The sequence below is a fragment of the Myotis nattereri genome, assembly GCF_964212035.1.
Source record: "Myotis nattereri genome assembly, chromosome: X".
Taxonomy (NCBI): domain Eukaryota; kingdom Metazoa; phylum Chordata; class Mammalia; order Chiroptera; family Vespertilionidae; genus Myotis; species Myotis nattereri.
The window spans coordinates 100140395-100284573 of NC_138078.1; the positions used below are offsets into that span (position 1 = coordinate 100140395).

Below are 144179 nucleotides of genomic sequence, written 5' to 3' on the forward strand. Positions count from 1 at the left end.
GCTTTTCTGGGTCATTCAGAACCCCTCTCTTCCTTATGGATGCTTCCACCTGCTCCCTAAGCTCATTGCAGTTAAGTAAAAAGCTCCTTTGCCTGGAAATCCCTCTAAAGTAATGGTGTGCATTGCAGCAGCCCCTTTCTCCTAGAATTTCTTAAAGATGTCACTTGGCTCAAAATTCTTAAATAGGCGGGCCAAATTATCACCTTAGTGTGGCCTTGAAGACACTCTGCTCTCACTTGAATATGTCTTCTGATCATACCAGTTTTTGCAGCAATAGCTACACAGCATATCTTCAATGCCACATTTCTCTCTTTCTCTCTCTTTTTTACAAATTATTGTTCTTATTGAAATACTAGTGGCCCAGTGCACGAAATTCGTGCACGGGGGAGGGGATGTTCCTCAGCCCGGCCTGCACACTCTCCAATCTGGGACCCCTCGAAGGATGTCCTACTGCCGGTTTAGAGGGATTGGGCCTAAACCGACAGTCGGACATCCCTCTCGCAATCCGAGACTGCTGGCTCCTAACCGCTCACCTGCCGGCCTGCTGCCTGATTGCCCCTAACCACTCTGCCTGTCAGCCTGCTTGCCCCCAAATGCCCCCCCACCAGCCTGATCACCCCAACTGCCCCCCTGGTTGGCCTGCTCGCCCCCCCGCCTTCCCTCCCCACTGTCCTGCCTGATTGCCCCTAACCACTCTGCCTGTCAGCCTGCTTGCCCCCAAATGCCCCCCCACCAGCCTGATCACCCCCAACTGCCCCCTGCTGGCCTGCTCACTCCAAACTGCCCCCCTGCTGTCCTGATCACCCACAACTGCCCTCCCCTCTTGGCCTCTAACCACCTCTACCTTGGCCCCGCACCATGGCTTTGTCCAGAAGAATGTCCAGAAGGTCTCCTGGAAAGTCTCCCAGGCTAATTAACATATTACCCTTTTATTAGTATAGATAATTGATGTATAACATTGTGTAAGTTTGAGGTATATGTGTTGATTTGAGCAATATGATTATCACCATAGCATTAGCTAACAACTCTAACACGTCACATAATTATCATTTCTTTTTTGTAGGGAGACTAATTAAGATACTTTCAACCAGATGAAATTTCACTTTCCTTAGCAATTCTACAGCATAATAGTGATATGTATGCTTATCAGATGGTCCTTACAAACCCTTTGAGGGCAATTGCTGTGCTCTTCATCTTTATATCTTTTACCGTGACTGGCACATAGTAGGTGCTCAGGAAATATTTACCTATTTCTGAAGTCTGCCTTCCTCCAATGAAGCCTTTCAAGTTTGAAAATTATTTGTTCTGTGCAAGATGTGGAAGTTTGTGGTTATATTTTTTTCCAAAAAAAAGCTTATTATAAACAATTTTAAACATAGAGTTGAAAGAATTTTACAGTGGACACCTTGCTACTTGCTAACTAGATTCTACCACTAATGTTTTTCTATACTGGTTTTATCTATCCCTCACCTATCCATCACTCCATATATCTGTCTACCCATTGTCTTTTTTTAAGTTGCAGACATTGGTACACTTCGCTCCTAAGCACTTTCCACACACCTATCCTTAATTAGAGTTCAGTATTTGCTTTTTATTTTTTTTCAATTTGAGGTCAAACATATGTACAATGAAATACGCAAACATAAATTGCACGTTTGCTGAGTACTCAAGAAAGTCTCTTCATGTCATTTCCCAGGCAATCTTTTCCCTTCACTCCTAGAGACAACCACTTTTCTGATTTACAACAACTGTTCTGATTTTTTCATCATTGATTGATTTTGCCTGTCATAGAATTTCAATAAATGGAATCATATAGTGTGAATGCATATATACTGATTTTTAGATAGAGGGAGAGATAGAGACAGAGAGACAGAGAAACATAGATGTGAGAGAAAAACATCGTTCTGTTGCCTACCTCGTGTGTCCTAATTGGGAGCTGAACTAGTGTATGGATGATGCTCCAACCAACTGAGCCACATCAGCCAGGGCTAGTGTGAACTTTCTGTATTAGACTTCTTTTACTCAGCCTGGTGTCTTTAAAAATCATCCATGCCCTAGCTGGTTTGGCTCAGTGGATAGAGCGTCGGCCTGTGGACTGAAGGGTCTCAGGTTCGATTCTGGTCAAGGGCACATGCCTGGGTTGCGGGCTCAATCAATGATTCTCTCTCATCATTGATGTTTCTATCTCTCTCTCCTTTTCCCTTCCTCTCTGAAATCAATAAAGAAATATATTTTTTTAAAAAGAATCATCCGTGTTGTTGCAAGTATCAGTAGTTTGTTGCTTTTGATGAGTAGTACTCCACTGTGTGATGATAACATAGTTTGTTAATTTATTATCAATTTCCCTGCAAATAGACATTTGGTTTCTGGCTATTACAAAATAAAGCTGCTATGAATGTTCTCATACAGATCGTTTTGTGGATGTATATTTTCCTTTCTCTTGGGTAAATACTTAGGAGTGGGAATGCTGGGTCACTGGGGAGATGTAGTTTAGTTTTATAAGAAGCTGCCAGACCTTTTCCTAGAGTAGCTGTATCTTTTTATACTTCCACCACTGTCTGAGGTTTCCAGTTATTTATGGCTACTTTTGCAACTCTCTACTTCAATTACACACTTAGCCTTCTCTTGTACGCATGAAATATTTATCCTTGTATTTATAAAAGGGTATGCCTGACTATTTGTGCTTTATTACTTAAAGATTCCCTCCCATTTTGCTGACTACTAAATGTACACCCAAACTTTAGATAAAGTTGTTAAAATGTAAGCTTCAGCTCTATGTTATAATAGCTTTTATTGAAAGCTTATGTGTGCCAAGCACTGTGTTAACACTTTGTATGAATTATCTCAATCCTTGCAAGAACCCTGTGAGGTAGGTATGATATGATTCTATTATACAGATGAGGAAACCAAGGCCTCAAGTGGTTAAGTGACTTGCCCAAACTCATGTAGCTTGTGGGTGGCCAAACTGAGACTTGAACAAGAGTCTGTAATCTTTATTACCATCGCTCTATAATGCTTCTGTATGATGTCCTTTGTACAGATGCTAGCAGAAAAACAACAAACAACTTCTGTGTTGTAAGGCTCACCTTATCCCCTTATTTTCTAGAAAGGAGAAGGGTCTTACCTGAAGTCCCTCATTAGTTAATAGCAGAGCCATTAGAATCCAAATCTCCAGACTTCTAATCAAGAAACCTTTCCACTCCACTGCACAGCCATCTTCAATTGGACAATTCAGATTTGTATTTCTAGCTTTTAAATGGTGACAAGAAACTGAGAAAAAAAACTTTTAGATCTTTGAAAGAAGTACATAAATCTAAAAGGGGACAAAACATAAGTTTATAAATTAAATTGCCAAGTTTGTGTCAATCCATGCCTAAAAAAGTATCTTGAAAATATTTCTGCCACCCACTCAGCCTTTTCTGGGAAAGGAAAGAAAAGAATGTGGATATTTGGGTTATTCTATAGGAAAGGAGTAGGAAAGAAAAAGTCCTGAGGGCACTTTTCTCTTGGACTGCCATAGTGCCATCTGGTGGAAGTCTGGGTTTTCGTTTTTCCTCATTCAGAATGTTGTTCTAGGTTGGGGATGCACGTGAGACTTTCTCCTTGCCATGATGGGGTGATCATCTTAGGGGTGAGGCCTACCCAGACCATTACAACACCATGTGATAAAGGTCCTATTAGAGGCACATAGTAGAGCCTAGTGCTTGGGAGGGGCAGCTCCAACCTCAAACAAACCTGCTTTTTTAGTTCTGCCTTGGCCACATACCAGCTGTGCTACCTTGAGCAAAGTCACTCAACTTCTCTGTGCTCAAGTTCTTTCTGTGAAAAATGCTCACTTGTCTGAATTCAAATAATATACTCAGAGACAGAAGTATGGCAAAACCAAGAATTTTAATACATGCTGGAGAGCGGGCTTCCATCCCATTGTACAGGCACACCTGGGGCAACAAACACAGACCATTTATTCAGTCCTTCCTCCAGGCTGAGCACTATGGGGTCACCTGTTTCCTCATATGTCACCTAGGTCTTGCTGTCTCCCTTTGGGCCATTTAAAAAAAATGGTCTGAGGCCTTCTCTAGTTGCCTCCACCTCCCCTTGTCTAGCCAAGGTAGGTGCCTCAGGGGTTTCCACCATGATGCTGGTCCATGTACACAGTTCTTTGTTCCTATATCCACTTCCCTCCTCCCTACATTCTGTTTGCCCTGGGGAAATTCAGCAAATTCCATCAAAAGCCAATCATGCTGGAGATGGATCACAGAGGTCCATTTCCTACACTTCTATAAAGTGGAGATAATAATAAAAGTGCTCGCCGAAACCGGTTTGGCTCAGTGGATAGAGCGTCAGCCTGCGGACTGAAAGGTCCCAGGTTCGATTCCGGTCAAGGGCATGTACCTGGGTTGCGGGCATATCCCCAGTAGGAGATGTGCAGGAGGCAGCTGATCGATGTTTCTCTCTCATCGATGTTTCTAACTCTCTATCTCTCTCCCTTCCTCTCTGTAAAAAATCAATAAAATATATTTAAAAAAAAAAGTGCTCATTTAAGGGTTTCTGTGGCAATCCTATATAATAAAGAGGTAATATGCAAATTAACCCTCACACCCTCACAAGATGTCAGCATACGACCAGGCCAGCAGGGGGTTAGTGAGGGACGACCAAACCACTGAACAGCAGGTTGCGTGGGGAGACCAGGTCAGCGGGGGGGGGGGGGTAGTTGGGGGTGACCAGACCAGCAAGGGGGGCAGTTAAGGGTGACCAGTCTGGCAGAGGGGGGCAATTGGGGGCAACCAGGCCAGCAAGGGGGCAGTTAGGGGCAACCAGGCCAGCGGGGGGGGGCAGTAAGAGGTGACCAGGCCAGTGGGGGAGGCAGTTAAGGGTGACTAGGCTGGTGGAGGGGTGAAGTTGGAGGTGGAGGTGACCAGGCTCACAGGGAGGGCAGTTGGGGGTGATTAGGCTGGCGGGGGGGCGGTGAGGGGTGACTAGGCAGTTGGGGTGATCAGGCTGGCAGGGGGTGCAGTTAGGGGCAACCAGGTCAGCGGGGGGGCAGTAAGGGGTGACCAGGCTGGCAGGGGGGGCAGTTAGGAGCAACCAGGCTGGCAGGGAGTGGGCAGTTGGGGGCGACCTGGCCGGCACCAAGGGGCAGTTAAGGGCAACCAGGCCAACAGGGGGGGCAGTTAGGGGTGATCAGGCCAGCACGCAGAGGCAGTGAGGGGTGATCAGGCTGGTGGGACGGGGGCAGTTAGGGGCGACTAGGCAGGCAGGCAGGTGAGCAATTAGGAGCCAGCAGTCCCAGGCTGTGAGAAGGGGTCCCAGATTGGAAAGGGTGCAGGCTGGGCTGAGGGGACCCTCTTCCCCCATGCAGGAATTTTGTGCACTGGGCCTCTAGTGATTGAATAAGATAATACTTATTCACCACTTAGCATAATGCCTTGAACATATTAAGTGCTCTACAATGTCAGTTGTGGTTATTTTATCATTAACAATAAGCAGATGGTGCTATGAGACCCAGAAGATGGGCATATAACTCAATCTTAGAGAGCGCAGAGCAGCTGTCCTGAGGATGTGACATTTGAGATATTTTGGAAATAGACATTTGGACCCATGTGGAAAACAATATCGATAACATATGGGTAGAGAAAACAAGAGGGTTTACCTCCCCTCATTTCTACATCAATAGGATGGCCCAGCATCATTTGCCTCAGGGTGCCAGGAGTTTCAGTGAGTGCCTCTGAACTAGAAGGTGATATGCGAACATTAGGAATTATTGGAATTAGGACCCAGACCAAGGGAGAAATTGGTTCCCACAGTGGGTAGGCAGAACTTGACTTGAAATTAGATGCAAAGAGAGAAATCAAACCAGTTGGGTCAATTATCATGTGTTTATTTTAATCCTGAATTCGTTTGGGGGCAATAATGCTTCAGGGGCTCTTTATTCATCCAGCATTATGTTAAATACGAAGTATGGGACCTCCTAATTTCCCACTGATAAATGAACAAGCAGAACAGAAACAAATAATGGACATAGATACAGGGAACATTTTGAAGGCCAGAGGGGAGGGGGTTTAGGGGGATGGGTGAAAAAGGTGAAGGGATTAAGAAGTACATTTGGTAGTAACAGAATAGTCATGGGGATGTAAAGTATAGCATAGGGAATACAGTCAATAATATTCTAATAACTGTGTGGTGCCAGATGGGTAAGAGTTTTATTGGGATGATCACTTAGACAGGTGTGGGCAAACTTTTTGACTTGAGGGCCACAATGGGTTCTTAAACTGGACCGGAGGGCCGGAACAAAAGCATGGATGGAGTGTTTGTGTGAACTAATATAAATTCAAAGTAAACATCATTACATAAAAGGGTACCGTCTTTTTTTTTTTTAGTTTTATTCATTTCAAACGGGCCGGATTCGGCCCGCGGGACTTAGGAAGTTATATAATGTCTAATCACCAAGGTTTACACTTGAAACTACTATAATATTGTATGTCAACTGTAAGTGAAAAAAAATAGTAAAAAAAAAACAACCCACCATGAATAGTTGTGGACCTCTCAATTGCTCTCCAAATTATGCCTGACACATATCTGACTCTATTTATATTATTCTTACCTGCAAACCTATAACACTTCCATGTTATTAAAACTTTACTCATCCTTCAAGGTCTAAACTTTCTCATTTATTTATTCATGAAATATTTTCCTTTTTTAAAAAATTCAGGTGTGATTGACATATTACCTCATATTAGTTTCAGGTATACAACATTATGATTTGATATTTGTATACATTCTGAAATGATCACCATATTGACATCTGTCATATATAGTCACAAATGTTTTTCTTGCGATGAGACCTTTTAATATGTACTCTTTTAGCAACTTCCAAATGTGCAATATTGTATTATTAAGCATAGACATCATTACATTACGTCCTAAAGACTTATTTATTTTATAACTGGAAAGTTGTAGTTTTCGTTTTTGGTTTTATTTTTTCCATCTCCATATAGCCCTTCGATGCCCTCTTCCACCTCCACCAGCCCCTACACCCCACAATCACCACACTTATGTCCATGGCTATGAGTTCTCTCTCTCTTTTTCTTTTTTGCTTAATCCTTCCACCCCAACACCCACCACCCACCATCACCACCAGGGTTCTCTGCCTGCTCTATATCTATAAGTCTGTCTCTATTTTGCTTGGTAGTTCAGTTTGTTCATTAAATTCCACATATGAGTGAAACCATATGGTACTTGTCTTTCTCTGACTGACTTATTTCACTTAGCATATTGTTCTTCAGGTCCATCCATGCTGTTGCAAAATGTAACATTTTCTTCCTTTTTATGACAGAGTAGTATTCCATTGTGTAAGTATGCCAGCTTTTATCTCCATTCATCATCTACTGATGGACACTTGGGATACTTCCAAGTCTTGACTATTGTAAATAATGCTTCAATGAACATTTTCAAATTAGTGTTTCAGGAAGGTTATATTTTTTGACCCCTTCACCCATTTCACTACCCCTCATCCTTACAACCAATCTGTTCTCTGTATCTATGAGCTCCTTTTCTTTTTCTTTTTAAATTTCACATATAAGTGAGCTCATATTGTATTTGTCTTTCTGTGTATGACTTATTTAACTTAGCATAATGCCTTCAAAGTCCATCCACTTTGTTTCAAATGGCAAGATTTTCCCTTTTATGGTTGAATAATATTCCAGTGTGTGTGTGTGTGTGTGTGTGTGTGTGTGTGTGTGTGTGTGTGTGTGTGTTGTGTATCTTGACCATTGTAAATAATTCTGCAATGGGCATGGGGGTGAATGTATCTTTTCAAATTTATGTTTTCACTTTTTAAATGTATACTCAGAAGTGAAATTTACTGGGTGATGTGGTAGTTCTATTTTGAATTTTTGAGGTACTGCCATACTGTTTTCTGTTGTGGTTGCACCGATTTACATTCCCACCAATAGTGAACAAGGGTTTTTTTCTCCATTTGTTTTTTCTTGTCTTGTTTTGTTGTTGTTAATCCTCACCCGAGGATAATTTTCCATTGATTTTTAGAGAGAGAGGAAGGGAGAGGGAGAAACAGAGAGAGAAAAACATTGATGTGAAAGAGACACATCGATTAGTTGCTTTCCTCATGTGCCCCCACCAGGGTTGGAGATCAAGCCTGCAACCAAAGTACATGCCCTTGACCTGCAACTGAGGTATGTGCCCTTGACCAGAATCGAACCTGGGATGCATTGGAGATTTAGTAATGAATCGGTCCGACACAGTCTGTCTACCTTCAGAAAACTAACAGTCTGTCTAGGACTATAGGCATGGAAACAAAGCATTGTGTCCATGTGTTACCAATGCTTTCCAAGAAGAGGGACATATCTAGAATAGCACTTTCCAAAAAGTTTTTATCACATAACATAGATAACATATATGACCCCCTGGAATAAATTAATAAGAAAGTACCCTTCCAGGGAGTTCTGGCCACCCCAAGGGCAGAGGGCATCAATATATCAGGCACACCTTCAATCTCTAGAGATCTGTGATCTAAAATCTCAAGCTATGGCTTATGATATTGCTGTTGCTATCACCCCATTTTGTCTTTGCAGGCTGATAGTCACAGAAAAAATACTGCTACAGGTTCATACACATTCTGTTATTTGCTAGAAATTGGTAAGAGTCTGTCTTGCCTCTTCATCATTAGGCTCAGGCTAGAGGCTCCAAAGAAGCCTTCCCAGATAACTAAAGTCTGGAAAGCTTTCTGTTTTTGCCAAATTAGTACATACTTAAGAGTCTTAAGCTCACAGTTCATCTTCTAATGCAGCAGATACTCAAATAATGTCATTTGGTTCAATGTTGTTTCATTCCATATCATTTCATTATAACATTGATGAGATGCCATAAGAACTCAACTCATTTATATCAATGAGCCCATGGTAAAATTGGTTTCCTTATCCATCCTTTTGTCTAAAGTTTCAGAACCTATGAATGACATTGAGGACTCACTATATTGTGTGCTGATAGCAGCACAAGACCTTTTTTCCTTCTCCCCTATTGCACCTAGCAATACTAAACAATAAAAAGTTCAGAAGTATTTATTATCATGTTGTAAAACAAAAGAAACCTTACTGGAACATAAGAAGACCTTAAAACAGAAATGGATTTACTGTAGAAGAAAAGCCCGGGGTCAAACCCATCTTTAATAACTTTTAAAAAAGAAAGTTCCCACGTTATAAGAGAATGAAGTCATACAGCCTTCCTCCTGGAGACAGGATGCTGAATCCTCACAGCTCCAGGTCAGTTTGGAGTTTTTTCTTCTCTGAGCAAAACCAAAGGCCCACCAAGATACCCCACAACACTAGGAGATAGGGTAGAGAGAGCTATTGCTTATAACTAAGCAAAAGGGAAGAATTCACAAGCAAAGAGAGCCCAAGGGGCCTCTTGCAGAGAAAACAAAGACTCCTGATGAAATGAAACAGAAGACTCTGTATCCTTTCCTTCACTTGAATTCACTTAGAAAGGTTAATTCTCTCACCATCATGAATCTTGATGGCTAATGAAATGCAGATTTGGATTAAAAATGATGTGACTTGGAGAAGTCTGGGGATCAAATCTGACAGATTTTAATTCATCTCTCTGCATTTCTCCCTGAGATAGTTCATATTTTAGTCACCATCTAAGTAGGAAGATGTCCTGAGTTCCCTCTCTGGTCCTGCCTTTCACCAGGTCTTGGAGAGCCATATTGCTACTTTCCTGTTTGAATGTGTTATTCACCATCCCAAATTGAATGTAGCCATTGGCGTGCCCTATTCTAAGGAATGTTGAAAATGCAGCTAAGGTAGATCTGATGGCCATAAAGGAGAAAATAGCCCTAGCCGCTTTGACTCAGTGGATAGAGCATCAGCCTGGGGAATAAAGGGTCCCGGTTTGATTCTGGTCAAGGGCACGTACCTAGGTTGCAGGCTCCTCCCTGGGCCCTGATCAGGGCTCGCACAGGAGGTAACCAATTGATGTTTCTCTCACGTCGATATTTCTTCTCTTTCTTCTACTCTCTCTAAAAATCAATGGAAAAATATCCTCTGATGAGGATTTAAAAAAGAAAATATAGACATGCCTATGATATATATGCATGTATACATATATCTGATTCTGAGCTTCTTATAACTCATGGGCCTGAAAAGAGCTAGGCACAAGAATAAATATCTGACTTCAAAAGCATCGTTTTCAGATTTCTGCCACAAAAGTCACTCTAGAGAGACAGATGAGTGGATTAGTACATTCTGTCTTCTTTTCCCTTTTCCTTTGATTTCTTACAACCCCAAGGCAAAAATGCAAATTAGGTAAAGTTGATATTTAGCATTTCCAAGTGGCCCACCATAGGAAGCAGAGCCCATTTCTGATTCTTGATACTCTTAGGAGTGTCTTCCAAGAAATGTCCTGGATCTATACCTTCTTTCAGATTCTCTGCGGTTTTCAAGTGTTGAAGGAAATAGCTAATCTACCAAAGCAAAAGAAAAATTGATCCCATGCAAACAGTAATTTGAGGGAGCCAACAGTTAACTAGGAGCCTTCCTTGGTAATCTGTGAAGACTGCCCTTCCTTCTGGAAGTATTTTGTGATTTAATTCTAAAGAGAGGTGCTTATGAACGAATTTACATATGTAGCAGGGAAGCCACTGTTGGCCAGTGAGAGAGAATGAGACATGAGTACTGGTTTTCATTTGTTTTTGTTGTGGATGCTAACCTTCCCACATGATTCCTAAGTGCAGCCAGAGTGAAGAACCATTTGAGAGAATGAATTTGGCATACTGGAGAATGCAGAAGTGAAACAGAATGGAAGGTTCCTGTTAGAGAGATGAGGTAAGGTAGGTAGAGAGCTCTTTTGATTTTGGAACTTGAATACCAAACTAACATATTGATTAGAATACAAATAGTATCAACAAGGTGGTATTTTAGGAAGGTAGGTTTGGCAGGTTTATATACAAGATGGAATATACTGGCAGGGATGGAAAAAAAATACTTGCCAAGAAACTAGTTAGGAGATTATTATAGTTCTTGGTAAAAAGGGGTTAGGGTCTGATCTAGGGTGGTAATAGTGGGAAGAGAGTTAAGGGATGAATTTTTTGGTACAAGATGTCATGTCTCAAAAACTAAGCCCAAATGAGACTACAAGTGTGTGTAAACATTGAAATATACTGACCTACATTCAGGTATTTTAAGTTCACCCAAGTTTTCTGGACCTCTTATTTTGTAGCCACCTACACGTGCTTCCCCCAGTCAGAACCACAAAGATGTTCCCCATTAGATGATCTTTCAGGCTCTTCTGACCACTTACTTAAACACACTTGCTCCAAATGTTGGTCAGCTTGAGGATTAGTATATGCTGGACAGAATATGATGAACCTAATTGTTTCATCTTCTTCTCCTCCAACACACCCAAATACCCGCACCTTTCAGTTTCTCCTTTACAGTACCAATCTTACCTGTGCAGGCCAGACTGGCCCAACCAGGATGTTCCTATAAACAAGATATAGGACATTTCCAGTATGCCAGAAGTTTCCTGCATACCCCATTCCAGGCAATAACACCACTCTCTTCAAAGAAAACTATTTTCTGCATTTTATCACTATAGATATCTTGACTGTTATTGAACTTCATATACATGGAATCATAATGTACTCTTGTGACTAGCTTCTTTTATATGACATAATTATCTGTGAGATTTATCCATGCTTTTGCATGTAGCTAGAGTTAATTTTTTATTTGCTATGTAGTAGTATTTCTTCTTTTGGATATAACACAACTTCATCTATTCTGTTGATGGCTGTTTTAGTTGTTTCCAATTTGGGATCAGTATTAGTAGTGCTGCTATAATTCTTATATGTGGACAGAAGTACAGTAGGCCCTCGAATAGCATAGTTTTATTCAATATTTCATTAGAACGCAGATGAGATGCCATAAGAAGTTAACTCTTGTTTACATCAATTAGCCTATGGTAAACATTGGTTTTGTTGTACATAATTTTACTTAAAGTTGCAGAACCTATCAACAACATTGAGAACCAGCTGTACTTATTTCTCCTGGGTATATACCTGGAAGTGGGATGGCTAGGTCATTGGTTAAATGTATATTTAGCTTTAGTAATACTGAAACAGGTTTCAAAAAATGGCTGCACCAATTTCCACTCCCCCCAGTAATGTATGAGAATTTACATGCTTTATTCCACATTGTCACCGTCACTTAGTATTGTCAGGTTTTTTGTTTGTTTGTTTGGTTTTGTTTTGTTAATTAAGCTATCCTGGTGAGTAGCTAAGCACCTCTTAATAATTTAGATACAGACTTTATCATATTTAATAAAGAAACCTTGGGGGCCCAACCAGCATGGCTCAGTGGTTGAGCATCAATCTATGAACCAGGAGGTCACGGTTCTATTCCTGGTCAGGGCACATGCCCCGGTTGCAGGCTCGATCCTGAGTGAGGGATGGGCAGGAGGCAGCCGATCAATAATTCTCTCACATCATTGATGTTTCTATCTCTCTCCCTCTTCCTTCTGCTCTGAAATCAATAAAACTATTCTTAAAAAAGAAACCTTAGGGGTGATTTCTGGGTAAAATACAAAGGAGTTCCAGACAGAAAGAAAACTCACTAAAACTATACTAAGTAAATTTTTTAAAGGTGTAAACCTGCAAGGACAGAGAAAATAGAAATGAAAACATTAATAATTTTTGGAAGCCAGAGGCTGGTGTAAAGTCAAATCTTTATACAATCCTAAATGGGCAGTGAGAAAAAAGAGAAACAAACTATTTATATTGTGTGTAATATCCAAAGGGCTCTGAAAATGGCAGGACCAGGTACTTCTACAAGTGGAAGTAAAGGGGCTAAAGCCAAAGAAAGGACTGATCAAAAACTTATGTTTTGGGCTGTTTGCGTCACCCCAATATTAGTATGTTGAAGTTTATTTTAAAATATGTTTTAATTGATTTCAGAGAGGAAGGGAAAGGATAGAAACATCAGTGATGAGGGAGAATCATTGAACAGCTGCCTCCTGCATGCCCCATACTTGGGATCGAGCCCGCAACTTGGACATGTGCCCTGACCAGGAATCAAACTGTGACCTCCTGGTTCATAGACTGACGCTCAAACACTGAGCCATGCTGGCCCTATGTTGAAGTTTTAATCCCCAATGTGATTAGGAAACGGGGTCTTTGGGAGTGATGAGGTTAGTGCCCTTATAAGAGACACAAGACTTTGCTCTCTCTGCTCTTTGCCATGTGAGATACAGCAAATGATTGTCTGTAAAACAGGTTCTCACCAAGAACCTGACAATACTGGCACACTTATTTCAGACTTAGTGCCTCCAGAACTGTGAGAGATAAGTGATGTTTAAGCCATACCATGTATGGTATTCTGTTATAGTGGAGCAAAGACTGAAGCAGCTGTCTTAAAAAAATATACAGATCCATCAACCACTTCCCTCAACCATACTGCCCACTTCTCACCCCAGCAGAAGATTGAAGGAGGAAAACTGAGGGGACATTGGGAACATGACAGAAAACATGGCAATTAAGCAATTGTATGCATGATGAATACAGAAGCAACCCTCTTCCCAGCCTTTTTTTTTTGGGGGGGGGGGAGGGGCATATGATTTACCCAGAATACTGGTAGTTCAAAATTCACCCTCCATACAAGAGATTGGAAGAAACTTCTCACAGGGGAATCCAATCAGCCCTAGAGGAAAATTCTAAAGATACTAATGTGGGATTTGCAAAATGGCTCAAAATCGCCTTACAGCAAAGCTCTTTAAAAGCTCCGCGCACACACTTAGACCTTCCAGTCAGCTTTCTGGTACTTTCCTCTATTAAACAAGCAGGCAAGGATTATCAATTATTTTTATAGAACAGAGATGCCCAGGACCAGACGGCTTCACAGGGGAGTTTTACCAAACATTCAAGGAAGAACTAAAACCTATCCTCCTCAGACTACTACAAAAAATTCAAGAGGAAGGAACACTTCCAAGCTCATTCTATGAAGCCAGCATCACCCTAATACCAAAACCAGGTAAAGACAACACAATGAAAGAGAACTACAGGCCAATATCCCTCATGAACATAGATGCCAAAATCCTCAACAAAATCTTAGCAAATCGGATCCAGCAGTACATCAGAAAGATCATACACCATGACCAAGTAGGATTTATCCCAGGGATGCAAGGATGGTACAATATCCGCAAATCAATAAACGTGATACATCACATAAACAAACTGAAAGAAAAAAACCACATGGTCATATCAATTGATGCAGAAAAAGCATTTGACAAAATTCAACACCCATTTTTGATAAAAACTCTCAGCAAGGTGGGAGTAGAAGGATCATACCTCAACATAATAAAAGCCATATATGACAGGCCCACAGCCAACATCATACTCAATGGGCAAAAACTAACACCATTTCCCCTAAGAACAGGAACAAGACAGGGATGCCCCCTCTCACCACTCCTGTTCAACATAGTACTGGAAGTGTTAGCCATTGCAATTCGGCAAGAAGAAGAAATAAAAGGCATCCAAATTGGAAAAGAGGAAGTAAAACTGTCCTTATTTGCAGACGACATGATATTATACATACAAAACCCCAGAGACTCCATCCAAAAGCTACTAGACTTAATACATGAATTTGGCAATGTAGCAGGATACAAAATTAACCCCAAGAAATCGGAGGCATTTCTATACACCAGTAGTGAACTTTCAGAAAGCGAGATTATAAAAGCAATCCCGTTTACCATTGCACCAAAAAAATTAAGCTACCTAGGAATCAACTTAACTAAAGAGGTAAAAGACCTCTACTCAGAAAACTACAGGACGTTGAAAAAAGATATAGAGGAAGACATAAACAGATGGAAGAACATACCGTGTTCCTGGATTGGTAGAATCAACATCATTAAAATGTCCATACTACCCAAAGCAATCTATAAATTCAACGCACTTCCCATTAAAATACCAACGGCATACTTCAGAGATCTAGAACGAACTCTCCAAAAATTCATCTGGAATAAAAAAAGACCCCGAATAGCTGCAGCAATCCTGAAAAAGACCAAAGTAGGTGGGATCTCAATACCAGATATCAAGTTGTATTACAAAGCCACTGTTCTCAAAACTGCCTGGTACTGGCACAAGAATAGGCATATAGATCAATGGAATAGAATAGAGAGCCCAGAAATCGGCCCGAACCAATATGCTCAATTAATATTTGACAAAGGAGGCAAGAACATACAATGGAGCCAAGATAGTCTCTTCAATAAATGGTGTTGGGAAAATTGGACAGATATATGCAAGAAAATGAAACTAGACCACCAACTTACACCATACACAAAAATAAACTCAAAATGGATAAAGGACTTAAATGTACGACAGGAAACCATAAAAATTCTAGAAGAATCCAAAGGCAACAAAATCTCAGACATATGCCGAAGCAATTTCTTCACTGACACAGCTCCTAGGGCACTTGAAACTAAAGAGAAAATAAACAAATGGGACTTCATCAAAATAAAAAGCTTCTGCACAGCAAAAGAAACCATCAACAAAACAACAAGAAAACCCACTGTGTGGGAAAACATATTTGCCAATGTCATATCTGATAAGGGCCTAATCTCCAAAATTTATAGGGAACTCATACAACTCAACAAAAGGAAGATAAACAATCCAATCAAAAAGTGGGCAAAGGACCTAAATAGACACCTTTCAAAAGAGGACATTCAGAAAGCCAAGAGACATATGAAAACATGCTCAAAGTCACTAATCATCCGAGAGATGCAAATCAAAACAACAATGAGGTATCATCTCACACCTGTCAGACTGGCTATCATCAACAAATCAACAAACGACAAGTGCTGGAGAGGATGTGGAGAAAAAGGATCACTTGTGCACTGCTGGTGGGAATGCAGACTGGTGCAGCCACTATGGAAGACAGTATGGAGTTTCCTTAAAAAACTGAAAATGGAACTCCCATTTGACCCTGTGATCCCACTTCTAGGAATATATCCCAAGAAACCAGAAACACCAATCAGAAAGGATATATGCACCCCTATGTTCATAGCAGCACAATTCACCATAGCTAAGATCTGGAAACAGCCTAAGTGCCCATCAGTAGATGAATGGATTAGAAAACTGTGGTACATCTACACGATGGAATACTATGCTGCTGTAAAAAGGAAGGAACTCTTACCATTTGCAACGTCATGGATGGAACTGGAGAGCATTATGCTAAGTGAAATAAGCCAGTCAATGAAGGAAAAATACCACATGATCTCACTCATTCATGGATAATAGAGACCATTATAAACTTTTGAACAATAATAGATACAGAGGCAGAGCAGCCTCAAACAGATTGTCAAACTGCAGCAGGAAGGCCGGGGAGGGTTGGGGGGCAGGAGGTAGGGGGGTAAGAGATCAACTAAAGGACTTGTATGCATGCATATAAGCATAACCAATGGACATGAGACACTGGGGGATAGGGGAGGCTAGGGGACTGTCTAGGGCGGGGTGATAAAATGGACACATATGTAATACCCGTTGTAATACTTTAAGCAATAAAAAAATAAATAAATAAAAAAAAAAAAATAAAACAACCAAGGAAGCAAAAAAAAAAAAAAAAAAAAAAAAAAAAAAAGAACAGAGACAAGAGTAATAAAGAAAACAGCTAAACTGGAGTAAATTTGCTCTGTATGGTAAAGAAAGCAAAAAAAGAAAAACTTTTTAAAAATACCATGAAGCAAGAACTGAGAAAAAAATATTTAGAACAACAAATCACAGCTCTTAGAAATTATAAACATGATAGCAGAAAAATTCAAACGAAGAGTTAAAATAGCCAGTAGAGGAAATCTCCCAGAAATAATTTTTTAAAGATGAAAAGTAGGAACAAAAATATAAAGGCGATTAAGGATCAACCCAGGTGACTCCTCATTTGAACATTAGAAGTTCAAAAGAGAGAGAAGAAAATGGAGGGGGAAAATCAACTAAATTCAAGAAAATTTCTCAGAACAGGTGTAAATGTGAGTTTCTAGATTGAAATGGTCTAGTAAAATGAATGGAAACATAGCCACACATGATCATGAGATTTTAGAGCACAGAGATTTTATGAGCTTCGGCAAGGGAAAACAAGTCACATAGAAGGGATGGGAGAAATTTGAAAGGCTTTGAATTGCCAAAATTAACACTGGAAGCTTAATGTCAACGGAGGGAACACTTTCAATCTAGAATTGTACGTCCAACCAAATGATCAATTAAGGTCTGAAATGCAACTTCCATATATCCCTTCTCAGTAAGCTATTACAAGATGTGTTGCATCAAAGAGGAAATAATCCAAGTAAGAAAAAGACGTGGGATACCAGAAATAAGATCCAACACATGATAAAGGTGAAGGGAACTACTAGGATGATGGTGAAGGTAGATCCTAAGAAATGGCCCTACACGACGAATGATCTAGATCAGGGGTGGGCAAACTTTTTGACTGGAGGGCCACAATGGGTTCTTAAACTGGACAGGAAGGCCGGAACAAAAGCATGGATGGAGTGTTTGTGTGAACTAATATAAATTCAAAGTAAACATCATTACATAAAAGGGTACGGTCTTTTTTTTCAATAGTTTTATTCATTTCAAAGGGACCGGATCCGGCCTGCGGGCCGTAGTTTGCCCACGGCTGATCTAGATTGATGTAGGTCAGATGGTTCTAGGACAGATTTCTTCCATAAGATGAAATTGTTAGAATTCTTGTTATCTGCAAATCTTGAGAGAAGACAATTGGTGGAGAGTCTGGGGTTGAATTATCAGTGACAAATATATAGAAAGCCAAGCAAATGCAAGAGATAATATTAAATAAGTGCAGAAAAAGAAAATTAATCAGTTTTCCTACTATACATTTCAGCTCTGAGTAGCATAGCTATTATCCTTTAAACACTTATTTATCTAAGTACACATATATATTGGGAGGATAGGAAGTGTGCTTCGGTATAGTAAGAGGTCAATAAAACATGACAAAGTTGAAAAGCAGTACCACAACAAGCACATTATTTAAATACAAGACAGTAAATATCCAAATAATTCACTAAAAGTTGAAAGTGGCTGCCTCTGAGGTAGAGGAATTAAAAAAGATGAGACCAGGGAATAGCTTTCTTTAATAGACTTTATAGAGTAGCTTATTTTAACCTATCCTTTCCAAACCGTGTCTTGCAAAGTCTGTAGAGCTGTGCTATTCAACATGAAATGAAATATAAAATTCAGTTCCTCAGTCACACTAACATTTCAAATGCTCAATAGCTACATGTGGCTAGTAGCTACTGTGATGGATAGCACAGACACAGAAGAGTTCCAAATTCACAGAAAGTTCTACTGGATAGCATTATTTTGTGGGTCCTTGAACCAATTTGGGTCACGATCAGCATTTAAATAAAAAAAGAAAGTGAGCATCACATGTGTATTGTTTTTTTCACATAAACATTGTTAAAAAATATCATTTTATATACACATAAGCATTTGCACACAGGAATGTGAATCACAGTAAAAAAGTTTTAAAGAACTGCCTTCAATGATTTGTACAGAACCCTGATTTTTTTCTTTAAAAGAGAGAACATAAGAATTACAGAGAATCTTCGTACTTAGTAGATTCCTCACTTGTTGTGATGGCATTATCCACAGCCTCATATCCCTACAGAAAACTTGGGATCTAGAGCATCATTTAAAAGACAAACCAAAACCTAGGGACAGCAAAATTACACAAAAGCTAGTTGTGGGGAATATATCCCAAGAAATCAGAAACACCAACCAGAAAGGATATATGCCACCCCTATGATCATAGCAGCACAATTTACAATAGCTAAGATTTGGAAACAACTAAGTGCCTATAAGCAGATGAATGATTTAAAAAACTGTGGTACATCTACACAATGGAATACTATGCTGCTGTAAAAAAGAAAGAACTCTTACCATTAGCATCAGCATGGATGGACATGGAAAGCATTATGCTAAGCGAAATAAGCCAGTTGGAGAAAGATATATATCACATGATCTCGCTCATATGTGGAATATAATGAACAACATAAACTGATGAACAAAAATAGAGCCAGAGACAGAGAAGCATCAAACAGACCATGGAACTTCAGTGGGAAGGCCGGGGAGGGGGGCAGATAATAGAGCAACCAAAGGACTTGTAACATGCATATAAGCATAACCAATGGACACACACGCTAGGGGTGGTGGTGAGGGCATGTGCTGGGGGGTGGGGGTGGCTGGGGAGAGGTCAATGGGGGGAAAAGGAGATATATGTAATACTATATGTAATACTGTAAACAATAAAGAATTAAAAAAACAAAACAAAAAATGCTGGTTGTGATGGACCTCATGGACCAGTGGTTCTCAACCTGTGGGTCGCGACCCTTTTGGGGGGCATCGAACGACCCTTTCACGGGGGTAGCCTAAGACCATCGGAAAACACATATATAATTACATATTGTTTTTGTGATTAATCACCATGCTTTAATTATGTTCAATTTGTAACAATGAAAATACATCCTGCATATCAGATATTTACATGACGATTCATAACAGTAGCAAAATTACAGTTATGAAGTAGCAACGAAAATAATTTTATGGCTGGGGGTCACCACAACATGAGGAACTGTATTAAAGGGTTGCGGCATTGGGAAGGTTGAGAACCACTGTCATAGACTATTACATCCCTTACATCTTCTGTCATTCAGCTTTCCCTTTTTGCAAAAAAAATATTTTTGAAGTCCAGTTGTTTTTTTTAAATAATAGGGAAGAAGAAACTAAGGGGGTGAGAGGGTGTTATGAGATTTGTCCATGGTTACAAAGCTCGTGAAAGAATGAGCCCAGGTTTCCTCACCTCTGAAACCAGAACTCTTTCTACAAAGTCTTCAGCAGGAGGCAATTAATCCTATAAGGCCCCGGGTATGCTAGCAATACATTAGACAACCTGACTGATGAATACTGTCTGAATACAATAATGATGATAATGGTGACAGTTAACATAAGTTTACTATGTTTTAAACACTTTATATGAATTAACTCATGTTACCTAACAACCACCCTATGAGCTAGATCCTATTATCAGTCAACCCCACTTTTCCAGATGGAGAAATGCAGCTGAGGGATGTAAGTCACTTGCCCAAACCAAAGTCACAAAGCTAGTGAGCGGCAAAGCCAGGAAATAGACTGAAGAAGTCTGGTTCCAGAGCTCTAACACTTTTTTTTTTTTAATAAAAACCATCATGTAATCAGATAAATTAATTTCTCCATAAATTTTAATTACACTAAATGCAACAGTTATCACTTATTAGCACCTACTAACAATTCACACAACATGACTATGTTTTGTCTCACAATATCAGTTAAAGGGTTCTACTCTATTAACTGCATCAAAGTAACAGCTTTTGGGTTCAAATACTACAAACTGGAGTATGAGTGGATCTTACACAAACCAGGTTGACTGCTTAATACAATTCCATAAACAAATATGAGTACTTTAAATATATGTATTTAAAAGTTTGGCTAATATTCTTCAAACTTGCAGATTTTACCTTGGTGCATAATTAAGCACAAATTAACTTGATAACATGGGTGGATTTATTTCTTGAGATTTGAATACAAACTAAAAACAAGAACAGAACTTTTCATCAAGAAGAAACACAAAAATCCAAGTAACAATCCTGCAATCGTGCATTTAAACAGAAAGTACAAATATGAACACATTCTAATTTGTAACTACATTTGAAAATTAAAATATTTTTCTCCAAATCCCACAGTCTTTAACCCGTTTTCATCTCACCTCAAAACATTTGTCCTATGCTATCAAGAAAATATAGATGAGGATTTTTAATCAGTCTTTATGACCAAAGAAATATCACTTTCCTTAACTTCTGACTTTTAAAATCATTCACCCGTGTCTCTGTTCTGAAAAGCCATACAATTATATCACCACTTTAGAAAAAAAAAAGAATCAATACAAATATCAAGGAGGCAAGACACTTTCATTAAATTAAAGCAAAGGTCACAAGTGTTCTACTTAGAAATGTACATTAACTGTAGTAAAGTTTTAAAGTACACTTTATTTGAATGGCTGACATGTAAGAACAGTGAATGATTTAAACACGTATAGAAATGTAGGATCAAAATCTTTAGGCTCAAATACTTAAAAATTCACTATGAATATGGAAAGATTTGTTTACATAAATATGTATATTTCCTAATGAAAAATCAGGGGGTAGTGGCATCTCCCTGGTCCCTTAACAATATTTGGATTTTCGCAAAGAATTAGCAGCACCCAACCCTAAGTGTTAATTACGTATTTCTAAAGGACCTACACAACAGATTAGTTGGCAGTGGTCTAGCTTTTGGGAGATGGAAGTGGGTGGGGGTGCAAATATCTGAATATGCATGCACTTGCACATTTAAAATCACCATTCTGAATGCGGGCGAAAGTCATATATTGAAAATGTCTAAGGAAATCATCCTTAAAGGATTAACAGTGGGCCAGGAACAGTAGAAGCTGAATAGTAGTCTACTTGATAATAATGGTTCATCACTCCTCAAAGGCAAGTTGGGAAGAATGAAAATACTCACATATACATAACTGCAGGGAGAACTTGCCTCAAATTTTACACTGCAGAACACTGAACAGAAATCTTTACAAAAACCTTCGTTCTTGATAATAATAACACCAGATGATTTTTTTCCTTTTTACCACCATATACATAACATTTAAATAGCTTCCTTATAAATATTTTAGAGCAAAAAGAATGTATTTTGTTGCAGTGGTGGCCCACATCTGTACAAAGCAATATAAGCTTTATATATATGTAAAACGATTAAGAAAAAAGTGCAAAGAGTAACAGTATTAAGATTTTTTGCTGTTTACAGTAACTATGGTTCAAGTGTGAATATCTATCAGGGACATATAATCCCTGATTTTAATTAAAGATTCAAAAAGAAGCCCACATGCCAAGTTACTGTACAAATATTAGCTCCTTATTGAGTAACTTCCCTTCTCCCGAATCCAGCATTTTCCAGTTTTAAACTCTTCTCACAAACAGGAAAAAAGTAGTAACAGTGTGTTCTTCCCTTTAACTTCCCCAAACTCATCCAAGTTAATTAATCATTCCATACATTCAAACAAGATATTGGGGAAGTCATAACCCGCTTTGCTAAAATTAAAGCAAAATGAAAGGTTTTCAAAATATGAACTACTGCTCAAGAATACAATCAGAACCGCAAGCAGACCTTAAATTACATGTGTAATTTAATATGAGCACATTTTAAAATCAGTCCCTGCTATCAAAGATCAATTCAGAGTCTAAATCCTTTCCCAGGTTTAGTGCTGTGCAAGGGTGATAACTCTATAAACACTTCGGATTTCATCTTTCCTAACAGAGAAAATGCTTCCTATTAAAATTTGAATAACTTCCTATCAGTTTACTCTTGGTCTCAGTCTTCTATTTTGAACAGAGAAAGATAATTTTCACCATTTTTTCAAATGTACTTAAGTAATCTTTAGTCATTCAAATAATTACAGTTACTGATTTTAGACCTCCAAATTTCAAAAACAGAAGTACAATTTCCCTTTAAATATATTACTAGATATTTTTGGTGAGTTTATGTTGTTTTAGTCTTAATTCAGGCACTGTAATTATTCACAATATATAATAATTCTATTCTAACCTATGCAACAATTATGAATCCTAAAATGGTTTGCAAGGTGTTGATTCTCTATGTTATAGTATGATTTAATTTCCCCTTCAGGACAAATGTTTGGAAAAGAATTTAAAAGGCCTGTAGCACTTCTGTTTTGAGTAGTGTTAATATATGTTTTTTGTCATGCTTAATATTTTTAAGCTTCCTCTGAACTAGGAAGACAATAGACATTGGAAGCTGCAAATTTCATCAAACTACATTCTACTACAACTCCAATGGATTTTGTTCAACACTAAATAATTTTCTCATAAAAACAAGTATCTTAGGCTAATTTTTAAAAACAGAATTTTTACTCTAAAATTAGTAACAACTAAAAGGAAGCAATTTTTCAATTTCAGCTTCACTACGACTATGTAAAACTAAGTTAAAGTTGATTCAACAATTATTTTAATCACGTTTGGGGTTTTTTATGATCATGTCTTTAGAATTATATACTTCACATTCTAACAGATAGTTCAACAAGGCTTAAAAGTCTTAAAAACCACCAGGCCACCTACTGCGCAATTATGAAGAGAACAGCATTTTATTTGCCCCCATACATTCTCTCAATGTCTTTGAGGTAATGGTTCTTCAGTTCTTTCCTTTTCAGTTTGAAAGCATCAGTGACCAAACCAGTTTCAGGGGTCCATGGTTCTGGGCTCAAGCAAACCTTGATTGGAATTTCAAAACGCTCCAACTTCACTGGAATGAGAAGGGGGCAGGTACAGGGGGAGAAGGGTGGGGAAGTAGGAGAAAAACAATTAATAAAACATGAATTTTGCAGGATTTACCTAGATAATGCAGGGGATGAGGCAAGCTTATTTAACCGTATGTTAGTTGATACCACTAGCTTACAATTTCATTTTATGTTCCTCAAAGTATATATAAATTGTTTTAGTTAGATAGTTTTGGTGTATGAAGCTTTTATTCTAATATATATATGTAGACAATCTCCCTCTTAAGAGTCTTTCTACTTGCCGTTCCCTCTGCCTGGGATGGTCTTCCCCATTGCAGATGCACAGCTCACTTCCTTACTTCATCCCAGAGTCCATTCAAATGCCACCTCCTCAGAGAGAACTTCCCTGGCCACTCATAACAAAACAGAAGTCCCTTTGTCTCTCTCTGACTCCCTATATCTTCTTACAATGTTTTCTTAAAAAAAAACAACTGACCACTCGATGTATTATATATTTGTCTCACCTATTATAAAAGCAGAGTATTAATTCTGTTCACTGCCATCTACAGGGCTACATGACAGCCCTCAAAAAATATATCCACATTTATTAATTCATTCTACAGAAAATTAAGTCTCTAGACAACTGTTCTTCATAAGCTTTATTAAACTTTCAAGTCAGAATAAAAAAGGGGATTGTGAATTTCATACTTTTCATTGGTATAAAATGCAGCATATTTATTATTTGAGAGAGACAACTCAACATGTTGAAAGAAATGTAAGAAAATAAGGGCACAGAAGCAATAAATACAGTTTTAATAATTTTAAATTCAATAAATTACATTTCATCCTTATTAATACAAGCTCATCCTTAAAATTCTGAAGGCCCACTGACAGTAATAGGAATCTACAGATGAGCTGTATTTTATACGCAATTATTTAAAACACCAATTTTGAAAAAGCAAACATCTGCATGTTTAAAAACGACTGCTAATAGCCTACTGACTTTGGAAACAACTTGGTTTCAGTGACAACTACAAAAGAACTCAAATTCATGGAAGTTTTTGTTCTAATACTAGTATGAGTTTTATGAAAGATTGGTTGAATTAGTTTATTAAAAATGAGAGAAAATTATAAAGCTGAGTGTGAAAAATAATCGTTCAAATTACTTAAAACCAACTTTAAAAGAAATGCCTGAATAGGTAGAAAAAGAACAAAAACTTGCTCAAATTAATCATGTCTATCCTGTTGATATATTATAGCCTAGTTACATAGCAGTGCCTGAAATAAGCCCATCTGTTCCCAAGATCACATTTGGATCTCAAGGAAACAAATTCTCAACTATAGATTTGCCTCCAAAATCGTTTCTTTCATATTACTGTCCCCACTTACACAGGTTCTAACCCAGAAACACTGACCAAATTGGGACAAGGCAGGCACATTACTTCAGTTGCACAAGAGCAAATTTAACACATTTATATAAAAGTTCCTATATTTAATCTTTATTAACTAAAATCCTGTTCAAAGCTTAAAAAAAAAAAAAAAAGGCTGCATTAGAGGTTTTGTTTTGGGAACTCCTAAACATTATCTAGTAACACAGGCTATAGGGAGCAAAGAGCAATCACAGTTCCTATAAACAGAATAAAATGCCAACAAGTAGGCAAGATTAGTGGAAAGGAAAAACAAAAATGATCTTACAATGTGGCATTTTTCTATGAATTACCTAGAACACTACAAAATGTGACCAGCAGGTGGGAGTAAAGAGCAGCTTTTCTACCCACTGGTAGTTGAAAAATCACCTCAAAACAATTTTGTACTTTGTGTTATGATACTACATATATTTCACACTTATATTTAAAACATGAAAACAACTGCTATGAAATATGTATAAGTTCAGACAGATATAGATGGATACAATCAAGATTATTTTATACATTTCGATGTCTTAAAATTATAATTTCAAACAAAAGGTTGACAAGAGAAATCTTTGTGGCACAGAAAAGCTTATGTGTTCAGCTCATGTTTAGTTCATTATCCAAATCATGAGTTGTTCAATTTCATTCCTCATTCCAGCACAGAAATGTTATGGGGGCCTATCAGGTCCTAGAATTTTATTCCATTTTCCACCTGATTGTGATACAGCTTGACTTTCCCCATTATTGTTTTTCATAGTTACATGACAAATTATTCAAGTCACATTCTACTCCAAGAGTACATTCAGAGAGTGACTAACAGCTTATAGGCTGAAATACTTATCGAAATACTACATTTAAAGGGGGAAAATCTGGATTTATATCAGTAAAAATTCTGGTAGCATGGTGATATTAAAGGTGTGCTCTATCAATAATACCATAATTAACAAAACCATCATTAAGAAAGAGAAACATTAATTCACTATCTTTATGGTAATAATAAGCATCTGTTACTTAAATAACTTTATAGTGCCCAGAGTTAACTATAAGCATGTTTTTCTTAAGGAAATACAGTTTTTCAACTTTAACTTTCTAGCTAACATTACTACCTATATTTCGAAACCAAAATGGAACCTAAGTAGTTAATTTAAAAAATAAATAATAGTAGTGTGATTAGGAAAATATGTGTAATTGTGCATTTATGACAAGAGTATAAACTAGCCCAGTTTTTCTGGAGAAAGAGGAGTTATTTGGCAACATAGGAAAAAACCTTTAAAATATACATTTTCTACTTTAAGCAATAAATTATAAAATATATATATATATAAAAAATATACATTTTCTTTGACTCAAAAATTACATTTTTAGAGATTCATACTAAGAAAATCATTACATAAGAAAATAACTGAGTATACAAGATATGTGTTATATTTGTTCATAGTCGGAGGAAAAAAGAACTCATCTTAAAAGTCAAACAACAGCACTTAAGTGAATACACTTATACTATAATACTATTTAGTTATTAAAAATTATAATGTAATTCTATATCTACTGACATAAAAATACTGATAATGTTCATAGGTGATTATATACCAGAATGCAATGTCATCACCCAAAGGTAACTACTATCAAGTGATTTTTACTTCCTCCTTTATATTTTTCTATATTGTCCAATATGTATAATGAATACAGATAACCTACAATCAGAAAAATAATACTTTCATTTTTTAAGAGGAACAGCAACAGGTGAAAACTAGGTTAACAGCATCCAATTAAAAATGAAGGTGACATATTTCATCTCTACTCCCCCTATGAAATAACTTAAACAGTTTAAAATAATTTTTAAAACTAAAAAGGCATTAACCACAGGAAAAAATAATCTAAAACGAAAGAAAGAGAACACTGGGAGACAGAGTTCAATGAAATTTTAGAAGACCAAAAGCAATGTACTAGCAGTCACTGTTTGGGAGCCAAGAGAACTGCCAACAAGAAGCCCGTAAGAAGCAAACCCATCTCCTGGGATGGTGTCTCTGAAGACAGATGAGCAGTACACTGTTCACAGGACAGTTCTCCTTCATCCTGCTATTTCCCAACCAAGCTGAAGACAGGTTTACTTTTTGGAATAACTGAACTAGAGACTGAACTCAAGGACAATAGGGAGAGGGAATAAAGCTGGAAACAGAAGGTTTCAATGAGGTTAAGACTCACTCACTCCACTCCCAGCCTTTTTCCAATTTCCTCTTTTGGGCTACCAGAGTACTGGCAGTCAGGCTAACAACCCCCAGGCAAGAAACTGAAGAAGTAATCTTTGGAGAAGTAGATCAATGACTCAAGACACTAACATTTGAATAACTTTCCAGTGAGCCCAGTAAAATTTACAAACAGGTTTTCAATACTTCATGTTCAAATGTGAATAGACAGACAAGAGTCAGCAGATATATGAGAGGCCATGACCAAAGTAAACAGACAGTGGAACTTGGAGAAAACAGCCAATAACAGAAGATAACTTCATAAAAGGAATCCCTCTAATATCCTCAGAAGAATAAGAGAGGACATATTAACTGCATACATGAAAGAACAACAGGATGCTATTGAAAGAACACCGAGAAAGTAGGAAAGAGCTCTGGAAAATAAAATTCTGATACTGGAAACTCAAAAGATAGAAGATGATAAAGTTAAGGACGCTGCCAGAATATAAACAAAATTGATGTAGAAAACAAAAGAAGAAAATTAGAGGATTAAAGCAGGGGAGATCCAATCTCCATATAAAAATAGTCCCAGGTAAAAACACAAACACAATTTCGAGGGAAAAACTGAAAGAAAAACAAACAAACAAAACATAATACACAGATATTTCCCAGAACTAAAGGGCCGAGACCTCTAGATTCAAAGTGCCCACAACAAGTAGGATACACAATGATAGATAATAAAAGATCCACACAAGGTCACATCATTATGAACTATCAGAACAAAGGTGGACCATTCCAAACACAGAGTAGATGATTACTTAGCAAGGATGTTGCAACATGCAATAAATAAGTAGATAGGTTATTCTACTATATAACATTTAAGAATCCTTCCAACATGAAAATTCATTATATATATTTAAGGAGCAGTTTTCTAAACCCATGTATTTTATTATAAAAACAAAACAAACAGGCATCTTGAAGAACCTATTCAAGACACCATTAAATGACTTTAAGGGATTTAAAGTCAAGCAATTTCTTACTTACTGGCATTTGCAGCTTCTCTAATTTCTTTCAGTATTTCAGCTTCCATAGCAGGGTTATTGCAGATATCAACCCAAGTGCCTTCCACTCCTTTCTGTTGTGCCAAAAGTGTCAACCTTTTCTGATTAGGAACCACAAAACTAATCACATAGGACTGGTCACTAAAAATATATAATATAAAAACAAAATAGAAATTAAAACTCTGAAAGCAAGTAGTTTTCAATGAAATAATACATTACAATATAATTTCAAATGCATACTTCTTTTTGTTACAGTTTCATTAAGAATAAAGCCATAGTACTGGCATAAAGACAGACAATATAAACCAATGAAACAGAATAGAGAGCCCAGAGATAAACCCTTGTATATATGGCAGAATGATCTTCAACAAGGGTCCCATGATCACTCAATGGGTAAAGGACAGTCTCTTCATCAAATGTTGTTAAGAGAACTAGACATCCACATGGAAATGAATGAAATTGGACCTTTACCTTATACCGTATACAAAGATTAACTGAAGACCTAAACATGTAAGAGCTAAAATTATAAACACTTAGAAGAAAACATAGGGAGAAAGCTTCATGACATTGGATTTCACAATGCTTTCTTGGCTATGACACCAAAAGCACAGGCAATAATAAAAAAATAGACAAATGAGAATTCAACAAAAAATTTTAAAAATTCTGTGTGTCCATAACCCAACTTTGTACATTCATTCCCCTGCTTATAATTAAATCTGCAGTATTACACCCTAAAAAAAATAAAAAAAAAATTCTGTGTGTCAAAATATAGTCAATATAATGTGAAAAGGCCATCTATGGCATTTTAGAAAATATTTGTGAATCATGTAGTTGATAAGCAGTTAATATCTAGAATATATAAAAACCACCTATAACTCAATAATAACAATAAAAAATAACCCAATTAAAAACGGGCAAAGACCTAAAACCATAAAATTCTTAGAAGAAAACATAGGGAATAAGCTTCTTGATATTGGTTTTGACAATGACTTTTTGGATTTGACAGAAAAAGCAAAGGCAACAAAAGCAAAAATAAACAAATGGGACTACAGCAAACAAAAAAGCTTCTGCAGAGCAAAGGAAATCATGAACAAAATGAAAAGACAACCTAGGAATAGGAGAAAATATTTGAAAATCATATATCTATCTGATAAGGAATTAATATACAAATTATAGATAACTCATAAAACACAATAGCTAAAAATAAATAAATAAATAAATAAATAAATAAAGCACAATCTGATTTTTAAAAGGGCAGAGGAACTGAATAAACATTTTCCCAAAGAAGCATACAAATGGGCAACAGGCAAATGAAAAGTTACTCAATATCTCTAATCATCAGAGAAAGAAATGCAAATCAAAACCACAATGAGATATTACTTTATACCTGTTAGAATAGCTATTATCAAAAAGACAAGAGAATAATTAAAAAACAAACAAACCATAAGACAAGAGATAACAAATGCTGACTAGGATGTGGAGAAAAGGGAACCCTTATACACTGTTGGTTGGAATGTAAATTGGTTCAGTTACTCTGGAAAACAGTATGAAGGTGCCTCAAACATTTTAAAACAGAATTATGAACCAGCAATTCAACTCCTCAGTATAAATCCAAAGGAAATGAAAACAGGGTATCGAATATATAATATCTGCATTCCCATGTTCCCATGTCCTTTGTAGCATTAGTCACAATAGCCAAAATATAGAAAAAAATCAAGGTATCTATCAACGGAAGAATGGATAAAGATGTGATATATATGCACATACATATATACATACATATGTACATACATACATACAAAATAAAATATTATCCAGCTATGTGGAATCTTTTTCTATGTATAAAGTCAAATTCACAGAAACAGAGAGTAGAAAAGTGATTGCCAAGGGCTAGGTTTGGAAGAAACAGGGAGAGGTTGGTAAAAGGATACATACTTTCAACTATAAGATGAATAAGCCTGAGGATCTAATGTAAATCATGTTGACTGTGTTTGGTAACACTGTATTGTATAATTGAAAATAAGAGAACAAAATTTTAATGGACAAAGGACTTGACTAGACATTTCTCTAGAGGTAATATACAAATGGGCCAACAAGCATATGAAAAGATGCTCAACATCACCAATCCTTAAGGAGAGATAGTCCCTCTCACCCATTATTATAAGTACTATAAAAAATAGATACAAGTGTTGGTGAAGATATGAAGAAATGGGAACCCTTGTGTATTACAGGTGGAAAAGTAAAAATGGCGCCGCTGCTATGGAAAACAGTATGGGAGTGCCTCAAAACATAGAAGTAGAACTACCACAGGAACCGTTAATCCCACATCTGGGTATATATTGGAAAGTATTGAAAGCAGGAACTTGAAGAGATATTTGCATATCCCTGTTCATAGCAGTATATTCACAATAGTCAAGAGGTAGAAGCATACCAAGAGGTCCATGGATGGATGAATGGCTAAACAAAATGTGGTCTCTATATATACAATGTTACATAATTTAACCTTAAAAGGGAAGGAAATTCTGACACATACTACAACATAGATGAATCTTGAAGACATTATGCTAAGTAAAAGAGGCCAATACTGTATGATTCTATTTATATGTAGTATCTAGAATAGTCAAATTAAAAACAAACAAACAAACAAAAAACCCCCACAAAAAAACAGAGGAACTGAGGGGGAAAGGAAAATGGGGATTGTTTAATTGATATATTTAGATTTCCAAGATGAAAAGTTCTGCAAAATATACTTAACATTGGTGAACTATACACTTAGTAAATGGTTAAGATACTACATTTTGTCTGGAGTTTTTTAGAAATTTTAAAGGAATTAGTAAAGCCCATAAAAATAAAACATTAAAATATAAAGAAAATGGTTTAATCTCTCAGGTTTTTATTTAGAAAATTTGTACTAGCTGTGTTATCTTCTTAGAAAAATTAATTATGCTAAGTTTCAGTTATTAGGAAACTTAAATGAGTTTTGTGGCATAGTATTTTGCAAGACATAGTAGGGGTTTAATAAATAGTTAAAATGTCTGGATTATCCCAAATAATCTTGCATTCAAGAACGTTCAGAAATATATAACATTCCCCAACTCTGATGAAAGTTTCATGTGTCCCTCAATATTATTATACATAATCAAACTTTTTCCAATTATCCTTTTACTGTAAGTATATGAAACTAACATAACTTTTACAATTACCTTTTGGCAAAAGCACAGATGTTGTCAATAAGTGGACAGTTTTTTAATGCAGCTTCCACTTTCCCAAGAGATACATATTCTCCTGCTTGTAACTTCACCAGATCTTTCTTACGATCTGTAAGTCATAAAGAATGTTAAGTTATCCATAGTCCATTTTATTAAGGTCTGTACAATTATGATTTTTAAAATCTCATTGCTTAATCTTTATTTATAAAGATACTTCTAAAATCTTATTATACACGTCAGTTAAGAAAATGCCTAGGTTGCCCTAGCCTGTTTGGCTCAGTGTATAGAGCGTTGGCCTATGGACTGGAGGGTCTTGTGTTCAATTCCAGTCAAGGGCACATGCCTGGGTTGCGGGCTCGATTCCCACTGGAGGGCGTGCAGGAGGCAGCTGACCAATCATTCTCTCTCATCATTGGTGTTTCAATAACTCTATTTCTACCTTCCTCTCTGAAATCAATAAAAATATATTTTTAAAAAAGAAGATGCCTAGGTAAAATAAAGAAATACCAGCTAAAATTGCATACACTATACTGAAAGCTTTAATATCTTATAATCTTAAACATTATAACAAAGTTAATAGAAGAAACAGGACTTTGGATCACTAGACTCGAATGGTAGCTCTGCCAGTTACTAGTTATATGATCCTGGGCATGTCAGTAGACCTTCCCAATCCTCAGTGTTATCAGGGATAATGACGCCTACCTCTTATAGGCATGCAGTACAATATATGGCATACAGAACATGGTCAATATATATTAATTACCCATTGTTCCCTATGTGACATTATCTTGTTAAAATGGTAGTGCTCTAAGGATGTCTGACACAGGATGGCACAGCATGAATAAACATTAACTTGCCTTATGACCTTCATGTGAGTGTTGACTTGCTTACCCATAGCCTGGGAACCCACTCTACATGCCAAAAGAAACATTTGATTCCAGTGCAATTAAGGATCAAGAAAAACGTGGGGTGTATTGATTCTAGATTGAGCCATATTTCTTAAAAATTTCCCCAACAGACCAAACTTCTGGATAAAAAGTCAAATTTCCCTAAAAATATTAACTATACTCATATCAGATAAGGTTCCAGAGACAGATTTAAATGGATTACTAGAAATATGACTGAGGAAATTTTATGGCTTTAAAAGGACCAGACCAGAATCCTTATCAGCTAGTCAATTTTTTATTTAACTTTTCCTGATTAAAGTGAATAGCGTCTGGCCAGTGTGACTCAGTGGTTGAGCGTCAACACATGAACCAAGAGGTCACTGATTTGATTCCTGGTCAGGGTACATACCCCGGTTGCTGGCTAAATACCTAGTAGGGGGCATGCAGGAGGCAGCCTATCAATGTTTCTCTCTCATCAATGTTTTTCTCTCTCCCTCTCCCTCTCTTTCTAAAATCAATACAAAATATATTTTAAAAATAAATTAAGTGAATAGCATAAGGGTCATTTGGCATAGATTTCATGAGTCTATTTCAGTAGGCTCAAAAACGACAATGCAAAACCGACATTCTCAAAAGAACAGATTAATGTTTAGGATTGACGTTATAATTTCCGAAGGTTCAGGGCTAGCTAGAGCCATATAAATGGCGACTAGGGAAACTGGGCCCAGAATGCCTCTTGGGTGAGGAATGAATAGAATAGGGTATGTTACAGTAGATGGTTAGAGAGAACCACATGCCATTGACCAAAAAAAAAAACACCAAAAAAAAATACCTCTTCTGAGCAACTTTTGTTTTCTTATTATCCATCTGCTATTTTCCTGCCCATCCTCCCCATCTCAAATGCTGCTGCTGCTGTTGCTACCACTTACTTGATACAGGCACTGCCCTGCTCTAGATATTTGACATATATAAACTCATTTAATTCTAATAAAAGCCATACCAGGTCAATATGCTGTGTCTGTAAAATGTCCCTATTTTACAAATGGAGAAGCACAGACATAAGTTAAATAACTTTCCCAAAGTTTAAACCAATGGAACCATCAACCCTATCAATGACTTGACCAATATTATCTTTCATATATGCTGAAGTTGCAAAACCTAAAGAAAACCACAAACAAGGAAATACACTGACCGATAATCTGCAAACATCCATCAGGATGGAATTCTCCAATATCACCAGTACAAAACCACCTTTGGCCATTCTCATCCACAGAATAATCCTCTGCCGTCTTCTCTTCGTTTTTAAAATATCCCATAGAGATATTTTGTCCACCAATTACGATTTCACCTCTGGGGTTTGGCTTGTCATGAATTGTATAACCACCTGGAAATCATTGAAGCAAATTAGTTATTGTTCTAAAACAAAATGTACTTGCATTACTTTTTAAAATCTTTATTGTTGAAAGTACTACATATGTCTTCCTGCCCCCTCATTGACTTCTAGCATTAATTCTTTTTCTTTATTTTTTTCTTTATTGATTAAGGTATTACATATGTGTCCTTATCTCTCCATTGCCCCCCCACCCCCCACTCATGCCCTCACTCCCCTGGTGTCTGTGTCCATTGTTTAGGCTTATATGCATGTATAAAAGTCCTTTGGCTGATCTAGCATTAATTTTTAAAGATCCTTTGAAAATATTTTCCTGCTGATCAAATTGTACATCACTTTATTGGAGAATATCAGTTTGTATTTATGCAGATTTACATGATGACAATGGGTGACTGTGATAATCACCAGCCACCACCCACCCTAAACCTTCCCATGACCATAATATTTCACACTTAGAATATCATTAATGTTTAGGGTTCATAGAGCTCTCTTTGTTAAGATAAAATTGTTCCCAAGAAGGGTAACACTGAAAGCTGTTGTAAGTAAATTAATAATCTGTTTATAGCAATGCATTTCGAATTTTTCCTAAGGAGATTTTAATCAAAGGGAGCAGATAGTAAATGCCTACAAAGGCAACAACACTAAATGATAAGGGGAGGCTATGGGAAACAGGAGATAAATTTTATTTTATTTTTTAAAATATATTTTTATTGATTTCAGAGAGGAAGGGAGAGGGTGAGAGAAATAGAAACATCAACGATGAGAGAGAATCATTGATTGGCTTCCTCCTGCATGCCTCCCACAACCCAGGCATGTAGCCTTGCCTGAAATCCAACCTTGGACCCTTCAGTCCACAGGCCAACGCTCTATCCACTGAGCCAAACCAGTTAGGGCGAAATTTTATTTTATTAATTTTTCCCATGACCAGTCATGACTTTAAAAATTAAAACACCAAATTAATTGACAAATAATCACTAAAGTAGTTAATCAGTATTCATTATCTGTTTATTACTGAATAAGGCTTACTTTAAGGTAAATATATAAAAATCTGACTTATAAACCGACATGCTAATTAGATTTTATGTCATCAGAGGATTAAAAGCAGTATTCCCTTCAGCTGTTAGATACTCTTTAAATAGAAAACTATTCAATATTTCAAGAAGATGAACCCCACTGTACGTAGGATCTTAATAGGCATTAACATCATGCCTATTATATAAAGCAAACTTTCCTTCATAGCAAGGAAAACTCCAAATAAATACATATCCAAAAATGGACCCACTCCCCAAAACTGACATTGCAGCACAATACCAGGAAATCAGAAAATAAAAATTAAAGGCAAAAAATCTCCTCATTGAGTTTTACTATATACTTTGTTTCTCTGATTACACTGTCTAATGAATAACCCATCTCATAAAACGATTTTGAAGCTGGTGCTCAATACACAAGGATACATACAGTAGGTTTATAGTTGTGAGTATGTGAAATAGAGTTTATTCTTGTAGGATTTGTATTACAATTGTAAACCTACTTTTTGCCCACTCTACACTATCTACATTTTCTTCAGATTTTCATTCAAAAATTGGACGGGCATTATCATGGGAGAAAGGACTTATTCCCAGGATATAAAATGCTTGGGAATGAAATTGGCTCTTCAATATAGTATTTTTTTAAAAATGGTTATTTTCTCATAAAGCCCCAAAAATAATGCACATAATAAAAAAGCCACATAGCAGAAACACTGCTAGAAACTTTAAATTTATGGCAATAAAGCCTATTCATTTTCTTGGGTTTGAACAACCTAAGGGATGTCCTCTAAAGTAACCAATCCTTTACATTCTCAGTTTGTGGTTCCATCCCAAGCTGTATATTCTCTTAAAATCTTAAGCGTTTTAATTATTCTTCCTTTATCTGGCAAGGCTAGGTTGTTCATTGTTAATTTTGCAGTTTAGATATATGTTTAGTGTTTTTTTAAACAATTTCATCATAGGAAGACACAAAGTGTTTTCCTTTTGTTGTCAACTGATTTGTAAAAACGATTACCACTAATGTCTGTAAGTGCAGGTTTCCTCTAAGTGTGCTTGCTTTTGCAGTTACGTACAAAAATTCAACTATACAAATAGTTGGATTATTGAGTCTCAACTATAAAAATGTTTGCTGGGATGAGGACCTAAGAAGCTGTGTGTGTGTATGCGTGCGCAGTACGTGTGTGTGATTAGTCACTCAATCTTCTGAAAATGATACACATCTTCCCCTAACCCAGGACTGCTCCACTAAGAATTTTTCCCCTTTACCATCAACTATTCCCAAATTCAGAATGATCATGGCTAGATTTGAGAGATTTTCTTTTCCTCTTGGCAACCTACAGATGTTACTGAGAAAAACGAAAGCATAGGAAATAAGCCACAACAGACTACCTAACACTTAAAAGAAATGGAAGTCATTAGGCTCACAGTGGTTTGTAGCATAATTAGAATCACTAGCACTTATAAAAGTCTTACCTTCCTGCCAGTCTTTTAGCTTAATTTCACAGCAAATAAGAGGGGCTCCAACTCTGCCAGTAGTATAGTCGGTAACTATGAGGGGAAAGCAACAAAGATATTAGTACCACAGTCCAGGCTCGCACCAATGTGGTAACAGGAATATTAGAGCTATAGCCAGATTCTGCAAGATGACAAAAGAAGAGAACATAGTGAGAGGAGTACCAACTGTGATCATTTTTCAATATGTCAATTTCATTTCAATAGTGCAATCGATTCCAATGTTGTTACATCATTTTTTAGTCTCATGACTACATTTCAGATAATTAAGTACAAAAATCTGTTAAAGGAGGAAAGCTGGCTCCACCATTATCTATGTGGATTCTGATAAGACAGATTTTGATTGGAATTTCTTTTCTACCATTCAGTGATTGGCTGTGAAATTTAGACAAGTTATTTAACCTCTCTAAGCCCTCATTTCTTCATCTATTTCAGATAGAAACATACATAAGGATTAAACAAGATTATATGTGGGCAAAAATAAATTGTTCAATAAATGTTAGCTGCTATTATCAAAGATGATGATGATATTATTCTTTTGTAATTTGTGATTTTTACTAGCAATATCAAGCATTTATGGACAGCCTATTATATACCTAACAATATATTAACTACTGTGAGGACAACATAAGACAACCCTGCCCTCAATGAGCTTACCAACAAACTTCCTGGGAAAAATGCATGTGAAACAATTTAGAGCACATCGAAATACTAAACTACATGGTATTGATGTTGATCACAGCAGTGTCTTCGAGACTGGAAAGATCTACTAGTATGTAAAATGAAATAGTTGGGGAAGACTTAATTGAAGAGTACACTAGAAGATGGCTGTGACCAGTTTTTTAAAACAGGGTAGTCCAAGAAAAGGGAACAGAAAATACAGAGAAGTGGGACCAATAATGCATGCATGGGGAATGGTGAGAAGATTGGCTTGTCTAGAGAGAAGAGCCAGGTATGTATACACGTGGGGGAAAATGCAAAATAATAATGCGTAGGTGTAATGGTGTCAGATTAAAGAGGTCTTGAAAGCTAGGCTCACTGGGTGTGAAGCAATGTTTGAGGTGGATGATTCTGACTGAAGTATACAGGATGAATCAGAAGTTACACATTAGAGTCAGACATAGCCACTGAAAGGCTGTTACCTAAGAGCAGTATGAAGTAATAAAAGGTTGGATGCTAAAGGTGGCATGTAGGGGAGGGAGTGATCCAGTGAATAAGTGGGAAGAAATGATCAAATTTAAATATATTAAAAATAATCGGATGATTTCAAAGCTTGAATGGTTTTAAGGATGGTAACACGACTGTCACAGACAGTTTGGGATAATGGCATTTGGACACTGTAACCAATTTTGGACACAATAAATTGAAAGCAAAACTGGGATAATCCACAAAAATTACTATGTCCATTGTTTCACAACCTGGGGTGATTCTGACCCTCAGAGGATATTTGGCAATGTTTGGAGATATTTCATTGTCACAACAGGGGGGAGTAGGCTACTACTACTATCTAGCCATTAAACATCCTATAATTAATTCCTGGGAGAACCCCAAACAATAAATATCTGGTTCAAAATTTCAATAGTGTCCAAGCTGAGAAAACTGATATAGGCTATTGAAAATAACAGAAGAAAAAACAAACAAGAAGTCAGGGCAGGAATACAGATTTGAGAGGGAACAGAAAAAGTGATACTTTATTCCAAGACTGCAGTTCTCTAAAGAAGAGAAAGAAAAGGTCATAGGACCATGACGAGAGAATTCTGAGGACATATGATACTGAACTAAGAGTTTCTAAAACTCAAACTATGTAAATTTGCACTGAATCCTGATATTATTAACAAGGTACAATATAATCATGGTTTACAAAGGTAGTTCAAACAGGCTTTATAAATAGTGACTAATATAGAATTGCCACGTTAAAAATGCTTACCTTCAGTAACTGTGCCAGCACCACACGATTCTGTCAATCCATAACCCTGACCAACTGGACAACAGAAGCAGACATTCATGAATCGGTGTGTCTGAGGTGACAATGGTGCTCCACCAGACAGCATCATACGGACATTCCCTCCTAGCAGAGCCTTCACCTTTTTAAATAGTATCCTTAATAAAATGAGGGATTAATTATTGCAGTGCATGTATACATTATTCTTGGAGACATGCTAATTAATAAGCTCTGGGAAAGATTTCTTAACTTTGGTTGAGACATCTAAATTTCAAAACCATGGTGATAATGAGAGGATAACAAAGCAACAAAGAGTGACACCTTGAAAAAATGCCACATTGCCCTAGCCAGTTTGGCTCAGAGAATAGAGCATCAGCCCATGGACTGAAGGGTCAGAGGTTCAATTTTGGTTAAGGGCATGTACCTTGGTTGCAGGCTAACAGCCTGGTCAGTGTGTATGCAAGAGGCAACCAATCAATGTGTCTCTCTCACATCAATGTTTCTCTGTCTCTCCCCTTCCCTTCCACTCTCTCTAAAAATCAATGGAAAAAAATATCTTCAGCTGAGGATTAACAAAGAAAAAGAAAAAAAAATGCCGCATAGACTCTTAAAATTTTTTCAAGTGCAGTGTTGGGGAATTACTTTGATGCACAGTAAATGAAAGAAAATTATGATGTCAAAGGAAAAATATTTTAAGTTATCTTTGGAACATTTAGTCATCTACCTTATCTCCCAATGAAAAACATTTTCCCATCTCCACGCCCCAGCATTGCATTTAAAATAGTTATATTCATATAGTTATTACACTATTTTATGAAAACAATAAATCAGAAACCTTCATGCAGAATAAATCTTGAAAATCATTTTTTTAAAGTTAGAAAGGTCACTGTTTTTAAACTCAAAAGTCTTGATTCAAAAGTTTATTCCAGTTTTTCTTCATAAGACCAAGTTTTATAATTATATCTCAACTATTTACTCAATTATTAAAAATTGTTAAGTTGCCAAGATCACTGTTCAGGGTCTTCTGCTTGCTGTATCAGCAATGTGACTTAAAAGTAAATTTTAAAAATTCAACCTTATTATCATGGTGGTGATGCTCAAATTAAATTAAGTTGCCATTTACTTATCTTCCAGATGTACAAACACAAAAAGATCTAAAGACTCAAAATAAAGAGTCTATAAAATGTACTTACAGATTACAAAGTGGTGCATCATATCCCTTTTTTATCTGTTCCAATTTGTAATCATACCCTATCTTGAACAGGGTTTTCTGAATATAATTCATCTCTTGGACTTTGCTCATAACATTCTTATAAATTCGATCCATGATTTCCTATAAGGTAAACAAAATATTCAATAATCTGAAAAAATTACACGAACACTGAGATGGTCTTTAGTTGAAGATACCTTATTTATAATATCTTATGTAAATATCTTTAGTATGATAAATATATTTACTTTATTACTTAAATTCATCTCTCACATAAAGGTAATTTTTCTAAATTCTGCTCTTTCAAATATATTCACTTATTTTCAAATAATGCCCAAACACCAAACTATGTTGACTGTAATCCTAATGTTTTTTTTTTCTTTTTTACTACTACATTGTAAATCTTACAGTATGTCATAGAGCTTTACAGTTTCTTAAAATTATGTCCCTGTAATTTAGGCAATACTATTCCATTTTAATAGAAACTCAGACAACAAAAAGGAACAGGATTCATGCTCACAGTGCCTTGGAAAATTAAAAATAGTACTAGGTTTTGGATAATATAACTCCCACGCTAATATATACAAAATAAAAAGCAAAACAAACAAAAAAAGCCCAGACTATTACTAAATGATGTTTTCTTGAATTACTTAGCACAAATTAACAGAATTATTATATAAAGCACACCTATTTATAAATACCTAGTTTTAAATAGTGAAAGTAGCAATTAGCGTAAATTCAGTTATGCAAAGATAAAAAGCTGTTCAGGTTTTGGATAATATAACTCCCACGCTAATATATACAAAATAAAAAGCAAAACAAACAAAAAAAGCCCAGACTATTACTAAATGATGTTTTCTTGAATTACTTAGCACAAATTAACAGAATTATTATATAAAGCACACCTATTTATAAATACCTAGTTTTAAATAGTGAAAGTAGCAATTAGTGTAAATTCAGTTATGCAAAGATAAAAAGCTGTTCACAAATGAGGATAGCAGAACCATCCCTTGTTATTACTCTGAGTGAAATAAGACAAATACTGCATAATCTCACTTGCATGTAGAATCTAACAAAGCAAAACATATAGCAATAGAGAATAGATTGGTGGTTGCCAGGAGCTGGGGGTTGGTGTAAATAGGGAGATGTTGAAAAAAGGGTGCAAATTTCCAGTTAGGAGATGAGTAAATTCTGGGAATCTAATGTATAGCACTCTGACTATAGTTAACAAGGCTGTATTGTATACTTGACAGTTGCCTGAGGGTAAATCTTAAATGTTCTCACAACACACACACACACACACACACACAAATGGTTAACTGTGTGAGGTGATGAATGTGTTAACTTATTGTGGTAATCACTTCAAAATATATACATATATCAAATCATCATATTGTGCATGTTAAACTCACATCCTATATAAGCCTAATATGCTAAGTGTCCAGTAGACCAGTCAGCCATTCAACCAATCAAAGAGTAATATGCTAATGATATGCTAAGGCCGCTCAACTACTCGTTATGACATGCACTGACCACCAGGGGGCAGAGCTCCAACCGGTAGGTTAGCTTGCTGCTGGGGTCCAGCTGATCAGAACTGAGTGAGACAGGCTGGACATGCCCTGGAGCCCTCCCACAGTCCCTCCCCTGCTGGCCAACCTCCCATGTCCCTCCCTGGCCCTGATGGTGCACCAGTGGGGTCCCTTGTCCTGGCCTGCACCCTCTCGCAATTCGGGACCCCTTAGGGGATGTTGCAGAGCCTGTTTTGGCCTGATTCCACAGGCCAGGCCGAGGAACCCCACTAGTGCACGAATTCGTGCACCAGGCCTCTAGTAATATTATATGTTGATTATATCTCAGTAAAACTGGGGGGGTGGAGAGGCTCCTGTGGCATTCAAACATGGTACAATGTTATTTTCTCCACTTCCACAAAAGGAATCACTATTGTCTAACTAAAATATTTGTCTAGATCTGTGATTGAGAAATCCCAAAAGTTCTCTAAAAGGGCTGTATCATCCTATAAAAGTGTCTGGGATGGCCTAGCTGGGTGGCTTAGTTGGAGAGTCGTCCAGTACAACAAAAGGTTGTGTGTTCAGTCTCTGGTTGAGGGATGTATGGGAGGCAACAGATTGATGTTTCTTTCTCTCTTTTCTTCTCCCTCCTCTCTCTCTCTCTCTCTCTCTCTCTCTCTCTCTCTCTCCTCCCTCCCTTCCTCTCTGTCTAAAAATCATTTTTTTTAAAAAAAACAACACATATCCTTGCATGAGGGTTTTAAAAAAGTGTATGGCCGAAACTGGTTTGGCTCAGTGGATAGAGCGTCGGCCTGCGGACTGAAAGGTCCCAGGTTCAATTCCGGTCAAGGGCATGTACCTGGGTTGCGGGCACAACCCCAGTAGGAGATGTGCAGGAGGCAGCTGATCGATGTTTCTCTCTCATCGATGTTTCTAACTCTCTATCTCTCTCCCTTCCTCTCTGTAAAAAAAATCAATAAAATATATTTAAAAAAAAAGTGTATGGGATGCTGAGGTTAAAATGCCATGTAGGAGGAGACAGATGTGCGAGAACCAGTTGTACTGCTGCTTTCAATACTAGATATCAATCACAGGCACAGAAAGACCTCAGTGAGTAAGGAACACACACAACTACAACAAATTGCCAGGATTTATTATTAGTACATTAAGTCACCTTTTTACCTCAACCTAATTACATGATGTTCAATTGAGTCACCGCTTATAAGAAGTAGTGACTTCCTCTGAATTCTCACAATGTGAATATTACAACATAAAGTGGATCTTTTAGGTTGACTAAAAGAACAAACAGAAAATAAAACCTTTACAAAAAACAATTCTCAATAAAAATATTTTTAAAAGCTTATTTATAGATGAGTGTGAGGAGCTAAGAGAACCAACAAGGTTGGGAGAAGCATCAATGGACTAGCAATAGTTATTATGCCTAGGCCTGAAGAAGTGTAAGGAGATAAATGTTACTGAAACCTGAATGAGGACTGCAGCTAGGGGAAAGACCTGGGTATAGCCAATGGGAAAGAGGCTGGTCAACGCATGCCTTAGGACTCCCAAAATTGCAGCCCAGCAGGGAAGTAGCAAAGATAGTAAGCATGCATATCCCTCTCTCACACTTCCTACCCTCTGATCTCTCATGAGTGCCAAAAACTGGCTGAACCCAAAAAGAAATCAGAAGGCAGGCAAGCCCTGGTAATTCATTCACAGAAGTTAGCCTCCCAAGACACAAAGTAAAGAAGAATGGACAATGAACAAATTGGAAAATACACAGCGTATCAGCTAACTCTTGTTTATTCTTCAAGCTTAAATTCAGATATTACTTCCTAGATTTCCCAGCCCTTCCCACTCTCTAACTATGTTCTCTGATATGGTTTACTAGGGACTCCTATACTTTGGATAATAAAGCTAACTTACTATTTCCCAAAACAAAACAACAAAAATAATCCTGAATGGACAGCCATAGTGGTTAAGAAGACTCTGGTATTAGACTGGTATAGTTCAAACTTCAACTCAACCACTATGGGATATGTAACCTTAGGCAAGTATTTTTCTTTATAAAATGTGGATGGCAAGACCTATGTAGCAGGGCCTTAGGAGGAATTAAGTGAGATAATCTATGTAAATAAAGCACTTAGCACAGTGCCTTGAACATAGTAAGTACTACCCTACCTATTATCAGGAACATTTTAGTTTGTATTCTACAAACTAAATTCTACAGCACCTCTAAAAAGAAAGGCAAACGCTACTCTGACTTATTCTAATTCTTTAGTTATTTGGTAAATTCATAATTAGAAGCTAAAAAACCCAAAGTATTTTCCATCTCTAATTCTTAGAAAAACTTCATTATCTAATCTTAGATTTTCCATGTAAAGGCATTTCTGTGAAAGATATTAGGATAAGATTTAAAGTCTGATCATAATACAAGCAGTAGTGATACCCATCCCCACTGGAGTTTCTAAAGCCTAAAAGTATTAGAATATGTTTGATTATACCAGCATTGCATTAAATATTTCAGAATTTGTCATTATAAGGCTATAAAATGTAACATCTTATTTGTATAAAAGGAGGTATTTCACATAAGGATTTTGAATGAGAACTAAACCTTTTTCTTTGAGAGCTCTCAAATGACAGCTTTCTAGGTCATCATAGGGTCAGGAGGCTTGGATTCTAGACTCAGCTCTGTCACTAAATAGTTCTGTCACTAACCAGCTCCGTAACCTTGGATACGCTCACTCTGTTCTCTGGGATGGCCTAGTTTTCTCCATTTTTTTAAATTAAGTGATTAAACAAAATGATCTTTAGAACATATTCTACCTTTAAAGTATTATGCCAATCCTCAGTCTAGGTAATTTGACTTTGGTCATTTTCAGCACCTAATTTTCAAGTATTAGCAAACACTACCAGCTATACATTTCAGAAGTTTGCCAATTCATCTTTCCCAACACTTAGCTAAGGTCTTAAGGAACATATTTGCCATAATATATACAAGAAAAATTATCTCAAAATGCACACAAATACCTAAGAACATTACTTTTTTAAAAATCCAAGTTGCAAGCAACAAATGCCATTTATAATCTGAACTTACCGGAACAGCTGCCATGAGAGTTGGCTTCAGTACAGTACAGTCTCCTTTACTTCCTTTTTTAATTTTGCTGGACTATATTAAAGAATAAGTAAACAGGATTAGGGCAACTAAACTTAGTAAAAAATGTTATAATTCAAGTGCTAGCAATAACAAAGGCAGAAATTTATACATGGAATATGATCTTCTACTGCCCTGTGAGTTATTGGTTAGAAGTGTCATAACCTATAAGTCTGAAGTAGAAGTGCTTTAGTGCTTTATCCCATAGATTATTTCTTCTAGCACATGTCAGCCTTCCTTAGAAGAGAAACTATGATGCAGAAGAAAGGAGAATAGGATATTTTGGTAAATCAAGCATACTTATTAATAACATTACCATCAAACACAGCACTGACCAGCCATTTTTCAATAAAACAAAACCCCTCACCTGAGGTAGATCAAACACTAAAACAAAGTTGAAGATAATTTTAACTTTCTTTTATTAGATAAAAGGCAAAGCCACCATCTCAGTCACCACTATGAACATAAATTGATACACAGAAATACTAACTTGGTAACATTGTGGTTGATAGAATACTGAAGACACTGCCAGTGACCATGTGGGGATATGCACATATATTTGTAAATGCGTGTAAATTTTTTCCAAACATTTCTTTTCTTACTTATATACATAAGTACTATCGGGGATTTCAAATGTCAGAGCAGTAGGTAGAAAAACTGATAATTATCCACTGAAAGAGGTAGATACAAATAAGAATCTGCTATAATGCTGTTGGTCTGTAAGTTTAGCTGTGTCACATGTTAGCCATGGCCAACACAGGTGAGAAGAAAACCGGCTCTTAAGGGGTCCTAGGTACTACCAGTTCTGCCACAGAGAAAGTTCTTCTGGTAGCCCTAACCGGTTTGGCTCAGTGGATAGAGCGTCGGCCTGCGGACTCAAGGGTCCCAGGTTCGATTCTGGTCAAGGGCATGTACCTTGGTTGCGGGCACATACCCATTAGGGAGTGTGCAGGAGGCAGCTGATCGATGTTTCTCTTTCATCGATGTTTCTAACTCTCTATCCCTCTCCCTTCCTCTCTGTAAAAAATCAATAAAATATATTTTTTTAAAAAAAAGAAAGTTCTGCTGGTAGAATTTGATAGCTTTTATCCTACTTTTCTTTATGACAAATAGAGGAAATAAAATAACTTCCTGGGTTTCACGTTTGTGCAAGTGTGTGCACATGTGCAAGTGGAAACATACACGTGCGTATATCCATACCATACACAGAAGGCTGCTGTGTGGAGAGAAAGATGGGTTTTTATGTCCTTCAAGTCCAAGCTGATATCCATGTGCTGCTGACCAGTTTTTGCTATAGAGAGTGGTTCCAGGATAGCAGTGGCCACAAGGAGTCCTTCCTGGCTTTCTTTATTATTCTTAGTAATATTCCATTTCTTGTCTTTATTATAATCACACTAACCCTAGTTTTGACAATATTGCTATCATCTGCTGGCTTCCAATACGGTTTCTCTGGTCTTCCACCTTTTTCTGATTTCTTATGTAATGGATACTCTTGGGTGTTTGATTCCTAGTCAGATTGAAGCTCTTTATAATAAAGTTTATTAAAAAGGTAGGTAGGCCCTGGACGATGCTCAGTGGTTAGAGAGTCAGCCCATGGACCAAAGGGTCACAGGCTCTATTCCTGGCCAAGGGTCCGTACCTTGGTTGCAGATTCTATCCCCAGCCTTGGTCGGGGCTTGTGCAGGAGGCAACCAATCAGTGTGTCTCTCTCACATCGATGTTTCGATGTTTCTCTCCCCGACCCCCCACCCCACCTGAGGAAAAAAATATCCTCAGGTGAGGATTTAAAAAAATGTAGGTATGAATGCCCCTGACAGTATTATAACAGGATTCTAATGTACTACTTGGCCTGAGAGACAGTTAGAATGAAGTCAGACCAGCAACAGACTCCAACTGCCCCCGATCCCTACACTGAGGCTATTGTTTTCAGAAAGTCAGTGAAAGCATGGGCTTTTGTGTACTTCTCTGCTGGGGTGAAAGTCACACTCAAAGCTTATTGAAACTCCATAAGCTGTTTTGAAAATATCTCTGAACATTAGAAAAACTCACTACAATGCATCAAATGTAATCAGCACAACTTTTTCTTTCAATTTTTAAAATAATTTAAGTCCCAGTTTCATTAATAGATCTATTATGACTTCACTAGATCAAGTTCTGTTTAGCAATTTACTTGGTAGTTTACTTATTTTATGCATCACTATGCTAGCGGATTTTAAACGTAAATTTTTAGCTGAGTGGCTTAGTGAAATACAGCATGTTCTCCATCTTACAAAGAGGTTTGTGGTCCGTAAAGTACAAAATAGGTAATTATTTGGAACACAGAACATTTTCTCATGGTTAAGCCACTTAAAAGACAGATGGATTATCCTTGGAGTTAGAGTCGTGGTAATGACTATTAGGGGACACAAGGGACATTCTGGGGTTCTTTTTTCCCCATTGATCTAGGTGCTGATCATCACAGAAGCCTACATATATATGCATATATTAAATTTAATCAAGCAGTACTCTTAAGGTTTGTGTACTTTAAGTTTACATCCAAAAACAACTCCCCAAAGATGATTGTAATCTCAAAAAAATAACAAAAATATATATATTTAACTTTTTTTGTCTTAATATTATAAAACCTACCTAACCTCCACCTAAAATGGTATGTCTACCAAAAAAAGTACTACAATTTCTAATTGTGAACACCAAGGGGACATCTTCCCACTAAATGCATGTTCCATCAAGACTCCCAAATAAAAGGCAGCATTTCCAGGGGTTCTGAAAAATGACAGCTGGGCCTTCAGTGATGGAGCCTCCAATGATGGGAGAGAACCAAATCATTCCTACCCATAGACAGTTTATCTTTCAGCATTTTGAGCTCCAAAACTCCCTTAGAAGCTCTTCTCCCCACCCCACAGTGTCTGGCTAAAGCTTTTCTACAGCCAAGGAAAAAATTAATCAGAGCTCCGGACAGTAGGTATTAGATCTGTGAATTCAAATGGGCTTACAAACATGAATTAGCCCCATCCATTGTTTGACTTCCTGCAATGAACAACAGAGAGAAGGGAGAAGACTGACTCAGGGTAGAAATATGGGGGCTGCTTTGATATGCTGCAATGCTATCCAATAGAACTTTCCACAATGATGACATGCTCACTATCTGTGCTATCCATATGGAAGCCACAGAAAGCTTGAACTGTGGCTAGAAAAATTAAAAAACTGAATTTTTCTGATTTAATTTTAATTAATCTGTATTCTGATATGTAGCTAATGGCTACTGTATTATACAGCATAACTCTAGTGAAAACGCAGTGCAAAATAGGGCCAAAATCCTACCACCAAATCTCTCCAAAAACCCTCTAGCGTTCATGAGTAGTATATCAGAAAAGGCTGTGTTTATATTCTCTATCCTAGCTCTCTGAAATAAAAATCTAATAGAGAAAAGTAAGATAAAAGAAATTATTAGTTTCCAAATAATTTAAAAATATGTAGGTAAAACAATATAAAAAACAAGTTTATTTACTACAGCTACTCATTGCTCATGGGAACTGTTTTTGAAGTCAATGAATAAGTTTTAGCTGAACTAAACTATCTCATGCTTTAGTAATATGTTCTCAGCCAAACAATGAAACTTGATATGATCGTGCCAATATACTTAAAAACTTGTCACCTGGTCAGAGAGTGTAAGTGGAGAAGAATATCCAATCCTACAGCCATATGTAAAGCAAGATATCTCTGCTGTCAATTCTAGGACATGAGCCAAAGGCAGGTAGCCAATATATGTGTCCTTTGGTCTAAAACAAAATAAGAGAAACATTTTAATATGGATTAAGTTCAGAGAGTGCCAACATGAACTCTGATATCTAAGAAGAAAGTTGAATGATTCTCTCTTACCCCAGGCCAGGAATTCTCTCACACTGGCCTGCCATTCCAGCTATTAAATTGCTATGATGCATCATCACTCCCTTAGGTCGGCCAGTAGAACCACTGGTATACATGACGATAGCCATGTCCGAAGGAGTTGGTCTATTTGGAGGCACGCACGCTAAATGAATGAAAAAGCAACACATTAATGACTGGAACATACACAAACACCCATAATACCACCACTACAATCAAGGTAATAGACATACACATCACCTCCCTGAGTTTTCTTGGGTTCTGTTTTTGTTGTTGTTAACTTACATTTAAGGTGACTTCAACTCTAATATTCTAACATGCTAAGTTTTAAACAGCACATTGGGGTTTCAACTTTAAGAGACTGTATCATATTAACTGTGTAACCTCTTTGCTATCCCAGAATACACCAAAATGTTCAAGAAGACAAAGATAATCAGAATTAAATAAAAGTTTAAAAAATTATTGCATTTTTAAAAATTAGTTTAAACAAAAACAGATCCAGAGATAGAGAAGCATCGATCAGACTGTCAAACCTCGGAGGGAAGGTAGGGGAAGGTCGGGGTACAGGGGAGAGATCAACCAAAGGACTTGTATGCATGCATATAAGCTTAACCAATGGACACAGACAACAGGGGGGTGAGGGCATGAGTAGGGAGGTTGGGGGGATTAGGAGGGGAGGGTAAAGACACATATGTAATACCTTAATCAATCAATCAATAATTAGTTTATATTCTGTACTAGAGTCCCAGTGCATGAAATTCATGCACGGGGGTGGTATCCTTCAGCCCAGCCTACACCCTCTCCAATCTGGGATCCCTCTCACAATCCAGGACCTCTGTCTCCTAACCGCTTACCTGTGTGCCTGCCCTAACCACTCTGCCTGCCTGCCTGCCTGATTCCCCCTAACTGCCCTGCCTGCTGGCCTGATCCCCCTAACTGCCCACCCCTGCCAGCCTGGTCACCCCTAATGGCCCTCCCCTGCTGGCCTGATCCCCCTAACTGCCCACCCCTGCCAGCCTGGTCACCCCTAACTGCCCTCCCCTGCTGGCCTGATCCCCCTAACTGCCCACCCCTGCCAGCCTGGTCACCCCTAACTGCCCTCCCCTGCTGGCCTGGTCGCCCCTATTAACTTTTTTTATTTTTAATCTTATCCCCTTCACACACAATTGTATTTGAATTCCTTATTGGCTTCTCCCTCTCACACAATTTTTCCTCTCTCCTTTATGTAACACTTTTTCCTACTGACTAATCATTTATAAACTTTTCTTTCCTCCTTATTTCCTACTTCTGTTCCATCATTCTTCTTCCCTTCTTTCTCCTACCCTTCCTCCCTCCCCACATTCCTTCTTTCCTTTATCTTTACCCCTGCCCTCCCTCCCCTTTTCTTTCCTTCCCACCTTAATTTTTTTTCTTCACATCCTCCCTCAGACCTGCTTTGCTCCCTCCCCCATTTCTTCCTTCTTCCCATTCTCCTTTTAAGCTTTATGAGCTCCCCTTTAAAACTTCTCTTTCCTCCCTCTTTCTCTTTCATCCTACCTTTCCCATACATTCTCCTATACTAACTTCCACTGTTTTAATATCTATTGATCTACCTGCTTAATTATTCACTGTCATTTATCTTTTTTCTTTTCTGACTCCTACTTTTAAAATCTGTCCCCAGTACACAACTATACTTAATTTTCATTATAGCTCCTTCCATTCACTCATACATCCTCTTTCCTTCTTTAACTCTGCTCTCTACTGACTCCTTTATAAAGTTCTTCCCTCCCTCCTTCCCTTCTTAAAGCTTCTGTTCGGGTGGGGGGAGGGCATTGACCTCCAGCCCAGGGGCTCAGCCCCAGCCAGGTGTTCACTAACCCCCCTTCCCTGACCTCCCTGCTGTCGTCCTGCTCCCAATCCCTGCCCGGGACACCTGGCCTAGTGAGGGTGGCCTAGGCCCATGTGGCCCAGACGCTGCTGCTGCCGCCGCAAAGCAGGAGTGCCTCCACCCAGAAGTCTCAGACCATCCACCACTTTGTCCCAGACCTGTGGGTGCCTCCCCGCCAACGGCCCACACTGGGGGCCACCGCCCTCCTCCCGTGTCTGGGCAGGGCTCCTGCCCAATCCTGTGCCTTTTTCTTGTGCCCTTTCTCTATTTGTTTCTCCTCTTGGCCTGTCTGCATGCAGGCCTGCCTTCCTCTCCCTCTCCTTTCATAACCTCTCCTATTATATATTATCCTACCCCGGGCCTTGCAGCTGCCTGAGCAGAGGGCAGGGATGCAGCCTGCTGATCGGTCATGACATGATGTTGTAGTAGATAGTTTGCATATTTCTCTATTATCAGTATAGATGATACTATACATGTCATTATACATTTGACAAAAACCCATAGAATGCATAACATCAAGAATGATCCCTAATGTAAAGTATGGACTTTGGGTGACTATGCTGTGTCACTATAGGCTCACCAATTGTAACACATGTACCACTCTATTTGGAAAAGTTGACAGTGGGAAGGCAGTTTGTTTGTAGAGGCAGGGGGTATATGGTATGTGAACTCTCTGTACGTTCCTGTCAATTTTGCTTTGAATCTATAACTGCTCTACAAAATAAACTTTTTAAAAAGAATTAGTTTATGAAACTGAATTACATTTTATGCCCAAGTTAAACAATGTGATTTTACCACTGAAATAACCAAAGATAAAGTTATATATAAATTGACTAATGCTAATGTTCTTTAAAGATATCTGTCAGAGTTTATAAACCAAGAAAATTGAAACTAAATCCTTCATTTGATGAGTACTGGATGCAGTAGCAGTACATACAGGGTTGGGCAAAAGTAGGTTTACAGTTGTTCATATGGAAAATAATACAATAATAAATAATAATGTAAGAATAATCTGTTTCATGTATTTATAACTGTAAACCTACTTTTGCCCACCCTGTATATTAAGCTCTCCTCTGTCTAAGCACACAATATGATACTTATTATCATAATAAAAACCATCTACTCAGATAAATTATCACAAAAAGATGTCTTATCTAGTGTAGAAATGAGTGGAACTAGTGGTCTGTTATGTTATTGACACAAGGACCCAGTATCCCCATAGTTTATTGCCAACATCCTTTGATGAATCAGCAGAATTGGCAACAGATCCCTATTGATCAGGACTTCACATTTACATTTACCCCAATCTTGCAGGGTCAACCTGGTGCTGAGAGACAATTCTCCATGGTCTCTTGAATTGTCACACATCTTGTGAGTACAGGCACTGCCTTTATTCTAGAATATATTTTCAAAAAAGTTTGCACAGTTAACAGCCTTGGAAGACAAAGATAGAGTCTCCCTCAAAAGCAAAGAGCAGGCTTGCTTACTGTCCAGTAAAACAGACACAATCTCTTTCTCCAGGGCATAGGTCAGGTATGCTTACTGCTCATTGTTAAGATTCAGGTTTCCTAAGATCAGGGTTCCTCTCCTATAACACAACCCACTGCAAGTGCAGGTGTCATCTAACCCTCTTCACATTGCCCTGTGGAAACTGGAGTGCAAGGAAGCAACATAAATGCTGGAACTCTGCCTACTGCTATTGCTGTGATTAAAAAACTGTCCTTCATATCTGACTCAGCAGTCTTGTATTTCCAAGAAGTGGTGGCAAGCTCACTTGCTTGTTTGCAAGTTGGTAAAATGTCAGCCCCCATGTCATGCTCCACAAGTGGTAGAGTGCTGTACTTGATACCTTTTATTGCAAACATATGTTAAGTCACTAATGATCAAATATTCATAAGCTAAGCAGAGGTTCAACCAACATTTTATTCTGCCAAAATGAATCCTTTCCTCATCTAGTAGAGTATCATTACCTTCACATTAAACATGACAGAAAAAGTATTTAAATGAAATTTTTAGGTTCTTCAACCCTCTTGGCTTCTCTGCCAAGTGTGGCATATACAGTCACAACTACATAATGAAAAACTAAACACAAAAGTTAAATGATAAACATTTATTCAGTATATTATTTAATTTCCACAACTGGTATTTTGCTACAAGGTGGACTGACTTGTTTCTAATGAAATACCAACTAAACAGCTTTGCAATCCCTAATAAATCATTAAGATCACTAGAATTAAGCATTTTAAAACTGTACTGAATAGAAGGCCTGATACCTTTTTCTTATGTGAGGTCTAAATTAGAAGGTTATTTGAAAAAAAGAAAAGTTAGGCAGCAACCACCATAAAGTTTGAACCATTGTGTACATCTCTGCTACTTAGTAAATTTTAAAACAGTAGTTAGCTTTAGAGAAAAAGGGAGGGAAAACCTGAATACTATATGGTTTTGATAGTTTTCATACATTTTAAAACATTTTTAATCAAAGAATTTTATGCTTTTCATTCACATCATTTCTTTTCCTAACCTACTGAAATAACTATGAATAGATTAATAAATTTGTTTTAACTGCTTTACTTACAGTTTTCTGGCTTGGATCCCAACTCTTCTACTGATTGCATGCTGTGAATCTCAAATCCTTCAGGGTATTCTGTTTTATTGACAGTCTTATTGTCCACATAAATGATATGTTTAACACAATTGATGTCTAACAATGCAGTCTGTTGAGCAGAAAGAAAATTCAGTTATTAAATATGGGCCTGCAGTAAACTCAATTACTGAACATTTTCCGGTCCTGTCAGATAACACTACTATGAATTAAAAGAAAATGTAATACGTACCTTAAGTTTACTTTCCAGAAGTTCAACACTAGTAATCAGATAGGCAGCCTCGGATTCATTTAACCCATGAACTACAGCTTCACTGCCAAGTGTGGCATATAAAGTCACAACTACATAATGAAAAAATACACACAAAAGTTAAATGATAAACATTTATTTAGTATATTATTTAAATCAGCCTTTAATGATAGGCATACTCACAGATGGAAAGATATTTTATAATTTAACTTGACTTCACAGTCTTTGCTATATTACACTTTAATCTTGCCTCAAATTTCCTGATACAGTATTTCAAAATTTTCCTCACAAATTCGCAGAATTCTAACTTTCTAAACTTGAGGAAATCCAGAAATACAGGAAGTGCCACAATTTGTCAAAAATAGGTCATTAAGATGGTCAAGGCCAATAGGTTCTCGCTGAACTTCTAAAAAAAATTCTCAGATACATTTTACATTCAATAATATTTTATATTCATTTCAGGTGTACAGCATAGTGGTTAAACAATCATATACTTTACAAAAGTGTTCCCCCTGATATTTCCAGTAACTTACTGGCACATACATAGTTATTACATATCATATTATTGACTATATTTCCTTTCCTATGAAGTATTTTACATCTTCATGACTATTTTATAACTACCAATCTGTACTTCTCAGTCCCTTCACTTTTTCATACAGTTCCCCAATCCCCTCCCCTCTGGCAACCATCAATCTATTCTCTGTATCTATGAGTCTGTTTCTATTTTGTTTGTTGATTTATGTTGTTCTTTAGATTCCACATGTAAGTGAAATTTTTTTCTTTCTCTGACTGACTTACTTTGGCTAGCATAATACCCTCTAGGTCCATCCATGCTATTGCAAATGGTCAGATTTCATTCTTTTACATGGTCTGGCTGACCTCTCAATGAAGGTCAGAGCTACTCCAGCAAGGGCTCCCCTGTGACACACACTTTCATTGGTCATAGTGCCAAAGAAAGGTTAAGTCCTTGAGAATCCTCACATTTTGAGGATATCAAGTCAGAAGATAGGCCATAAATCATTTTCTCACTCCTTCTAAGAAGCTTTCTCTGTGGGTCTCATGTCCACACTGATTGGAGATCTCTAAGCCTAAATTGGAGTGGACAGGGAGATCTACTCTTTAGGACAGGGGTCCTCAAACTTTTTAAACAGGGGGCCAGTTCACTGTCTCTCAGACCATTGGAGGACCGGATTATAGCTTAAGAAAAAACTATGAACAAATTCCTGTGTACACTGCACATATCTTATTTTGAAGTAAAAAAACAAAACGGGAACAAATACAATATTTGTATTTGCATGCGGCCCGCGGGCCGTAGTTTGAGGACCCCTGCTTTAGGATCTAACAGACAAAGAAAACATAAACTGAAACCCAGAATAATCAGAATCAGAGGACATCAGCTAAACTTAGATAGGCTTGGAAATTCAACTCTAGGCTGGAAACCAAAACAGCAACATGGTTAAGAACTGCTACTTTTCACAAGCTGTTGATTGTTGAAGTTGGGTGATGCATATATAGGGGATTATTTTCATATTATCTATTTTTGTTTGTTTGAAATACAAACCCTTGATTCTTACACCACACCTATAGTGTTCTATTTCATTAACTAATAACTGAGTGCTGGCACTGTTCTGGGCTATTAATAATCTACACTAATAAAAGAGAAACATGGTAATTGGCATACGACCGCTACCCTTTTCATTGGCTAATCAGCGAGATATGCAAATTAACTGTCAGCCAAGATGGCGGCAGGCAGCCAGGCAGCTTGAAACTAACATGAGGCTTGCTTGCCTCAGTGACGGAGGATCGTTGGAGGAAACCAACGTTCCCCGCCTGAGGCTGCAGGCCTCTGAGTGGGCAGTTTAAGAAACATTGTAACAAATACCGCCTAAGAGCTAGAGCCAAGCCTCAAGGTAAAGCTGGCCCAGAATAAAAAAAAGAAAAAGAAAAAAAAGGAGCGGTTGGGAGCTTCAGTCACCCCCAGCCTGAAAACAGCCCTCAGCCCCTCACCCAGACTGGCCAGGCACCCCAGTGGGGACCCCCACCCTGAAGGGTGTGTGACCAGCTGCAAACAGCCATCATCCCCTCACCCAGGCTGGCCAGGCACCCCAGTGGGGACCCCCACCCTGATCCAGGACACCCTTCTGTGCAAACCAGCCAGCCCCACCCATGCACCAGGCCTCTACCCTATATAGTAAAAGGGTAATATGCCTCCCAGCACCTGGATCAGCGGAGCCGCGAGGCCTCCCGGCACCGGGATCAACGTGACAGGGGGCAGCGCCCAAACCCCCTGATCGCCCTGCAGCTCTGTGTGACAGGGGGTGGGGCCCCAATCCCCTGAGCAGCCCTGCTCTGTGCCAGATAGGGGGGAGCTCCCCAACCACCCCCCACGGGCTCTGCTCTGTGTGTGATGGGGTAGAGCCATAACCTCCCCATCGGCCCTGCCCTGAGTGTGAGAGTGGCGGCGCCTCAACCCCCTGATGGGCCCTGCTCTGTGGGTGATAGAGGGTGGCGCCGCAACCTCCCCATCGACCCTGCCTTGAGTGTGACGGGGGCAGCGCCCCAACCCCCTGATTGGCCCTGCTCTGTGCGTGACAGGGGGTGGCGCCGCAACCTCCCCATCGACCCTGCCTTGAGTGTGACAGGGGACGGTGCCCCAACCCCCCAATCGGCCCTACCCTGAGCGTGACTGAGAGTGGCATCACAACCTCCCAATCTGCCCTGCTCTGTGCATGACAGGGGGCGGTGCCCCAACTCCCCAATCGGCCCTGCTCTGAGCCCGACCAGGGGCTGCACCTAGGGATTGGGCCTGCCCTCTGCCATCCAGGAGCAGGCCTAAGCCAGCAGGTCATTATCTCCCAAGGGGTCCCAGACTGCGAGAGGGCACAGGCCTGGCTGAGGGACCCCCCCCCCCGAGTGCACAAATTTTTATGCACCAGGCCTCTAGTTAAATATAATTTCTTGAACAATGGCTAAAGAAATATACTCAATTTTACTTTCTAGACAACATAATCTAATGCCAGTGCAATCTGTCACATGCGTATTTCATAAGTAAAATGGAAAAAGTACAATAAGAGACCTTGAAGTGAAACAATGAACTAGAATTATCTGAAGGAATGATTTTTTTGTGATTATTTGTGGGTCACTTCCTAAAAAATGCCCCCAAACCCCAAATCTTTCAAGTACAATTCACTTCCAATTAAGAAGTAAAATTCTAAATTCTATCCATTGAGCAGCCAAATCTCATATTAGCTCTTAGAAGTTATTAACTTTAACAGGAATTGTCAGATATCTTTCAACTATGTTACATGTTGTTTTATAAACATAATTTAGGCAGATAAATGACTAAAGGACACCTACTTCGAAAAATCAAAGATCTCAAGACAGTTTCACATGTAAACAAAGCCCTCTCTCTCCCCCTCCAAAAACACAAGGCACTTACGAGGAAAGTTGTACTTAAAGCAGGTCTGTGCTGCAATCATCCATTCGGCCCTGGTCTCACAGAAAATGGCAATAGTGCTCTTTGGTTTTAATCCCAATGCAGTGAGTCCACTACCAAAGTTATTCACTCGGCGGTTCACTTCAAGGTAGTTCATCCATTTGTAATTCCCAAGAATTAACTGTTAAGATGAGACATTCTCTAATATTAGTACATTTGTCTAAGCAAGCAATTAAAAAATTATTCAAAGTATGAAACGTTAAAGTTGCCCTGAAGTGAATATACAGAAACTATGGGGACCTTCAGAGATTTAGTTACACAGCACCAGAATGGAATGCAATGATATTTATTTTTTAAAGTTTTTTTTGTAATGTATTTTTATTGATTTTAGAGAAGAAGGGAGAGGGAGAGATAGAAACATCAATGATGAGAGGGAATCATTGATTGGCTGCCTCCTGCACATCGCCTATAGGGGATCGAGCCCACAACCCAGGCATGTGCCCCTGGCGAGAATCAAACCCGAGACCCTTCAATCTGCAGGCCAACACTCTATCCACTGAGCCAAACCAGCAAGGGCAGGAATATTTAAAATGCACTTGAGCCCTAACCGGTTTGGTTCAGTGGATAGAGCGTCGGCCTCTGGACTCAAGGGTCCCAGGTTCGGTTCCAATCAAGGGCATGTACCTTGGTTGTGGGCACATACCCAGTAGGGGTGTGCAGGAGGCAGCTGATCGATGTTTCTCTCTCATCAATGTTTCTAACTCTCTATCCCTCTCCCTTCTTCTCTGTGAAAAATCAATAAAACATATTTTAAAAAATAAATAAAATAAAATGCACTTGACTTATGATCAAGTAAAATGTACCCCCTCCCCCTTAAAAAATAAAAAACTCAGTAACATTTTACCTTCTTAAACACCTTTCCATTTGGCTGCATTTCATTTTCTTCACTTAGGATTTCCCTGGTCCCAAGGCTGTCCTTCTTCCCAAACTTGGATATGGCGTGATCAAATAGTTTATCAAGAGTGTCTGCTCCAGGGATGTCTATGACAGCTAGTGAGTCGAAGTGCGTGACAGAGCGATATGGACTTCCAGGTTTGTCTGAAGTGGGCTTAGCTTTTATTCTCTTTGCCATGGCGTTTTTCTTCTTGGCATTGGTAAGAAAATACCATGGAATAAATATAAGGGCACTGTATATTGTTATTAACAAGTGGACAGGCAGCAAAATAATGGTGGGCACATTTAGCTTAAGATTCATAGTTGCAAGGCTTCTAAAATGGTGTTTAGTTCTTGTTATTCTTTGGCTTCAAAAAGCCTTATTTTGCTGAAGAAGGCAATAATGGAAGCAGCAGTAAGAGTAGCAGTTTAGCCAAGGCAGTTTAATTTTAATCATACAAATGAAAGTTAGTAATCTTTGGAAGCCGACAATAAAGTACACCTGTAGGTGAAGACAATGAGCCAGACAGCAGGAAAAAAGACAAAAACAAAAAGAGTATTAACAAGTTGATAGCACCATTGATTTAAATATTCAGGTCTTTAGTTTATATAATTGATTTGATACAGAAAGCTGAAATAACTGGTCTGAAACTGGCATTTCTATGTAAATCATTATTGCCATAAACTTCTGAATTTACTCTTTCCTAGGTTTTTTGGTATAAATGATACTCTGTGCATCATTCTGTGAGTTGAATAACACTATTTATTACTTACATGAATGCATGAATATGATATTTAAGTTTTGGCTAAACTTTGGGTGAGTAGGGATGCCAATAATGAGTTTCTCTTAAATATGTATATGTAAATCAGAAATATGTATATGTAAATCAGACTTAAATCAGATTTGGTTTTATAGCCAAAAGGGAAAACAATCCATCATTTTAGGCTTATTTCTCAAAGATCAACAAGAACTCTTTTTCTGAGTTCTTCATTAAAGTAAATTTCTCAGATAATGCTATTCACTGTCTCCTATCCCCCAAAATTAGAGCAATACAATCATAAAACCATTTCCTAAGTGTCCATTTTGTGCTCAAAATTGCACCAGTTGCATATTTTTATGACTATAGATGAACCAGTTGCACTCCAGAGGCAGGACTGGTAGTATTAAGTCTAAAGTAGTTTAAGTCCTGGCAAATTAACACTCATGAGGCAATCAGCACACCAGATAGAGCGAGCATTTTTCAAACTCTTTTGAGAGGAGGAGGATGCAGCTAAACCATTTCTTCAAATAAAAACACTTGCAGACTGCCCTGATATAAAACTAAAGTGGAATTGCTTTGGCTGAAGCAAGGATTGGGAGTATCCAGAGTCTCACCCTGAACTTCCTAGAACCCTACTCCAAGGTAACCACTGAAACATTTCCAATGTAAAGCCCTACAGAAATATACAAGTGCTATGCTGTGCAATAAAAGCAATAAATGTAATTGGAGTTCAGAGGAAGTACAAATGGCCAAGAGTAACTAGTGGAGGATCTGTGGAAATTAGACTTAAGCTGGACCTTGTGTTGGGGATCTGGAAATAAAGGATAAAAATGGAGGGCATTCCTGGTAGGAGAACAACATGAAGATACAGATGTAGGAATGAAAAGACTTTGGGAGAGTGGAGAGTGCCAATAATATGGACACTAGCCTGACAGGCACAGAGTATTCGTTGGCTAAGTGGGCTACAATGGTACAGAATCTGACAAATCAGGCAAAGCTGTTTTGATTTGATTAGACAGAAAACGAAGGTCACTGCAGGTCAGAAGAACAGTGGAAAGGAACTGCAGAAACAGCCTTCAGGATACTCTTTTAGGGAGTGTGCCTTCATATGAGAAAGCTATTTTGGTGAGTGAACGTGTATTTTAACCATAAAAATTAAAATATTACTTCACTTGGAGATAAATTGAAGCTCATCCTTCTGCAAATCTCGTGGAAACAGACAGGCAGACTACTGACCCCAGGGTAGTTGTTTGTTTTTTACACCAATTACTATAAAATGGTAGCTTAATTCTGCCTCTGCTTTTGTTTATTAATTGAGTGTGGTGAAATGAACAAGAAACTTCAAGTGAAAAGACGTGGGTTTCAGTCCCCATCTTGTTCACTAACTGGCTGTATAACCTTGAGCAAAGCCAGCTGTCTGAGCTTAAGGTAAGACTAGATCAGTAGCCCTTACTTAGAGGTAATAGATCCCTTTGAGAATCCAGTGAGAACTATGAACCCAATTCCCCTAAGAAAAATATGCAAAACACTACACACAATTTCAGGGGAATCCCTGAAACATATCCATGAACTCCAAAGGGTGACACCAACTCTAAACTAAGAATTTCTGACCTAGATGATTTCCTGGTGCCCTTCCAACTTCAAATTTTGTTATTTTCCCCTCCCTAAAAATAGCTCTCTCAGTCTCTCTCAGAAGTCTAGTCATTGATTTCTTTAAGAAAAGGTATGTCAAATGTCTATCACAGAGCCTGGTCCTCAATATGCAAGATCCCCTCTAACAACCCTCTCCTTCATCAGACATTTCATGACTACCCAGATCAACAAATCTTTCCATTCTCTAATTTCCTACATCACTTGAAATGTCAACCACTCATTCTGATCCTTGATTGTACCATCATTTCCAAACATTTAAGCACCCAAGCATAGAGCATAGACCAGTAGTTCTCAAGTCTATCAAACACAACACCTCTTTCTTATACCAAATACTTTATAATACCCCCTAATAAACGTTAAAAGATACAGATAATCCATCTAAACACACACAATTTTAAAAATTCCTTCCTGTTATTATAAAGGACTATAAAAATTAAGTTAAACTAAAATAATATTTGTTTCAACATATAAATTCTCAGGGACAATACTAGAAAAAAAGTCTCCAATTGAAGAAGTGCCCCTAAGAGGTGAGTACCACCTCATTGTCATTTCAGAAATTGTCAGACTTGGAGCTGAAGACATAAAAAGAAGCAGAAGGCAGCTTTTGAAAGGCTTTATAATCTAGTTGGATTTACACTGTACTGTATTGCCCTGACTGGTTTGGCTCAGTGGATAGAGCAGTGATGGCGAACCTTTTGAGCTCGGCGTGTCAGCATTTTGAAAAACCCTAACTTAACTCTGGTGCCATGTCACATATAGAAATTTTTTGATATTTGTAACCATAGTAAAACAAAGATTTATATTTTTATATTTATTTTATATATTTAAATGCCATTTAACAAAGAAAAATCAACTAATAAAATGAGTTCGTGTGTCACCTCTGACACGTGTGTCATAGGTTCGCCATCACTGGGATAGAGCATTGGCCTGCGGACTGAAGGGTCCCTGGTACGATTCCAGTCAAGTGCATGTACCTTGGTTGCGGGCACATCCCCAGTAGGGGGTGTGCAGGAGGCAACGGATCGGTGTTTCTCTCTCATCGATGTTTCTAACTCTCTATCCCTCTCCCTTCCTCTCTGTAAAAAACCAATAAAATATAAAAAAATAAAATGTACTGTATGATTTTTAGTCATTTATGTTATTATATATGCTTAATATTTTATACATGTTTACCTTAAGCCTTGAAGGTAGGGAAATGTTTTCTACTTAAAATATCATAGTATAGAGTCACATTTATGTACACACACACACACACACACACACACACACAGTAGGCAGGGCTCAAAGAACATTCAAGTGAGGAGACATCAGAGATATCATTTAGTCCAAAGCTTTTCTAAGTATTTCTAGTGTAGTGACATTCATTCATCTGAATACATTTTTTTTAATATATTTTATTGATTTTTTACAGAGAGGAAGGGAAAGAGATAGAGAGTCAGAAACATCGACGAGAGAGAAACATCGATCAGCTGCCTCCTGCACACTCCCTAATGGGTATGTGCCCGCAACCCAGGTACATGCCCTTGACCGGAATCGAACCTGGGACCCCTCAGTCCGCAGGCCGACGCTCTATCAACTGAGCCAAACTGGTTTCGGCCATCTGAATACATTTTTATAGGGATATGAAAATACAAATATAGATAAAAGTAAAAGGCAGAGCTTCTTTGGTGGTTGAGGCTGTGAAAGCCCCTGAAGGGATTCCTTGGAACCTCCAGTTCAGCTGAATATTTTAACCACTGATATTGTTTGATCCCTTATTTCACAGAGAAGCAAACCAGGGATAGTGCAAATTATAACAGAGGCCCATCTCCAATTCTGGTGCTGTTTCAAGCCCACCAGCTAGCCTCTGTTCAGTTTTGCCTATCATCTTAAAATCCTTCCTTGTCAAAAGTTTTCCAGGGTTATACTCACATCTACTGATCAATTCACTTAAAAGTAAGATTTGAACACCTACTATGTGTAAGTTTAGAGCACTTAATACAAAGATGAGTAAAGCATGCCCTGCATTCTATGTATGCAATGTACATGTGTTCATATATATGGGAGGGGCCAGGACATTAGTTCACAAATATATAAGATAAAATGTGATAAATCCCATAAGAAAAACAAGAGCAAAATGCTAAACATATTCAAGGGGGGGGGGAGAGAAGAGATGAGGGAGAAAGTAGAACCATCCAGAAAGGTTTCACAAAAAAGCAACAACATAGCATTTGAAGTGGGTGTGAAGGATGCCTATGTTTTCAAAAGGAGAGGGTGATGATTAAGAAATGAGGACAGTCCTATCAGACAGAACAAATGGATGAGCAAATTAATGCAGCAAAAAGTGCAGTATGTATTGGAAATGAAGCAAGTAGTGTAGCAGATGCTTTAATGCTCTCCGTGTAAAGTGCTACTCCACTTTTATGAACCAGAGCAAGGGGTAAATTGAATTGTTCCAGAGTCAACTTTACTAGATTACAACTATACTCTGAGAGGCACATGCATATGTAGGTGGTAAATGGGCTGAACAGTTAGGAGATCTGGGTTCTAACGCCAGTGTCTGCTATGAAGTGTGAGTCTGAAAAAGTTATATGACCTCTCACTGAAAAGCTCTGTATCAGTGGCACCATAAGAAAAGAGGAATACTACTTGTAGTACCTACTGCATGGTATTGTTGATGGAATCCTTCATTTTATCCAGCTTAAATTCCATGGGCAATAATAATCAGTCCCTGGAACATACTCAACAGTCTTGCCTCTCTCTTTGCTGTATGTAGCAGATAAACCATGACTTGGTTAAGCCCAGTTCTCTACCCAATCAGCACCTATCTCCAACACAGCTGAATTTCACTGGAGAAAAATGACTGTGCTGAATGTCCCCCTTTAAATTTGTGATTGCTCCCTCAAGTGGGCGGTACTGCACTGCACTAGTCCGTGCACTGGCCCACTCTCCAGGGTTTCATGCCTTCTTCTCTCCCCAGAATGCCAATATTCTCCCTGCACCCTCATTCTAAGCTGCCAACCTGGCTCACTATTTTGCTGAGAAAACTAAAAAAAAGTTGGAAAAGCAATTCCACACACTCCCACTGCCCACCACTGCATCTGCCCACCTACTAAGCATGCTCTTTTCACTCCTGTGACTATAGATGAACTGGTGAGGCTCTCAGGTAAGGCCAACCCCTTCACTCATGCATGACACCTTGTCGTACAATAAAAACCTGGAGGTTCTGCTCTATGGATTCTTCCTGGGATTCTCCCCACTCTTGCCTCATTGATTTTTCCTGATCTACTGAATTGTTCCCATCAGCATTTATAATGGGCTATTATTTCTTTCATTTAAAAACCATTCCTTGAGAGCTGATGGAGGCCAAACTGGGAAGGAGCAGGCCAATATTCCTCACCCTGCCGCCACGGTGGCTACCTTGTCTGGAAGGTCATCTGGTCAAATTAGCATATTACACTTTTATTATTATAGATCAGCCAGAAAGGGGCAGAACATCATCTTTAGTCATGGAATAGTTGACTGTTCATGATGTTTACCTTTCTATATGGAAAGCATATTAATAACCACTTATTGAACATTTACTATGGGCCAGGCACTGTGCTCAATCCTATGCATATATTATTTTATTTAATCCTTCAGAAAATCCCTTTAAGGTAGTATCCTCATTTTACTGCTGATGTAACAGTCTGAGACAGATTAAATAATCTGCCCAAGATAACATAACTAAGTAGGGATTTTTTACTCCAGTCTGCCTGATTGTAAAGTTCATGTTTTCAGCTACATTGTCTATGACCCTAGTCATATTGGTATAATCTAAATTGGTAAGAGTGACAAACTTTGTATATAAAGAAATCTTGGCAACAATTTTGAGCACTGATCTGTCCTACAAATCAATGTAGGTTTTTTTATACATCTGTCTGCTCCTTGTAAGTTTTATTTGACTCAAATTGGGGGTGGGGGGTCCTTTTAGATGTCTAGTAAGTTCTAGAAGTTTTAGTGGAAAATCAAATGCAATTTTTTTTTTTTTTGGTTGTGAGGCCAAACCTAATAGTAACTATTTCATTCCAGTTACTTCAAAAGTTCTGAGATAATTAGGCTAAATGCAAAAAGCATTAGTGATACATTAAGCTCTAGTATACAAAGGAAACAAATATTACATACTGATTAAAGTCCAAATTTAAAAGAAATCATCATCCCCAGAAGCATATGACAGACATATCATCAATTTAAGAATGATAGAAACTAATAAACTGAAGTCATATAAGGCCAAGACAATTTCAGAAGTTTTAGGAAATGGACTAAAGGTGCAAGCAAGGACCCATACACCTGCCAAGCTGAAACACGCAGTATGGACAAATTAATCTGTCCTTAACATAAGACTTTATAAAAGTGTAAAAAATATCTATTTGAAAATCAATGCTTAACTATGTAAATGCTACGTCAAGAAATTACATTTTTCAAGTCACATATCATTAAAGGGTAATTTACCAAATAAAGAGGTAACTCGTTAGCCTTCTGAAAAGATTAGGATTGAATCAGAAAACCATTATAAAAGTTTCAAGAGATTAAACAAATAACATACATATCGCACTTGTACTTTAAAATAGCATATTTCTCCACAGATGTTGCACCACCAAGACTTTTGTAAAGGATGGAGTGCTTTTTTTCAAAATCCTATTTTCTTTCACACACTATTAAAAAGTTCCAAATCATTTTAAAATGTACAGGATAAGGTTCAAATACTATGTTAAAAAAAAAGAATGGCTGCATTTGGTTAATAAAATCAAACTTTATAGAAGCTATATTACAATATAATTAATTTTATATTAATAAAAACTTAATATTTTAAGAAAATAAAAGGCATTGAGAGTAGCTAGCAAGATCTTTTGCTATCAGTCTACAAGACTGAATAATCATGTGAAATTTACCTCTGTCTGATCCTTGTCTTATCTGACTCAAATTGGTAGACCAATATAATCACTATGAAATAGCTTATATAATCAAACTTTAAACCCAATAATTATAATGAATTTGAAAACTATAATAAATACATCCATTGATTGTTATAACAAATTACAATAATACACTTGAAAACTGAAAAACAAAACAAAATATAAACTTAGGGTGAATAATATAGATGCTCTGTATCAACACATTGCACCTGTGCCTAGCTATTTTGACTGGAAGTATCTAACAACTATGACTGATCTTTGGGTACATCTCTAACAAAGATTAGCCAAACCTGTTTACTTCATCACCTGGAGAGATAGTAATTGCTGAAGCTGCCATCCTGCCAGTCTCTTCCCAGCTTTTCCCAGAGAAGAAAGCACCTTAGCTGCCATGTTGAAGATGATCTTTCATACTCTAAGTACAAGTTCCCGCCCATAATACCTTTAAGAACTTTCCAGTAGGCATCAGATAATGTTTTTTCTAGGTCACAGAATGGTATAATTGGGATCTTATCTATCTGTGTTGAAATTAGGCAATCTATGAGACAGTGCTGCTGCCTATAAACATCCCACACACTGTGTGCATGTATTTCCTTATTTCAGTGATCACCAAATAATTTTTTAATATGGAACTTTCTAAAGTTGGGAGTTAATTGTAATCCAAAGCTTATATAAAGGAATTTTGAGGATAAATTATGCTAGAAGTGGTACCTACTGACAAACATGATGTTACAACCCAACTTTATTAGACATCATGAAAAGAGAGAAAACTAAGTTTCGGGAGTTATATGTTTGGTGAGAAAAATAAAGGTTTCAGTGCTATAGACGGGAAGAAGATAGCACAACGCTTGTGTTCAAGTAACATTTATTTTATTGTTATAATTGTTCTATTTTATTATTAGTTATTGTTGTTAATCTCTTACTGTGTCTAATGGATAAGCCTTACCATTGGTATGTATGTATAGAAAAAACACAGTATATATAAGGGTTCGGTACTAACTGTGGTTTCTGACATCCACCAGGGGTCTTGGAACATTTCCTCCGTGAACGAGGTAGGACTACTGTACAGAGTATATCTATCTATTGTCATCTTACCTATTTATCGTAAGGCAATAATACAACCATGGGCTACCAACCAGAAGTGCAAGTTCAAAAAAATAAATCTGTCACTAGCAGTAATAGTGCCACATGATTTACTCTCTACATTTGTTAGAGGAGGTGCCAGTTTAATAGGTTAGCTCTTTGTTAATGTTGTTTCCCGGTCCTTCATACTGTTAAAAATCATATGACCATGTAGTCTTAAACCATTTCTTACAAAATGACCTAATAAACCACTGAACTGAGTAAGTCAGCTACCTGGCCAGCATAATGTGAAACTGTATCATGGTTTAAAAATAAATTTTAAATAAAGCTCACTCTGCTCTTCAGTATTAAATACACCTTATAAATGAGACTAATAAAAGAACTCAAAAATGGATAAATCTGTTGAAGATGGAAATCTTATGGCCCATTCAATCAACCCTCAAATATTAGTACTAGCAAAGAAGAGAACACAGATATTCCAAGGCAGCAGGTAACTCAAAATGTATTTATATTCTTAACATTTCATTATGGGTGTGTCTGATGTTTCAGAAATTAAAGAATTCTTTTTTAAATTAAATTTATTAGGGTGAGATAATTCTTAACTAAAAAAGGAAGCTACATCAAGCCCATTATAAGTAGCCATTGGAGAGGACTCCTAGAGTTCATGTCTCCATGTTAGGAGTGGGGAGATATTTTCCACTATCTTCTCTCCCTTCATGTCCATTTCTTTACCTGGCCTAGGCATGCTTTCCTAAGGTTAGTGAGGCAAGGGAGATAATTAGGTATTTCTGTTTTGAAGTGTATTTTGGGATAGCCAAGGCAAAGGTATGCCAATGGAGTCTCTAAATTGTCACAGACACTCCAAAGTGGCTATAAACTTCTAAAAACACTGGCAAGATGTTCCTGCTAATGGTTTTGCTAACTCTTACTCTAAACCGTGGTAGTTTTTTCTTATACATTTAGGTGGGCTGCAGGTCAACCGCTATAGATGTTTATTGAGAGTGAGGGGGAGAGGGAGAGGGAGGGGGAGAGGGAGAGGGAGGGGGAGGGGGAGGGGAGGGGGAGGGGGAGAGGGAGAGGGAGAGGGAGAGGGAGAGGGAGAGGGAGAGGGAGAGGGAGAGGGAGAGGGAGAGGGAGAGGGAGAGGGAGAGGGAGAGGGAGAGAGAGGCACGAGGAAGCAAGCAAACTCTCTGTGGGTAAATAAGTTAACTTTAGAAGCCTGAAAACTACTGCCCTCATAAAGACACCATTGTCTTTTTCCCAAAGGAAATGCTAACCTTATTGATATCGTGCCTCCTTTGTCAATGACAGGGTAGTATGTTGCCTAAGTAGAGCTGAATTCAGAGACAGCTAATTCTGGCCTGCTGATGAAAACCTTTGGCCATATTTAAGATTTTTCTAATGCAGGCTAGTAAGTAGACTTTAGTGATAGAAGAATATTAATTCTTTCTAATTTCTTTACACTTGAAATTCAAAATGTTACCAGCACATACAAACTAGTAGATTTTTTGTTTCAACTTCATAACCTATTATAATGAAAGCAATTCTCAGAAGACCAGAAATACGAGAGAGGCAGCATTGTATACAGGGTTTTGATCCTGGTTCAGCAGCTTGCTGAGCTATAATACCTGCAACAAATGAAATAATTGCTCGTCTGTTTCATCATCTACAAAATGAAAAAGTTGGATTCAGATTTTAAGATCACAGACCAGTAAAAAATTTATTAAGAAAGAAGGATGGTGAAGGGAATAACATAGCTGTCAACATTTTGCCAGGTATGAACATTATAAACAAAATACCTACCACTTACTATCACAATCATTTCATGAAATACAGACATGTTTAACTCCCCAAACTTCTAATATATATATAGCTAGTACTAATATTTGAGGGTTGATTGATATATATATTATTAGATATCCTAATAAAAGAGAAACATGGTAATTGGTGTACAACCACTACCCTTCCCATTGGCTAATCAGTGAGATATGCAAATTAACTGCCAGCCAAGATGCTGGCCGGCAGCCAGGCAGCTTGAAACTAACATGAGGCTTGCTTGCTTCAGTGACAGAGGACTCCAACGTTCCCTGCCTGCCTTGCCAGCCTCTGAGCTTGCAGTTTAAGAAACATTGTAACAAATATAGAAGCTAAACAAAACCCCAGAAACCTGCTTTCAGCGAGCCCTGGATCTCAGAGCTGGAGTTATACATTGTTTCGATTATAGAACCGAAACAAACCAGATACCTGCTTTCAGCAGCAGATGCCTAAGAGCTGGAGCCTCAGAGCTAAAGCTGGCCCAGAATAAAAAAGAAAAAAGAAAAAAAGGAGCAGTTGGGAGCTTCAGTCTGCCTGAAAACAGCCCTCAGCCCCTCACCCAGACTGGCCAGGCACCCCAGTGGGGACCCCCACCCTGAAGGGTGTGTGACCAGCTGCAAACAGCCATCATCCCCTCACCCAGGCTGGCCAGGCCCTGCTCTGTATGTGACAGGGGGCGGTGCCACAACTCCCCTATCGGCCCTACTCTGTGAGTGACAGGGGGAGCTCCTCAACCCCCTGATCAGCCCTGCTCTGTGCATGACAGGCGGGAGCTCCCCAACCCTCTGATTGGCCCTGCTCTGTGCATGACAGGGTACGGAGCCCCAACCCCCATGATGGGCCCTCCTCTGTGCGTGATGGGGTGGCGCCGCAACCTCCCCATCAACCCTGCCTTGAGTGTGACAGGGGGCGGTGCCCCAACCCCCCAATCGGCCCTACCCTGAGCGTGACTGAGGGTGGCATCGCAACCTCCCAATTTGCCCTGCTCTGTGCATGACAGGGGAAGGCATCCCAACTCCCCAATCGGCCCTGCTCTGAGTCCGACCAGGGGCTGCACCTAGGGATTGGGCCTGCCCTCTGCCACCCGGGAGCAGGCCTCAGCCAGCAGGTCGTTATCTCCCGAGGGGTCCCAGACTGCGAGAGGGCACAGGCCGGGCTGAGGGACCCCCTTCCCCCCCGAGTGTACAAATTTTTGTGCACCAGGCCTCTAGTATATTCTATATCTAATAAGAAGAAGCAATCCTTCAAATGGAAAAAAAATAGCTTTAAAAAACTCATGGCCTATTGTCCTTATTTTCCATGCTTCACTATGGATCGGTAAAAATTCTTCACTGACCAGCACTGGTCTAAAAATCAATGTTTGAGAACTCCTAGACTAGGTAATTTTCAAGGTCCAAGGCTCAAACACTATGATTCCAAATTTAGGTAATCTGTTGTATTTCTTTTATTCTATATTATTGTCTAGAATAGGTGCCTCTGTGAAGCATAGTGCTAGTACTTAAATTTTTGAAGATCAGAAATATAATTAGTTTAAGAAATAGTAACTAGAGTAAGTTTCAATTTAATAGAGAAAAGTGTACACTACCACAGATGTAACTTCATCAATAATAATGAACCATTCACTGGACACTTACCATTAAGCCCATTTACAGATGAGGAAATTGAGACAGAGAAGCTAAATAGTTTGCCAAAAGCACATATAGCCTATAAGCCTAAGTAGATTGGAAGTGCAATCTGCTACTCCGTTTTTTTAGTATTACTCAAAGAAAAATATTTTATTTAGATATTAATTATCACTTCTCTTTTTATAAATTAGTGACAGGTGATTTAAATCTTAGGAGTTGTACTGGGTAAAGTTTTCCTATTACTTTTCCAAATGCTGCCTTTCTTTTAACACAAACATAAATATTGGCAGGGTTTTTCCACTATAAAAATAGTCAAGATACCTGTTATTATGGGCAGTTAATTTTCTCCAAAAGCTGATATAATTGCAAGTTTAGAATTTTTAAAGAACAAATACTTACAGATTACCTCTTTTCCTCTTAAGAAGAACACGTGTATTTTTTCACGATTTCAATCTGCAATAAGAGACAACATTCATGGGTACATTGACACGAAAAAAAGCATTCCTTAAAAAAACCCCTCAAGTGCTGTTACATATTACCTGTGCACCTTGGATCATGATAAGCCATGTACCAAAAGAAAAACAAGAAATGACTAGAGATGAGTGTCTACATTGGAAGTAGTGCTATTAGGAATTCAGAAAAGTAACTAAGTCTGACTCTAAGAAACAGCAGTTCAAATTCTGTGAGAAAATAGCAAATTTAAAAAATAAGCAGAGGAACTGATAGACACTTTTTTCATATGCTAGTATATGCAGATGGCCAACAGACATGAAAAGATGCTCAGCCTCACTAACCATCAGGAAAATGCAAATCAAAACCACAATGAGATAGCACGTCACACCTGTTATAATAACCATTATATATATAAAAAAAGACAAGCAATATTAAGTGCTGGAGAAAAAGGAACCCCACTGCTGGTGGGAATGCAGACTGGTGCAGCCACTGTGGAAGACAGTATGGAGTTTCCTCAAAAAGTTAAAAATGGAACTCCCATTTGACCCAGTAATCCCACTTCTAGGAATATATCCCAAGAAACCAGAAACACTAATCAGAAAGGATATATGCACCCCTATGTTCATAGCAGCACAATTTACAATAGTTAAGATTTGGAAACAACCTAAGTGCCCACCAGCAGATGAGTGGATTAAAAGACTGTGGTACATCTACACAATGGAATACTATGCCGCTATAAAAAAGAAGGAACTTTTACCATTTGCAACAGCATGGATGGAACTGGAGAGCATTATGCTAAGCAAAATAAGCCAGCTGGGGAAAGATAAATATCACATGATCTCACTCATATGTGGGATATAATGATCAACATAATTTGATGAACAAGAATAGATCCAGAGACAAATGACAGGAGAGGGGGGTTAGAGAGCAACCAAAGGACTTGTATGCATGGATATTAGCATAACCAATGGACACAGACACTAGGGTGATGGGGGCTTGCCTTGGACGGGAATGGCTGAGGGGGTCAATTGGGGAAAAATGAGACATATGTAAAATTTTAGACAATAAATAAATTTTTAAAAATAAGCAGAGGAACTGATAGACATTTTTTCAAATATATGCAGATGGCCAACAGACATGAAAAGATGCTCAGCCTCACTAACCATCAGGAAAATGCAAATCAAAACCACAATGAGATAGCACATCATATCTGTTATAATAATCATTATAAAAAAAGACAAGTGACAATAAGTGCTGGCAAGGATGTGGAGAAATGGGAACCCTATGCACTTTTGGTGGGAATGTAAATTGACACAGCCACTATGAAAAATATTATGGAGGTTTCTCAAAATACCAAAAATAGATCTATCATATGATTCAGCAATGCCTCTTCTGGGTATATATCCAAAGGAAATGAAAACAGGATATCAAAGTTATCTGCACCCTCTTTCTCACTGCAGCATTCATTCACAATAGCCAAGATATGAAAGCAGCCTAAGTGTCTGCCAACAAAAGAATGGATAAAGAAGATATGTCATACATACACAATGGAATATGATTCAGAAATGAGACAGAAGGAAATCCTGCCATTTGCAACATGTATGGAATTTGAGGGCATTATACTTAGTGAGATTTGCCAGAGGGAGAAAGACAAATATTGTACAATAGTACTTATATGTAGAATCTAAAAAAGCTGAAGGCATAGAAACAGAGTAGAATGGTGGTGACAAGGGGCTGGGGATTAGGGGGAAAACATGGACATTTTGTTAAAGGGTATGAATTTGCAACTAGAAGATGAATAAGTTATGAAGATCAAATATATACCATAGTGATTATAGGCAACAATACTATATAACAGCTTCAAAATTGCTAAGAGATTAGATCTTAAATATCCTCACCACTAAAAAAAAGTGATAGTTATGTGACATGATGGAGGTGTTACCTAAAGTATAGTAGCAATCATCTACACTAATAAAAGAGAAACATGCAAATTGGTGCCACTCTGCTACGCCCACCAGCCAATCAGAATGATTATGCAAATTAACCCAACAAAGATGGCGGTTAATTTGCATACGCAGGTGCGGAGTGAAGACTGAAGGCTCCAACCACAGCGAAGCAGCGGAGAAGTCAAGCCTCGCTGTGGCCGGACCAAAGGCCTGGGTCCTGGGTGCCGGAGGAAAACCAGTGCCGGTAGCCAGGGGAAGGAAGGCCTATTGTGCGAATCTTCATGCAACGGGCTTCTAGTATTACAAAATGTAAATGTATCAAAGTATACCTTATACTTACACAAGGCTATATGTCAATCATATCTCAATTAAAAAATAAAATGCAAGAAGTTACAGTCATGACCTTGATGGTTTTATTTGTACCCCTTATTCCTTCACAGTCAGGATAGGAGCTAAGTTCAGAGACACAAACAAAGGTTGACCACAGAAAAATAGTCAGACATTCTCACCCCTAAATATCTGCAGGGACCCATTTTCCCATCAAAATAAAAAATGAAAAATTTCCTTTAAATAGTACAAGGCTCTTTCCAAATTAACACTGGTCGAGGTAGAAACCTAAAGATATTTTTATCCCCCCTCGAGGAATACACACATCAGTTTTGTGATGTTTTTCAAAATATATACACTATGAAGGTTTAGGGGTATGTTTGCAGTTGAGGATTAACTTATATTGGAATTTGCAAGAGAAAACTACTTACCATCTGAATACTCACAACCATATAATAAGGCCCTTCAGTGATTTGGTATTGCTTACTTACATTCCAACACCCCTGGGGTTTCCTGGGCATGATATTATGATTCTGAAGAACTAAACTTTTATTTCCTTTCAGTAGCACTCAGTACTACTTGCATGCAATTATGAGAATAACCCTTCAATTTTTTAAATCTGGATACTCCAACGCAAGTCCTAAAATTAACATCCACACTAGCTGCTATTAGGACAGTTAATTTTCTCCTTTGTTACCATTAGAAGATTATAAGAATGAAGTAAAGAATGATTTATAACCAGGCCTATTACTAACAGAGTATGCCTTTTGTTCTTGTTTAATAGAACTACTTTCCAACATCAAGTTACTATCCATAATCTACTTTTGGGGAGGGAGTGCTGGCAATAGTATCAGTACATGTGTGACTATAAATGGTTAAGACTACTTATAAATAGAAAGCATGCTATTTAACATTTTCTTATCTTTCTCCCAGAGGGCTAACATTTTATATTAACACAAAAGGAGGGTAACTTCATATACAGTGGGGCCTTGACTTACGAGTTTAATTTGTTCCAAGACCGAGCTCGTTAAGGAGATCATTAACTCAAATTACTCTGTCAACTCAATGCAAAAAATCGGCCTAGAGACAGCTGGTATCTCAAAAAACTCGTTAGTCGGGACACTCGTAAGTCAAGGCCCCACTGTACAGTCATGTGCTGCATTTAACAACATTTCAGTCAACAGAGGACCACATATACAATGGTGATCCTATGAGATTATTATGGAGCTGAAAAATTCTTATTGCCCAGTGATGTTGTAACATAATGATTTAGTAGCACAATGTAATAATCACCTGTTTGTGGTGATACTGGTGTACACAAAGCTACTGCACTGCCAGATGTATAAATGTGTAGCACATACAATTACATACAGTGCATAATACTTGATGATTGAAAGTACAGCATGTTACTGTAACAAAATACCGTGAGATTAAATCAAGCACAAGAGAAAATGACACGAAGCTGCTGCCAGCATAACACAACATATTACTTATCACCTGGTGGTATGAAAAAAAGAGATAATACATGATCTCGAGTTTATCATCTTTTAATTAGGGAATAAGGCAGTACTGAGAAAGCGTCATTCACTGAATGAATACCAGGGAGAAAAACAGCATTCGTGCAGTTAACAGAGTGATTAAGGAAAAAGAAATACAAATCCAAACAACTTCAGAAAACCCTCATATTTTGAGACAAAAAACAAACCATTAATGTGCTTAATTTTTGCCCTCTCTGTAAATAAGTTAGTCTGTTAACCAATATTTTAAAAACATTCTTCAGAAGTAAAGTAAATACTAAACTTGTGATAGCATCTGTTGGAAATATTTCAAGCATGATGAATCTTCCTCCTCTATTTAATATCAAGGACCAATCTTAATAAATTTAAAAACAAATGTTTCAGAAATGAGTAAAAACTATTAACAAAGCCCTAAGCACTTAATGTTCAAATCTAAAATTAAATTCTGGAGAGAAACCAAGATAGCAGCATAGGTAAACACCTGAAATTGCTGCCTCGAACAACCACTTCAAAACTACAACTAAAGACAAAACAGATATCACCCAGAACTACAGGAAGGCTGGATGAGTGGAAATTCTACAACTAGAAGGAAAGAGAAAAGCACATTGAGACTCAGGAGGTGTGGAACTAAAGTGCAGAGGTATGGAGGTGCGCGCGGAAAGGGCTGGCAACGGAGGACGCCGGTGTCTTTTTCAATCGGGAGGGAGTCTCAAGCTCCCGACAGCCCTGACTCCAGTTCCAGGCAAGTCTCTGGGGACCCAGACTCATACAGAGAGAAACTGGACTGTCTGGCAGCGGGCGGAACTCAAGGACAGCTTTCTCAGAGGTGCTTGAAGCGATTACCACGGGACACTGAGACCCGGAGGCCTCTTAGGCAGGACTGAGGACCAGCCATAGCTGTTTGCTCTGCCCTGTTGATTCCCTGAGACCCCGCCCCACCCAAGCCACCAGCAGAGGCTTTTGCATATGAATGGGCTGGCCCTTTGAGATCTAAAATTACCTAACAAACTGCAGCTGGGTCAGAGAGAGAACCAGACATCCAAAAGAAGACCCAAGGCCCCACAGAAGCCTGCATTGCTTCACAGCTGGGCCTCATCTGAGCACCTTCAAACCCCAAACAAGGAAGAGGAATCTGCAGATCTCTCCGTAGCTCCTGCTGGGTAGCCTCAGGCAGAGGCTCAATTAGCACCTCCTTAGAGATCCAAGAGCCCATGTACCTAGTGGTCAGAGTGGGACCATCCAGATTACAACTCCTCAGATCCATAAGGGACACACATAGGGGGCAGACTCAGTGAGCACCAAAGCCCCATTGAAGCAAGCCTTGCCCCAAAAGGGTGTCTTCAGCACAGAAGTTCTCCCACTACAGACACAGCTGGTTCTCACAGCCAATTGGCCTGGAGGTCAATTCCTCCCAGTGATACCAACAACAATCAAGGCTTAACTACAACAAGACTGTGCACACAGCCCACAAAGGGGTGCACCAAGAGTGTCCACCTCAGGTAAGTGGGGAGGCTGAGGTACTGGGCCCTATAGGACACCTAGCACACAAAGCCACTCTATCAACACAGGGAAGCAGCCAAAATGTGGACACAAAGAAACAGATCACAAACGACAGAAATGGAGGAAAGCAAACTACTGGATATAGAGTTCAAAACCACGGTTTTAAGGTTTTTCAAGAATTTTCTAGAAACCACCGATAAATTTAGTAAGACCCTCAATAAGTCTAGTGAGACCCTCAAGGATATGAAAAAGGACCAACTAGAAATTAAGCATACACTGACTGAAATAAAGAATAATATACAGAGATCCAACAGCAGACAAGAGGATCCCAAGAATCAAGTCAAAGATATGAAATATGAAGAAGCAAAAAATATCCAACCGGAAAAGCAAAAAGAAAAAAGAATCCAAAAATATGAAGATAGTGTAAGGAGCCTCTGGGACAACTTCAAGCGCACCAACATCCAAATTATAGGGGTGCCAGAAGAAGAGAGAGAGCAAGATATTGAAAACCTATTTGGAGAAATAATGACAGAAAACTTCCCCTACCTGGTGAAAGAAATAGACTTACAAGTCCAGGAAGCACAGAGAACCCCAAACAAAAGGAATACAAAGAGGACCACACCAAGACACATCATAATTAATATGCCAAGGGCAAAAGACAAAGAGAGAATCTTAAAAGCAGCAAGAGAAAAAAAGTCAGTTACCTACAAGGGAGTACCCATATGAATGTCAGCTGATTTCTCAACAGAAACTATGCAGGCCAGAAGGGAGTGGCAAGAAATATTCAAAGTGATGAATACCAAGAACCTACAACCAAGATTACTTTATCCAGCAAAGCTATCATTCAGAATTGAAGGTCAGATAAAGAGCTTCACTGATAACAAAAAGCTAAAGGAGTTCATCACCACCAAACCAGTATTATATGAAATGCTGAAAGGTATTCTTTAAGAAGAGGAAGAAGAAGAAAAATGGTAAAGATAAAAATTATGAACAACAATTACATATCTATGAACAAGTGAATCTAAAAATCAAGTGAATAAAAAATCTGATGAACAGAATAAACTGGAGAATATAATAGAATCAGGGGCATAGAAAGGGAGTGGACTGACAATTCTCGGGGAAGAAAGGGGTGTGGGGGGTGGGGGAAGAGACTGGACAAAAATCATACACCTATGGATGAGGACAGTGGGGGCAGGTAAGGGCAGAGTATGGGGTGGGAACCGGGTGGAGGGGAGCTATGGGGGGAAAAAAGAGGAACAACTGTAATAATCTGAACAATAAAGATTTATTTAAAAAAATTTAAATTCTGGTGAGTCCCATACAAAACATTTCCCTAAGCAATGGTCTTTTATAGGTCTTGTGTTAGATAAATATATATGTCATATATTGATAAGTAATAGTAGATGGAAACTACACTTAAAAACAAACTATTTTTAAGACATTCATGATATCTCAACGAGCTGTTTAAAAAACTGAAACATTACAAAACACAAAATATAATATGAAAGTATATTTTTTATTCAATCCTCTAGAAATAATAGCTTTGGAGACTTTGGTGGTTACTCTTGGGGACTTTTAAAAGCATATTTTAGCCCTAGCTGGTTTGGCTCAGTGGATAGAGCATCAGCCTGCAGACTGAAGAGTCCTGGGTTCGATTCCTGTCAAGGGCAAATGCCCAGGTTGCAGGCTCGATCCCTAGTAGGGGGCATGCAGAAGGCAGCCAATCAATGATTCTCACTCATCATTGATGTTTCTATCTCTTTCCCTTCTCCCTTCCTCTCAGAAATACAAATATATTTTTTAAAAATAATAGCATATTTTAATTTCTTTAAAAAATGGCTCTCTTACATGTCTTTCCATGCCAGAACACATAGATCTACCTAATAATTTTTAATAGTTCTATGGTATTCTATTGTACGACCATATCAAAATTAAGTCTAACCAATCTTTCCTATTGATGGACATACTGGATTTGTCTAATTTCTCATTAGAAGTACAGCAACGAACATCCTTAGCAATATATTTATGCCAGTGCTTCTATAGGATTCATTTCTAACATAATCACTAGGTCAAAAGGGTATATAACCATTTTAGATGTTAGTCTATTAAAATTGTCCTCAGGTACTAAAAGCAGAGATACCCTAGTTGATGATACCAGCACCCAGATCTTGGGTTTCCAATGACTATTTTCCAATAAAAGAAACCAAGGTTCGGTGGAGAACTAGTTGATTTCAGAGCCAGGGCAGGAAAAATGCAAAGTGAGCCTAGTATCTTCTGGTGTCAGAATGTAAGAATGTGCTTTAAAAAAATGAGGTCGTGTCAACAGGACACAGGGGCCAACCCAAAAGATCTCCCAATGATCAAAGCTGATACAATTTTCACAAAATAAATGATATTATGAGATTATATCCCAAAGAATAAAATAAATATCCAGGGGGCTATACTAATAAAAATAAATTATTGACTAAATGAATAAATAAATGAGGGAGAAGAGACCAATGTTCCTTACAGAATAATTCTAATACATGTGGAAGGAATAAAGGCAATAGAAAATCTCCATTAGCACACCACAGTAATAATTGCTGCAGGCAAAATCCATCAATGGATGCTAACAGTGGTTAAGTAAAAGTCTAAAGTTGAACTGGATATATTCATGGTCTCAAAGCATCTTCCACAGCCCTAGCTGGTTTGGTTCAGTGGATAGAGCATTGGCCTGCAGACCGAAGGGTCCCAGGGTTCAATTCTGGTCATGGGCATGCACCTCAGTTGCAGATTCCTCCCTGGCCTGGGCCCCGGCAGGGCACATGCAGGAGGCAAACAATTGATGTGTTTCTCTCACATCGATATTTCTGTCTTTCTCTCTCTCACTTTCTCTAAAAATCAATGGAAAAATATCCTCAGGTGAGGATTTTAAAAAAAGTATCTTCCCAAAATACATATTAATATAACAGTATAATTAATATTTATTAATTGCAAAGAGAAATATTAAAACTTCACTGTAGTAAAACAGTTGACAATCAGTTTAACCACATCATCAAGCTTACCATCACCAGAAATAGGGCACACTGACATGATGTACATGACACTGAAAATGACACAACTTTGCTTCTTTGGTATTCTTGACCAAATTGCACAATCTAAATCTATCCATGAAAAAAATACATTAGGTAAATCCAAATTAGGGACATGGGACATTCTCAATGTAACTGACCACTATTCTTCAAAATTGTCAAGGTCACGAAAAACAAGGGCTGAGGAACTGTCATGGATTAGAGAAGACTAGGGAGACATGAGAACTGAATTTAATGTGGGATCTTGGATTGGATCCAGAACAGAAAATGTTATTTGAAATACTGATAAAATTTGAATGAAGTCTGTAGTTTAATTAATAGTATTGTACCTATGTTAATTCTTCAGTTTTGGTAATTGTACCATAATTATGTAAGTTGCTAACATTAGGGAGAGCTAGGTATAGGGATCTATGGAAATGGTGTACTATTTTTGCAATTCTTTTGTAAAAGTCTAAAACTTATTTACAAAAGAAAAATGTAATGCCCTCTTAAAAAGAATATACCATTTCACGTTCCCACCAGTAGTACCCATTTCCCCACATCCCCTCCAACACTAGACTGAACTCTGATAGATACCAAAAACACTGTTTTAATTTTCAATAAACATATAAAAATATTTTACTAGAGGGCCGGTGCATGGGGAGGGGGTGGTCCCTCAGCCTGGCCTGCACCCTCTCACAATCCGGGACCCCTCGGGGGATGTCTGACTGATGGGATTTGGCCTAAACTGATAGCTGGACATCCCTCTCACAATCCGGGACCACTGGCTCCTAACCGCTCGCCTGCCTGCCTGATTGCCTTTAACCACCTCTGCCTCGGCCCCCGCCGCCACAGCTTCTTCTGAAATGACATCCAGAAGGTCGTTTGGCTGTCCGGTCTAATTAGCATATTATGCTTTTATTATTATAGATATCTGAATTTCTTACATGAGTGACTTGTTCAAGTCCTTTGTCCATTCTTCACTTGCTTATTCAATTTTCTTTATTGATTCATAACAGCCCTTTGTCTATTAAGGAGGGAAGCCCTTGTCTGATGTATTACAAATACTTTTCCAAGTATAGCTTTTTTCTTTATTTTGGGTGCTTTGGACCAAATACTGGTTTTGGTTTTAAGCAGTAAAATATTACAATAGTCTGCTTTGTAGCTTTTGGATCATTTTCCCACTTCAAGATTATAAAAAGTATTTCCTCATATTTCCTAAAAGTGTGATTACTAGGTCCTAGGTAGAAGATTTTGGATGTGTTTGGTAGGGTGGGGCTGGGAAAGGAAGCTCTTAATATATACTACAAAATTACTTTCCAGAATGCCTACACCTATTTAAACACCAATCAGCACCATTAAGTATCCTAATATATAAATCCCTGGGTCCGTCACTACTGGAGACTTGACCAACTGGAAGTCAGTCCTGCAGTCAGCAGGCAAGGTGACCCAGCACTGACTGCTGATGGGGCTGTGAATCAGGCCGAGAGAGGCCTGACGAGAGAAGCAGGGTCTGATCTGTAGCCTCTGTGGCAGCTGTTGATCAGCACTTCCCTCTCTCTTTCGCCCTGGGCCTGGCCAGCAGCCACACCTCTATTTCTCTCCAGGCCTAGGGCTGCTGATCAGCCTCACCTTTCCGATCAGGCCCCGTTGATAGGCCCAGAGATACTTACTGGCATAGAAACTGACCAACCAGAACCAAATCTGGGTGAAGTGTGAGGAGCCAATGGCTGCCTAGGAGGCAGAGCTTTTGATGCTGACTGGCATAGAAACCGACCAATCTGAACCAAGCTGGCTGGCAGAGGAGGAAAGTTGGAGGCAAGATCAAGCCTGCATTGGAGGGCAGTTGGGAGCAAGATCAGGCTGGCAGGGGAGGGCAGTTAGGGGTGATCAGGCAGGCAGAGGCAATTAGAGGAGATCAGGCCAGCAGGGAAGGGCAGTTGGGGATGAGATCAGGCCGGCAGAGGAGGGCAGTTGGGGATAAGATCAGGCCGGCAGGGGAGGGCAGCTGGGGGCAACCAGGCCTGTAGGGGAGGGCAGGTGGGGGTGACTGGGCCAGCAGGGGAGCAGTTAGGTGTTATCAGGCCAGCAGGGGAGCGCTTAGGGGGTGATCAGGCTGGCAGGCAGAAGCAGTTAGGGGCAATCAGGCATGCAGGCAGGCGAGTGGTTAGAAGCCAGCAGTCCCAGATTGTGAGAGGGATATCAAACATCCCCCGAGGCGTCCCAGATTGGAGAGGGTGCAGGCTGGGCTGAGGACACACCCCCCCCAAGGGCATGAATTTTGTGCACCAGGCCTCTAGTTTTACTATAAAATGATTGTATTAATGTAACAGGAAAAGTATCTCCTTACCTGTATTCCACTCCAAATAAACCTCTTATTACCTTACAAACTGCCATTCCATTCTCTTGCTTCACCAAGTATTCATGTTCTTCTTTCTACCTAGAATTCTGTTCAAAAGCCAACTTTTCCAGGATACCTTCACCAATATGGAGCTAAAATGTCTAGTCTTCTTTTGAACTTCTATAGAGATTTCCCTAATAGCTGTAAAATTATTACCTTGTATTATTTACTGGTATAAATTTATCTTAATCACTTATCTAAACTGTAAGCTCATTCGAGGCAAGGATTGTGGCTTATTATCTCTGTATCCCACTTTAACTTGGAAATATCATTTAATATTGTGGCTTATTATCTCTGTATCTCACTTTAACTTGGAAATATGAGGAAATACTTCTTATAATCTTGAAGTGAGAAAATAACTACAATGTAGACTATCTAATCTAATAAAAGAGAAACATGCAAATTGACTGCACCTCTGCTATGCCCCAAGCCACGCCCAACGGCCAATCAGAGCGACTATATGCAAATTAACCCAACCAAGATGGCGGCCGGCAGCCACGGAGCTGGAGCAAGCAGGAGGCTTGGTTGCCTCGGCAATGGAGGAAGCCAAGCTTCCCGCCTACCCTGGCTGGCTGTGGAACTCTGCTCAAGGCAACAAAGTTTCAATTATAGAAGATAAATAAATCCCTGATACCTGCTTCCAGCCAGCCTCCACTGGGAGCTTGGGTGGCTGGGGGGCTTGGCCAACCGGCAAACAGCCATCAGCCACTCACACAGGTTGGCTAGGCACCCCAGAAGGACCCCCCCACCCTGAAGGGGGTTTGGCCAGCCGGAAAATGGCCCTCTGCCCCTCACCCAGGCTTGCTAGGCACCCCAGTGGGGATCCCCACACTGAAGGGGCTGTGGCCAGCCTGAAAACAGCCATCAGTTCCTCACTCAGGCTGGCCAGGCACCCCAGTGGGGACCCCCAACCTGAAGGGGCTGTGGCCAGCCTGCAAGCAGCCATCAACCACTCACCCAGGCTGCCCAGGCATCCCAGCAGGACCCCCTACCCTGAAGGGGATTTGGCCAGCCTGAAAACGGCCTTCAGCCCCTCACGCAAGCTGGCCAGGCACCCCAGTGGGGACACCCACACTGAAGGGGCTGTGGTCAGCCTGCAAATAGCCATCAGCCACTCACCCAGGCTGGCCAGGCACTCCAGCAGGACCCGCCTCCCTGAAGGGGGTGTGGCCAGTCTGAAAACGGCCCTCAGCCCCTCACCCAGACTAACCAGGCACCCCAGCAGGACCCCCACCCTGATCCGGGACACCCTTCAGGGCAAACCAGCCGGCCCCCACCCATGCACCAGACCTCTATTCTATATAATAAAAGGGTAATATGCAAATCGACCCTCACAGCAAAATGACTGGGAATGACTGGTCACTATGACACACACTGACCACCAGAGGGCAGATGCTCAATGCAGGAGCTGCCCCCTGGTGGTCAGTGCACTCACACAGGGGGAGCTCTGCTCAGCCACAAGCCAGGCTGATGGCTGCCAGTACAGCAGTGGTTGTGGGAGCCTCTCCTGCCTCCTCAGCAGTGCTAAGGATGTCCAACTGCAGCTTAGGCCTGCTCCCCACTGGCAAGTGGACATGCCCCAAGGGCTCCCAGGCTGCCAGAGGGATGTCTGACAGCCAGCTTAGGCCCAATCTCCTGGGGAGTGGGCCTAAGCCAGCAGGTAGTCATTCCCCGAGGGGTCCCAGACTGCGAGAAGGCACAGGCCGGGCTGAAGGACCCCCCCCTCCCCCCGAGTGCACAAATTTTTGTGCACTGGGACTCTAGTTGATAATATTTTAACTTGGAAATAGCATCAAATATTTGTTGGAATGGGTAAAAGATAAAACAATTGTCAGAAAGTATGGCTGGATTAAGTCATTTTTTTTTCCTTTACATCATTTCATTTGTTTGCAATAATTTTTAAAATATGTTTTTATTGATTTCAGAGAGAGGAAGGGACAGGGAGCAAGAGAAACATCAATGATGACACTCATCAATAGGCTGCCTCCTGCATGTGCCCTACTGAGGATCGAGCCTGCAACCTGGGCATGTGCCCTGACTGGGAATCGAACCATGACCTCCTGGTTCATGGATCAATGCTCAAACACTGAGAAACATGGGCTGGGCTGTTTATAATTATTTTTATGATAGAATTTTTTTAGATAAACAAGTTTATTTTTAAATTTAGTCAACATACATAAGGACCTAAAAACTTCAATAGAAAGATAAGTATAAAAACCATTTTGAAGACCATCTCTATAACGTGATCTTCCCAGGACCATATTCCAGATGTAACCTAACTGGACGCCATCTTAACTAGAAGAGATTCAATAAGCAGGAGCTATGTGCCCCCCTTCCCAGCAAGTTTACTCTAAGGGTTATTATAATACAAATTCCACAAAGAAAATAATTTTGGTTTTGTTTCCTGTTGATAGAGAAAAAAGTCAACCTAGTTATGAGACCAACCACAACACAAAGAAAAGCTGCACTAACTAGTTCAGAATATTAGCAACAGATTATACTGTGTGAATAACTAGTATTATATTCTATAGCCTTTATAAAATCCCCCTATTAGTGTTTACTTTATCAGCTAGAGGGTCAGTTAACATATGCTAGAATAAGAACTTATGAAAGGTATAATTTGCAAAGTATTTTACTACTATGAAAACAAGAGCAGTTTAGTTAGGCGAAAACCAACTGGACCCTAAATTACACACACCTTAATGACAAGGTGCCCCACAGGAGAATGTAAAACATTTAATTTAAAAATGTTGACATTACTATATATAAAATTGCTATTATAAATGCAAATAGTGTGTTCTATAGCAGCCTGGTTACTTTTTTTTTTAGGAAATTGTAAGTCACACTGTGGTTAAGACTTGTATCTTCACCCTTGAAAAATCCTACATTCTACAGTTTATTACATGCATTGTCAGACTTAGCCCCAATTGTTAAACACTTGGTTCAAGTCATAACCAGTTTTATCGCAAAAGGCCCCTGTACACATTTATCAATTCTAGTACCTTAATAGCTACCCAACAAGTTATTAACATACAGAAACATGAGAAGCAAGAAATATCACCCATCCCTTCTTAATACCATTAAGTTTTCACTCCTGAGCAAGAGTGCTCATATCACTAAGGTGTGTGAACAATCACTTTTCACATTCAACCTGAGAGAAAGATGGAATGACTTAAGTACAGTGCAACATATTATAAACAATTTCTTACAAAAAAAGGTCACAAATTAAACCAAAGTATTTTACAGAATTTGCTACAACACGATAAAAATTACCTTCACTTAATCTCTCTCTCCCTGTATCTGGCGAGCCAACTGTATATCTTTGGGCATGATGGTAACTCTCTTAGTGTGAATGGTACACAGATTAGTACCTTCAAATAAACCCACCAGGTACGCTTCACTAGCCTCCTGTAGTGCACCAGTGACGGAGTCTGAAACCTCAATCCGTTTTGAAATCCTGGGTGATCTCCCTCACCTACCTCTGGAAACGCAGCTTAAAGAACAGAAACTAGGTAGGTTGATTTCTGGTAATGATGGAACAATGGTTCTGGGCCTGTAGTGATGATGTTTTCACACCACGCCAGTAGAGGGGGCACTTTCCCTGGCAGCTTTAGTGGCCAGCCCTTAATGACGTTTTCACACCGCACCAGTAGAGGGGGCACTTTCCCTAGCAGCTTTAGTGGCCAGCTCTTTCAGGAAGCTTTCCCTCATGTGGATGCATCTGTGAGCACTGGGCTTGGTTTGAACCATTTTCTTTCACCCAGTGCCGGAAGTCTTAGGCCTTGTCCTGAACTGACTCACCACGTCTGCTGCCCAAGGAGAAACTGCAGTCGCTGAGCAAAAGAAACTGCTCCAACAACCAACCAAACCTCTTTGCCGGATTTTTTTTTACTTTATTTTATCATTTTAAGCAGATATTTTGGGAAAGTATGTATAACAAAAAGGTGCCATTGTATTTTAGAAATATAACAATTTTAGCTAAACATAAAATCCTTGGTTCTACTCTTAACTCAAAGCTCATTTTTAGTGCTAGAAGAACATATAAATTTCATGAGAACAGTAGATATTTCTTTACATAGATAAATCTGCAGTATTCTGGGGTAATTAATACTGCATCCATTGCCTTTACCCAACATCAAAGACAGAGTTAGTTTGAATACCAAAAGAAATACTTCAACTCTCGCTAAGAAATCTGTTATCACCCATTTGTGATAACTTTTTCCTTTATAATTAACATGGTAAATGCAAGCGCGCGCGTACACACACACACACACACACACACACACAGTTTGTGAACCTCAAGAAGGAATATATCTGCCAAAAAGGACTCCTTGTAGTTTACTGGGTCCAAATTCACAACAAGAGTCTAGCTGCATCTCATGCTCTCGGGGAAAGCCAGAATTGAACTAACAGACTCCTGCACTGTGTTCCTACCTGAGTCAACCCTTGTAAGGGAGCTTCAGCCATCATCCTTAGAGACCTGCTTCATCTAATCGGAATGTCAGTTATACCCTAATTTGCATATGTACTGACCAATCAGAGTGGTTCCAGAACAACCAATCAGAATGTGCAAAGCCAACCAATCAGGACAGTTCTATTTGGACCAATGAGACTGTGTAAATTTTGATTCTTCATTTGCATAAAAATGGACTAACCCATAACCAGGGCAGCAACTTTCTCTATAAAAGATAGCCTCTGATTTATCTTGATGGAGCACACTTTATGCTTCTACCAGAAACTGCCTTTCTTGAATTTGTAAACTGTTCACCTCAATAAGATTTCTCAGCTTTCTCTACCCCAGATTGGAGACCCTATTGGCATTAGCTTGGTGGCAGTGAATATGATAAATTTAGCATGAATATGATCAATTATATATATATATATATATATATATATATATATACACACACACATGCGCGCGCACACACACACATACACATGTGATAAGTGAGTGGAAATCTTGAGTTTTAAAAAAATTATATATATATTATATATATGTGTATATATATATGTACATATATATGTGTGTATATATATGTATATATATACACACACACACAAAACACACACACACACAAATTGTGTGTGTATAAAAATAAAGGTATTGCCCAGCCAGTGTGGTTCAGTGGTTGAGCATTGATCTATGAACCAGGAGGTCATGATTCGATTCCAGGTCAGGGCACATGCCCCAGTTGTGCGCTCAATCCCCAGGAGGGGGCATGCAGGAGGCAGCTGATAATGATTTTCTCTCATCATTGATATTCCTATCTCTCCCTTTCCCTTCCTCTCTGAAATCAATAAAAATATTTTTTAAAAAGCAAATAAATAAAAAATAAAAGTACCTAGTCTACAATATAAGTATCAGACTTCAACTGGGACAAAAAGATTAACCACATGCAAATTTCCATCCTTACTTACAAAGTTGTAGACTTTCAGAGCCAAAATAGGCTTTAAAATCAGAAATGTTTCTCCCTCTCCCCTCCAAAACACCATAGGAGCTAAAATAGGGTCTACTTTCTCCAACTTTATGATCTCATGTGATTAGCTATATAGTAAAATTAAGAATTTATTTCTAATCACTAGTGATTAGTTTCAATCTTAAGATGAATGTCTGAATATTAGAAAATAACAAAAATGTGCACTATTCTTATCTTTTCAGCTACCTAGGATTAAATTAACAGTACCAAGAGAGAAAAATACATTCTCTTTAAAAACATTCAGTATATCAAATGCATTTAAATAATAATTTTGAAAGTCACAAACCTCAACAAATCCTATTTGTAAGGTCTAAGACACAGCTTGACTATTATGAAACAACCACTGGGGGTGAAAAGTTTTAATAGAGGAAAATTGCAGTCACACTGGTAACTCATGAATCAGGGCCAACAATCTTACGATACTGATTTTTTAAATATTTTTATAAATAGATTGCATAATATCAAACATTGAACTTACCAAATCTCTTCCAAGTTTATTCAAGAAGTGTGTTGAAACATGGATGGTACTGAATTTACAAGGCTTTCATTAAAATACAAAAGACCTGAACAATACTTGAAAGAAGTGTTTATTACTTTAAGTGATCCTGACCAGAAAGTACTACTGTGACAATCAAAACTTTCCAAAAATTTGTGCAATTTTTAGCAGAAGTTACATTTTGTTTTTGAAGACAACAAAATATGAGTCAAGAGATATACGCACAGAAAGGACTAACATAATAAACAGTAAGTACTCATGGAGCAATAACTTTATGAGAAAAAAATTAGCACTTTCCATTACATTAAAGCTAAGATTGATAAACTGCTTGAGAAAGGAAAAATATATTTTTAGAGACACAGACTCAGAGCTAAAATATGGCCTGTTTCAATGATTCTCAAAGTATCTGGGGCTACCAGTTCCTTATAGCACTACCGTTTATAATATTACATTGCTACTTTCATTTTTGCCAGCAATAATTTTATTTACTACAACAGAGAGGAAGGCACTGGGGTTTCATCAAAAGTAGTACAAATTAAGACCAAAGAAACTTCTCAGTGCTGTCAAATGTATTTTTAAAAGGCACTTTATATACTGTTGACAGAAGTGTAAATTGGTACAAGCTTTATAGAAAGGAACTTGGCAATGTGCACTACAAGGCCTTAAGTCATACTTCATAGCCTAGTAATTTCACTTCCTACTTCTAGGAATATGCTAAGAAAATAACCAGAAATGCAAACACAAAAATGTAGACAATAGTCATCATGGTAATATAAATAACAGAAAAACTAGAAATAACTTTGAATGCCCAAAAGGAGATTGGTAAATAATGATGTAACCATATGATTAACTACTATAATCATCAAATGCAACATTATGAAAGAATATTCAAGGATATAGGAAATATATGAAGTGAAATTGGTTTAACATGAAACTTAAAGTACAGTATCAGCTTCTTCAAATATATGTAGGCTCCAAGACAAATGTTCATCTCTGGGTTGTAAATGATAGGTAATTTTGTTTTATCCTTATATTTTATTTAAATTTTCTAAAACTTCTACAGTGAATATATTACTTTTATCATTTAACTAGAGACCTGGTGCACGAAATTCATGCAAGGGACTCGGCCCTCGCAGCTCTGGCTTCGTCTGGAAGGTCGTCCAGACAGTCACCCAGAAGATTGTCCGGATGGTCGTTCTGCTGTTCGGTCTAATTAGCATATGAGCTCTTTATTATATCGTTTAATAAGCAGAAAATACAGCACCAGTCTTTTAATTAATTCTGTATGTTGATAAGTGACAACAAATAGGGCTATGTGGCCCTACTCAAGTGGCAAAGTGACACTAAAAGGAGCCACAACTTGACCTCAACGGCTACAGAAAGAAGATTAAACACCTCTGTTTTTAAACTCAAAGGAAAATAAATTTATTTTGCTTGTGTACTATAAAATAAAATTAAGTTTCTTTCCTCTTACTATAAAATGTTAAATGTGCCTTTGTAGTCACCTGTGTCAAAATGTGACTAACAAAATTTGACTACTACTAGCAAGTGAATAAACAATATCAAACAGCCAATCATAAGGGGTTGTGCACAGATGGAAATATCATTTTTTTAAAACTCACAGTTCCACTCACTTTCCCTATTAAAACGAACAGGAACTCAAATGCCAGCGCTAGATGATATCTGCATAAGATTTAATAGGTACCACGACATACTTGCACTTTTCTGCTCCAAAAGGAAAATGGTTTTCACCTGACCAGAACCAGCCCCCTTATGGTAAGTGAGGGCTGCCACTGGAAAAGATCACAAGGTATCACAAGACAAAAGGCACCAAATGGGTATCACGTATTTGCATTCCACTCGGGTGATAAGAGGGATTATGAAAGGAGAGGATTTCAGAAGTTAGTTCTCCATCACTACCCTCTTGTTTACAACTGAACCCTAGGGTTAACTCCAACTTCAGAGGATATCATTTTACCTACGACTGTCTTGCTTTAGACATTAGACATTACAATAAACTTAACATCATGTTACAAATGTGAACGAGCTAAATTAATGTCTAAAAGCATTAGGAGCCAGAAAAGGCAGAATCATTTCTTTCCCTCAAAGTTTTCATTTCAAAACATTTTGGGCAACAGCAAGGTATAATTAAGTAATCTCACTTCCTGAAAGGCCCACACAGTTCTGAATGTGTCCTTCAATAACCTCAACAGGGCCTCAGAGCACAGACTTTACAATGCAAAAACCTGTAAAAATACAGCTGCTATAGCTATACATACAATTTCACTGCAATATACAATAATACACTTAATTGAAATTTAATGTTTTTCCTCCAAATCTACCTGTAGCTACTGGATACCTCAACTGAGTTGAGCCAATGTTTCTGTGCTAAATTCACAAATTTGATCCCTGTATGAATTGGTTAGAATGAGGATGATCACATTTCCCACCTTGCTAAGGTCTGTTCCCTGGTTTACACTTACTGTTCACTGTAATTATTATCAGAGTTCCCTCTCTTTTTGGAAAACATCCCTAGTGATGACCCATAGAGAACAAGGCAAGAATGGCCTGGTTACATCAGCAGAAGCCAACATTCACTACTGGAAAAGATATTTCCAAGTACTATCTCCGGATGGAATCCACAGTAATATACAAATGGGCAAATAAATGAAAGCACCTGCACTGTGCCACTTTACACACATGCACGCGCGCACACACAAACACACACACACGACTATTACATGTTTCCACTTCCAATATCAAATCGTGACAAGCTTAAATAGTTTGTATAAGACTGAACACCCAACTTCTAAAATCTAGGGTAAGACCTTAACTAATAACTTCAAACGGAAGTCAATTCCTCATCTTAAAAAACACATACTTGTATTTTAGGTACATAAAGAATAAATCAGATCCAATGTTTGAAAACATCTCCATGTACAGATTTTTTAAATTTATATGACTTTTAAAGACTATAGACCTATTTAAGCAGCTGTGTTAACCCTTTAACTAACTTTAAAAGTCATAGAAAAGGATATGGCCAAGTTAAATTGAGAATTCAAAAACAAAAATTCTAGTCTTGAAGGCAGTACATATCTTGTACTCATTTTTTGCCAAAAAAAAAAAAAAAGTACAACCAATTGTAACTTCCCATCTATGATGTTCTGGGAAATACCAGTTAACAAACTTAAGAGTTGCATAACAAATGAGGTATTTGATTTCCAATCAGTGAAAAAAAGACCAAAGCTAACTGGAAAGTTTCTGGGCTAACCCAGATACTGTAAGCTTAAGGGATTTTTCACATACTCATAAGTTCCAGCTCTAGGAATAGTCTGTGACTAGTATAGATTTCATTTAACATTGCCCATCAGAAAAGAAGACCACAGATTAACATGATAAGATGTTACGCTTCATGGAAGTCTGCAGAGTTGACCAATGATGCTTCAACATGACACAATGCCCTGCTGAGAGGCAGTCTACTGTGGTAGTGAGGGGCCAATATCCTGGAGCCAGATGGCCTGGGTCCAATTCCTGGCTGTTCCACTTCCTAGAGTTTTATGACCTTAGGCAAATTATTTAACCTCTTTGCGCCTCATTTACCACAACTTTAAAATGGAGGGAATAATACTAACTACGGGACTGTTGTGAGGTTTAAAAGATTGATCTCTGAGCTCCAGCCACCATAAGTTTCTCAAAAGCACCACGTTTAATCTCTCACCTCAACATCTGGCACAGGCTTTTCCCTCTGCCAAGAACATTCTCTTCCTTTTTTTCTGGCTTCCTTTAGATCTGAGCTTAAATGACACTTCTAAAAAGCCTTCCTTCAGGTGTCTCTGCTATTTGCTTTCCCAGCACCCATAGAGTACAGCACTTAAACTTGTTCAAGTTTCTGTTCCCCTGTTGGGCTGTAAGCCCATTAAAGCCAGAAGTCAAGTCTGTCCTGATCACCACTATAATCTTCAGAATCTAGCACAGTACAGGTACACAGTAGGTGCTTACTATATGGTTCTTGAATGAACATGGAATAAAATAATAAGTCATACTCAAGAGAAAGGAAAACAAAGAATGTCTTCTGAGTTAAAGATTTCACTGTAGGTAATAGTTTATACCTCTTCACATCTGAGATATATAGGAGTGCTTCCTCCCATATATTGAGAAACTTTAAATTAAACATGAGAAGTGCCATATTTTAAAAAAGTAAAAACTTTACACCCATTCTGGGTAGGAATCATGGCTTCGTAGCAGAGACATAGCACCTGATTCGGTGTGTTTTCTCTATTTCATGTCTCATATTCCAAAGCCTTAATTTAAGTAAGGATAACACCACAAAAGCATATGGCAGGTATAGTTTCCTGAATATTATTATCTGGGCTAAAGGAAACCCATAAGTGCCATTGGCATAGGTGGGGAGGAAAGAAAGGTGAGATGGTGAACATGGAAGAGCATAAAAGAAAGAAAAAGAGGTAAAAGTATTTGAAATGTTGGAGAGCAGTACAGCAGCATCAGCAGATATCTGTAAGGTGCCACTAGGTGGTACCAGTGCCCTAATTATCCAATACAGTTATGGAACCAGGAAACAGCCTTTGGGCTACCTTGCAGAACTTAGGTTGAATGCTCAGATGTCTATTTTCAATATACTATGGGCAGATGCAGTTCACTGGAGTTCAAGTTCTCTGCATATGTCTTTGACATGGCATAGGTCTTAAGGGTGTTGTAAATTTCAGAGCTACCTGGGAGGTGTTTGTTAACATTTTTGCCAGGTCAACATGCTTCAGAATCGACTCACCATTCTAACGTGCAGAAATTTTCAGTTGAGTGAGAGGCCAGGGATTCTCAGTGGGGTAAGAAGGGGCGGGGGGTGGGGTGGGTGAGAGATCCGAGCAACCTCGAAAGTTTTTACAAACTATTAGGTTGAACCATATAAAACTCCCAATAGTCACAAATCTGTTACATACCAAAAAAAAAAAAAAGCAATTTCAAATGGTTCAACCTAATTAATACACACATATTTTGAATCACTGACTTAATGAGCTACATTTACTGATAAGAGTATGTCATTTTTCAGGTTTGTTGGGGTGGGGGAAGATAATATACAGTTTGACCTTAAGTAATGAAGAATTAAATAACCAGAGAAATTGAAACAAAATACCTAAGGATAGAGAATAAATTAAAGTATAACTATATTAAAAAACAGCAGACATAGGAAGATATTCACAAAAATGTAAATGCCATATTAAGAGTAAAAAAAGTAAATCACAACAAATAGTATATGATGCCGAGGCCGGTTTGGCTCAGTGGATGGAGCATCGGCCTGCGGACTGAAGGGTCCCAGGTTCAATTCCGGTTAAGGGCATGTACCTGGGTTGATCGATGTTTCTCTCTCATCGATGTTTCTGGCTCTCTATCTCTCTCCCTTCCTCTCTGTAAAAAATCAATAAAATATATTTTAAAAAATAGTATATGAAACACATTTCTAATCTGTCTTTTAGGAAAATCCAAAGGTTTTGGGGGGATGGATTTCTATTCTCTATAGGAAAAAATATGGAAGGATATATACTAAAAATTTCAGTAGTTCTCTCTGGATAGGGGAATTGCAGTTGGTTTGTCTTTTTATCTATTCATATTTTCTAAAATAAACATATATAACAATTTTGGATCCTAGAACAGGAAAAAATACTTTGGTAGAAAAACTAGGGAAACCCAAATAAATTCTATAGTTTAATTAAAAGTACTTCACCAATGTTATGTAAAATAATGACATTAGGGGGTACTGGGTAAAGATATATAGGACCTCTGGACTCTCTTTATGATTGTGTTATAAATCTAAAATTATTCCAAAATGAAATATTCATTTTAAAAATAAGCCATGTAATAAGATCACATTTTAAAAATCTGGAAGAAAGCCCTGTCTGGTGTGTCTTGGTTGAGTATTGTCCCATGAACCAAAAAGTCTCCTGTTGATTCCCTGCCAGGGCACATACCCGTGTTGTGGGCTCGATCCCCAATAGGGGGGCGTGCAGAAGGCAGCCAAATGATGTTTCTTTCTCATGAACATTTCTTTCTCTCTCTCCCTCTCCTTTCCTCTCTCTCCTAAAACCAATAAAACATAAAGAATCTATTTGGTTAAGAGATCCCTACATATGAACAATACATTGGAATAAAATTTGTCTGGTACTAAGTCACTAGACTTTCTAGCATGGCAATAGAAAGCTGTAAAGACTATTCCATAATATGGCCTCCCTAAAATATGAAAGTCATGTCACCCTATTGGGCATAGACTCGACTGAAGCAGAAAACACATGGTTAGGTCTCTATTTTCTTCATTTTGTAAACATCATTCCTGAAGATTAAGTACCATAATAACATTTTTATTTCAGAAAGGGGATTAAAAATAAGTACAGCCAGTAACAACCCTTTTCCTTGGTAATATTTTTTAAAATCTAGTTTCCCAAATCCTGGGCATTGAGAGGTGCAGGCACATGTATTTGTTCAATAAATATTCAGTGAACATATGTCTTGTACTTGTGGAGCTTACCACTCAATAGATAATACTTTAAATGAACATTAGACTAACACAGAAAGCAGACATATAGAAAGAATAGGAAAAGAGGGTCACCCTTGAAGCAACCCTCAACCCTGTAATAATAATACACCCAACCAGACATTTATATATTTTTAAAAAGCTAATAATAACAGCTATCCTCCAGGATTATCCAGTTACACCTGTTACTGCTTAGGTATCAGTTGGCTTGCCTAAACATGATTTTTTTTAAAAAAAAAAAAACTTCCTTCAAAATATTGGGGGAAAGAATTGTATACATAGCTAAAAAAAAAAATCAGAAATCCAAAATGACTTGATTAACTTCATCTGGGGACTATTTGTGGCTGTTACAAACAAGACTGCCTTCTGGTTATAATACTACTCCAGCAAGTGTAAAATTTGGAATAGGTTAATCCCACTGTGAAACACACTCAATGCAGGATTCATTACTTAAGTATTTAAAATGCCTCAATATGAGGCACTTTTGCATAGGATGACATCCAAACAAGAATTTCAAGAACAGATTCAAAGAGAAGCACTAGAGTACCGAAACCTCCCAAGCAGAGCAGAAGTCTTTTCCCATCTCAATGAAATACTGTTTAAGGAAGGGGTTATGTATTCTGTGTTCCGGTACAAAGGTCAGCCAAGGACCTGCTACAGTTTCAACAGTGTTACTATTTCCTGCTAGTAGATATCACCCATTTAGCCCTAAAGCATTTAACTTCTGCTGCATCTGCAATGTAATTTGCCTTTAAGACATTTCTTGGCAGTTATTTCTGTAAATATTTAATCTAAAACGTATCATCTTTAAACTAGGTTATAATTCCTTCAAGTATCTGCAACCCATGCCAGCAGCATTAAAAAGTAAGATGGTGGTTTTCTGTCTCATGTCTATGGGGCAATCTGCTGCTTATTCTTCAAAAGCAAAAACTAAGGTCAACACAAAGGAAGTTTTGAAAGCAAAAGTTCTCTTTTTCCATACATCTGAAGGTCTGATGGTTATGTGACAGTGTCTTAAGGTATTGTCAAAATTTTCCCAACACCCCCATCTTATGGTTTCCAGTGCTGGTATGCCTAAAAGTAGAGGGGAAAGGCATTGAGTGAGGTTCAGTGCCTAGTGCCAAGCTCAGGCCAACATCCTGATCTTTCAACAGCAATGGGGCAGTGCCGCTAAAAGCAAGAAAAAGTTTGTTTTTTTTTAAAATGGGTCCAGCAATAACAGGACATGGCCCCAGATCTGGCCAAGTACCAAACACCATCCTAAACACATTCCTAATCACTCTTCTTAATGCAAAAGGAATGAATTCATGAGAAAACATTATGATTTCTAGAAGCGAATGGACAAATAAAATTACCTCAGTGTTACATTAGCTAGGAATGATGCAAAATTAGAGGAATCAACAAGGTTGAGAAACAATTCTTTCAACCAAAATTAGATACTTTAAAATGAGTAGCTTGCATCTCATTAAAGTCATTAAAGTTGTGTGTGTGTGTGTGTGTGTGTGTGTATAAACAATAATCCCACCTTTGAGAACTACAAGTAGTTTTTACTCAATATTGCGATTTCCACTGGAGACTGATATCATTATACACTACAGGGCTTCTCACTATGTATACAGTAAATCCTCACTTAACATCATTGATAGCTTCTGCAACTTTAAGCAAAACCATATATGAGCAAAATCACTGTTACTCACAAAGTTATAATAAAGCGGCATTGAACTAAATGATGCTATTTAAGGACCTGCTGTATATATACTAGTACACTTAGCTTAAGGAACCCCATAGACTAAAACTTGCTTTCAAAATATGTGTCTAAAGTACAAACTAGAGTTGAGATTACTGGTTTTCAAAACTCAGGGTCCACTTGGCTTAAACCTGTGGTCAGCAAACTGCGGCTTGCGAGCCACATGCGGCTCTTTGGCCCCTTGAGTGTGGCTCTTCCTAAGCCTTAGGAGTACCCTAATTAAGTTAATAACAATGTACCTATCTATATAGTTTAAGTTTAAAAAATTTGGCTCTCAAAAGAAATTTCAATCATTGTACTGTTGATATTTGGCTCTGTTGACTAATGAGTTTGCCAACCACTGGCTTAAACCATAAATTCACTGTCACCTGCTCCTCCTTTGGTAATGCCCTAGTATAGCACCCACCTCCTCTTTCCTGTCAGAAGTACCCTAAGCAACATGTACCTTCGAACAAGGGCAGGGAGGGAGCTGGTGAATGGTCTTCGTTAGTTGGGGTGAATTAAAAACAAGATAGTAAGCACAAACTTTCTCTGTAAAAAGGTTTGAAAATAAACTATATCTTTAGGATTAGGGGGCCTTTAAAAAAGAAAAAAGATCAGCTGTCTGAAAATTTTGTTAGAAACAAATCTCCTATTTTACAAAAGTTAGCACTGTGACCATAAGCCAATCACTCCACACCAACATTTAATGTAACCAAAGAACAATTGCGTAAGTGCAGGACACCACTGAGATAAGACAGGGATTGGAGGGCGATTACACTGGAATGTTCTCCCAAAGGCCAGAGATGCCACCTTTGTAGACCCCCATGGAGCTAGGATTCAAGACAGTTAGCAGGGCTGATGCAAGTGTATTTTTACCCCCACTGAATACGTGGTACTCTTGGGGCTGCCTATGTGTATATAGGGCATGCTCTATTTTCCGATAGCAAGGGAAACCTTTATTCTGAACAATAATGACTGATCACTGTTTCAGTGGTAGCAGCTCTTCCCATTTCTCCAGGTTTTCTTTGATGACTCATCACTCAGGTACCTCCAGGGCAGTGGTCCTTCAAAACCCTATCATTACTTTTTTATAGTATAAAAATACTTTAAGCACATAGGTAATAAACAGAACACCTAAGAGAAAACAGGTATTTCACCATACCTTACACTGCATTAACTTCATAACCACTAGAGTCCACCATTAATGTTTTCCACATTTCTCTAATAATCTACATCTCACATGCTCCTCTCATTAATCATGTCAGAAATAGGGAACCTCTATCCTGACTTCCCCATATTATCAGCTAATTTGACAGTGCCTCTGAGAGAAAAATCCTCATGCTGTAACATCAATTCCAAAAAGCCAAGAAGCACGGCCTTAGAGATCAGAGATACTGTTTCAAATGCCATAATAAAAACACAAGTTGCCGAACCGGTTTGGCTCAGTGGATAGAGCGTCAGCCTGCAGACTCAAGGGTCCCAGGTTCGATTCCGGTCAAGGGCATGTACCTTGGTTGCGGGCACATCCTCAGTAGGAGGCATGCAGGAGGCAGCTGATCAATGTTTCTCTCTCATCGATGTTTCTAACTCTCTATCCCTCTCCCTTCTTCTCTGTAAAAAATCAATAAAATATATATAAAAAAACACAAGTTGCTAACTAGCCTTCATATTAACATCACTCTCTACATGGTAGACTCTTCTTTTATAAAAGACTCTACTGAATCCATGGAAAAGTATTAAAGTACCAAAGTTTTCAATGTAAAGTAAGGTATTTCTCTCTCCTCTCTCCTCTCCTCTCCTCTCCTCTCCTCTCCTCTCCTCTCCTCTCCTCTCCTCTCCTCCCCTCCCCTCCCCTCCCCTCCCCTCCCATCCCCTCCTCTTCTCCTCTCTCTCTCTCTCTCTCTCTCTCTCTCTCTCTCTCTCTCTCTCTCTCTCTCTCTCTCATAATAAAAGCATAATATGCAAATAGACTGAACGACCAAACAGCAGAATGTCCAGACGACAGTCCTATGACATGGACTGGCTCCAGGCCAGCCAAGGCGGATGGGATGCAATTGGTCAGGGGCCGGGGGACCCAGCCATTTCCCCACAATCGCCCCATAGAGGGAGGCCCAGGCCACCCTCTGCCGGGCGATCAATCACAGAGCCCTGTGATCAATCGCATCAAAGAGGGAGGCCCAGACTTCCCGACCCGGCGGTGTTGCCACAGGTGGGTGGGGCCTCCCTCTGCAGGACTATTGATCTGGGAGCCCCGCGATCAATTGCCCTGCAGAGGGAGACACAGGCCAGCAAGCAATTGCACCCCACACCTGCCACAGGCAGAGGGAGGCGACTGGTGGCGGGGGAGGGGGGCAGCACTGCACAGATGGCAAGCAGTGGCAGCGGTGGGGGTGGGGCCAGCTGCTGGCAGCAGGGGAAAGGAAAGCCCCGATATCCCCTGATCAATAGCCCTTGATCGCCAGCCAGGACTAGGGACCCTACCCAAGGGGTCCCGGAGTGTGAGAGGGTGCAGGCCAGGCTGAGGGACACCTCCCATCTCTGTGCACTAATTTTGTTCATTGGGCCTCTAATATATATCTCCTATCTAATAACAGAGAAACATGATAATTAACCATTACTTCACTACCCTTCCCATTGACTAATCAGCGAGATATGCAAATTAACTGCCAACCAAGACTGCGGCGGGCAGCCAGGCAGCTGAACCGAACAGGAGGCTTGCTTGCTCCACTGATGGAGGAAGCCAAGGTTCCCCGCCTGCCGCTGCCGGCCTCTGAGCTGCACTCTAAGAAACAATGTTGCAATTATAGAAGCTAAACAAACCCCAGAAACCTGCTTTCAGCCAGCCGGGCCTCAGAGCTGGAGCTGCAACAGTGTTTCAATTATAGAAGCCAAACAAACCCAGATGCCTCCTTTCAGCAGCTGAGGTCTCAGAGCTGGAGCTGAGCCTCAGAGCTAAAGCCGGCTCTCAGTCCCAGTGACAGCCACAGAGGGTAAATAAATCCCAGAATTAAAAAAAAAGAAAAAAAGGAGAGTTGGGAGCTTCAGTTGCCCACCAGCCTGAAAACGGCCCTCAGCCCCTCACCCAGACTGGCCAGGCACCCCAGTGAGGACCCCCACCCTGAAGGGGGTGTGACCAGCTGCAAACAGCCATCATCGCCTCATCCAGGCTGGCCAGGCACCCAAGTGGGACCCCCACCCTGATCCGGGACACCCTTGCCCCTATCTGTGCCCCAGGTCTCTATACTATATAGTAAAAGGGTAATATGCCTCCCAGCACTGGGATCAGCGGAGCCATGAGGCCTCCTGGCACCAGGATCAGCGGAGCTGCAAGGCCTCCTGGCCTTGGATCAGCGGAGCTGCGAGGCCTCCTGGCACCGGGATCAGCAGAGCCGTGAGACCTCCCGGCACCGGGATCACCGGAGCCGTGAGACCTCACTGCCCCGGTGTCAAGCGGAGCTGTGAGGCCTCCCAGCACTGGGATCAGCGGAGCAGCGAGGCCTCCTGGCCCCTGGAGCAGCGTGACAGGTGGCAGTGCCCAAACCCCCTGATCGCCCTGTGGCTCTGTGTGTGACAGGGGGCGGGGCCACAACCTGCCTATCTGCTCTGCTCTGTTCGTGACAGGTGAAGGCGCCCCAACCCCCTGATCGGCCCTGCTCTGTGCCTGATGGGGGGAGCTCCCCAACCCCCTGATCGGCCCTGCTCTGTGTGTGACAGGGGGGAGCTCCTCAACCCCCTCATTGGCCCTGCTCTGTGCGTGACAGGGGGGAGCTCCCCAACCCCCTCATCGGCCCTGCTCAGTGCGTGACAGGGGGCAGTGCCCCAACCCCCTGATCGGCCCTGCTCTGTACATGACAGGGGGGAGCTCCCCAACCCCCTGATTGGCCCTGCTCTGTGCGTGACAGGGTACGGAGCCCCAACCCCCCTGATGGGCCCTGTTCTGTGTGTGACGGGGGTGGCGCCGCAACTCCCCAATCAGCCCGACCAGGGACTGCACCTAGGGATTGTGCCTGCCCTCTGCCACCCGGGAGCAGGCCTAAGCCAGCAGGTCGTTATCTCCCGAGGGGTCCCAGACTGTGAGAGGGCACAAGTGGGGCTGAGGGACAGCCACCCCCCCCCCGCCAGTGCACAAATTTTTGTGCACCGGGCCTCTAGTATGTATGTGTGTGTGTGTGTGTGTGTGTGTGTGTGTGTGTGTATATATACATATATATATATATATCCTATATAATAAAAGGCTAATATGCAAATAGACCAAACAGCAGAACAACCGAAAAACCGGTCGCTATGACATGCGCTGACCACCAGGGGGGCGCATGCAGAATATGGCGGGCATTGGCAGCAGGTGGCAGAGCACGGAACATTTTGTGTGTCAGCCGCAGTGGGATGGTGGAACAGGTGAGTGGGGGCGCCAGACCAAGGTGGGGCGCCAGTTGCTGTCATCAGGGCAAGCCTCTGGTGGTAACTGAAAATTATTTGTCAGCGGGTGCGAGTGGCGGCTTCTGGCCCCAATCATCCCTGAGGGCTTCTCCACCTTCCCTACTCCTGAGGGGCTATCAGAGCCAGTAGCAGTCACTCACACCCATTGCCAGTGCTGGCCCTGCTTGCACCCGCAGATGGCGCCAGAGCGGCCGCTCGCACCTGCTGATGGCACTGGGTGCCAGTCCCAATAGTCAGCGGGTGTGAGCAGCAGGTGTGAGCAGCGGCTGCCAGCCCTGATCGCCCCTGAGGGCTTCTTCACCTCTCCATGCTCCTGAGGGGTGATTGGGGCAGTACCTGCTGCTCTCACCTGCTGATGGCGCTGGCCCCACTCGCACATGCTGCTGGCACAGGCCCCAATCACTCTGAGCCTTCAGCGGATGCAAGCGGGGCTGGCGCCATCAGCGTGTGGGAGCAGCGGTAGCGAGGCTGCCGGCAGACAGGGGGCCAAGGTGAGAGGGGCCAGGCAGGGGCACAGAGGAAGGACCAAGACCTGCCCCTGTGCCCACCACAGCTTTGAGGCTCACAGTTCCTTTCAAGGTGCATGAATTCATGCATTGCACTGGGCCCCTAGTGTGTGTGTGTGTGTGTGTGTGTGAGTGTGTGTATTATTGATTTCAGAGAGGAAGGTAGAAGGAGAGAGAGAGAGAGAAAGATCAATGATGAGAGAGAATCATTGATCGGCTGCCTCCTGCACGTCCCCTACTAGGGATCGAGCCTGCAACCTGGGCATGTGCCCTTGACCAGAATCAAACCCAGGACCCTTGAGTCCACAGGCCAATGCTCCATCCACTGAGCCAAACTGGCTAGGACAAGGTATTTCACTCTTAAGAGCAACAGATAAATATGAAGATTTTATAATGAGTCTTCAGTTTAATAAATGTTTCTAGATAACATGAGAGCAGAATATCTACACTAATAAAAGAGAAAAATGGTAATTGGTGTACGGCGATACCATTTTCATTGGCTAATCAGGGCTATATGCAAATTAACTGCCAACTAAGATTGGCAGTTAACTGCCAACTAAGATTGGCAGTTAACTGCCAACTAAGATTGGCAGTTAACTGCCAACTAAGATTGGCAGTTAACTGCCAACTAAGATTGGCAGTTAACTGCCAACTAAGATTGGCAGTTAACTGCCAACTAAGATTGGCAGTTAACTGCCAACTAAGATTGGCAGTTAACTGCCAACAAGATGGCGGCTAATTTGCATATGTAGGCACAATGCAAGGAGGCGAAAGGGAAAGTAAGGAAGAAGCCCCCTGCCACTGACAGTGATCTGAAACCCAGGGGGGAGCTAAGAACTGGGGGGCAGGGCATAGGCGGCCCTGCCCCCCAGCCATGATCGGAGAATCAGGCGCCTTTGCCGCCCTGGCCAGTGATAGCAGAAGTAGGGGTGGAGCCAGCGATGGGAGCTGGGCACGGTCGAAGCTGGCAGTCCCAGGAGCTAGGGGTCCCTTGCCTGGGCCTAAAGCCAAGCCCACGATCGCGGCGCCCCCCGCTGCCACTGCAGGTCCCCGCTGCCTGGGCCGTACGGACACCTAGGCCAGAGGTGTCAGGCCTGGGCAGGGGCGGAGCCTGCAACCGCGGGGAGCTGGGGGTCCCCTGCCCAGGCCTGACACCTCTGCCGGAGGCCTCAGGCCTGGTCAAGGGGCCGATCCGGTGATTGGTGATCGGAGGGTGATGAGGGTCAACTCCTCTGGCTGAGGCATCAGGCCTGGGCGGGGGGCTGAGCCGGGGATTGGGGGGATATGATGGTCCCCTTGCCCAGGCCTGAAGCCTGGGTCAGAGGCGTCAGGCTTGGGCGGGGGGTGGAGCAAGCGATCAGAGGGAGATGGGGGTCCCCTGCCCAGGCATGATTCCTGGGCCAGAGGCCTCAGGCCTGGGCGGGGGCCAGAGCCAGTGATCGGGGGGAGATTGGGTTCCCCTGTCCAAGCCTGACACCTCTGGCAGAGGCGTCAGGCCTGGGCAAGGGGCCGATCAGGCGATCGGAGGGTGATGGGGGTCAACGCCTGAGGGCTCCCAGTATGTGAGAGGGGGCAGGCTGGGCTGAGGGACACTCTCCCCCCCGACACACACACCCAGTGCACGAATTTCGTGCACCGGGCCCCTAGTAAATATATACTTGCCCAAATCAAACTTGGTTTCCAACACAGTACTCTTAATATTTAATTTTATATATCATAGACAAAGATTCATGTTTCTATAGATAGATAGATTTTCTTTACTTTCATAAGTTGTAAATGAATACAACTAGGCCAGTGGTTGGCAAACTCATTAGTCAACAGAGCCAAATATCAACAGTACAACGATTGAAATTTCTTTTGAGAGCCAAATTTTTTAAACTTAAACTATATAGGTAGGTACACTGTTAACTTAATTAGGGTACTCCTAAGGCTTAGGAAGAGTCATACTCAAGGGGCCAAAGAGCCGCATGTGGCTCGCGAGCCACAGTTTGCTGACCACGGAACTAGGCCCTCACCTTTAACAAAAATTAGAGCATTTGGTTTTTCCTTGAACTGAAAATACTGTTCAAGCTCAGTTTAAAATCTTCATTAAAACCAAACTCCACCCAAATAAGATTCCTAATGACATTTTAATGTGTTTCAATTATTCATCATTACTAATAATTACAATTTAACTTGAATTTAACCAGGTGGTATATATCAACTAGACCTTTTGTGTTATCCATACACACAGTTAAATTCAAGTCAGAACTGAACTGGTTCAACATTGAGAAATTAAAAATTCCTTAGTTATTTACTTTTGGTGACCAGGACTTTTTTAAAAAGATTACATAGTTTGTCCTAGAGACCAGTTATTTTAACTAGAATAGAACACTATATTTATATGGCACCATGTTGTTCTTTTCTCACCAAGATGTCTTTTTCACTTATTCAGAGTTACCAATCATGAAAGATGTTTACAATACAGTGTCAAGTTAAAGTAAAGAAGTTACAAATCACTGTGTACAACACGGGTGGGGAATGTCCAGCCCACAGGTCACACGAAGCCTGCGAAATCATTTGGTCTGGCCCTGCCAAGGCATTAGGAGTGAGTTCATTAAATGTTTGACTAAATATAACAGGCTAATTTTTTAAATATATTTTATTGATTTTTTACAGAGAGGAAGGGAGAGAGATAGAGAGTTAGAAACATCGATGAGAGAGAAACATCGATCAGCTGCCTCCTGCACATCTCCTACTGGGGATATGCCCGCAACCCAGGTACATGCCCTTGACCGGAATCGAACCTGGGACCTTTCAGTCCGCAGGCCGACGCTCTATCCACTGAGCCAAACCGGTTTCGGCTAACAGGCTAATTTTTAAGCTGATAGTTTTGTATGCCCTACGAATGATGTTATAAATATCTAAATGGCCCTTGGCAGAAAAAAGAGAAAAAAGGTTCCCCACTCCTGGTGTATAGCAAGAATGCACTGTGTAGAATGATACATGTTTGCACATGTGTATGCCTATGTGTATATAGGGCATGCAAGTGTCCATGCATGTGTGTACACAAACATGTGTGCACAAGCATATACTGGGATTAGGTGTTTTTCTTTTTCTTTATACTTATTCTTTCAACATACAAAATTTAAAAATACAAATGGTATTTTAATGAAGGGAGAAAAGTATTTTTTAAAAATATCTGAGCTCTCATTAAGTACAAGGTACTACACCTCTAGCACAGTGTCATTGTAAAATATACAATGAGGAAAGCAAGTGTCCTCCAGTGTGTAAAAGTTTGATATTATTAATCTGTATATTTACTATCAAAACAGTCCTCATAAATTTAGAAATACATTGTAGAATGGTAAAGGATAAAAAGTAAAAGAACCCCTAAATGGCTCCTATGATACTACTCCCTTTTCTGGGCCTCATAGAAATCAGGATTTTAAAAAGATTCCCAGGTGATTCTAATGTGCAGCCAAGGTTGAGGACCACTGCTCTAGAGATTACCGGTGATATGTATGAAGAGTATTACATATAACAGCATATTATTATTGAAATCATTCCCCAATTAATGGGTATTTAGGTTACTTCCAAGTTTTCACTGTTATGACCTGTTTCACTACAGTAAAAACGTATGTATACATTTATATACATGTGTGGATATTTCCCTAGAATAGATTCCTAACAGAATTGCTGGGTAAAAAAAAAAATATGTATATTTAAAAAATAAGAGGATTTTGGTATTCTTTATCAAAAAGTTTAACTATTTGCATTCTCTTTAACAGTGTATAGCACTGCCAAGTTCTTTCTAAAAGTGAATGTTATAGTTTTTGCCAATGGATTTGGTGAAAATGGTGTTTAAAAAAGGAAACAGCAGCCAAAATGGAGTCACTTTTGCTAAACCCATCACCAAACCAAAACTTAATAACTAACCTAATTGTAGTTTCAGTCTCTCCCAGGAGTGGAAATTCAAACCAATTAGTCTGAAATTTCCTGGTCAATACCAGGATAAAATCTTTGCCATTCCCACCCTGGCCAGTGTGATTTGGTTGGTTGGGCACTGTCCTGCGCACTGAAAGGTTGCCAGTTCCATTCTGGTCAGGGCACCTGCCTAGATTGTGGGCTCAATTCCAGGTAAAGGTTGTGTGGGAGGCAAACAGCTGATGCTTCACTCTTACACTGATGTTTCTCTCTTCCTCTCTCTTAATGTCTCTCTTTAAAAAAAATCTTAAAAAGTAATCTTTGCCATTCCCTTCCCAACAACAACAAAAAAAGAATATGACCCAGCCTAAAAATAATCGTTTACTTTATTTTACTAATAACATACCTGCTACATCATTGTTCCCATAAAAATCTTTCATTTTGTGCAACCCCTCGGAACACCTGGCTAGTTGCTAGAAGAGATGTTGCTGATTCACAAATCGCTTAATAGAGCCAAATCAAAGCTTCAAATTTACTGGATTGAGTTTTGTTCTTTAACAATGGTTTTAATATCCCTAATTACTACAGTGAATTTTAGTATCCTTTTTTTATGCATTTTTTTTCTGCGAAATGCCTATTTATAACCTCTGCCACATTTTCAAATGGGTGTCTTTTTTTCTTATTGATTTGTAAGAGCTCTTTATATATCATGGATATAAAGTAGATACCTTTTAATATAATGTTATTTGAAACAGATGATTAGTTAATTGAAAAGGTCAATTAAGATGAATAATCATAAAAATGCATATGACAAACAATTCATTTTATCTTGATTTCATTTTATCAGTAGGAAATGTACACTCATTCATCAAACTTCTGATATAGGGCCAAGAAGCCAAAGCTTTTTATTTAACTCTAGGCCCAATGAGTTTAAAGAAATGTAAACAGGAGTCTTAGACAACATAGAACTTCAAAGAACTCAAAACATATTGGCAAAGCACTGAGTAAAGAACACTTTTAAATATTTATATTTATTTTATATGAATCTTTTATCATCTTACCCAAATTGGACAGTAATAACTTGCTTTCTTCAACTCTTTCAAAAACAATTTGTTTTGTATTTTAAAATGAACCTGCTCTCACTGGTGGTGCTCAGTGGTTAGGATGTCAACCAGAGCACCAAAGGGCCGTGGGTTTGGTTCCCAGTCAAGGGCAAGTACCTGGGTTGCAGGTTTGATCCTGGCCAGGTCGAGGCACATAAGGGAGGCAACCAGTCAATGTGACTCACTCTCTCTCTCTCTCTCTCTCTCTCTCTCTCTCTCTCTCTCTCTTTCTCTCTCTCTCTCTCCCCCCCTCCTGTGCCTCCTTCCCCCTTCCTTTCTCCCTCCCTTCCTCCACCAGTGTGTCAGTGTCCATCCCTTCTACTCTCTCTAAAAATCAATGGAAAAAATATTCTTGGGTGAGGATTAACAAAAAAGAAATGATCCTAATGTAACTATCACCCAGCTTCAAAAAATATCCATATGTGCTATATTTTATTTCTTTTATATCTCTACACACTCCACACACCCACCACCCCTCATATCATTTGAAGCAAATCCCAGATATCACATCATTTCATCTGTAAACTTTCAGTAAGAACTTCAATTCCCTCCCTCATATTTTATCACATTACAAAATATGAAAATAAATGACAAAAACAGCCAGCATATATAAATTCAGTGGTAAAAGCATCGGTTCTACTGATGGGTACACAAGCACACTGGTATACTGGAGATCAGCTTACTAATAGCAAGTGTTCACTGTACAGTTTAATTTACAAAGAAAATGAAAAGCATCATTTAATGTGGTGAGTCAGTTAAGTGAAAGTCAATTAAATATTCTACTGCATATGTAGAAGCTATTTTCCTCAGTCTGTCACCTGCCTTTTTAACTTTGTTTTGGTTGTCTTATGCTTTCCAGACGCTTTTAAAATATATGCTTATATTTTTAAATACATTCTTAATTTATTTTTAGTGTACGATGTGAGATGGAAATCAATTTCTTTCCAAATGTATATCAAATTTCCTAACTCGATTTCCATTTTCAACATCACATATATAGGTCATTTAAAAGAACTAAAGTGTTGCCCTGGCCAAGTGGCTCAGTTGGTTGGAGCACTGTCCCATACACCAAAAGGTTGCAATCTATGGATGTCTCTCTCTCTCCCCCCACCCCCTCACTTCCTCTCTCTCTAAAATCAATAAAAACATCCTCAGGTGAGGATTTAAAAAATAAGAAGTAAAGGGTCAACTTCTAATTTACAAAAGAATGTTATTTTTTTAAACAATAAACCAACAGTCTAAGCACAGCTTGATAGGCTCAAACTACTATGTATTTTTTAATCACATAGCAGTTCTGGGAGCAGGAATAACAGCAGTGCCATTCCTGGCTTTCTCATTACCACACTGGCAACAACAAAATCACCCAAGGACATCAGGACCACATAGGCCTCTTTCTGAATCTCACTAATTGCCATACCTGTGAATTTACATTCACAATAAAATAGCCCACACTTGACAACAAAATCAACCCTCTTCATCCATTCCTTAATGCTGCTCTTGGACAACAAATAGTGTCTTGTGGATTTAGTAAAGAAAATGAATACACTCTTCCCAACCACAATTTCCCATGGAAACATAACTAAAAGGTACTAAAAGTCAAGGTAAATTTTGTTAAATTTCCTTTATAACATAAAGACTCAAAAAATTTCAAGGTTGTTTTGTCCCTAGGCGAACTTTTTCTGTAAGGACCAGGGATTAAATAGGCTTTTAGGGCCATAGTTCTCTGTTTCAACTTTGAGATTGTAATTTAAAATTTTGAATGCAGGACAATACAGAAATGAAATGATGTGGCTGTGTTACATCAGAAGTTATACTTTGGATTTTTCATTGTTCTTGTTTCGTGTGTGTGTGTGTGTGTGTGTGTGTGTGTGTGTTGTTTTGTTTTTGTTTTTACAAAGACAGGTGGTGAGCAAGATTTGGCTATTGTCAGGATTTGGCTAGTCCTTGCATTATACCAATGGTTGATCTTTTTGAAATAGCAATCCACTACCCTAGTTGTACACTTAGTTGAGCAAATATGGTGACATGAAGGGACAAGTAATCATTTCATTACCACCTTACAGAAACAAATACTTTCAAAGTTAATCACTAACTTTTTCCTGTAACTTCTCATATGAGCACATACATTTTCAAAATATAAAATTGCAAGTTCCCTTCAAGCTAATATTTTAAAAGATAATTAAAATGAACATTGAGTAGCTACTACAAAAGGAAAACATACAGTCTGGACATACAAATTCAACAAGTCTTTCATTCATTATTATGATAGAGTATAAAAAGTCTACTAAGTACATGGTAACGATTTGCAACTTCACTACTCAAAATGCAAAATAAATATCCAAAGTACATTTAAATGAGAACACAACTTCCTTCCCTTTGGGTTATTTACCAAAAACCTTGATTAAAAAAAAAACACCCACTCAGTTTTGCCAAAATATGTTTAATTTAGAAAGTGAAACCAAAATTCCCTTGGCACATCCTGTGCTTATTTAATTTAAAAATATTAATTTTAACATTTCACTTGACAGCCTTGTAAGGCAGAAATTATATTGTTAAGACATAAAAAGATACAGCCATTTTAATATAGCATGTGTGAGTATGGATTCACATTCTATACAATCAAGACCACTTGTTCACAGGATATTCTTGAACTCCAGGATTGTGAAATTAAAAATGTTCAGACTGCTTAGAAAATTATTGGGTGTTAGAGAGAACAGCAAGGAATACATTAAATAACAAAAGTATATAGCACCCCTTGACCCCAAAGGCTTATAGATAAAAGAAAAAATTGATAAACTGGGACTCTCCAAAATTAAATACTTTTGTACTATGAAAATCCCTGTGAAGATGATGAAAAGGCAAGCTATAGATGGGGGGAATGTATTTACAAACCAGGTATCCAACAGAGGACTAGTATTTAGAATATATAAAGAACTCGTAGAACTCAACAGTATAAAAAGAATATCCAACTGGAAAATTGACAAAAGACATGATCATACAGCTCACTAAAGAGAATTCAGAGATGAGAACATGAAAAGATATTTAACATCATTAGCCATAAAGGAAATGCAAATTAAAACTATGGCAAGATATCAGAATGGCTAAAATATGAAGTAGTACCACCACCCAATGCTGGCAAGAATCAATAAGGAGTATTGATATGTTGCTGGTGGGAATGTAAAATAGTAAGCCATTCTGGCAAACAGTTTGGCAGTTCTACATCAAACTAAACATGCAACTAACATACAAGCAGCAATTGTGCTCTTAGGCACCTATCCCAAAGAAATGAAAATTTATGTTTACATAAAAAGTACTACATGACTGTTCACAGGAGCTGTATTCATAACAGGTTAAAAAAAACACAGGAAATAGCCAGATGTCCTTCAAAGGGTGAATGTTTAAACAAACTAGTACATCCACAGCATGGACTACGACTCAACAATGAAAAGGAACTAGCAATACAAGACACATTCCCTGCAGGAATCTCCAGGGAATTATGCTAAGCGAAAAAAAAAAAAGCCAATCTCAAAAAGTTACATACTGTATGATACTATTTATATAGCATTCTTGAAATGGCAAAAGTATAGGCATGTAAAACAAATTAGTGGTTGCCAGGGTTATGGAGGGAGAGAGAGAGAGATGGCTATGGATACAAAATGGTGATGAAACAGTTCTGTATCTTAACTGTGGTGGTAGTTACTACACAAATTTAACCATGTGATAACACTGCATAGAGCTAAATACACACGAAATGTGTGTATGTAAAACTGATGAATTCTGAATCAGATGGATGGAATGTATCTATTTCAATTTCCTTCGTTGTAATATTGTACCACAGTGATGCAAGATGTTACCATTGGGGTAAATTAGATAAAGTGTATCATTTCTTAACAAGTGTTTAAGTATCTACATCTCAAAATAACCAGTTAAAAGAGAAAGAAAAGAGTAAAACAAGCCAGTGAGTGCTAGGAGTGGGGAAAAAGAGCTTTTATTTTTGCTAAAGTCTCAGCAATTAAAAGTTAAGGAAGAAAGAAAAAAAGGAATGTCAAGAAGAGAGTCTAAAGGCTGCAATTAATACTATCACCCACATCTTCCTACCCTGTAGAGCTTCAGTATCCTCAAGACTTTATGTCTGTGATTTGACTGTTATTGTTGTTCATAAAAATAAACTGTCTATACATATATCTCTACATAATCCCCACCTCTATCACTATCATCCCAGATTAAACTCATAGGGTAGGGCTTGTCTTAGCCATCATATCCTGGAGACTGGCACAAAAATAAGTGACAGATGAAGGAACAAGGTAAATTAAATGAACAAATAAATGAATGACTGAGATGCCTGCATATTCTTTTAAAGTTCTTAGTCAATTACAGTTACAAGGCAGCATTTATACATTTCCTTACAAATTTCTAAAAGCCATGAACACTAAAAAAACAAACTGTGGTATGGACATGGCCCAGTGGCTCAGTTGGTTGGAATGTTGTCCCGTACACCAAAAAGGTTTCAGGGCTGATTCCTGGGCACATACCTAGGTTTGGGGTTTGATCCCTGGTTAGGACACATATGAGAGGAAACTGATTCTCTCTCTCTCTCTCCTCTTTTCTCTCTCTCTCTCTCTCTCTCTCTCTCTCTCTCTCTCTCTCTCTCTCTCTCAGCATATCCTCGGATGAGGGTTATAGAAAATAAGTGTGTTATGCACACTGCGCACATTTTACTTACAAAAAGAAATGAGCAATACCTGACTTTTTGTAAAATGCTTCCCAATTTAGAGATCTCCACATATAGCATAATCATTTGCTAAGAATGGATTAAGAATTATGTATATATAAATTGGAACTAGTATATGCAGATCTTTGAGAAAAACATCCTAAACAACTGGTATAACTAAGTGTATATGGCACAACCTTGATGCAAATGGCATCAGATAGACATATATATGTGTTCATATATATAGTATATGAACAAAGAATGCAAATTGGGGGACTTATGGATCACTCTGTCAACCATCAAGACGCTTTTACAAATACAAAAACTAAGAGAGGTAAAGTTACTTGCTCAAGGTTATACAATTAGCTAGAACTGGAACTGAATCTGAGCCTCTCCAACACCTCAATTCATTTCTCACTAAATATGGCAAGACTCTCCTTTCCCCTCCCATTCCACTCCTACCCAAAACAATTAAAGAAAAAAAGGAAAGACTCATGGACCTAGACAACAGTATGGTGATTGGCAGAGGGAAAGAGGGGTGGGGGAGGTAGAAGAGGATATAGGGGGATAAATAGTGATAGAAGGAGACTTGACTTGGGGTGGTAAACACGCAATACAACATACAGATGATGTGCTACAGAATTGTACACCTGAAACCTACCCAATTTAATTAACCAATGTCACCCCAATAAATTCAATTACAAAAACAGAAACAAATCTTAATATAAATCATTTTTTATTATTTTTAGAGAGAGATGGGACGTGAGGGGAGAGAGGGAGAGAAAGAGAGGAAGAAAGAGACATTCATTTGTTGTTCCACTTATATATGAATTTGGGATCAAGCCCGAAACCATGGTGTGTCAGGGCAGCAATGCTCTAACCAACTGAGCTACCAGGCCAGGGCTAAATTACTTATTTTTTAAATAGGGTTTTTAAAAGGATGGGGGTAAACTGAATTTACTCAAGCTTTTCAGTGTTTCATTACACTGTCTGTGAACTTTTAGTTGTCAAATTACTCTCACATCAGAACAATAAGGTGCTTTATTCTATGGTGCAAGTACTATACTAACAGTTTAATGTTTCATCCTTCACTTAAATGGCTGAGAGGGTGTTAACTCTTACAGAAGTCTTACATATCTTGCACTTTACCAGCTTCAATGAAAAATATGAGCTATTTTACAATTCAAGGAAGAGGCTTTCACTATTAAAATCTTGACTGATATGCTCATGGACATTACTGTAATTGAATCTCCACTTTCATGCAGCCTTAGGTATCAGAAACAGTTAAGCCCTGGCCCAGTAACACAGTTGGTTAGAGCGTGGTCTGATCCACTACGGTTGAAAGTTTGATCCTGATCAGGGCACATACAAGAAACAACCAATGAATGCATATATAAGTGAAACAACAAATCGATGTTTCTCTAAAATCAGTAAATAAAAACTTAAAAAAAACTAATTTTAGAGGCAAAGTACAAGAAAAACTAAAGTGACAAGCAACTACTGGGAAATGGCTGATTAAAACATAAAGCAGACTGCTTACTTTTTCAATGGGATTCATTTAAATGCCATTTTGTCCTTCTTCTGCATCTCACAGCAGTGATGATTGATTTTTTTTTTTTTAAGGTCAAAGAGCGAATAGAGCAAATTCATTACGAGAGGGTGGAAAAAAATGCCTTTGAAGGAGGATATGCTGGAGTGAAGAGGAGAAATGACGTCTTATTTAAAATATGTAACCCCTTGATGGGGGTTAGGCAATGAATCATATTCTCCTCGATTTTTCTATGTGCTATAGTCATCTGCCACAGTTCTTTCTGTTGGGCACTGGAATGAGAGGATGAGGAAGTGAATAAAGCTAATACTAAATATATAGCACCCACTGAGGACAAGAATATAGAAAGAACGGAGGGAAAATAAGAGCATGCTTCTGCTAAAATACAGCTGTTTTCTACCATATGTAACAATACGGAAGCTAAGAGGATAGTGAAAACCGGGGCATCCCTCACATTAGAAGGGCGGATGCTTCTAAGGTAAGAGACCCGCTTACCCTCAGATATATAGAGCGAGCCAGAGGGGACAAAATGGAGTTGAGGTCTAGGGACGCCCTAAAGGTCCTTGGGAAGCCTGGCAAGCTCTTGGTGTGCCCCTTTGGAAAAGGGCATGGCAAAGGATAGTACCCCGATCAGGAAGATGCCTGTCTCTCTCCGGGAATGGTGAGCGGCAGAAGAGGCAGCCCAGGGTCTCGAGGACCCCAGACTTCAGTAAAGGGGAAGATGTAGAAATCTCGGGGATCTCTCCGGCCGGCCCCGGGGGAGGCGGGCGGATAGTCGCTGGGGTTCAAAAAGAAATGGAGCCGATTTCGGGAACGGGAATAGGAACGTTCGCTCGACCGCTTCTGGGCTCAGATGTCGGACGGTGGCGCCGGGCCGAAGCCTCAACAGCGGGGTTTACTCACCGGACGCGTTACCCACGGCGATCTCGCAGCCGGCAGGCGCCAGGCCCTCGGGGAGCTGGCGGGAAGGAGCGGCGAGTCCGCTAGCGCTGAGGCGAGGAGCGGCGCGCCAGGGAGGCCAGAGAAAAAGCCGCAGCGGCGCGCGCGCACCCCAACGACCGGCGGAGGCGGAGGCGGGGCGAGGAGCGGCGGAGCGAGCCCGGAAAAAGACGCGCCTGGAGGGGCGGGCGGAGTCGGGGCGCGCGGTGGTGAGGCTGCGGCAGCCGAATCGCTGGCGCCCATGGCTCGGCCCACCCACGCTTTTGCCTCCGCTCGCCTGGGACGTCAGCCGGGGAGGCGGGGCCGAGCGGGCACCCAGCGCGAGGGAGGGGGTGCTGCGGCGAAGCTGCACAGGCTAACGGCGCCCCGCCGGCTCGCCGCAGGGTCTCCACTCCCGCGCTTCCGAGTCGCTGCTGCCGGGCTGGCTGGCCGCGTTATCCCGTGTGTTTTCAAGCTCTGCGCCTGGCTGGTTTCGGCGAAGGGCAGAACCGGCCCAAGCCAGCACCTGTGCTGGCTTCCCAGCATGAAAGTTCCTCTCAGGTCATCTTCCAGCTGCCCTTTAAAGAGAATTCATCTTTGGATTCACTACCCTTCCTATGGAGAGAGATCTTGCCGAGCAAGGACACCTGTCTCCTCCAAGCCTGAGCTAATGCCCGCAGCTTCCATTTATCTCGGCTCTCACTGCGTTAAGACCCCCGCCCCCCCTGCTGATGAAATATCACAAGGATGCAGGGTTTTCACTTTATGCCTTTCGTATCCACGATGCTGCATGGAAAAGCCACTGCAGCGCTCTGATATCTCGCTGGACCTGATCGTTGCTTATGGGCCGGTCCTACAAATACTGTTCCTAAGAGATTTGAGAAATTGCTGTTAAAATAAAATTCCGGCAAACTGTCTCTGGACTTCAACAGGAGCAGATCTTAATTGCAAATGAGCCACGACAAACTGCTAAGAATGTAGCATCAAAAACAATAAGAATAAAGCGCCAGTATTCTTCCAGTTTCCTGATGCAGAATGGAAGACTAGCTTCCTCTTCCTGCTAGTAATTGACATTTCATTTCACTTGCTATTTTCATTTTCCATAGAATTACCAGAGGTAACAACATGCATGTGTGTCTCACCGCCTCAACTAGAGTCATTCTAAAACGTTAGTTTGCATCTGAATCCTCTGGAGTGCTTGTTAAAATATGGGTGCCTGTATCTACAACGCCAATGTATTGCATTCAGATATGAGCGGGGCTGAGAAATTTGAATTTTTAATGTTTTATTGATTTTAGAGAGGAAGGGAGAAAGATAGAAACATCAATGAGAGTCATTGATCAGCTGCCTCCTGCATGCTCCACACTAGGGATTGAGCCCACAACCTGGGCATGTGCCCTGACCAGGAATCGTACTAGTGACCTCTTGGTTCATAGGTGAACGCTCAACCACTGAACCACACCACCAGGGTGAAATTTGAATTTTTTAATAAGCATTCCAGGTAACGCTATAGGTGGTTGGAGGTTTATAATTAAGAGAGCATGGAGTTATAGCTTTTGTATATTACTACTCTGAAGTGGGATCACTCATCCAATTTCCAACAGACCCACCCACTTATATATAACATGCCTATAATTATTGCTATGGCAGTTCTGTAACTTGCTTTTTTGATTGACCTAGAAAGTTCAGGACTTCAAACAACAAGTGTAATTGTCATGTTTATTTCACGAGATCTTGTTGTAATACTAGAAATAAATAATTATTTGTCAGCTATATAATTCACTGGGTACCTATAGTATAGAGCAGGTTCTTGAATGACGTTTGTTCAACGTCATTTCATTTTAAAGTTGATGAGATGCCTTAGGAACTTAACGCTTGTTTGTATTAATTAGCCTAGGCCAGTGGTCGGCAAACTCATTAGTCAACAGAGCCAAATATCAACAGTACAACGATTGAAATTTCTTTTGAGAGCCACATTTTTTAAACTTAAACTATATAGGTAGGTACATTGTTATTAACTTAATTAGGGTACTCCTAAGGCTTAGGAAGAGCCACACTCAAGGGGCCAAAGAGCTGCATGTGGCTCGCGAGTCGCAGTTTGCGGACCACGGGCCTAGGCCTAGGGTAAAATTGGTTTTGTTATACCTCATTTTGCTTAGAAATTAAGGGAGAACTTACTATACAGAGAGCATTGTCACCTATAGTCAGGTTAACACAAATCAAAGAAATGATGATCCCTGCCCTCAACAAACTTAGTGTCTAGTTGTGGAATTAAAACACAAAGTACAGACCCAGTGTAACACATCAATCTGTTGGACCAAGATGCAAAAGAACTTGTAATTAAAGAACAGTTTTGTCAATTTTCTTTACCATCAGTCGCTTAGCCCAGACCTTTTCAATTAGGTAATTTCCTCTGAACACCCAGTCCTCTGAACATTGAGTCCTCAGCTTACTGCAGTTCCTCAAATTCTACAGGGTTTCGAGGAAAGAGCCTGAAGCTCTCAGGGTTTTGTTGTTGTTGTTGTTTGTTTGTTTATATGTATGGACACATAACACACTATGTATATGCATGCGTGTATAATATAGGTATATTTTAGAGACCAAGAAACTACTTGAATTTTCAATATCTGTATCACTTAAGCTATTCAGTAATGCTGACAGTTCTGGCTATTTTTATCACCTACCATAGCTCACCTTTTCCTCTACAGTTAATTGCACCCAGGATGTAGAGGAAAGAGCTACATTGCCAAAAAGAAAACCAAGTGTATTTATAGCTTTTCCTTTTTCATTTTTCAGGATCAAAACAAACCTTGTTTAATTCCTTGTCACCAGAAACCCTCCAGAACTACTACCCAGGAGCAAAACATTCCCCCTGCCAGCTGTCTGACATTTTAGGCAGAACATTTGAACCATTGTTTACTAGTTAGGAAGACAGGGGATTATTATCCTTATTTTACAGATGGAGAACCATATGCAGGTCAAATGACTTGTCCAGTCACACAACTAACTAGTAGCAAAGCCTGGATTTCCTACCACAGTTCTGATGGCTTCTAGCCTGGGTGCTTGCCACGATATCAGGCTTTCTCAGTAATAAGTCCTCCTCAGAATCACCAACGCAATTAGAAACAGAAAAGAAAAACGTGGAAATTAAAAAGGGAAAATTGTACAGCAAAATTGACAAATTCAAAATACAACATAAAAAGCCATGGAAGCATGAAAATTAAACTGTTTGAAGCCAAAGAGAATTGAGCAGGACAGCTCTGCTAGCAGGTACTGATATTTAGGTCTTGCCCATTTTACTCTCCTGTAATAAGAAACTGAAACAGATAGCCAGGCTGCTGGCATTAGTTATTTATGGAAGGTCAGAAAAGAACAATTCTTCATTGACTGGGGAACAGGCCTTGGTGTGTTAAATATATTTCACAGGTTCGTAAAGTAATAATTTCCTCTTGTGGAGGAAATCACAAGCAGCAGGATTTTATAACAATTTTTGCACAGTCCAATTATGTCTTGTCATTACTAAGACTTTATTTTTTTCAGACCAAATAACCAGGACAAATATTGTCTTTAATGGCGTGTCTGAAACAACTGGTGAAATCAGAAACCTAGACAGAAGATGATATCACTGTGAGCATAAGTAATAACCCAAGTTACTCTTTTAAAAAATAGTCAAATTCATATAGTAGTTATATCTAAATGTTCTTTTTTTGAGAAATAATTCTTTGTCATTCCAACCATTTCTTGTGATTGAAGTACATTTTATAGTTTTTAATTAATTGAAAACCCAGAACAAATGGAAAGACTGGATGGGAACAGTGAATATTATAAAGAGTCCGTTTCTTCCCAAATTAATCTATAAAGTCAGTGCAGTCCAGATCAAAATCCCAGCGGGATTTTAATGGAACTTGATTTCAGTGTCTCTCACTAATTCATTCTTTGTCTTTTAAAAAGTGAAAGGACTTTACTTTGGGTGGTGAGCACACAATGCAGTATGAAGATGGTGTTTTATTGAGTTGTACACTTGAAAGCTGTATGATTTTATTAACAAATTGCACCCCAATAAATTCAATTTTTTAAAAAAGCAAACTCCTATCTATCCCCTCTAAGTAAAATCTGCAGTATCCTTGCAAATTGCTTTATCAACCTTCCCCAAAAGAAAAAAAAAAATTCATATTACCCTTGAGGCAAATGAAATGGGCTGTGGTTGTCAACAAGTCTGCAAGGATTTTTACCCACTTTCTGTAGTGATTCTAGCCTAGGTTAGGGGAAAAGGTAATCAATATCATAACTCACCTTAAATCTCTAGCTTTCTTTCCCTTTCACATACAAGAAGATTCTATTTTATCTCTCATTCTTAACAGACAAGTTAAATAACAACAAAATTTTAAAATGCCCCTTATTCAGAATCATTATTAAAATCCAGAAGCCACATAGAAACCATTTGAACTTTGAACTTGGACCACCTTCTACCGTGTTACATAACTGATTCAGAGCCTCAGCTCCCTCATCTGTAAATTGGGGATAATATTATTTCATTCAAAAGGCTCCTCTGAGAAAGGATTAAATGAAATCATGCTTATAAAATGCCTGGCTTATGGCAAATGTGTAGTAAATGGTAACTACTAATTACCAACCTCCTCATTTTACAGATGAGTAAAAAAAAATAAGCTAGAATCAAAACTCATATTCTTCCATTATACCACACCAGTCTTTCTTCAGATTCTCCTGTTTATTAATTGACTTTCTTTAAAGCCAAGGACTAAATTCCTTAAGAAGTGTTCTACCACCACCACCTTCACTTTCATTCATTAAATCACTCTGTAATCTCCAAGCTAACCTCCATTCCCTTCAATCCTCTAAATATACCCTTTGATAATGCCTTCTATGAAATTGGAAAAACCCCATCATTATACCTAGACATTCACTTTGCTCAACCCATGAACATTTATTCAAAATAATCCTTACTCAAATTAAAATGCTGTAATAAATCTATCACCTTCATTTGGACCATATATGGCACCTGGTAGAGGCCAAGTTATTGTCATTCAAATGGAAAACCTTTAGCAACGTGTTTGAATAATAATGGACACCAGTTGTTGAGTACTTACTTTGTGTCAGACACTGCCCCCCCCCCACCACCACCACCACTGCCCAGCACTTTACATGTATCATTTCATTTTACCTTCACAATAAGCCTAGGAGGTAGATGCTATTATTTGAGAGAAAAATATGCGTGTGGCTGAATAAGTAATGTTTCACATGTCCATCTTATTATCACATAAACTCATCTAGAAGAGAAGCAAAGTCTCATTTTGGAATATCTTACATCTATACCAGACCCAGGGGGAACCCCTCCTATGACAAGACATTTAAAGCAAATTCTACCTTAAAGGTAAACTCATAGATATTGAAAGTCAGTTTTGGCTATGAGATGTATCTAATCCATATCATCTATACAGATAGCTTTCAGAATCTATGGCGAACCTCAACTTTCTACAAGCTCTTTTCAATAATATTTATGAAATTATAAATTTCTGACTTTATTGACACTGGGCAAAATTTAGGTATGGCAATCTGGATCAGCTTATGAATAACTTCCTCCCTGTGACTATTCTCTCTCTTCAGTGAGTCATGGTGCAAATTAGGCCCTATGTAAAGGTCTCTAAACTCTTTGTAACTGTACATCACTGTACATGGACTAATATATTCCTGAAAGATTATTACAAAGCAATTTTCACACAGTAAGCCCTACTTTTCCACTGACTGTCTCTATTAATTTTTTAAACATTTATTTATTTATTTATTTTAGAGAGAGAAACATCAATTTGTTGTTCCACCTTTTTATGCATTCATTGGTTGATTGTTGTATGTTCTCTGACCCAGGATTGAACCAGAAATCTTGGCATATCGGATCAACTTTCTAACCAACTGAGCTACCTGGCCAGGGTTCTTTATTATTTTTTATTATTATTGCAAAAGAGGTGCAGGTCCATTTCCCTTGTTGAAATGGAATTATATAAATAAAAGAATCTCTGATCCCACTCCACAGAGATAACAACTATGAACAAACTGGTATATATCTTCCCAAATTTTTGCCATGCCCATATACAGTCACATATACTTTTTTTTTTAATAAAAAGAATATATTATGCCGAAACCGGTTTGGCTCAGTGGATAGAGCGTCGGCCTGCGGACTGAAGGGTCCCAGGTTCGATTCCGGTCAAGGGCATGTACCTGGGTTGCGGGCATGTCCCCAGTGGGAGATGTGCAGGAGGCAGCTGATCGATGTTTCTCTCTCATCGATGTTTCTAACTCTCTATCTCTCTCCCTTCCTCTCTGTAAAAAATCAATAAAATATTTAAAAAAAAAAAAGAATATATTATACGTATTGCCCTACAAATTGTTTTTATTCACTTAATAAGATATCAGAAACATCATTCCATGTCATTATGTTTGTATGTAGATACCTAAAGAATTATAATTCATTTTTTTACTGTTATACAGTATTCCATAGAATGGATATACCATAATATATTTGTCATATCCTTATTGATGAACATTCAGGATTTTTCACTAATTTTTCATAATGTTCCAATTAATATTCCTATGCACATATCTTTTTAAGTACAATATGTTTTTATTTATTTCACAGAGAGGAAGGGAGAGGGAGAGAGAGATGGAAACATCAATGAGAGAGAAACATTGATCGGCTGCCTCCTGCACACCTTCTAATGGGGATCAAGCTGGCAATCTGGGCATGTATACCCTGACTGAGAATGAACCAAGGACTTTGTGATGCACGCACGGGAAGACATTCAACCAACTGAGCCACACCAGCTAGGCATCTATGAATATATATTTGTGAATTTGTTCAAGCAGTTGTATAGAGAAGCCTTATAAGTGGAAATGATGCTGGGTCGAAGAGTATGTGCATTTAAAAATTTAAAGGATACTGTCAAATTGTCTTTAAAAAGTACCAATCCAATTTACACTCCTACTTGAGTGCTATTTTCCTCATATTCTTGAAAACATTGAAAATTATCAATCTTTAAAAATCTTGCCAATCCAATAGACATGTTCTTGTTTAATTTGCTTTCATTAAAATGTTTAATCTTACTTATATATGTGGAATCTAATGAACAAAATAAACTGATGAACAAAAAAGATCCAGAAACATTGAATTATGCAACAGACTAACCTGCTGTATTTCAGAGGGCAGAGGGGATAGGGGGAAGAGATTAACCAATGAATTTATATGCATAGCCCATGGACAGACAACAGTGCAGGGAAGGCCTGGGGAGGGGACAGGATCAGGGTGAAGAGGTTAATGGGGGGGGGTGTTAAGGGGGAGGAGACATCTGTAATACTTTCAACAATAAAGATAAATTCTAAAAAATAAAATAAAATGTTTGATAATTATTAACATATTTTTCTAAAAGTAATAACTATTACATAGAAAATATAGAAAACACCAAAAATACCCAAAGAATGCTTTTCTAATCCAGATCTGCTGCCCTTGGAGAACCACTATTAATATTTTGATCTATTTTTTACTAGTTTCTTTTTATGCATATTTTTCTCAAAATTGGAACCATTCTCTATATATAGTATTGTGTGCTTTTTTTCCCCTTGACATTTAACATGAGCTCCACCCCATGTTATTAAAAATTATTTTAAAACTATGTTTAGGAAGGCATGATATTCTAGTATATAGATGTCACATAATTTATTTAACCAGTCCCTTATTGTTGGTGGGACATTTAGCATAATTTCAAAATTTATCCAGTACTATAAATGATGTTGTTATGAACATTCTTGATTATAAATTTGTTCTCTCAAATTAGTTTCTTAGAATAACTCCTGCATGTAGACTTGCAGAATCAAATGATACAAGATAATTGACTCATATCACCAAAACAGTTTTTTTATCTAATTTTCAATAGAAAACAATTAATTTATAGTAATAGACCCATTGATAAATAGGCTCCAAAAAGAAAACAAATGCGTGCACTGATCTGCTATAGAATCACAAAGGTTATATTTAAATTAAATATAGAGATTCTTCAAATAGGTCACTAACACAGAAACAATAGTGTTTAATTCAGGGTGGAGAGGTTGTTTCTTTTGTTTGGGACTTGAGTTTGGGAATTCTTTTGGCAGGAGAACACTATTTTAACATTCTACTTGGGGGAAATGTCAGAGAAAAGACAGCTTAATTAAACAGAGCACACTCCCTTAAAAGTCCCTTCAGCTTCAATCACACCTCCCTCCCCCACACCCTATACTTTACCCCTTTTCACAACAGTTTACAAAAGCTGCCACTTTTGGGGAAATAAACAAGCTCACCTGGGGCTGAAAGACTAATTACAGAAACTCAAGGGAAGCATGATGCAAAGTACACCTATAAATTAACGTAAAAGAAATAGCCTAGGACCTATTACACTCTGTCCTGTCTGAGACAGCTGTGCTCCTTTTGATAAACAAACATATAGGAAGCACATTGCAAAATGTAGATTAAGAAACCTCAGGGCCAAGGGCAGATCATCACGCAAGTGTACCTAGGCACTTGGCCAGTACACAAAGAGGAACATGGCTTCAGAATTTGGACGTCTGTGTCCCTGGGCCATTGTTCCCCTTTTAACTTATTCTGTTGAGACGGGTTTAAACTGAGACAACGTTTTAATATATATATATATATATATATATATATATATATATATATATATATATATACATATAATTGATTTCAGAGAGGAAGGGAGAGGGAGAGAGAGACAGAAACATCAATGATGAGAGGGAATCATTGATCGGCTGCCTCCTGCACGCCCCACACTGGGGATCGAGCCTGCAACCCAGGCATGTGCCCTTGACTGGAATCAAACCTGGGACCCTTCAGTCCGCAGGCCAATGCTCTATCCACTTAGCCAAACTGGCTAGGGCTGAGGTAACAGTTTAATTTCTATACATGCAAACAAAGAAAGAGTTTGTTTTTTAAATTTAAAATACATAACACATGAACTTCTCAAATAGAATTTTGGAGTTGTAAAGAACTTCAAAGTTAATCTAGAATCCAATCATTTATTTTCAAATGAGGAAATTGGGACTCCCCAAGAGGTTAGGTAATTTTTCCAAGGTTATAAAACTTATTATTTCAGAACTGGTGACTGAAACACAGATCTCCTGACTCTTGCCACAAAGCTCATCCTACTTTACCACCTTTGCCTACATCATATCAATTTCCCAGAAGTTTAGTAATCTAACCATATGCAAAATTAATATAACTACATTTATTAAAATATTCTGAATTTCTAGGATAAAAAGCACATCAGGAATATCTAGGGAAAATATGGTCTGTTCATTTTATGTGGAACATGTTTAACAAATGAAGTAGAAATGTTAAAGGAAAAGATGATTTCTTCTCCTTTACCTAATTTTTTTAAGGGAAAAAAAGCAAACTTCTCCTATGCATTTGTCAATTATCTTCATGTGCTCAGACTACTATATAAAGGTCCACTCCAGGTTGCAACTTCCTTCTGACCCAGAAAATACATGGAGTTGAGAATCAACCTACCCCATCTACCATTGCCTTCCTTATTTCCTGTCTGCACTTTTATGATATTCCTGCTATTTCATTTAACTGTATCAGCAAATATTCAAGGCCTATAAGAACCAATATCAGAAAGCAACTTTCCAATGTTGCAGAAAATGTGAGATTCTTAAGGGTTGGAGCCAGGAAGACCCGTGGCTCATTTTGTAAGAGTGAATGTTTTCTACATCTGTGTAGGACCTTAAATCCTAAAACCTTCAGCTTCAATATCGATGTTTTCATCTGTCCTCAGGGCATTTTCTGCTTACATTAAATGGGGAAAATCTGGAAATAAAACTTTGATATTTTTAAAAAATATATTGTTATTGATTTCAGAGAGAGGAGAGGAGAGGGATAGAGAAAGAAACATCAATGATGAGAAAGAATCATTGGTTGGCTGCCTCTCACATGCTCCCCACTGGGGATTGAGCCTGCAACCTGGGCATGTGTCCAAACCGGGAATCAAACCATGACCTCCTGGTTCATGAGTGGACACTCAACCACTAAGCCACACCAGCCAGGCAAATGTTAATATTTTTCAATTCAATCTAAATTCATAATTACTTTAATAAATTCTTCATTTATATGTAATATAAAAATATAACTACTTCATGATCTAACAAAATTTACATAGTATGTAGTGTGTTCCTAAGTGATAAAGCATTCAAACTTTAAATGTTTTTTTTTAAGTATCCTATATTTTAAAATTTTATTCCTCAATTTTATTTTTTCCTTAGGCTAAAGAAGCACAAAACATTTACTGCAAATTCAGAATTTCCAAAAAGATTTAAATCTTTATTCCAAAGTCATTCATTCATTTATTCAGTCATTCAACAAATACATTTTTTTCCTTTTTTTTTCTTCTTTTTTCCCCCAACAAATATTTATTTAACTGTGACTCTGTGCCAGACTGGGTGTAGGGCACACAGATACAAGCTGGACTAGAGAGCATGTATGCTAATGTAAAAGACAAACAAATAACTTCAGAAAGTGGGAAGTGCTATAGACAACAGAAAACTATGAGATCAAGAGTGTGTTTTGTGTGAAGATGTGTTTTAGATAGAGTGATTAGAAAATGCTCTGAAGAGAAGGTGACATTGAGCTGAGAAGGGAATGATGAAAGGGAGTCAGGCATGCCCAAGTTAGGGGAAAGATCATCAAGTGCAAAGATCATAAAGCCAGTCTGCGTTTGGGTCTTGTGCTTCTGGATAGAACAAGAGAGCCAAGGGCAGAGGGACATGGAAAGAAGACAAAAAGGTGTGGAGAGCCTGATTTGCAGGGTTTTATAGGCTAGGATGAGAAGTTTGATTTTATTCAAGTATACCTATGCTCTGGAATGTCTTTCAACCACAACAGTAATGTGGCCAAAAAGGGTTTAGTCACACACACACACACACACACACACACACACACACACACACTCATGCACGCACGCACACAGTATTTAAAAAGGTATATACAAAGACAACTATACCTCTCTCTGATTGTGAGAAATTAGTTTGAGCCACCTGATAGGTTATTTTCTTACCCTCTAGTTCAGGGTTTCTCAAACTTGTCACTATTGGCATTTGGGGCTGGATAATTCTTTATTTGGGGAGCTGTACTGTGTACTGTAGCATATTTAACAGCATTCCTGGTCTCTACCCACTAGATGCCAGTAACACTCCTCTCCCGAGGCTGTGGCACCTATCACCAAAAATCCTCAGATGTTGCCAAATGTCTTGGCGGAGTGCAAACTTGACCTTGGTTTAGTACTGTGTATGTTCCCCCACGTCCCACGTGGTTCAGGGTTCAGGATCTGGAGGAGGGGCCACACACAAATGAAAGAGATGAGACAAGAATAATACTTTGGAAATATTGGGGTCCAGGCGGGCAAGCCCAACTCAAGGGGAAGGACTTCCACTGGTGCCCAGGCCTCGCAAGCCTTTTATTCAATATTGGATACACATAAAGCTCTTAGGCAGGTAATTGTGGTAACAGACAGACTATCTTAAAGGTCAGTAAATATTAGAAGGATTTACTCTGAGACTATTTGATCAGGAAATAGCTTGAACCCCCATTGTCTGGACTAGACAATTGGTGCATAACTCTGGCCCTTGTCATGTGTTCAAGGTTCACCAGTGTTCCGGGATCCTTGTTTGCACTTCTCTGCTAGTGAAGACAATGGGAGGCTTCCTGCAAGTACCACTGTTCTAGTTCAAGGCAAGGAAGTGAAAAGGTGACATGTACAGGAGGCTGACTTTGAAGGAAATGGCATTTCCTTTTTAATCTCATCTTTCACACCTCCAGGCTCATTTCAAAGCCTCTATTGATTCTTGAAACTCATACACAGATGCTAAGTAAATATTCAGTAAATTCATCCAATGCAGACTACCAATGTGTACATATTGAGCCAAATTTTTTCTTTAAATGTAGGGTGGTAGGTGGAGGATACTAATGAATTTGAATAGTCTTGGTAGCTGCTTCAACTTCCCAGCTCATTTTGTTTATACATAGCCTTAGAGAAACTAAATCTCCTATTTTATGTCTACATAACACCAAAGAATTATTCATTTTATGCATTCCAACAAACGTCTCTGAAAATTCAACTTTATTTATTGACTTCAATTATAAAATTAGAGTTGTGTTTCCATATGCAACACCTAACAGAGTAGAACATCAGAGGTTCTAGAGCAGGGTTTCTTAACCTTGGTGCTGTTGACATTTGGGAACAGATAACTTCTGTTGTGGAAATCTGTCATGTACATTATAGAACCAGCATCCCTGGTCTCTACCGCTAGATGCCATAAGTGTCCCCTTACAAAAATTAAAATGTCTGCAATAAATATGCTGGAGTCTGTACTAAATATAAATAAATGATTAATAAATAAATATAGGAGGAGAGACAAATCTCCCACACATAATTCCAAATATTTTATGTAGTTACTGAGGAGATGGAACATGACTACTGTAAGTGAAGGCTGCACATAGCGACTTGCTTCCAAAGAGTAGAGTATTGAAAGGGGTGGGGGACATAAGTTTATAGTGGAGAAATCTTCACAAACACTATCTTGGACAGGTGGTCAACATTAACACCGTCAGTGATGTCGTGTTGATAACCTTCGATATGATGTGGTAAGAATGGCACTTCACCTCTATCATCCTTCCCCTTAAATAAAAACATAACCCAGTCTAATTATGGGATTAACATCAGTTAAATTCCAACTGAGGGACATTCTACAAAACACCTGACCTGTATTCCTCAAAACTGTCAAGGTCAAAAAAGGAAAGTCTGAGAAACTGTCACAGTCAAGAGAAGCTTAAGGAGATGTGACAACTAAATGCATTATGGTTTCCTTGATGGGATCCTGAAACAAACAAACAAGAACACTAGGTAACAACTAAAGAAATATGAATACAGCATGAACTTTAGTTAATAATAAGGTGTCAAATTATTTCTTTAGTTGTAATAATATATCATACAAATGTTAACAATAGGGGAAACTAAGTAGAGATATTCAGAAGTCTCTGTACTGTGTTTGCAACTTTTTTTGTAACTCTAAAACTATATACTAAAACTTAAAAGGTTATTGTTTTAAAAATGTCTGCAGACATTGCCAAACATCCCCTAGGGGGCAAAATCTCCCCTGATTGAGAACCCCTGCTCTAGGTCAATCAAATCATTTGCTTTTCCTTCTTGCACTTTCCATCTTTTATAATATTTTACCAACTCCAGGTTCTTCTCTATGTTGTCAGCAATCTTTGATATTTAATAATTTTTCTTATGACATTAAGATCTCCTGAGCCCTTGCTCACAGCTCCTAGAACTTTCCTCCTTTCTACTTTTGTCTAGAAATTCACAACATACCAGTTGAGGTGAAGTTCATTATCATTTTCCTTATAGGTAATGATGTCTAAAAATATCAAGTCTATGCAATAACTGGTTTGGCTCAGTGGATAGAGCATTGGCCTGTGGAATGAAAGGTCCCAGGTTCGATTCCAGTCAAGGGCATGTACCTTGGTTGTGGGCACATCCCCAGTGGGGAGTGTGCAGGAGGCAGCTGATCGATGTTTCTCTCTCATCGATGTTTCTAACTCTCTATCCCTCTCCCTTCCTCTCTGTAAAAAATCAATAAAATATATATTAAAAAAATCAGGTCTAAATTCTTCTACTTTAAGACATGGGGTAATAGGGGAGAAACCAAGATGGTGGCATAGGTAAATAGCTGAAATTGCTGCCTTGCACAACCACTTCAAAAATACAACTAAATGACAAAACAGACATCACCCAGAACCACAGGAAGGCTGGCTGAGTGGAAATTCTACAACTAGAAGGAAAGAGAAAAGCACACTGAGACTCAGAGGAGGTGTGGAAGTAAAGTGCAGAGGTACGGAGGCGAGCGTGGAAAGGGCTGGCAAATGAGGACATGGTTGTCTTTTTTCAATCGGGAGGGAAATACAAGCTCCCGATGGCCCTACTCCAGTTCCAGGCAAGTCTCTGGGGACCCAGACTCATATGGGGAGAAACTGGACTGTCTGGTAATGGGCAGAACTCAAGGGGGGTTTTCTTTCAGAGGTGCTTGCAGCGATTACGGCAGGCCACTGAGACTCAGGACCTCTTAGGGCAGGGCTAAGGATCAGCCATAGCTGTTTGCTCCACCCTGTTGATTCCCTGAGACCTGCCCCACCCAAGCTGTTCACAGAGGCTTTTGCATATGAATGACCTGGCCCATTGCAATCTAAAATTACCTAACAAACTGCAGCTGGGTCAGAGAGAACCAGATCATCCATTGCTTCACAGCTGAGCCTCATCTGGGCACCTCCAAACCCCAAACAAAGAAGAGGAATCTGCAGATCTCTCCATACCTCCTGCTAGGTAGCCTCAGGCAGAGGCTAAATTAGCACCTCCTTAGAGATCGAAGTGCCAGTGTACCCAGTGGTCAGAGTGGGACCATCCAGATTACAACTCCTCAGATCCATAAGAGACACATTCAAGGGGCAGACTCAGTGAGCACCAAAGCCCCACTGAAACAAGTCTTGCCCCATAAGGGTGTCTCCAGCACAGAAGTTCTCCCACCATAGACACAACTGAATCTCATAGCCAATTGACCTAGAGGTCAATTCCTCCCAGTGATACCAACAACAATCAAGGCTTAACTACAACAAGACTGTGCACACAGCCCACAAAGGGGTGCACCAAGAGTGTCCACCTCAGGTAATTGGGGAGGCTGAGCCACTGGGCCCTATAGGACACCTAGCACAGAAAACCACTCTATCAACACAGGAAAGCAGCCAAAATGCAGAGACAAAGAAACAGGTCACAAATGAAAAAAATGGAGGAAAGCAAACGACTGGATATAGAGTTCAAAACCACGGTTTTAATGTTTTTCAAGAATTTTCTAGAAACCGCCAATAAATTTAGTGAGACCCTCAATGAGTCTAGTGAGACCTTCGAGGATATGAAAAAGGACCAACTAGAAATTAAGCATACACTGACTGAAATAAAGAATAATATACAGAGATCCAACCGCAGACTAGAGGATCACAAGAATCTAGTCAAAGATTTGAAGTACGAAGAAGTAAAAAACACCCAACCGGAAAAGAAAAAATAAAAAAGGATCCAAAAATATGAAGATAGTGTAAGGAGCCTCTGGGACAACTTCAAGCGTACCAACATCCGAATTATAAGGGTGCCAGAAGAAGAGAGAGAGCAAGATATTGAAAACCTATTTGGAGAAATAATGACAGAAAACTTCCCCTACCTGGTGAAAGAAATAGACTTACAAGTCCAGGAAGTGCAGAGAACCCCAAACAAAAGGAATCCAAAGAGGACCACACCAAGACACATCATGATTAAAATGCCATGGGCAAAAGACAAAGAGAGAATCTTAAAAGCAGCACAAGCGAGTACCCATACGATTGTCAGCTGATTTTTCAACAGAAACTATGCAGGCCAGAAGGGAGTGGCAAGAAATATTCAAGGTGATGAATACCAAGAACCTACAACCAAGATTAGTCTACCCAGCAACGTTATCATTCAGAATTGAAGGTTAGATAAAGACCTTCACTGATAAGAAAAAGCTAAAGGAGTTCATCACCACCAAACCAGGATTATATAAAATGCTGCAGGGTATTTATTGAGAAGAGGAAGAAGAAGAAAAAGGTAAAGATAAAAATTATGAATAACAAAGTGACAACAAATACATATCTATCAACAAGTAAATCTAAAAATCAAGTCAATAAAAAAATCTGATGAACAGAATAAACTGGTGAATATAATAAAAGCAGGGGCATAAAAAGGGAGTGGACTGACAATTTTGGGGGGGAAGGCGGTGTGAGGGGTGCAGGAAGAGATTGGACAAAAATCTTACACCTATGGATGAGGATAGTGGTGGGGATTAAGGGCATGGGGTGGGGTATGAACCGGGTGGAGGGGAGCTATGGGGGGAGAAAAGAGGAACAACTGTAATAATCTGAACAATAAAGATTTTAAATATATATATATATATATATATATATATGATTGATTAATTAATTAATTAATTAAAAAAGGCATTTGGTAATAGTTTGACTATTTCTTTATATTTTACAGTTTGAAAATCTTCATGATGAGCTAATTAAAATGGGCTACCTGCACTTCTTTACTGTTGCAGTAACTGTTATTTGAAAGTGATATTGTCTACATATTAAGACTGCTTTACCTGGAAAGATATTCTGCTGTGTTATGGAACAGAAAGCTTTAGCTTTGGATATAAAATAGAATTAAGGCAAAGAGGCCTGCCAAACTCAACATCATAAATCATCTTAACTTGTGGTTGTTCAACCATGAATACTAATTAACTTATGTCACCTTCTGGATGTAAAGGTGAAGGAAAAAAGTGTTTGACTCAATATTAAAACTAAAAAAAAAAAAGAGGGAGAACAGTAAGAAAGAACAAAAAGGGGAGCCACTGATTGTTTCAAGGTTTAATTCTCCTGCTGAATTAGTGATTCCTTTTATACCAGTTTTCTTCCTCTGACATGCTATTCCTAGTCCCACCCAGGTCCTAATAGAAACATAACCAATGTTGTTATTATATGTGTAACAGAATATCTTGGCTGGGCTAAAGCTTGTGCTAGAACTTTGTCTGAAAGAAACCAGGTGACACTTTCTCTTATCCCTTCCTTGACCTATTTGCATAAGTCTATATGAGTGGAGCCTTTGGGATTTGAGTTGAAGAAGGAGTGATAAAGTAGGTTTTTGTCTGTTGTTTATTGCTGTGGCACAGAAGAAAAAGGAGAGCTGGAAAGAATACAGGGAAAGTAGAGTGATGGTGCTCTGGCTAGTCTTTTGGATTCAAGACCAATAGAGGAAAATAGAGCCAAAAGCTGAAGAAATCACTTTCATGAAGGACCTTCTATGATTCTGGACTCAAATAATGCTGTTAAAAGGTCCAAGTGAGAACATTAATATACAGTTGAGTGAAGAACCCAGTTCTCAGTAACTCAAGGAATGGAAGCTCTGTGCTATTTGAACAAAGGGAATAAGCAATAGAGACAGTGATGAGGTGCTTTGAGTAGTAGTCTGGGTTATAAGGACATGAGTGAGTTTTTTACAACCACATAGGTAACATGTTGCTACAAGCACATTCTCCTTGCTGAGGAACAACTGGAGAGTCTTTGGAAAGGAATTAAATTCCTCTGTGAGCAGGCAGAGCCTTGTGGATGATGCAATTTGGATAATAGTGTTCATGCGATCTCATTTTACAATCTGGAAAAATCTAGAATATTTGTTACATAATTCTTGTTTTCTAGGCCTCAGTTCCAACAAGAACTTGAACTTCTTAAACTAATCTCCATTGTAGAAGAATATTGCTCCAAGCCTAAGCCATCATTCCCTCCCAAATCTAAAAGAATTATATTGCAGTTTCCATTGAGTCCTTGGAGCTGTCTTATCTAATACTAGTGGCCTGGTGCATGGATTTGTGCACATTGAAAGGAAATTAATTAGAAGAAAAATTTTAATATCGCTATTCGCCCTTTCTCTATAATAGAAGTGTCAGAGATGAAAGAAAATTAGTAAAATGTATATGAAAATAATATATAAATTGATTAGTAAATAAACAATAACAGCATGATATAACAACAAAGACATGATATAAAAACAACAAAAACATGATATAAAAACAACATTGAAAAAAAAGACTGATAAATTGATTAAACTTATTCTAATATCTCCCTGTATACCACATTAAGAGTAAAAACACTTTCAGAGTGCTTGACTAATTTCCCTTGTGATGAAGTATTTACAACTTTAACATCACACACTCTTCGAACTCAAGAGACAGCAACATATAACTGACCATGTCCGAAAATGGGTTCAGGTAGGAATATTCCTACTCTGTCTAAAGTTTGTTCTTGTGACTTATTAATAGTCATCACAAATGCTGGCATCACGGGAAACTGTCTTCGAATTAATTTAAATGGAAGGCCAGTGTCAGACGGGGACAAATCATTTCTTGGAATCAGAACAACCTCTCCTTCCACAGATCCTGTTAATACTTCATTTTCAATTATGTTAGGTCACAATTTTGTGATAACAAATCAGAATGTCAACAAAACAACCAAATTCACAATCGGCAATGACAGATAGAAACACACGTGTGCAATTGGTGCCAGCAAAAGCTTTATATGTATTGCACATGTGCGAGTCAACGTCATTTTTTTAAAACTGCCAGTGTGCGTCATATGTACCAGTGGCCAGTTGGTCGGTTGGTCAGTTGGTCGGTCGGTTGGAAGGTTGGAGGGATGTGGCGTGGGTCACTTAGCCTTTTATACAGATAGACTAGTAGCCCGGTGCATGAAATTCGTGCACTGGGGTAGGGGGGTGGGAAAAGGGCCCCTCAGTCTGGCCTTCACCCTCTCCAATCTGAGGCCCCTCAGGGAATGTCCAGCTACCTGTTTGTGCCCACACTTTTAACAGATAACAGCTCCATTGTTGTTTCTTTCTTATGCTTAAAACCATTGGAATTAGTAGGTATTCAAAGTGTGTATACATTTTGGGGGGGCACCCTGTATATCTCTAGTCAGCGGTGAAAGAAACCAACAGCAGATTTGGAACCCCCAGACAGGGAACCTCGCTCACTCCCCACATGTCTCCCCACTTCACTTTCCACCTTCATGGGCAGCAGGAGAATCAACGTTTTCTCTCATTAATTCGGAAAAGCACATCCTGTCACCCGCTGCCTGGCAGGAGTGAGCTAGGCCCCAAGCAAGCGAGGCTCAGTCAGGGCAGCCTTCGCTCATGGGTGCTGGCACCCAAAGTGCACATTCCTCCCCTACAGTCGCCCCGACTATCCCACTGTTTCACTGAGAGGATGGAATTCCTCTCCGCCTCTGGGTTCTTGATCTTGAACGCTGACCGAAGGCACCTCAGCGAGGGCCGCCCGCGCCCACCAGGTGTGTCTGTCTGCACCTGCTCCCACCTCAGCACCTGCATTAACCCCCCAGAGGTGATCTTGTCGCTGCACTGGCCTCCGTGGGAACAGGGCATCACCACTCCGCCCTCTCACTGTCATCTCACAGGCGCCCACTCTCAGCACCCAGAACACCCAGACACTCTCCAAAGGACGTGAGCCCATCAGAGGGGATGTGTGCACATCCTGTGGGGGTGTTAGGAATGCTGGGTTGATGGAAGTGCGGTGGAGAGACAGGGGGGAACTTATGCACGTCTTGGTTTGCAACTGTTGCAGGCGTGGGAGGGTGACAGTGTGCTGGGGGATGTTCGCACGCCAGGGGGGGATGTGCACACCAGAGGCCTCTGGCTTTGCAGATCGGCAAACCCCCGTGGTGCGGCCAGGAGGATGTCAGTCTGGCCCACCACGGTGGCTGTCCCTGCAATCCTGCACCTTCTGGGCCAGGAGGCGGGTCTTGTGCAGCCATTCCTGGGCGCTGATGGCCTGGAGGCGCTACTTCAGCTCAGCCTGCAGGCTCCACTTGGCGCGCTCACAGCTGTCACCATGGCCATGTGGGGAGTACAGGCCGCCCTCTGCCGGCCTGCCTCCCCTGTCCAGAGGCTCTCTGCACTGCTCACCTGCCCAGAGTGACTGGGGCTGGGCGGAAGCCAGGCATCCTGCCCTGCCCAACCCCGGCTGATCCGCCCTTTTGTGAGCTGCCACCCCGCCGGGAAGGGTCACAGATCCGGGTCCCAGGACTGCGGACAGCCTCAAGCACTGCCTCCTGCCCGACAGCATCACAGATCCGTGTCTTGGTCCCGTGGACAGCCTCAAGCACTGCCCCCCCACCCGGCAGGGTCACAGATCCGGTCCCGGACCACTGACAGCCTCAAGCACTGCCCACTGCCTGGCAGGTCATGGATCCAGGTCCTGGGACAGCGGGCAGCCTCCCGCGGTGCCTCCCGCATGCCAGATCACGGATCCGGGTCCCAGACCGCGGACAGCATCAAGCACTGTCCCCTGCCTGGCAGGGTCACAGATCCGGGTCCCGGACCATGGACAGCCTTGCCCGCTGCTGCCCACCTTCAGTATGCAAATTAGCCGCCATCTTGTTGCTTCATGTTGGGGGTCCCCAATGGGGTGCCTGGCCAGCCTGGATGAGGGGATGATGCCTGTTTGCAGCTGGTCACACCCCCTTCAGGGTGGGGGTCCCCACTGGGGTGCCTGACCAGTCTGGGTGAGGAGCTGAGGGCCATTTTCAGGCTGGCGGGCGACTGAAGCTCCCAACCTCTCCTTTTTGTTCTTTTTTATTCTGGGATTTATTTACCTTCTTTAGCTGTCACTGGAGCTGAGAGCTGGCTTTAGCTCTGAGGCTCCGCTGCAGCTCTGAGACCTCGGCTGCTGAAAGCAGGTATCTGCGTTTGTTCTATAATTGAAACACTGTTGCGGTCCTGCTGGCTGAAGCCCGGCTGGCTGGAAGCAGGTTTCTGGAGCCTGTTTAGCTTCTATATTTGCAATATTGTTTCTTAGAGTGCAAGCTCAGAGGCCGGCAGCAGCAGGAGGGGAACCTTGGCTTCCTCCTTCACTGGAGCAAGCAAGCCTCCAGTTTGCTTCAGCTGCCTGGCTGCTGGCCACCATCTTGGTTGGCAGTTAATTTGGGAACTGTGTCGGAAAGCATGTCGGAGGTACGGTTAATTACCATGTTTGTCTATTATTAGATAGGATAGTAACTGGCTATAGCTCTCATCCTCTGTAAATTCTATAGTCTTCCTCAAATAGTCTCTTAAGTCAACAAGGACGCTCCTCCTTTAGAAGTGTCATTTAGCTTTATCTTTTATCTCCCTTGGTAAGCTCTGAAGATCCTTTACAAGCAAACTATGGCCCATGGGCCGGATCCGGCCCTTTTGAAATGAATAAAACTAAAAAAAAAAAAAAAGACCGTAGCCTTTTATGTAATGATGTTTACTTTGAATTTATATTAGTTCACACAAACACTCCATCCATGCTTTTGTTCCGGCCCTCCGGTCCAGTTTAAGAACCCATTGTGGCCCTCGAGTCAAAAAGTTTGCCCACCCCTGCGCTAATTGCTTCTTTCAATGACCAATGTTTCATTTTATGAAAGCGGGTCTCTTTAAACTATTACTTTGCGGAAAAACCCAGACTGTTGTAACTCTGATAAATATCACATTATTTTACTCCTTGTCTCATTTTCTTTAGTCGACATGAAATAACAGGCATTCACATAACAAATAGAGAAAAAATCAGTAAACACCAAGATTTCCAGACTATATTATTAACTGACAAACGATTTAGCACAATTTTTCCTGGACCTTTGTCACATGTCTTGTTGCTAAGATTCATATGAAATCCATTTAAGATTTCATCATAATACAGTCAGTTATATCATAGACTAGAGGCCCGGTGCACAAAAATTTGTGCACTTGGGGGGAAGGGGGGTCCCTCAGCCCGGCCTGTGCCCTCTCGCAGTTTGGGACCCCTCAGGAGATAACGACCTGCTGGCTTAGGCCTGCTCCTGGGTGGCAGAGGGCAGGCCCAATCCCTAGGTGCAGCCCCCGGTTGGGCTCAGAGCAGGGCCGATTGGGGAGTTGGGGCGCCTTCCCCTGTCATGCACAGAGCAGGGCAGATCGGGAGGTTGCGATGCCACCCTCAGTCACGCTCAAGGTAGGGCCGATAGGGGAGTTGGGGCACCACCCCCTGTCACATACAGAGCAGGGCCTGGCCACCCTGGGTGAGGGGATGATGGCTGTTTGCAGCTGGTCACACACCCTTCAGGGTGGGGGTCCCCACTGGGGTGCCTGGCCAGCCTGGGTGAGAGGATGATGGCTGTTTGCAGCTGGTCACACCCCTTCAGGGTGGGGGTTCCCATTGGGGTGCCTGGCCAGTCTGGGTGAGGGGCTGAGGGCTGTTTTCAGGCCAACTGAAGCTCCCAACTGCTCCTTTTTTTTCTTTGTTTTTTTATTCTGGGCCAGCTTTAGCTCTGGCTCCACCTCTGAGGCCTCCGCTGCTGAAAGAAGGTATCTGGTTTGTTTTGGTTCTATAATCGAAACAATGTATAACTCCAGCTCTGAGATCCTGGTTCGTTGAAAGCAGGTTTCTGGGGTTTTGTTTGGCTTCTATATTGTTACAATGTTTCTTAAACTGCAAGCTCAGAGGCCAGCAAGTCAGGCGGGGAACGTTGGAGTCCTCTGCCACTGAAGCAAGCAAGCCTCATGTTAGTTTCAAGCTGCCTGGCTGCCGGCCACCATCTTGGCTGGCAGTTAATTTGCATATCTCGCTGATTAGCCAATGAGAAGGGTAGCGGCCGTATGCCAATTACCATGTTTCTCTTTTATTAGATAGGATATTAGTATTCTAACCATTCTCCTCTATCACTAAGTGTGTAAAAGAAGGTTGTGTAGTAAGTTCAATTTTATCTATGGCAGCCAGGACTAATGACCTAACAAGGAACTTGGAAACTAGTCTTTGGAGTACACTTCCAGGCTGCTTCAAAATAAACATGTTAATTCATACAAGATCTAAGTGCTCCTGTAGTGTGTGCCATGGAAAATATTCACAAAATGACATGCAAAGGATCAAGACAATAAAAACAAATACTAACAAGTTCGTATATAAATTATATCATTGAAATATTACAAAATGTCCTAAGATATTTATGGCAATAGATGACTGAAAACTATTGACAGGTCCTATCTAGACAAAGCAGAATACCAAAATTATAAAAATCAATGTCTTGGGAGATTAAGTAAATAGAGTGTTAAAGCAACATCAATGTTTAGATTGATCCAAAGATCTTCAAAATTGGGTCCAGGCTTTCTTTGATAACTACAGCATTGCCTTTAAAATAAAATGTAATTCCTAGACAACTGAAAAATATATTTTAAATCAAAGATAAATGGAATTATACTAGATCTGGTACACATACCAACTGTTTCCAAATAGCAAATGAAAGTTGGATAACAATAAACAGTTAGCCCCTCTCCCCAAGAAAATGTCATAAAGTCAAAGTAAAACAAAGCTCTGAGGATGTTCCCATGGCAGCAGTTAAGCAAGTTATGAACAAGCAGAAGCTGCAATGTATCTTCCACTGAAATAGGCACCATGGGTTATAGGAAAGATACATAAGATATAATTGTTATTGTGGAGACAATATTTGAGTACATAAGTCAGAGGAAGCTATAAAACAAAAAAGATGGGCTAATTGCTGTGGTGCTGACTAGAAATGTCAAGACAAGTCCAAAAATGCCAGGGTAGTGGAGAGTTTCGCAAAGATGTGAAGGGGGAGGAGTGAAAGAGAGCAGGAAGGACATCAGAGTGCTTCCTTGGAAGAAGAGACAAATATGAGGAAGGTCAAAAACTGAGAATGAACATGGAATGACAAGAAGAGTCTGGAGACTGGCCTGATGGGAGCAGAAAATTTATTTTGGGAAAAAGTTGGAAGTTGTGGAGAGAGACTGCAAATTGGAATAGAGCTTTTAAGCTGTAAGCTTTGAAAGACGACAGAAATGGCAGCTAGATCTCCTTACACATGAATGTAGAGAGGACTGAATCACTTATGAGACTCTTCAGTCACTCTTCCACACATTGAGGACTCTGCCAACAGTGTCATTTTTAATAGTGAAAGAAGAAGTTATGATGATACAGATATGAAGCCAAGTAAACATAAGAAAGAATGGCTTGGGGTGTAACCCTCATCTTCTGAAAGTGAAGCATTAATTCTTCACCCACTGAAGTTGAAGACCTTTTCTTACAGAAAACTTAACCTTTGCCTAGGTAGAATAATAACAATTTGACTAATTGTAGAGCTAATATACAATTAAGTGCCTATCTTTCTAACCTACCAATACTTCAGTAAGCAACTTACTCTTTAATACAGATCACATTACTTTCTTTTCTTTTTAAAATTTTAACCTAAGCAGAGATAACATCCACATTGAAAGGTGGCATTAAAAACACAACGGGCACTTCTGGTTTCCTGTCCAGTTTGGAAGTTGTTACTCCATCTTAAGAAAAGTAAAAAGCTGAACACAATGAAAAGTAAACAAATCTTAGATACACAAAGGAAATGAGGTCTCAGAGCAAAATGCTTCCCTCACAATTGGAGAGATAGACAGGCAGATACAGAGATTCATAACTTATTTAAGTAGAAACCCATAGCAAAAATGTCCATAGGAGCCAGAATTGGAATAGGAAAACCTTAATTGTAATTGATAAATTATTAGAGTCTCAGTGTAGCCAAGTCTGTGAGTTAAAACTCCAGGGGGAAACTCACACTTGTGTTAGTTTTACCTCCTGGATCTCTACCAGATCCTTACAGTGAAGAAAAATAGAAAATCCCTTCAGACTTCTGGCAGGAGGAGGGGGAAAGCAACTATTTATTTTTTAACAAAAACTACCCTCAAGACAATCTATTTTCGCCCTAGCTGGTTTGTCTCAGTGGATAGAGCATCGGCCTGTGGACTGAGGGGTCCCAGGTTGGATTCCAGTCAAGGGCACATGCTAGGGTTTCGGGCTCGGTCCCCAGTTGGGGGCGTGCAGGCGGCAGCCAATTAATGATTCTCTCTCATCATTGATGTTTTTATTTCTCTTCCTTTCTTTCTTTCTCTCTGAAATCAATAAAATATATATATACATATGTAATGGGTGAGTAAAAAAAAATTCTATTAAGAAAAGATAATCTATTTTACCAGAGCCTAATTTAGGGGAAAAGAAATACTAAATTTTAGCTCCCTCTAATCTTACACATGGGGTAAGGAAAATACCCAAGTCCAGCCCCATCCAGCCATCCTGTCCTACCTAAGGTGAGGGAGGAGGACTGAGAAACACTGGTTATGTTTAGAGCCTAGGAGCACCAGCTTATTAAAAGACTGAAACCTATCATGGGACTATAGAACACTTTTCCTCCCTTCACACCTTATTAACACATAGCAAAAGACCTATTTACTGGAGATATTTTCATTTAGTATATCATTTCTGGCTTTTAACAGAAAAAGTTAAAGCATACTAAATGGCAAAAAATACAGTTTGAAGAGACAAAATAAGCATCAGAACCAGACTCAGATATGGCAGAGATGCTGGAATTAGGATCAATGAATTAAAAACAACTATGATCAATATGCCAAGGGCTCCGATGAAAAAGTAAACAACATGCAAGAACAAATAGATAATGTAAACAAAGAGGTGGAGAGTCTAAAAAAAGAATAAAAAGAAATGCTAGATATTAACAACACTGTAACAGAATTGAAAAATGCCTTTGATGGGCTCAGTAGTAGATTGGGCATGGATAAGGAAATAATTACTGAACTTGAGGATATATTAATAGGATCTCCATAACTAAAAAGAAATCCAAAGCATAAATAAAAAGTAAGCAATAAAAATTAGAGCATCCCTGCTGGTGTGGCTCAGTGGTTGAGCGTTGACCTATGAACCAGGAGGTCAGGGTTGAATTCTGGCCAATGGCACATGCCTGGGTTGCAGGCTTGATCCCCAGTATGGGGCGTGCAGGAGGCAGCTGATCAATTATTCTCTCTCATCATTGATGTTTATATCTCTCTCTCCCTCTCCCTTCCTCTCTGAAATCAATAAGAAATATACTTTTAAAAATTCGAGCAGAATTAATAAAATTGGTAACAGAAAATCAATAAAGTCAACAAATCCAAAAGTTGGTTCTTTGAAAAGAATAATAAAATTGATAAAATTCTTTCTAGACTAAGAAATAAAGAGAGATGATACAAATCACTAATATCAATATGAAATAAAGAACACCATTACAGATCCTATGAGCATTAAAATAATAATTAATAAATACTATGAATAACAGTGTGCCAATAAATTTTATAATCTAGATGAAATGGACCAATTCTTTGAAAGATACAATCTATCATAATCTACACAAGAAGTAAAAGACAATGTGAATAGGCTCATATCTATTAAAGAGATTGAATCAATAATTAATAATCTTCTAAAACAAAAGCACTAGCTTGGTCCAGATAGGTTCACTGGTTGGTTCCACCAAATATTTAAGAAAGAAATTATACCAATTCTCTACAATCTCCTTCAGAAGATAGAAACATAGAGCGAATGCTTCCTAACTTGTTCTATGAGACCAGGATTACCCTAATACCAAAACCAACAATGATGTTATAAGGAAAAAATAACTACAGTTCAATACCTCTCAGAAACATATAAATAAAGATCCTCAACAAAATATTAGCAAATCAAATTCAACAATGTATAAAAGGAATTATACACCATGGCTATGTGGGTTAGGGAAGGCTGATTGAACATTTGAAAATCAATTAATGTAATCCATCACATCAGCACTATAAAAAAGAAAAGTAACATGATTATATTAATAAATGCAAACAAGAAAAACAAACAAACAAAAACAGATGACAAAATCCAAAACCTATTCATGGTAAAACTCTCAGCAAACTGGGAATAGATAACTTCCTTTACTTGACAAAACATCTACAAAAAAATACTGATAAAGTTATACTTAATGGTAAGAAAGTAAAAGCTTTTGCATTAAGGTCAGAAACAAGGCATGGATGTCCACTCTCACCACTCCTTTTCAACCTCATAGTGGAAATCCTAAACAAAGCAATAAGACAAGGGAAAGAAATAAAATGTATACAGACTAGGAAAGAAGAAATAAAACTGGCTTTGTTTGAAGATGGCATGATAATCTTCAAAAACACAAAATAAAAAAACCTGTTGAAACTAATAAGCAATTGTAGCAAAGTTGCATGATACAAGGTTAATACAAGTCAATTACTTTCCTATATACCAGCAATGAACAAGTTGAAGTTGAAATCAATACCATAATAACATTTACATAAGCACCTAAAATAAAATATTTAAGTTTAAATCTAATACAATGTGTACAAGATCTATATGAGAAAAACTATAAAACTCTGGTTTAAAAAAATCAAGGAAGAATTAATTGAAAACATACATACACAAAAACTTGCACATGACTGTTTACTAGCTTTATTCATAATTGCCAAAACCTGGAAGCAACCAAATATCTTTCAGTGGGTGACTAGATAAATAAACTGTGTTACATCCAGACAATGGAGTATTATTCAATTCTGAAAAAAATGAACTATCAAGGCATTAAACTATATGGAGGAACCTTAAATTCATATTGCTAAGTGAAAGAAGCCAATCTGAAAAGGCTACATTATATATGATTCCAACTATATTACATTCTGGAAAAGGTAAAATTGTGGCTACAGTAAAAATGCCAGTGGTTGCCAAGAGGTGGGAGAGGAGGGAGGGTTGAATAAGTGAAGTACAGAGTATTTTTTAGGGATGTGAAAATACTCTGTAAGATACTGTAATGGTATACATATCATTATACAATTGCCAAAACCCATAGAATGTACAACACCAAGAGGGAACCCTAATGTATACTATGGACTTTGGGTGATTATGATGTGTCAATGCAGGTTCATCAGTTGTGACAAATGCATCACTCTGGTTCAAGCAGTTGCTAGTGGGGGAAGCAGTGGAACACGGAGAATATCAGAACTCTCTGCACTTTCTGCTCAATTTTGCTATGAACCTAAAATTGCTCTAAAAAATAAAGTCTATTTAAAGGGAAAAAATCCACAATGGACAAATTGTTTACAAATTAAATCATTCTGAATGTACTAATAAGGTGGTATTCTTGTCAATGTTTGCATCAGAAATTTCAGTTGCAAAACCCTATTCCTTTCATTTTACTGATATTTAAATGTATGGGAGCCATAACTAGGTCTAGTTTGGCCATCCTTGAATGTACTGTTTCGAAAGATAGACAACAGTTTGAACTTGAGCATGGCTATGGAATCCAGTCAGTAACTTAAAGAATGTAAAAAATTTGAAAAGATCTAATATTTTTTTCTACAGAGAAAAAGGTACTGATTCAATGTTCTTCAACATACTTATTCATGCATTCAACCTGTATTTATTAAGTGTCTACTAAATGCCAGACACATAGTGTGTGCTAGGAACTAGGAATACTAAATTCTTGCTCCCAATGAACTAACAGTCTAGTGGGGAGACAGGCAGTAATGAAGTAATCACACTATCAAATGTCAGAAAGAACTGCCAAATGCTACATATGATAGTACACAGTGCTATGACACCTTATAAAAGCTGGAGTTGACCTACTCAGGGGATTAAGGAAGGCTACCCTGAGGGAGTTACTCCAAAATCTGAAGAATAAATAAGAAGAGACACAGAAAGGAAAAACAAATGACTGTTTTTAGCAGCTTTATTCATAATTCCCAAACCTGAAAGCAACCAAATATCCTTCAGTGGGTGAATAAATAAACTGTTACATCCAGACAACGGAGTATTATTCAATGCTGAAATCAAAATATGCTAAGACCCCATAGCAAGAGGGAGCATGGTGACATGAAGAACTTAAAGATAAATGTGGCTCTAGTGCAGAGAGTGAGAGGTTTCAAGATGAAGCTGGAGAAATAACCATGTGCCAGATCATACAGGGCTTTGGAGGCTATATTAAGGAGTTTCGTTTTTATTGTAAGAGTGATGGGAAGCCATAACGTTTTAAACATGAGGATAATATGGAGTTTCTTATGCAAAGACCATTCTGGCTGCAATCAAGGGAACAGATTAAAGGGGGGCCATGGTGAATATGAGTAAATTAGGAGCTACTGCAGTAGTCTAGGAAAGAAGTGATGGTAGGGTGGTGGTAATAGAGATGGAAATAAGTTAATGAATTTTGGAGATTTTTTTAAGGAAGTATAATAAGCAAAACTAGGCCATAAAACACCATCGAAACCAGAATTTAGAGTGTGTGTGTGGGGCGGGGGGCAAGAAGGTATCAAAAGTTCCCTAAATGTAACTGGATAGAATGATAAGGCAATCCACTGAGATAGAGAACACTGGAATAGGACCAGATTTCAGGAACAAGTTGAATTCTTGAGGGGGCTTTGGGATATCCTTGAGAAGATGTCTGGTAGGCATTTAAATATACTGATCTGAAGGTCCAATCAGAGGTCTGAGCTGGAAATATAAACTGGGGAACTCATCTGCAGGCAAGTGTTAATTAAGCTGTGGATGTGGGTGAGCTTGCCCAAGGAGAGAGTATAGAGTGAGATTGGAGACAACTGGACCTTAAGAAAAGTCAACATTTGCAATAAAAAGTAGCTGTGACAGTAAATGAATTATCTCTCCACTTCTGAAATTCAGAAATCCTGAATTACTTCTTTTGCATTGCCACTCAATGACTTGATAGCATCTGAAAACAAACTCTGAAAACTAACTTCCCCCTTTTTAAGTCAGTATTCCATTTTTAAAGGGATTGTGCCATTTTTATGAGGTGACAGTAAATATACTGTTAAATTGAGAATATGATGGCAGAAGTTTAACTCGGTAAAACATTGAGTCTTATTTGTAGACATGTGGGACGCAGAGAGGTCTGCTATACTCTTCCAGAGTGGTTTCAGCCAGCATAGGAAAAGATAGCCCCTATAGTATTGTGATATTCAGGGTAGTGGGGTTCTACATGCCAAACCATTCTGTGAAAATAGAGCTATGCTTTCAAAGTATTTAGGCCTCCGGTCAATGGCCCTGCTGTGGGAGAAAGACAGAGGTTTCCTCCCCCTCCCTCACTAAACATTGTAGTGCATATTTTTATCCCCTTGAGAGCTGGAAGGGAAGAAGAAGCTAATAATTTGGTTGATTCAACATTTTGACCTCAGAGTCAAAAAATTACTCAATAATCCTTTAGCAGGAAATGAGGCGGGGGGGGGGGGGGCTGTCTTCAGAGCAGGAGTGTCCAGCTCTGATACTGATTCATGCTGGCTGATCTTGGGGTAAACCATATCAATTCCCTAAATTTCTATATAAGTAATACCACCTGTCCTCCCTTATCTCTTGGGACTGTTATGAGAGTCTGATGAGATCATAGATATGAAAGCATTTTGAAAGTGTCAGACATTATCATGCCAAAAAGTAAACCATCCACTGAGAACTAGTCTGCCTTGAGTTAACACACAGCTTTGTTACACTGTACCTGTGCTGCCTTTTTTCCAAATCATGTTTCCTTTGAAAATAAAGGCTTCTGAGCTACTGAGGTATTTGCTGGCTGCTTCTAGCACAGTAACTAAATATCAAAATAACTAAAGCACTATTATATTAAACAATGGTCCAGTTTACAAATGGGAACTCTAAAACAAATGTAAAACCAAGATTAGTTTTTATCATAATACTAGGGGCCCGGTGCACAAAATTCGTGCACTGGGTGTGTGTGTGTGTGTCGGGGGGAGAGTGTCCCTCAGCCCAGCCTGCCCCCTCTCACATACTGGGAGCCTTCAGGCGTTGACCCCCATCACCCTCCGATCGCCTGATCGGCCCCTTGCCCAGGCCTGACGCCTCCACCAGAGGTGTCAGGCTTGGACAGGGGACCCCCATCTCCCCCCGATCACTGGCTCTGGCCCCCGCCCAGGCCTGAGGCCTCTGGCCCAGGAATCATGCCTGGGCAGGGGACCCCCATCTCCCTCTGATCGCTTGCTCCACCCCCCGCCCAAGCCTGACGCCTCTGACCCAGGCTTCAGGCCTGGGCAAGGGGACCATCATATCCCCCCAATCCCCGGCTCCGCCCCCCACCCAGGCCTGATGCCTCAGCCAGAGGAGTTGACCCTCATCACCCTCCAGTCACCAATCACCAGATCGGCCCCTTGACCAGGCCTGAGGCCTCCGGCAGAGGTGTCAGGCCTGGGCAGGAAACCCCCAGCTCCCCGCGGTTGCAGGCTCCGCCCCTGCCCAGGCCTAACGCCTCTGGCCTAGGCGTCCGGCCCAGGCAGCGGGGACCCGCAGTGGCAGTGGGGGGCGCCACGATCGTGGGCTCCGCTTTGGGCCCAGGCAAGGGACCCCTAGCTCCCGGGACTGCCAGCTTCGACCGTGCCCAGCTCCCATCGCTGGCTCCACCCCTACTTCCTGCTATCACTGGCCAGGGCGGCAAAGGCGCCTGATTCTCCGATCATGGCTGGGGGGCAGGGCCGCCTTTGCCCTGCCCCCCAGTTCTTAGCTCCCCCCTGGGTTTCCGATCACTGTCAGTGGCAGGGGGCTTCTTCCTGCTTTCCCTTTCGCCTCCCTGCATTGTGCCTACATATGCAAATTAGCCGCCATCTTGTTGGCAGTTAACTGCCAATCTTAGTTGGCAGTTAATTTGCATATAGCCCTGATTAGCCAATGAAAATGGTATCGCCGTACGCCAATTACCATTTTTCTCTTTTATTAGTGTAGACTAGAGGCCTGATGCACAAAATTCGTCCTCACAGCCCCAGCTGCCTCGGCCAGCCCTTGCAGCCCCGGCTTCCTCCGGAGGGTCATCCTGACTGTCATTCTGCTGTTCGGTCTAATTAGCATATTAGCTCTTTATTATATAGGATGAGCTATAAGGCTTTGACTTAGCCCACTAGACCTTACATTATCTACTTCTTATCTCTTTGACCTCAGCTTATACCATTCCCCTTTTCCCTCACTCTGCTTTAAGCGTTTAGCAAAAGCCTCTTTGCTATCCCTTGAATAACCAACCCAAGCACTATTTTACCCCCAAACCCTGCATTGCTGCTACTCAGAATACAATTGCCTCTGACATACCTCATTTCATTCAGGTCTAAGTGGGTACAGAAGCCTCCCCTAACTACCCTATTTAACCACCTTACCTAAATAAAGTAGTATCTCTCTCTCTCTCTCTCTCTCTCTCTCTCTCTCTCTCTCTCTCTCTCCCTCTCTCTCTCTCTCCCTCTCTCTCTCTCCCCCTCCCTCCCCTCTTAATTTATTGTTCTTCATAGCACTTATAACCACTTGACATCCTGTATTTGTTTGTCAGTTTTCCTCCCAGCAAAGATGTAAGCTCCACGAGATCAGGGGATTCTTGTCTGGTTTGTTGCACTGCTGTATCCTTAGCACTTAGATCATAGCCTGGCGCATGGTAGGCACACAAATAGCTGTTGAATGAAAAAATGAAAGAATATATTCCTACTGCTCCTCTGGCTGCCAAAATTCTTCCCAATGCAGCACTTAACAACCATGAAATCAATGAATTAGAATGGGATATTAACCAGCAAGAGCTTCTGTTGGGCATGATCATTTGGCTGATATTGCAAAAATGTGGGGAGGAACATCAAGATTGTACATGGTTTTTATTTTTTATTTTTTAAAAATATATTTTATTGATTTTTTTACAGAGAGAAAGGGAGAAGGATAGAGTGTTAGAAACATCGATGAGAGAGAAACATCGATCAGCTGCCCCCTGCACATCTCCCACTGGGGATGTGCCCTCAACCAAGGTACATGCCCTTGACCGGAATCAAACCTGGGACCTTTCAGTCCGAGCCAAACCAGTTAGGGCTGCACATGGTTTTTAATCTACAGAAGTCCTAATGCCATCAACAGAACTGGACTATGGCAACTTTTTAATAAATCTGGATGCCTTGAAAATTCTATCAGTTCACAAGTTCCCCAACAAGAAAACAGTATGGGCATATTAATGGGAATTATACATCTCATCTAGGTATCCCTTAACTTGTTACCTTACCAAATTAAGTGTGTTGGGGTCAGGTACAAGCTATAATTGGCATTAATTGTCAGGATAGATTCACCAATAACCAAGTTCTGGAAGACATCCAGGCTACTAGTTCATTGCAACACAAATAGGAGAATAGAGGACACTGAAATTTACTGTTGCAAATGCTGACCCCAAATGGTGCAGTTATTATCACAGAAGGCAGAAGCAATGCTTTGTGAATAAACTGAAGCACAATATGGCCTATCTTTTGATGAAGGGAATCTCAGTCTTGTTGGAATCTGGCCATCTGTTCTTTAAATGGCCTGTGTCTGAG

At 39.5% G+C, this 144179-nt stretch overlaps 1 protein-coding gene across 2 annotated transcripts; it reads right to left on the bottom strand.

Annotated features, from left to right (window-relative positions):
* Positions 1 to 21726: 21726 nt before the first annotated feature.
* Positions 21727 to 111448, bottom strand: ACSL4 (acyl-CoA synthetase long chain family member 4). Of its 2 annotated transcripts, none has more exons than XM_081115362.1 (16): positions 111283 to 111448; positions 69130 to 69183; positions 56834 to 57070; positions 55933 to 56110; positions 52473 to 52582; positions 52214 to 52352; positions 47766 to 47916; positions 47542 to 47665; positions 43830 to 43901; positions 39211 to 39350; positions 38003 to 38175; positions 36037 to 36111; positions 33338 to 33529; positions 31253 to 31367; positions 28033 to 28190; positions 21727 to 23416 (listed from the first exon to the last, which is right to left on the bottom strand). In XM_081115362.1, exons 3-16 carry the CDS (start codon positions 57059 to 57061, stop codon positions 23259 to 23261), a joined length of 2013 nt encoding a protein of 670 aa, XP_080971488.1. In that variant the 5' UTR covers positions 57062 to 57070; positions 69130 to 69183; positions 111283 to 111448; the 3' UTR covers positions 21727 to 23258. The 2 variants fall into 2 exon arrangements, with proteins under 2 accessions (XP_080971488.1, XP_080971487.1); XM_081115361.1 differs by having other exon boundaries at positions 56834 to 57073.
* Between the last annotated feature and the right edge of the window lie 32731 nt (positions 111449 to 144179).

Coding starts and splice junctions, on each gene's coding strand:
- ACSL4 (XM_081115362.1), bottom strand. CDS start 57,061: ATGGCAAAGAGAATAAAAGCTAAGCCCACTTCAGACAAACCTGGAAGT. Junction 56,111..56,833: donor ATGGAAAGGTGTTTAAGAAG/GTAAAATGTTAC, acceptor TCATCTTAACAG/TTAATTCTTGGGAATTACAA. Junction 47,917..52,213: donor GGGATCCAAGCCAGAAAACT/GTAAGTAAAGCA, acceptor TCATTCATTTAG/CGTGCGTGCCTCCAAATAGA.